Here is a 144,179-nt window from a genome sequence, read left to right on the forward strand (position 1 = left end):
TGAGTCCATGACCCCATCCTGCTCCCTGAACACTTCTTGGACCATCCCAAGCTCAGGTCCTTGGCTGGAATCTTGGAAACCTCCAGGGATGGGGGTGAGTTGCCGAGCAGCATTTCTACACTAACCAGCAAAAAAAAAACCCAAACCCCAACAAAAAAGTGCCACACAAACATCTCAGTTAAGTCATGTTTCCACTTTCTGCTTTAGGTCATAGCTAAACTGTTAGTTAGCTCATAGTTCATAAGTGCCACACAAACGTCTCAGTTAAGTCATATTTTCACTTTCTGCTTTAGGTCATAGCTAAACTGTTAGCTCATAGTTCATATTTATGACATAGTGGCCTTTGGAGGAATGGAGTGAAAAGGAAGCTGGCAGGGTTTGTCAGAAATAAATTCATTAATCTGATTCTAAAATTCTGAAGAAACAGAAAGAGATGAGGAAATCGGTGTAGCCTGACATGCGAGTAAATGAAATGATATCAAAATAGACATATTTGGGAAAAACACCTGATTTTGTTGTGCTTCCATCCTAGAAAAGGCAGAATGGAATGAAGCACTGATCATTTGGAACCTGTCATTCTGCATTTTGCTGAGACAAAAGCTGTTGACTGTGTGCTACACAACATTTCCCTCATTCACGAACGAGAATTTGAATAGAATGGGTTTATTTGGAAATGATATTTGCATATGCACTCCTAATTTTTTTTTCTTGTGGAAAATAAATTATTCTCTTTAATACACAGGAGAAATGAGCTGACTTCCCAGCAGCATCCTTAGAAATGGAGTTCAGAAAGTCCTTGTGATGTAGGAGGAGATTTGCATCTCCACAGAAAACAGCAGCCTGTGGTTTTCCCCTTTGTTTAAAGCAGTTCTCTTTTTGCTTTGATTTTCTCACCTGTAAGTTTATTTATTGAATTTTCAACTAATTTGGTTTCAAAGCAAGTATGGTTAACAGATGGAAAAAATATTGCTAGCTTTTGCCACCATGAAGCATCTCTTGCATCCAGGAAACATGTATGTTTTTAAAGAAGAGAACATAAAAAATTTCTCTTTAGAGAGCCAGGAAATTATTCTTAAAAATGAAAAAAAAAGCAAAACCTTTGTAATGAGATGAATCTGTACATGTTGCATGGGATATTAGACAATAATTTATCCAGCCAGAAGAGTGTTCACCTATTTTGAGTTTATGAGCACAGATAGACTGGGAACAAAGCTCTGCCTTCTGAGAAGATAAGTGCTTTTTAGAGATCTCTGGGCTCTCTGGGGTTTTAATTAGGGATTTTTATAGCTTTTGTGTACGAGCTTCTAAGACTTTTTTGCTTCAAAATAAAATTCAGATTTTTTTGCGTCCTCCCTTGATCAATTTTAAGGCCAACAGTGAAGGTAGAAAGGATCTTTTTCTAAATACTAATGAGTGCCTTTCTGAAAGGAGAAGGAACCTTCGGCAGTGTGTGCGTGGGCAGGTGTTGAGGTATCTGTAAGAGGCTATTTTATGGATACAGAAAAATTGTAGAGCGTTTGTAATTAACAGAATTATTTAATTAGGCTCCCAGATTTAGGCTTTGGCTGCAGTGTGGGATTGGTTCTGCATGCAGCCCTCAGGAAGGGAGTGATGCGTGTGCCTAAAATTCAAAAAGAAGCTGTGGTCACTATTTCTTACCTGAAATCAGCCCAGAGCCCCATGGAGGTGGCCCAGGGAGCCTCGTCCATGCAGGAATTGGAGCTCTGAGATTTTTTGGGGGGGATTTTTGGGACGCTCAGGCAGGCAGAGGCAGCTCAGGACCACCCTGCTGTCACCTGCTGGGACGTGGTGACAGCTCTGCCCTGCTGAGGCAGCTCCAGAGATTAAAAAGACGTAAAAAGTTCATTTTTCTCCAAATTATTCCCGCTCTTCAGTCGCCATGGCTGTGGTGAAATGTTGTTTTCAGCTGGGGTTGAGCTGGTGGCTCTGTCAGAAGCTCTCTCTGAGTCAGCAAAATGGGAATAAAAACTGGTGGCACCGTGCATAACACATGTTTTATAAATATGATTTATCCCTGGGAAAGAGCACAAGTCAAAGGCATTGTTGGCAGCCTCGATTCAGAGGGGTTTTTTTTTATTTTTATCTGAATTTTGTGCTTCGTCTGCCAAAAGAAAGCCCCGGAAGTTTGACTCAGGGTGTGATGCAAGAGGAAACAGATGGCAAATTCCACCCAAATTCAGGGTTAAGCCACGATGGGTAAAAACCTGTGGGAAAACTGCTATTTTTAAATATTAGTGACCCCATTTTTTAAACTGAGGGAAAAGGTTGTTTTCCTTCCACATTTAATGCATTATTTGTTGTAAGAAAAACAAAACAGGAAGTGTGGTCTTCTCTTTAGCTTCTGTAATTTGAATAAAAGGAAAAAAAATCAGTAATTTTAATTTCAAAAAATAATCCCAGATCCAGCATTTCTATAGTTCTTATGATGATTCTTATAGGATTTTATAGCAGTTTTTATAACTTACGGTAAATATTTTAAAGCCTTATGTTTATATACAAATGTAAATGAATATATACAAAGATGTCTTAAAGGTTGGGCTGAATGATTCTGTAATCTTGTGATTCCATAATTTTATGATTCTAAATAAGGGTTCTGATGTGGGAAAAAAATGGGATTTACAGGATAAACTTAGTAAGACGAAGAGGGGGGAAAAAAGAAAATAAGGCTTAAATGAATGTTTTTCCTGCAAAAAGAGTTTTACAAAAAAAATACTTCCAGCTGAATTATCTGAACAGTTGTGAAATAAAGACAAGAGCTACGGGTGGTACTTTCAGCCACAAATACCTGCCAGAAGGACATGAAAAAACCCCTGTTGTTACCATGTAATTCAGCAGCCATGGCTTTAGTTATGTGCTTAAAATTAATTTAATCATTTAGAAAACACTGCCTGGATTAGAATATTTTCTGCTTTCAATAATCACTGAAACATTGTGATCAGTTCTAGTCAGTGTTTTAAAAAATATCTTTAGTTTTAATTCTGTTTTTTTATCCCATTGTCCAAAAACTGGATGCTATTTCTTTCAGCTGGCCTGAATAATGCATTTTCAGTCTTGTTCACCCTGTGGTTTCTGGGAGGCTTTTAAGTTTGTTTTGATTTGCACTGCAAGGAACTCTGCGACTCAAATCTGGAATTTCTGAAGAATCAATCTCTGAACTGCTCTTATTTGATGTTTTCTCTGGCCCTCAGGAGGAAAACAAGAGGATGGTGATGGAACTGCTTGGAAAAATGGGATCTGTGGGGAAAAGAGAAGGGTGGCAATAGCACAGAGAAGCTCTGGAGTGACATTTGAGGAATAAAAAGCACACAAGGGTTTAACACCTGAGAGGATGAAGTGCAGTGAATGCACTGAAGGATGAACAGTTTAAAAATAAACACATGGAAAGATTTCATCAGGTAGTCATGCTGGGTAAACATGTGGATACGTCCTCAAAACAGGGTTGGAGATAAACTGGGCAGATCTTAAAGAAGGGGAGATTGGGAATAGATCAGTTTATTGGGGTTTAAGAAATTGCCTTTCACCAGGTGATGAATGTGCCCATGGATTTCCTTCTTCCTCTGCTTGGCTGCACAAAGGGTTGGTCCAAAGTGCCTTGTGTGAGGTGATGACCCACAAAACCCACTCAGACACAAACCCTGGACAATCCCATCCCCAAAAACTCAGGCTGTTATCTACTGTCGTGTCTAAAAGAATGTAGAGAAGGTACTTTCTACTCTGTCTCTCTCCAATTCTAATTTGAAAGCTTGATGCATTCTTATTTCATATTTTTCAAAGAAAAAAAAAAAAGGGTAAAACCTGGTATTTTTAGGCTGGTAACTGCACCAAGGTCTTGTTTCATCTGGTTTTAGTTTGGGACGTAGCCCGGCTCATCCCATCCTTTTCCATGTTCATCCCTAACTTTTTAAAATGAACCATCCAGGACCCAAACCTAAATGTTTCTTATTTTTCTACCTTTCGTTAATCAATCCTTAATCTCACAAAGAGAAACCTCATTAGCTGGGCAATGATCTAATCTTTATAAACCTGAGTTTGATTGGTGTTAATTACACTTTTTTTAGTTCTGTGCTTAATGAGCTCTGCCTCGGGCGTTCCGTTCCTTGGCCTGGGATCATTGTCAGACTGATCATTGTAGAATTTCTTTGTCATGCTGTTTATCTCTTTTCTGTGTTGACAAAACATTCCATTTCTTTACAATTCCAGAAAATTCCTGGCGCTTGAAGAGACATAGAAAGTCAAGGGCCATAAAAAACTTGCTGGGAGCCTACGGAAGGAGCTTGTTTTGACCTCTCTCATTTGTGATGCCTCTATTTAATAGCTGTGCTTGGCATCTTCAATTGCTTTTTGAAAAGAAAGTTGACTCATCATCTCATGAACAGACTAAACCACTTGTTCCTTGGCAGAATAACAGGTAAGTGGCTGCACAGTGAATTTATTTGGCTTAATTTTTCCCATTGTTAGGATCCATCCTGTGACATAAAATACGAAGCAGAGACAACAGAGAAATGGTTCAAAGTTTGGATAAAGAAGGATTTTGGCAGCTCTATTCCATGTTTGATTTGAAAATTCCAGAATTAACTGCTGTGCATTACTGAACTTTCTGATCTTCAGGAAAGATGCTGTAGCTCTACCTCAAAGGTTTTTTAAAGCAGATGTGAAAAGCTTCACCCTCTGACCCTTCCATCTCAGCTTCATGATATTGGTTACCAGTTTCTTCTCACAGCCACAGATGCTGTCCAGCTGTTTTGCTTCCCAAGAATTTTTCCATGTGATTTTTGTAGGTTTAGGTGTATTTTTCTGCTGTGGTTGATTTTCTTTATTGCTGGGGACACTTGTAACTTCAGAAAGTGAATCACAGGTACAGCTTAGGTTAAGGTTTCATCCCTGAAGCAAAGGCAGAACCCTGAGTATATCCCTGGGCTGCCTTGCTCCATCCAGGTCTGTCCCTGTCCCTTTTGCACAGGGAAGGAAGGAAGTGAAGGGACCAGGACACCTCCAGAGTCCCCCAACTGCAGCAGAGCTGCCAAGGAAAAAGCCTCTTCCAGGCACTTCTCAGACTCCTTTGTTCACCAGTCGCAGTTCTGACAAGCTGCTAACTCACTCTCTCTGAGATTCCTGCATCTCCAGGCAGGAAAGGAATGACAAATCAATGACAAACCACTCCAAGTTCAGGCAACAAGTTGATCAAAGCCTCAGCAGTGGGAAGGCTGCCATTCCTGGGGGTGGTGGGAACAATCCCAGCCTCCTCCCAAAATATCTTGTCAGCTTGGCTTTAGTCAGGCTTTCAACCTCCCTGAGATCCAGGCAGTCCAAGGGACTTGCAGGGAAGAGAGGAGCCTCAAAATGAGTTTGTTTGACATCAAAGGCTGAGCTCCCACGTGTGCCAGGGCACTTTGTGTTTGCCTCCCCCTTGTGCTGCTCCTGCCACTCTCTGTGTCCCTGTCCCTCTCTGCAGCTCTGACTCACTGCTGCTGACTTGGAAACTTCAAAAGACCCCAAAGTTTACAGCTTTTCCAAGTGCTTGTAACTCGGTTTTTAATGCTTGTGTAGAGCCAGATGTGGGCTAAGTAAATTCTGGAGTCCCAGAGTCACTTGAGTGATAATCCACATTTAGGAAAAAATGGCTTTTTTGGCGTCCCTTGGCAATCTTATTTTATGGGGATATTTTCTTCTTTTTTTTCCCTCCTGCTGGGTGCCCCACAGTGAAGGAGACAGCAGTAATACCCTGTAAAATGGAGAGGGCTGTTTGGTGGTGCTGTGGAACAGGAAAGATTTCCCTGGAAAATTCACATACTAAGGGGCACTCAGTGTTTTATTGGTGTAGAGCATGAACTGAAAAAAAAAATCTCACCATGTGCCCCAGTGATCACCCATTACACTGTGTAAGCACAGGATCCCATAGGTGCCGACTGTTGCTAGCAAATATTTGTGGAGGTTTTTTGTAGCAGTGTAAGAAGGCTTTAAAACCAGCAAGTCTCTGTTAGCTAATAAAGCATTTATCTCCCTGGTTTTTGTGGATTCCAGTGGTAAGAGATGAGAGGAGCATGTGCTGGTATTGCTGTCACCAGTTTGGGTTCTTAGACCCAGCAGTTAGATTTTTGTGGAAAATAGCCCTGAAAACATCAGAGTGGCATTTGAGCAGCTCTGATATTTCAGTAAGTTGGTTTTAGCCTGGAAAAGTCAAACTGCCTATTTCTGATTCCAAGGCAAAGAGGAAATTCCTGGAGAAAAACTCTTGGTGTTGTGTTGAGCACCTTTGAGGTGATCCAGTGTCACATTTTAATGTCCCTTTTATTGCTGTGCAGGACATGGACTCACACTGGAGACTTTCTCTCTCTGTTCAGTGTTTGCTGTTGCATTGACCTGGAATTCTCCCACACCAGGAACTTGGCTGACCAAGCAAACCAGAACAATTTCCTTATTTAAGTGAGTATTCCCTTTATTGCCTTTCCTGGGTAATCCTGGTGATGAAATCCTGTCTGTGTACTCCATCTGAAATGAAGGAATAGCTAGTGTCATAAAAATCTGGAGAAAATCAACATCCAAACTGCAACAAGCTGCAAAACTGAAACTGTAGACTCCTGGCTGGGTTTCTCTCCTTGACCTTTCAGCAGCAATAAAAGTGCTGTGTCATGAACTTACCTATTAAAGCAATTTTAAACCACATTAGAACTTAATGAAATCTGCTCAGGCCACTTATTTTTTCATGTATTTGCTGTGTATCTAATGCCATCTTAATTAATTTTACCCTTAGACTGAATGGCTAATGCAGTGAAGGGACCATGAGGTGTGACTTTGTGCCACAGCACAATTCATTTTTGTCTCACTGCTGTTAAAGTTTGATGTGTGGAGGCTTAAATATAGTCCTGGAACTCTCATGCATTGAGGATGAATAGTAAATTCTATTTTTTATGTTAAAACAGATGATCATAACACATAATAGGCATACTGATGAATTTGTTATTTTTATAACTCTGCAGAATGCCCAAAATTAGTTCATAGTTTTAGTGGCAGATACAGAAATTTAGTTTGCAGTGCTCAGTTCTTTGCAAAGTATTTATCCAGGGAAGTACAGCCACAGCATCCCATATTTATTAGACTTTGGCCAGCAGCAGCTTGGAATTTAACTCTTTTTAAAGACATCCTGTGTGCCCGTGTACTTAAAGATGAAAATTCTTTAACTGTGTTGTGAACCAAGCTCTGATATTTTGAAAATCCAGTCCGGGGATATTTTTTCTGTGCCACAGAGTCATTATTTCAGTATCTTTTTCAGAACAAAGCAATGCAATAGTAAATCAGCATTTCCACAGACAGTTCTTGATGCTGCTGGCTGCATTTGCTGTTTTATCACATGAATCAAAGGTGTGGCAGCCAAACTCCAAGTGACAACTCAGACTCCTTCAGCTAAAAACCAATCTACTGAAGAAAGAGGAGAAATCAAAGAGAAAATGGGGATGAACTGCACTGAAATAGCAGAACTCCATAATGATCAGCCTGGTTTCATATTTATTGAGCAAACAGACATCCAACTTAGCAGCTCTAAATGCAGGAGCAGCAAAGACAGAGCACACCAAACGCTCTTCATGGAGATGGTAATGCAATATTTCTGGGGTTTATCCACAGAGGGACACTCCTCAGTGATGGAGTGAACATTCTGTGAAGCACAATTCAGTGTATTTCCAGTCAATAGAAAAACCTGACACCTAAAGCAGAGCTAAGTAGGAATTCAAGTGTTCAAGTCTAAAATTACTGGCCCTGGAATGGATCAGTCCCAATTTATACTTGAAATACCTTGTGGTTTGGGACCTGTGGATTGGATTCAGTGGTTTGTGGAGACTTTGGGCTCTTGGGGCATAATCCTTCAGACTTCCTGTGGTTGAGGAAGTCTTGGAACTGAGTCCTCTATTTCCTCAGTCCTGCTCTAATCGCTGGTTTGCAGTGTAAAATAAAAGATGAAAAGTGGGAGAAGTTGCAGCTCTGGGAATCACAGAATGGTTTGGTTGGAGGACGTCTGAAAGATCATTTCTTTCCATGGGTAGGGACACTTCCACCACCCCAGGCTGCTCCAAGCCCTGTCCAACCTGGCCTTGGACACTTCAGGGGGACCCAGGGGCAGCCACAGCTGCTCTGGGCAATCTCCCACCTCTGCTTCTCTGCTTTCCATCAAAATACTGTCACAGTGCCAGTGTCCATCTTCAGGAGAACTTTGCAGGTCCCACATTTCCCTTCTGAATTCCAGGTTCCTTCACCTGAGAATGAGGCAGCAGCTCAGACTCTGTCACCTTTCCAGGCTGAACACCCCAGGCAGCCGCTCTGTGTTTCCACCTCTCATTCCTTCTGGTAAAAGTCTCGCAGATTTCAAAGTTCCACCTCAGTTTTTGTGCAGAGCAGGGTTGGAATTGATTGAACGGCCCTCGAGAGCATCATTTTGTGGCTGCTGATCCTCTTGGCAAAGGTTGGAACTGCAACCAGCCAGGCATTGCTGAGCATTCTCTACATCATTTTTATTTAAAATATTCCTTTCAGTCTTATTATTCTGTCTCTATGATCTGCAAGGCCCAAATCTGTCTTTAATTTCCCTGGGTTTTTTAGGGATTTCTCTTTTCCCTTCTCACTGTATCCATGATGTGTTTTTTTCTTTTGGAAAGGGTTCTGTATCATCCTTTCCTGCTGGGATTTTGGAATGTTTTCCCCATTTGTATTTCTCTCTTTCAGGTTAGTCTCCCTTTATTTGAACAGCAGCTTCCCACTCTGCAGGCAGGTAAAACAATTTATCATTCTAATGGACTTGCTAAATACTTTTATTTTCTCATGGCATATTTAAATGTTATCAGTTCTAAAAGATATCTCAAGCACTGTGTGAATTTACAAGTTGCTAATGGATAATGTTTGTGAATTATCCTCAATTTCCTGTATTCTAAGCCAAGTCCAATTTAGTTAATTATTGGTTAAATCTTACTCTGACTGTGCTACATTTAAAGAAATGGGGTCTTTGATTAAACTTTTGTAATAACTAATTGCCAGGCAAAGAGAGAGAAAATTCTGTGTTGGAAAAGTAACAAATTGGATTTTGCTGGGATGGTTTTCTTGTGTGGTGCGTGGTTAATCCTGTGAAATCACTATGAAATTGCCATTATTATTCTTCAATTCAGTGCCCAGAAATTCCTTACTACAACCTTTGCAGGTAATTTACTCCAGAGAAAAGGGTGGTGTTAGAACATGATAAAGTGAAATTTCTGTAAAATCCAGTTTCCTCTTTCAGGCCACTCTTGTATTCCCAGGGCTTGGCATGGCAACCAAGGTTTGGGATTTCATATTTTAAATGGAAGTGCACCTAACCACAATATCAAGGAAAAATACATAGGAACAACAATGCAGATGAAATTATCTTAATTTTGCTGGAGCTACACCAGATTTTAACTCACCCTGAACCTGTTTTTTGAGGCAGGTAATTTCCATTTAAATAAAGACAAACTATTTCTTAGAAAATGCTAAATGTGAAATGACAGTGGGAAAGAAAAGCAGCAAAAAAAAAAAAAAAAAAAAAAAAAAAAAAATTACCCTCCTGTGGGGAAAAAATGAAAACGCAGGAAAATGGGAGTTTGTTTGATTTGGAATGGACCAGCTGTGGCTGCCTCATCCCTGAAGTGTCCAAGGCCAGGTTGGACACTGGAACAGCCTGGAATGGTGGAAGGTATCCCATGGTGGTGATGATCTCTAAGGTTCCTTCGACCCAAACCACTCTAGGATTCCATGGTTCTGTGAAAATCAGCTTTTTTGTGTGTCTCAGCAGATGTGAGCTCCCAGCTCTCTGGAGCTGCTCAAATTGGCACCTCCATTGCATTCACTTGACATGTTTGATTGGTGCAGTCTGCAGGCCTGCACTAGAAGCTTAAATATATTACTTTTTATATTTATTTTTAAATTTATGGGCCAATGAAATCACGAGGGAAGGGCTCAGCCTCAGCTGGGCTTTGTGGCAGCATTTGAATTATTTGAATTACTGACTTGCTTCTAATCCCTGAAGCTCCTCTGGCTCTGATATTGGCAGCTCAGGATGTCAGAGGTGTGTGCAGAGACACGGATCAGTTCTTCTGGCACTCCAGATCCCTCTGACTTCTCTTCCCCTTGTTCTCTGAGCTCCCTCCTGTCCCCCCACAGAGATTTCACTGAAAGGTTCAAGCATTAGGGGTGAGGTTGAGGGCAGAAGGGTTCCCCAGAGATCGAGGTGGTGCCAGGAAAAGAGGGAAGAATTGCTATTTTTGCCTTCTTATGCTCTGTCTTTACAAATTCACCACCAAAACAACCTCTGGTTGTGTTGAGACGCCTTTCTTTCTGGAGTGACTTAAAAGGGAGGAGAAGAGAGCAGTAATCTCAATGTGAAAATGAAATAATGGAATTTCTGCAGCCTCATCAATATTGGTAATTCCCTCTCCAGCCCTAGGAGAGAATGGAGCTTAGAAAGCTGTTGAATTTAAATTGACCAAGGGCTGAATTTCTGGGCAGAAATACTCAGTGTTCCTGTTTCCCTTCTGGTTTGTGGTAACTGAGTAGTGCTTTTGCAGAGTGAAGATCACATTTCAGCACTCAGGAATGTCTGTCCATGTACCTGTTCACTTTAGTGCACTCCAGTTTTGTCTCTGAGGTGATTTTATCTGTTAACTGCAGCTCTTCCAGATACAACAACAAAAACACACAATTTAGACGTGAAGCTGTTTTAAATAAACCCTGAAGTTACCAAGTGTCTGCTACCTTGGAGCAGCCCTCTAAAGTGATCTCTGTTTTCCATATTTGCTCAGAAAAGCTGCGAGGAACGTGGTAGAAGATTTTATTTCAGTCTTCCTAATGATTCATAATTAACTTTGAGGGAAAATGATATTTTTAACTTCAGATTTGCATCACACGTCAAAACTGATCACTTACTCCTGTTAGAGCTCTGTTACCAAAATTCCACAAAGACTGTGGTTGCTTTCAGTCTTTGATTTTCCATACCTGACTCCAGGGATGGGAAGGGGGGATGGAAGCAGTGCCTGTCCTGCAGAGGGACACTGAGGAGGAGGACAGAGGAGTTCAGCACTGAATTCTGCTTTTCCTGGCAATTACATGAGCACAAGATATTTAATTCTCTATTTATAATTGAACTACAAAATTGACAGAATTTTCCAGTTGAGCCTCTAAAGGGGGGAAATGATGCCTCAGGTTTAGCTTTTATACTTTTCTGATTCTGTGCTGCTTTAGTGTGCAGTTCTGAGCGAGTAGATCATTAAAAAACAACATTGGCTTAACCACATTACAGCCATCCAGTAGGGGAGGTTGGGTGGAGATCAGGAAAAGGTTCTGGCCCAGAGGGTGCTGGCACTGCCCAGGCTCCCCAGGGAATGGGCACAGCCCCGTGGCTGCCAGAGCTCCTGGAGTGTTGGGACAGGGTGGGGTTGTTGGGGTGTCTGTGCAGGACCAGGATTTGGGCTGGATGATCCTTGGGGGTCCTTTCCAGGATATTCCAAATTCTTTAATTCTATCAATTTTTTGCTGCAGATCCAAGGCTCAGAACCTCAGAGTCCATGAGTTAAGGAGTGAAGTTGGATCTCTGGTGTTTGATTTCCTTGTCCCTTTCACCCAAACCAAAGGTACCACTGCTATAATATAACCACAGAGGCATCACAATGTGTCAGGTTTTGGTGCAGACACAATCAGTTCCCTCTTTAAAAATGCACTTTTAGGTCAGGAGGAGTTCAAATGCTGTGCTTGGAGCATAGGAGAGACACAAAGTTAATTTGTCATTTATTTGATTTATTCTATCCCATTGAAATGAGCAGATTGAGTCCAGAGGAAGAGTGGAACAACACAGGGTTTAATCAAACCATCTCTCATTTCTGCTTGGGCTCACTTCTGATTCTCTTTTTTAATGCTGACTGCAGATAGTCTGCTAAAGTAATAAAGGGTTGTGTTGTTTAGTATAGAATTGTTCAAAAAAATTAAATCCTGTCTGGATCATTGTGCACATCATTATTATTTTGAATATTACACTAGTGTCTCTCTCGATGCAAACAAATTAAATTGCTTTCATGTATAGAAAACATAATTATACTCCACAAGGGATAGTGCAGTAAACACCATGTTTCAACACTCCATATGCATTTAAACTATTGATTAAAGATGCAGATAATCTATTTTCCATCATTGTGTCAGAATCATATTCCTTCCCGGGAATCTGAGCTCTGAGCTGGTGGCACACCGAGGGATTCCATAGATTAAAATCACAAAAGACAACTGAGGGAATTATTGAAGTGGATTCTCTGAAATGGTGGCAATTCCCTCACAAAGGATCTCCAAAACTAAAGAATGAATTTTCTGAAGGGAAAATATGTTGTTAAATTTTTTTAAATAATGTTTTTTATTTTAAAAATAACTTTAAAATATTATGTTAAAATCGTATTGTGGAAATCTGGACAACTAGAGGGAAAATTATGTTTTCTATATTTTTAAAACCCTCTGGTGGAGCTAGGAGTTATGAGCCAATGGATCTTACCTCAGTATTTAGTAAATTAAATGAAAATTGACTATAGAGATAATAACAATAATGAGCATGATATTCTAAGGATAGATTGCAGCAGTCCCAAAAGGAAGTTTTGTCTTTCCTCTGGGATATCAGCAAAATAACAGATAACTGAGGAGTGATACATATAATTTATTTGTGGTTTTAAAAAGCTCAAGTGCCTATTAAGAAGTGGAGTAATCACAGGGCGGGTCATAATGAACTTTCATGGCCTGGAAGCTGCTGAAGGAAGGAAACAAATAATGGAATAAATGGGATTAGCAAGTTAGAAATTGGGCTGAAGACTTAATTCTGGTTTAATGTCTGATGGAAGTTTGTGGCTTGGGTGATGTATTGTTATTTTTGCTCTCAGGATTCAGATAACTGGGCAGTGAAAGGTCCTTGCTATCAATCAAAACCAACTCCTCATTTTGTTTTTTAGCAGCTTTACTCAATTACCAATAACTGTCATTCCCAGAAAATCTAAATTGCTGTAGAAGAGGAAGGCTTTTATTACCTGATTGATGGAGAATATTTTCAAGTCTGCAGGTTACAGTGCTCCAGAGTAAAAAAATCCACCTTTATTTATTTGATTTTAGTATTAGGATGACAGCTGGTGTAATAACAAATTTACATTTGGATACAAACATGTAATTAAAAAAATAATAGATTTTATGGGGGAAAAAATATTTATGGCAGATCATGGAGGTGATGTTCTTGTCCAAGCAGAAAATTCTGTGTTGTGGAGCTTTAAGCGACAGCATCGAGCATTTAATGAGTTGCTTCTCCCACATAGGGGAGATTTTGGGAACTTGGTCACATTGGAGCTCTTCTAACCATCTGGAGGGGCAACAATGAAATCTTTTCCTTGGGCTGAGCACAGGGAGATGCTTCCCATCCCGGGATTTGCTCCCTTTTCCATCTGCAGGCTGTGCGTCCAAGCGTGCGCGCACACGGAGAGGGGAGTGCAGGGGGGCAGTGGGCAGAAGGAGATTCCTGCCTTGGATGCACATTCCAAGGGCTGCCACGTGTTGGGCAGGTTGCAGGGCAGCTGTCAGAGGGATAAAATGATGCAGTGAGGGCGGGGAGTTCTCCAGAAAAAGCGTTTTTTGTGAATATTAAGGATGAAAGGCGAGCGTGAGCGATGGGGAATGGTTTTACTGATGGGTAAAGATGCTGCTTCACTGGAGATTGTCAGAGCCAGGCAAACATCCCCCAGGCAGCAGCAACAGCAGAGCTGATTCCTTCCAGAGCGGTGTCTCGGAATTTAATCTCAATTATGTTAATTGGGGAGACAGTTCAGGACAGGGAGTGGTTGGAATGTGGGCTTTGAGGGTTATCAGAAGAGGCAGGTGTTCTTTGTGGGGCAGTGGGACCTGTCTGAATTTCTGCTGTCAGGGCACTCCAGATGTATGAGTTTCAGTTCCTTAATGAGCTGCTCCGACTCCTTTTTAAGCCTCAGAATCTCCTAAACCCCTCCTTTGTTTGTAGCCCTGCACTGTCACAGTTCTGCTCCTCCAGGCTCATCTGGGTCTTAGATCACTGCATAGCAATGGTTTAGCCTGGACCTCGTTGACTTTACAGAGCTGCAAGTGTTGGTTGTGTCATTAGTATGGAAAGGATTCCTTCACTGTGTTAAACTCCACAAATTATTGATTTTTGTCGTAGCTTTGAAGGTGCTTCTCGGGCTCGTGGATCTTTTCAGGTTCAGTGTTGGACAGGCTGAACTGCTGTTTGATATTGTGTGAAGTTGTGTTTGTATCTGCGAGGGTTGAACGGGGGGTGAAGATGTTCTATCAGTGCCTCTCAGGATGCTGCTGTTTAATGATGCAAGCTCCCTTTTATTTGATTAGGGACTCAGCGCTATCAAAACAGCCATGCAGCTTTTATTACAGGTGTGCAGAGAGGCTGTTCTGTTCTGTTCTTGGATGGATGAGTAGTTTTTGACACAAATCTCTCTGAACACCTTTATTCCTTGTTACTTTGTAGGAGGCCACCCAGAGAGCTGTCTCAGTGGAACAAAAAAAAAGGTGTTTACACGTACCTGGGGAGGGTGGGTTGATGTCACAACAATAATTAAATATGCTGATGTGATCTTAGGATCATTTTCATGGGTAGAAACAGAGACTGCTGCTCCTGATGAGATCCTGCTGATGAATAATCAGCTCCATATCTCAGCGAGGTAAACACAATCTGGGGCTGAATGGATACCAGGGGAAATCCTTCATGTATTTTCATCAGTCTTTGTGTGGGTGTTATTCTTAAACCCATTTCCAGCAGGGTTCTTGCCTTTGCAGCCCATTCCTATCCACCAGCCTTTTCCTGAGAATGGCTCTGGCCTCTCCATGGGCAGGGAAGCGCCCTGAGAGAGGGGCTGGGCATGCAGCATCCTCATAGGTGGGCACTGGCACAATCTTGGAATAATTTGAGTTGGGAGGGACCTCTGGAGATCACACAATCCAACCCCATTGCAAAGGCAGGGTCACCTGTTATGCCTCAGGATCTGATCTTTTCTATTTCCATGTATCTGTAGCCCTGCAGCTCTTGAGTGTGTAACTCTGAACTCCACAGCCAGTGCCAGCTGCTGCTTCCCCATTCTGGGCAGACACAACAATTCCTCTCCAGGCCTGGCACTCAAGGACACCTCACTGCCTCAGGGCCCAGAGATGGAAACAAAAGTGAGCTGGGGGAGCAAACTGGGGTCAGTGACTTCATTAGCTGAAGCTGGGATTGGAGGGTGAACCCCCAAAATGCAAACGGCCCAAACTTATCCAAGAGTGAAACCCGTGAGCCGTGGTGCGTTTTGGGTGCAGCCCTGGGGGGCTTGGTCTGCCCTGGATGTACCTGAAGGGCCTGCAATAAACAGAACTGCTTTTTATTCCCTGCACTCTGCCTGCCCTCTGGTTTTAGGTAGCCCCAGAAGGCATCACCTGGAGCGGCTGACAAAGAAATGACTCCAGGTGGGCTGGGAATATCTCCAGAGGGAAACTCCAGGCCCTCCCTGGGCAGCTGTTCCAGTGCTCTGGCACATTCCATGGAAGGTTCTTCCTCATGATGAGGTGGGACTTGTGTTTTAATTCATGGCTGTTGCTCCTTGTCCTGTTACTGGACACCACTGAAGGGAGCCTGGCACCATCCTCTTGACATTCCTTAGAGATGTTTACATGGATTGGTGGGATTCCCTCCCAGCCTTCCCTTCTCCTGCAGTCTCTCCTCATCAGAGATGCTCCAGACCCCAGATCATCTCTGTGGCCTCCACTGGAGCCTCTCCAGCAGCTCCGTGTCTTTCCTGAAGTCTGGAGCTTGGAATTAAAAGTGATATTCCAGGTGTGCCTCAGCAGGGCAGAGCAGGGAGGGAGCAGAGCCAGAAACAGCTCAAAACAGGAAGGGGAAGGAGCAGAATCTCATACAAAGTTAGCAATAACCACCAAATTTCACAGCAGGGGGAGATCCAGCAAAAAATTATCCCAGCAGGGATGGTGGGGAAGGATCTCAGCCCAGGCTGGCAAGGAACTGATACAAAAATAATGTTTGCAGTGATATTTTTAATATTAGGAAAGCAACATTTTAGAACTGAGCACTTAGCTGCTGCTTTCCAGGGAAAAGATGAATGTTTGCAGTGGTGCATGTTAAGCTCCAAATCATCCCAAAATTCAGGCCTGGTTCTGGAGAGGTGATAGATTCTTGCTGACACAGCTTTCCCTGGAATCTGTTCCGTACTAATTATTATACTAAACATTCAGTAAGTAAAGGAATTTATCTCTTGATCTCACCCCCTGATGGGGGCCTGAATTCCATCCCTGATGTGTGATCAATGCAATTCTGTCATTGCAGCATAATGCAATTATATCTAAATTGGTATTTTCAGGACATGATAAAATCAGCTGTAATGGCAGAAACCATTACAAAGATCAGCTAATTAGGGAAACTTCATAAAACTTTATTTTTCCTCTCTAATTTTCTTGTCCTACCTTGTTTTTCCCAAATAAAGCACTCCCTTCAGTACCTTAAAGGAGATTTGATAGCTTTAATTCTGAAGTATCTACTAAAAAAGGGTGTAAAAGATGCCATGAAATGAGAAAAAAGCCAGACTGAAAGTATCTTTTTAGTAATGAGTGCCCCTCACTGTGATTATAGCGCTGGATTAAGTTCCAGTGATGTCCCAGTTAGGTAAAATACAAAGTGTCACAAAGGCTTCCTTGGTATTTGAGAATCTTCTAAAAAGAATTGTTCATTGAAGCCATGTTTTTGGAAATTCTGGAGTAGGGATTACTAGATGGAGTTACACCAGCTTTGCAAAAATGCTGGAAAGTAGGGCAGTATTTTAGTCACAAAATGTTCAAAAACTGCCAAAAAAAAAAAAGTTACTTCAAATTTCTGTTTCATCCTACACCTGATAGCCCTAAGGTGTTGGGGATTTTTTTTTAGGGCTACTATTACACAAATAATTTTGCTCTATTTTGACTCAAATCAATCTAATTTTCCACTGTGGAAGGACTATGGAATAATAAAAAATAGACAAATCTAAATTTTGAATTTTCAGTGATGTGAGCTTCCTCTTGGATCCCAGAGTGCTGATTCAAACCAGGACGTTTCAAATCAGCTCAGGTTTTCCTGGGTGAACAGGATGTTTTCTTTTTTAATTACATATTTAAGCCATAAAAACTTTGCCTGTTGACTTACTGTGGCAATTTTGCAGCTCATAATGCCAAGGCTGGAGAAATCTCTGCTGTGCTTTTTATCTGGTTGTTATCACAGTGTTTAGGATGTAAGTAATGAAAATGTTAATGTTTATGGATTTATTTGTTTACTTTCAGTTATCTGCTTGCAATAATATTAGAATTTGGCCTTATTGTTCTGCTGCTGTTGCATAACTTTGCCTAGAAATGAAAAAAAAAATTTGCTTTTATGGGTGTTGTAGGATTATTTCTTGAATTATGTATTATGTATTAATAACTTTACCTGAAGGTGAGGTTCTACTACTTAGATTGCAAAAGGACAATAGTGGAAGCAAGGACTAGAATTAAGAAGTGTCAAATGTGTGTTCACATTGTTCCTGGTGGATAATTAGTGGTGTTTGGGGGCAACTGGAAGACACTAGACAGTAAAAAGCAACTTTATTTTTTTACCACATTCAAATTCACCGTGGTCAGGATGAGTTTTTTTGGATAGAAACCAAATTTTTCAAACCTGAGATAAACCTGAGCTGATGGGACCAGCCTCAGTAGGAAGGGAGATATCAAACAATTCTTCCTTTTTGGCTTTGAGTTTCCCATTTTTTTTTGGACAAAACAGAATCAAACAACAAGAAAACATGAACGAGGGCTTCTGGAAAATGCAGAATAAGCAGAGTTTCCCACTGGGGGTGGCAGAACCTTCCCCAGTTCCTGCAGCTCAGCTTTCCCCTCTGTGCAGCCTCCTCCAGAAGGCAAACTGCTCTCAGGGAAGGGATTTTTGTGCTGGCTGCTCACTCCCAGCCTGGGAACAGATGGCACTGGGCTACCTGTGACTAATTCTGTCCTCCTGGTGCTGTGAGTGCAACAGATTGAAGGATTCCTGGGGAAAGGAGCTGAAGAATTCCTGGGGAAGGAGCTGAAGAATTCCTTGGGAAGGAGCTGAAGAATTCCTGAGAAAGATGCTGAAGAATTCCTTGGGAAGGAGCTGAAGAATTCCTGAAAAAGATGCTGAAGAATTCCTTGGGAAGGAGCTGAAGAATTTCTGGGGAAAGAGCTGAAGAATTCCTGGGGAAAGAGCTGAAGAATTCCTGGAGAAGGAGCTGAAGAATTTCTGGGAAAGGAGCTGAAGAATTCCTGGAGAAGGAGCTGAAGAACTCCTGGGAAGGAGCTGAAGGATTCCTGGGGAAAGGAGCTGAAGAATTCCGGGGGAAAGGAGCTGAAGAACTCCTGGGAAAGGAGCTGAAGAACTCCTGGGAAGGATCTGCATTGAGCAGAGCAGATGTGCAGGCCCTAGGTTAAGTGGTGTGCAGTGGGTGGCAGCTGATGGGAGATGTTCGTGGCGCTGAGATCCCCTGAAGGGCTGAACTCATCTCCACTGAAAAATCTGCTCCTTCATTAAACCCCTCTCCCAAATTAGCCCTTAATCTGAGATTGAAAAGCTCCCAGGAAAATCTCTGGCTGCTCTCAGCTCTGGAATGATCCAGCCCTGAGTTTGAATTCATGCTCTGGTTCTGTGGGAAGGGGAGAGAGCATCTGGAAGAAGCTGGAATTGCTGACACAGTGTTCCTAATGGGTTCTTTCCCAGAGGTTTTTATTGCAGTTATGTAAGAAATCATTGACTTAGGAAGTTCAAAGAAACTTCCAAAATAGATCTTTTTTTGGGTTGTATTTTTAAGCAGTGTAGCAGGAGACCATGAAGATACTGCTCATAGTTAGAGCTGGGAAACCTTAGGAAAACATGCCTCGGGAAAAGCGTTATTTACAGAAAGTTTGGAGAATATTTTTAAAAGGGAGGAACATGTCAAATCCAAGCTAAGGTGGCCAGTGACTGGGACTCCTGGAAGTTGGATTTGGGGATCTTTCCCAGTGCTCTCACACCAGCTGCACAAATTCCCCTCTACAATTCAGAGCTGAAAAACCAGGATGGCCACGTGGGGATGCACAGGATTTTGAGGAACCCAAACCTGGCTGATTCCATCTAAATTAGGGCATTGAACAGTGGAATAATCATAATCCTTCCCCCAAATAATTCCTATAAAAATAACAAACCATCAGTTGTACAAGGGGAGTGTGAGTTTTGGGAGGCCTGGAGGGTTTTGCACAGAGGGATGTGGTGTGAGGTTCCTCTGGAGCAGAATTCCAAAGGTTTCCATGATCCCCCCTAACAAAGATGATCTGGAGTGATGACTCCTTGAAAAATCACCCCAAAATCCCTGCAGCACACGGTAATGCGTTCCTCTAGCTACGTGTTTTCCAGAAGAGATATTTTAGGAATACTGGAACTATTAAAATCTACTTCAGGTACTTGTGCTAGATATGTTTAACAAGCTCTGCTTGTTAAAATTCATTTATGACAAGATGGGGAGGAAGAAAGGAAAAAGATCTGTTAATTCTAAGACACTGTTTAAAAAAATGTGGTTTTTTCTTAGAGATTTTCTTAATTGCTGAGAAAAATGTTGTGAATATCAGTGTTTTAAAAAAGGTCTGGCAGAATACACGAGAATTATTGAAAAGTGAATTAGGTTTTCTGTGTAAATTGAGATGGTTTGGGTGGAAGGAGTGGGGAGTGTCAAATCTTTTAATGAGTCACAGATATTAACACAGGAACTTTCTAAAGCCAGAATATTTTGTTTTTCACAGAATATTCTTGTGTTGAAGAGTGGCTGTGTCTGTGAACAGAACAATCCCCAAATTGTGGAGATCCTCATGAGCAGCAGGGGCTGGATCCAGGTGAGGACAGCTGGGTGTAGAAATTGCTGTGTGAACTCTGCCAGCATCATCAACCACCCTGAAATATCTCCTTGTAATAGAGGTCGGGCCACCCTGCCAAAATTGCTTTATTATCATTTTTCTTGCCCACTTTCCAGTCTTGACAGACAGGAGAATTAGATGGCTGCGTCTGAGGGGGTGTAAAATAGAGATGTCACTGTGTGAGGGCCAGCCTGTGCAGCCTTTGTGCAGATGTGCAGTGACAGTATTAATGCAAATTACAGTCCAGGATAGTAGTTAAATTTCATTTAAATACCACGCATTTATGCTAAAAAATGTGAATTCTGCTAGGATGTGTGCAGAGACGGGGAGAGCAGCAGTTACCCCTGAGGTTTGGGTTTTGAGAGTGCAGTGCCAGCAAATGTCACTGAGGCCTCTCCTATCCAGGAGGAACTTTGTGGATCATCCTCCAGGTGGATTTGGGCTCCTGGAATCCTGCTCAGGATTCCCTTTTATACCCTGAGGACAGGAACTGAGGTGGGGCCTGAAGCAGCACAGTGAAATTGCAGCATCACGCTCAAGAACGACTCTGGAAAAACGAAAATAATGTCACAGCACTCAGTATTCCGTTTTTTCCCTTCACCTGCATCAGCTGTGTGGCTGGAAGGAGTTCTTTCAGTAAAGCCAGCTCTGCCAGCTCAGACTCAGATCTGTAGCTGACACTTGGAGGTGGAAGTCAGAGTTCTCGTTCTGGTGCCCTGTCACAAATAATCGATGTTCTGCTGCCCTGGCTCACACCTTGTGTGGCCTCACTGCTGTGAGTGGGGTGTTCAGATGTAATTAATTCACTCTGCACATGCCTAATGATGCAGAGGCAGGGAGAGACTCAAGCTCAGCCTCTGAAATCTTAACAGGATTAAAGCACCATTAAAAAAATCCAGGGAGTTCTGTGAGCAGCGGAGCTGCTGAAGCCAGGATTCCTCTGGATTTGTGTCTTGTGCTTGATTGACTATTAAACTGATTTATGTGGCGATTATGTTATCTCTTTATATACCTATAATCCCTTCCTGCTGCATATTTTGGCAGTTCCGTGCTGCTTGCTGCAGAAATCCCCCAGTAGGATCAATAGTTATCAGGACAAAATTGTTCAAATTCTGCTTTCTCTTTTACCTCACCCCCTGGCTTTGGAAAATTGAAACAGTTTAGGTTTCTCTTTGCATCCTTTACTGCTGCCTTTCGATGGGGAAGAGCACAGGGACATGGTTATGAGCTTGATAAACCCTGATACTGCAAAATAAGATCAAAAAAAGTGAAATAAAGGGGAGGCTCTTCAGTATAATTCACAGGCCTGTGAGAATAAAAAGAAACAATCACAGAGCAATCTCACAAACTGCTGGAAGGATAACAGCATTAGGAGGAGAATGTTTATGGCTGAGGTAAAATTGGCGGGAGTCAGATCAAGGATTTGGGCGAGAGAACCGCACTTTTATTTTTACTCAACCTATTATTTTATAAACCTCTGAGAAATAGTTATGCTTAAGTGGCAGAGTAGGATTTGAGGTTACCTGCCTCAGGATTAGGGGATGAGTTTAGGTGCCCTCTCTTTTCTCTGAGCTGCCCAACATTCCCAGGGGAAGAGTTCCTGGATTTTATGGAGCTCTTGCAGCCCAAACCATCCCATGACTTTGTGCCTCCAGGTCTGCCTCAGTGCTGGAGATGTTTTCTTTGAGTAATTCTTTAATAATTGCATTCATTTCTTCAACAGGAGGATTTTTAGAAGCTGTGATTTTGATTGATTTCTCAAATCTCCATAATCAGTCAGCTAATTGTGTTTAAAGTGTGCAGAATTCTGTACTCGTCACAAAAGAATTTCACCAAAATTTCCAGGTCCTAGAAAAGGCACTGAGCACATGGCTGAACTCGAACCCAGGATGGCAAAAACTTCATTCAGTCTTTGGGAAAGTAATGCTTGTGTCATTCAGGAGAATAATAAATCATAGTTTAAAGTAATATCCACTCACTAAGCTTTAGAAAACTCAAACTGTTCAAATAATTTAAAAAAATAGAAAATAAAAACAAGAAATGGAGAATTCTAGGCTAGTCCAGTTCCTGAGAATGAAATTAATATGTCTAATTTCACACTGAAAAGAAAAACAATAGCATTTGTGTGTGTTTGTTCTTAAATTCTTTACAGCCTTTCATGGAATTCTATATTATGAGTTCTGTATTATGAATTCTATATTATGACGTTTTCCTGTGTTAATAAATTGTGGGGGTTCTGATTTTTTTCAATTCCTGAACTGATCTTAAGCACCTCTTTTCAAATCTAAGAATCCCAGGCCCTGCCTGTTTCATCATTCACTAAAATCACTCTCCAGGTGTAACCATAACTGCAAGGTTCATAATTTTAAATAATATTCTAATTTACTTCGTTCTGCACAGCGTGGATTTTGCTGTAACAGCAATACCTACATTCAAAGTAGGGAAGAATAATTTAGGAAAAACATCATTTTTGCAGCTGTGGCTTAGATTAGAACAGAGCTTGTTAAACTCAAAGTTATTTGTGCATTTTGGGGCTTCTGATTCTGCACTATGGGAGGAGTTGAGGTTGTACAAATGTGCCTTTTGTTCAGCTGCAGGAAAATTCATTACAAAGTCAATAAAAATGGGTCATTTTAATCAAGTTGATGTATTTCTCCTCAGTTACACTCCTACAAATCAATGGGAACAAATCCATAGTTAGGAGTGTAACTTGCATAAGGTTTCAGTGACTTCTCCAGTGGCTGGAGAAAAATGCAGAGAGGGAATAATCAAAGTTTAATGTCTGAATCCTTCCAATGAGAAGAAAATTCCTGTTTCTTGTCAAAACCTGTGATTAATGCAGAAATTATCTATGGAATTTTTTACTGTAAACCCTCAATGTCATGAATTTATTTGTTCCTCCCTGATGGAATTCTCTGCTCCTGTTTTGAGCAGCTTTTCCACAGTTTTTCCTTCTGTATTGGGGGAATTTGGGGAATTGGGGTGGCAAATGAAGTGGTTGGGTTGGGGTTGGTCTCCTTTAATTCCTCTGCTTTGGGAAACTTTTCCTTCAGGAAACTCAGGAAAACAGTGAGTGTCCCAGCCAGGCAGAGAAGGATTTGAAGGCATCTCTCAAGATAAATGTAAGTATGCAAAATGGAATAATTTGTTTTATCTACATGAGATGATTTCTGAGAGAGCAACTTGAGAGCATTTGTTTGGCTGATGGAGAGGATGAAACCTGAGGTGAAGCTGAGAGAGCAGAACTTGACAAAAACACATCTCTTACAGAGAAGTTCCCTAATTAAATTGAAAAGTTGGCACCTTTGTCAGTCCTGATCGTTGAAAAGAGAATAATTTATGACTCGTGGAAATCCCTGTTTAATGGTACAAGGCTCAGTTAAAGCATTCCCTGCACATTTTCAGATCAGATCTTCAGAACTAACACCTGGAATTCGTGAAAACCAGGAGCACAAAGTTATTTTAAGGTTGGCAGCTTCCAGGGAGGAAGATCAGGACAGTTCATTCCATTGGTGTGGCTGTGCAGGAGGCACTCAGTGAGCTGGATTTTTTGTTTATTGCTCAGCTAGTCTTGTGTGAGTTTATAAAATAATAACCACATTCCCATTTATCCTGGAAATTTGGGAGGGCAAGATTTTGTATGTTTGAGATATGAATCTTTAAAGTTAATTGTGTAAAATGGAACATCCCAGGGTTTCCTTCATGGACTGACTTTATTTGGGATGCAGAATGCACATGGATTTGGGAGATAAGAGGTTCTTCAGGATTTTTTTCCTGATTCCTTCATATTGAATGCCATAAGAATCAGTTTCCATTTTGATTTGGAATTAAAGTCCAAACAATTCCTATACATTGGTAGGAATTTGCTGTTTACCTAATCAATGAGCTCATTCAGGAGAGTCAGAAATTACTGCAGATCATTAAAAAAATAGATGAAGAATCATTGTGGAGAGAAAAAAAAGGCACAAAAAATTGAATTTCAATCAATTAGAAAATTGCTGGCACCATGAATTTGGTATTGTTTATCTATCTCAGATGTGAGAGGAGACACCAAAGATGCTCTCCAATACTGAGATGAGACACTTGTTTTTCCTTGGCTGGCCAGTATTTATCATTGAGATCAAGATTCTTCTTCTTCTAAGTGGGAAAAGTCTTAAGATCAAGATTTTTCAACTTGGTAGGGGGTAAGAGTCGCAGATCTCTTTGCCTTTAAAGCTGTAAAAAAATCAAAAATTTAACCTCTCTTCTTTACCACCTTTGAAAAATATAATCTGGACATGATTAAATTAAACTTAAGAGGTTTCGTCTGACTCAATACAAGCTGTCAGGTTTAAGTCTTGGAAATATTTCTTGGCATTTAATAGAGAAAGGAGCAGGTTTAGTCATCATTTGTTTGCCTTAATATTGTCAAAAGCTCACTTGCAGTATTAAATATGACTCAGAATAGGAGCTGCCACTCCACAGCTGGAAGAGTCACCAGTGCTGGGGGAGTGCCAGGTTCCTGGGGGTTATTCCTGAAATGATTCCCATTCCTGAGGGATCAGGTGACATTCCCAGTGGTCCTGCAGCCCTTCAGTCAAGGAGGAGCTGGGACAAGGAATGTTTTCATCCTGGTGAATCGTGTGGGCAGGAAATGTGGAGCTCCCAGTTTATCAGCAGGGTGAAATGGGAGTGTGTGGGAAAACCAGGAACTTCCACAGACACTGAAGGGTTTGATCTACATCCTTAGAAGAAGCTTGGATTGATGGAAAAATACAACACACAGACGTTAAGCAGAAAAATCATCAACTTATATTTCTATAGTTGTAGGTGAGAGTATGCCTTAAGTAAGTGAGAAACTGTATTGATAAGATGGTGAAGGGTTTATAATGTAAGGGTGTGGTTGTATAGAATAAGCTGAGAATTTAGAAGTTATAATAAAAGCTTATGTGTGTAGAAGCCCGTTAGATAAAACTATCTGCAGTGCAGTAGAAGTGAGTAAAGGTGATAGGTTAGAAAAGCAAAAGAAACCCTGTGACAACTGTCTGCTGGATTAAAAAGTTCTGTATTGTCTTGTAACAAAGAATTTGTGACTACTCTTGAGCTATGGCCAACTGCCTGCTTCTCCAAATTCTCAGGGCCTCTGAGAGTGATGTTTATCTGAGCTCGTTCTTAGCTTGAAAGTAGTCCCACCCCTTCATTAAAAGCAGTGACAATGGTAGGAGTGAAAGTGGAGAGTTTATCCAACTCCTGGTGATGGGAAGGAGCAGGGCTTTGCTGGCTGGTGGCAATATTTCACTGAGGCTTTGGGACAATCCTGGAGCTCGAGTGGCAGTGATTTTTACAGGGCTTTAATGAGGGGACATCTGTGGCTGTAGCCTCAGCAGAGTTCACGTCCTATATAGCATCAATAATTTACGATTATTTAATGGGGACCTGCAAGTACAAACCAGTCCTGGTGGAAGATGACTTTATTGAAAGCATCTTCTGGGGCTGAAGAGGCTTTGAAGTGTCTGGGTAGTGTGGAGCTCTAAATAACGTATCCATTATACTTTTATTGTCGCACAGGAGAAAACCTTGTTCAACAGTCTTTTGGTGGAGGGACTTGTCACATTTCTCTTGCTTTTGTGTGAAGACAAGGATTTCTCATCTCTGGCCTGCTCCTGAAAAATTCCCAGTGTGAATTGAACAGAAAAGCATTTAATAATTTACATAATATCTATTTTAGAATGTGTGCCTAAAGAAGAGCTGATGCGTCGCTCAGATAGCGTTCAGTAAAAATGCACAGACCCAGTTCCAATTTCACTCCCATCCTCCATCCTCCTCAAACCAGAATAATTCTGATTTTAGTAAGATTAACTGGGCAGGACCAAAGCTGTCACATCACCCTTGATTCCTGGAGGATCAATAACCATTCTCTGTGGCTTTTATGAACTCCTGCCCTCACCAGTTTGGAATCTTTGTCAAGGTGGTTTCAAAGAGAGATGAAGGGATCATTATTGCTAAAAATGAAAACCCAGAGAGAGGAGTGAAATCTTAAAATCCCAGGAAGGTTTGGGTTGGGAAGGACCTTAAAATCTTGAAGTAGCACCCTCTTCCATAGGCAGGGACACCTTCAGTTATCCAAGGGTGCTCCAAGCTTCACCCAGCCTGGCCTTGGACACTTCCAGGGATCCAGGGGCAGCCCCAGCTTCTCTGGAGAGCAGATGCTTTTATAAATCCCACCATGTTGTGTTCTCCCTCTGTTATTCATCACATAATCCAGATGGGAATCCTCCTCATACAAACACCTGGATATCAGTTTGTGTTGTTCTGCTGTTCATGCAGCTCCTGGCTTTATGATTCTCATAACAGCTTGGTTTGTGAAAAAAGAGTAATGTGGGAAAAAGAGCAAAAAATCCTCTGTACTCATATGATCCTTTATCCTTACTATTTGACACATATTCTGGTCTATTTTTGGATCTTCTTCCTCAGCTTTGGCAATAATTCAGTTTTCTCTAGACCCTGCAGCCTTCCAGCAGGCTTTTTTTTGGTGTTAATTCCCTCTGAGTTTGGCTAGGGAATTCTGAAGGTTAGAAACCCATTTCCAGTCTCCTGGAAATCTTTCCATTTCCACTGTTGTTGCAAAGCTTTTTCTACATCCCCATTACATAAGTTAAATTAAGAACATAGGTCTAGTCGTAGTCATAATCAATTTTCTGATTATGTAGAGAAGGAAAAAGTGCTGGAGCATTAACAATTTTAAAAAGTACATTTAAATCATTATTCATTTATAGGGTTGCATTAATTTCTGAATAATGCAGCACTGGAGATGGATGATTCACAGCAGTGTAAAGTCTTTTGTAGTCGTTTAGAGCCTCATTATTTGAATCTATCCCTCACTGTTCCCACCCACAGACGCTTCTTGAAGTGATGAGGCAAAATCATTATGGGTGCAGATAAAAGGGAGAGCCTGGCAGAACAAACACAACAACAATTTTAATTAGGCTGATGTTCCTGAATTCCCACAAGGTCAGCAAGGAGCACTGGCAGCCATTCCAAACATTCCCAGCTGGAGTGAGGGGTTGGATCCCACCACCAGGCAGGGATCACAGTTCTCCCCCCCGCCAAAAAAAAAGGTGCTGTGGTTCTCCAGCTGCAGGAAAAAATGGAATTTCCATGTTGGTGGAAAATTTTGCTGACTTAGCACATCTGACACCGAAATGAACCCAAAGCAAAGCAGTGCAGACAGGAAAAATAAAAACCAAGGGACACCTGTGGAGGCAGAGAGGGAGGAGAGAGGTTGGCTCCAAACTGCTGACTCAGGCATTGCTTCACTTTATTTCTTCTTGATTTGCAAAAAAAGGGTTTTTTTCCTATTTCCTCAGATAATGACACTTCTGCATTGATTCTTTTTTCTTCCTCTTTGTTTTCTCTTTTGAAAATGTGATCTTTTGTTGGAGGTAGGGCTCAGTTATTAATGGCAGTATGAGGGAGGCTGAGGTTCTTCATCAACCCCAAACAATGAGTTGGGTTTCATTTCACTCCCCACGGAGAAGATGAGAGAGATGAGCAACTTCAGGTGAAGTACAACCAAGGGCTTTGATGAAAAGAAAGAAAAACAAATCAGCTATATTTAATACAAAGGGTTTTTTTAGATCTTTAGGAGTTATTTTAGGAGACATCTTTTAACTTATTAACTTGTGTGCAGTTAGTAGTTTTCATGTAGAAACTACGGGAAGTAGGAATTCCTATGTAAAATAACTGTGGGCAGTTCTTGCTTGAAGAAAATGTTATTTTTTAGGCAGAGATTTGTTTTTCTACCTGTATTTATTATCTTAAAAGGTGAAGGATTTTACTCTTTAATTTCTGACTTAACAATTTAATTCCTGACTTAACAAGGTGGCTCCAAGCCCTGTCCAACCTGGCCTTGGGCACTTCCAGGGATCCAGGGGCAGCCACAGCTGCTCTGGGAATTCTGTTCCAGGACCTCACCACCCTCCCAGTAGAGAATTTTTCACTGAGAGCATTTGCAATGCCAGTGGTGTTTAGAGGGACAAAATTCCTGGAGCTGCTTCTCTTGGAGCTCTTGAAACTCCTGGAGCTGCTTCTTGCTGAGCTTTGAAAATGAGAGGAGATGGAAGCACCTGTGTGACTGTAGGATGTGCAAAAGCACAGTGGAGACACCCTGGAAATTGTGATTGAGACATTTCTTCTTCCACAAAGGGTTCAGGTTGTTTATTTGGTTTTATGCCTTTGGCATTTGAGTAGAAATATGAAAAAGCTGCAGAGTACAGCTCATTTTTAATGTCTCTAACACTCAGGAGTGTGCGCTGGGATCAGCACCCTGTGTGTTAATCCAAAGGTTCTCAAAAATAAATTTCCTCCCAGTTTATCATTTTCCCAGGAAATTGAATTCTTTTAGAATTCTTTTAGAATTAAAATCTGTCTTAGAAAGACAGATTTTTGCCATCTGGACTGAAATGAACCCTGCCTGGCTTCAGGAAGAGCACTGAAAACTTTGTGGAATGCTGGGCAGAGCCTCTTCTTCCTTCCCACAGGAAGAACCCCAGGGGGACATTTTGGATTACAGAAAAAAGGGGACAAAATAGAAAAAAAATAGGACTTAGGAGCCTAAAGCTGGCAGCTTGTCCTGCTGTCCAGAGTGTGGGTATTTGCTGCAGCAGCAGGATTTCCCCTACTCAAGGGACCAGCAGGTGCTTTGCTGAGTGATGAAGATGACAGAAACCCTCTCTGCTGATAATTCCTCTTCCTAATTATCCATATCTGCCACATGTCCCCTCCTGAGCAGGAGGGAACAAACCAAGTGACCTCCTGCCTGCCTGTGAGCTGGCCAGGTCCTGGTGTTTTAGCCCAAAATGGTCACTGAGTGCTTCAGCGCGTGGAGAACAGGGGATTTGGAGCAATTTGCCATTAAATGTTCCTCCCTCCCAGCTGCCACGAGTTTTCCAAGAGGTTTTCTGAGTGGTTTCTGACCTAAGCTGGGTTTGCACCAGTCACCTCCTATTATTCCTGGCTGGTGGAAATGAGGTGGTTCCTGCTCCTCCAGAATGAGGAGTGCACAACAAGAGAGTCAGGGATATGTAAATGATGCAGAAACTGTTAATATCAGATAAATTCTGAAACTCAGTGCTTTCTGTGCCTCTCCAAACAGAGCCAGCAGATTGGTTTCCCCAAGGAAAGGCAGGGTGTGGAGAAGTTATATTTCTATTACCCAGCATTTGCATAGAAATGATTGCTTCCTGTGAGGCTGGAGGCAGTGAGAGGGGGGAAAAAAGAGGGAATGCAGTGGTAAAACACCATGATGTCCTGATTATTTTTAAAGATGGAAAGGAGGACTTGTTATATCTGCTTGTGGTGGTGTGATGATGGGGTCATTAAAGGTGTAATCACCTTGGAGCAAAGCATGTTATTTATTGCCAAAAAGTGGTCATTGTGATAAATTTTAAAAATACAAAGAAATTCAAAGTAAAACAGATAAAAAACCCCGATTTTAAAAATACAAAGAAATTAAAAGTAAAACAGACAAAAACCACAAACAAAACCACAAAAAAAAATCCAAACCAAACCCCTCCTGAAAAAAATCTATTTTCTTTTCTTAGGAAAAGCCAGACTGGCTCTGAAATCCTTGCTGGAAGGCACAGTAGAGGAGCCAGGGATAAAAAACCCCAAACAAAACCACAAAAAAATCCAAAACAAACCCCTCCTGAAAAAAAATCTATTTTCTTTTCTTAGGAAAAGCCAGACTGGCTCTGAAATCCTTGCTGGAAGGCACAGTAGAGGAGCCAGGAGCGGAGTCAGACACTTCCACCCTCGGGAGCTGCTGCTCTCCTGGGCGTGTTGGAGGGACATCAGCTGGGAAGGGTAAAAATGCTGCTTTTCACACGGCGTGAAAACCATCAGGCACGTTCCAAACAAGGGTTGTTAAGCTCAGAAAAGCCAGCTGGGACTCTGGAGTCCTTGCTGGAGCTCAGGGAAGGAGCAGGGAGCTGCAGGAGTCACTTTTGGGTGGGCAGTGGGCAGGGAGTGGCCGTGCAGTGACCGCTGGAGCAGGACAGAGCCAGCAGAGCCATGCTCCCTCCACAGCCCATCTGTGCTGCCTGGGAGGGGCTGAGCTCTGGGAGCTTCTTCCAAGGGGTTTTGCAGTGTTCCAGAGGAAAAATAACACCGTGTCCATCTTCTGGTGTGATTTAACGGGGGGTTAAAGTCTCATCATTGAGCCAGGCTTGTTCAGCTCTTAATTTTCGTTTTTCCTCCATCTTTCCTGTTTGCTCCTTGCCCACTGGAGGGGTGAGATGTTCTACAAACCCAGCAGTTGTGGCTGAGGGCGGCTGGAAGCCAGGCCAGACCTCTCAGCATTTTTCTTTTGGAATGGAGGAAGGACAAATCAATGGATCACGTGAGTTTCCTGAACTGTGTAATGTGCAAACAGGAGCTGAGTCCTTCATGGTCCTGGCACAGAAACATCTTTTCCCTGCTGAAGAGACTTAGAGGACAACATTCTCATTACAATTTTTGTCGTGAGGACAGATTGCTGTCTCGTTTTGCATTCTCATTAAAGCCTCTGTCAAAAAGCAGCCATTTGGAATTTTAATGCTGAATATTTCTTGTAATCCACAACGTTTGGGCTGTAAGAATCTGACCTTTCCACTGTTCTGTGGTTTGACTGACTGATTGCTTCTCCCTCTCAAGTTGCCACCCATTTTTTTGCCCATTTTTTACCAAGAGAGGTAATTAAGGAAGATTTGCATGTCTGCTCATCATCCCTTTCAGTGGCAGGGTCAGACGTGTCCTATTGTTGCGGTGACGTCGAGGCATTCATCACCTCGGCTGAACTTACAAAGCTTCCCTTCCTTTTCGTGGTGTTCATTGTTCTCAGGTGTGCTAAATGAGGAGAAAATATGCAAGACTACTATTCAGGCATGAAAATTAATGCCGGAGACAGAAATTTTCTGTAGCAGAGGCTTTGTACGGAGCCTGAGTGTTGGCTGGGATTTCAAAAGAGCTGTTTGCAACAACACCAACAGCAGATTCCCTCACTCCGCTGAGTAACTCACAGAGAAATTTAATGTGTTTTATGAACATCTTCTAACATTAGAGTTTTCAATTGATTAAAGCTGCTTTGGGTGATTCTCAGCTGTGGGTGGTTCCACAGGCATTGTGGTGGCATTAAGGAAATATCTCCACTGACATATTGTCCTAACCTTTGAATATTGCTCAGGTGAAATCCTCTCCCTCCCTGACATTTAAATTAAACCATTTGCAGCAAGCATTCCTGAGGAACAGTCCTGGCTAAAATCCATTCCTGTTTGGCTACACAGCTTTGGAAACCACTGCTAATAAAAACATAACTCCAGAAAGGAGATTAAAGTTTACAGGCACCTCTTTTTGAGCTTACCACATTTGTTAGATCTGAGTGTTCTGAGTTAATGTGAAACACTGCAAACACTGTGTGGACACAGATTTTATTCATGCAGGGAAAAATCTGTTGTGAAGCTTAGTTCATCTTGCATTTGTCTGAGGCATCCTCTGATCAGTGCCTTTTGTTTGGTAGGAAAAACACTCTCATATTAAAGGGGTTCTGCCTTGTTTGAACAACCTCATTTCCTCTTTTTCTGGCCAAAGGCATTTGAGCTGTTTCATTTAGCTTTATGAAATTTTATCCATATTTTAATAGTTTATATATATAATATATTTAATTTATTTACAAATATATTTATTTTATTTTTAATTTTACATCTATATTTTATATTTTTATTTTTATATTTTAGCTTTATGATGTAATGATTCTGGTAAGATTTTGGTGCTAAGATCTGTATGGGGATTGCAGGAACAAGAACAGGAGTACCTCTGGCTTTGGAGGAAGGACAGAGCCCAGTCCAGGTGAAGGCTGAGTGTGAGGCCAGCCTTTCCTGGCAGTTTTTTGGGATATTTTGGGGTGGTAAAATTAAATGTTTGAAGCCATCTCTGAGTGTCTTCACAGACTCACCCAGTCTGAAGCACCACCAAACTCTGCCTCACTTGGATTTTTGGTGGAAATGGTTCATCCAAGCTTCAACCTTTTCCAGCCTCATACCCCACAGGATCTGCCAGGATCCCATCACAGAGCTGCTCTTGCTCTTCTTACTAATTTTAAGCCTTGGCATAAAGGTAGATGAAGTTTTATTTTAGGCTGATTGGATCCTGCCTTGCTCTGTCTGCAGTATTTGGAAAGGGAATTTATTCACATTTAGAGAACCAATGTTCTCCATCTTCGCCCAGATTTCTCCAGGGGATTCCTTGAGGTGCTGCTGTCCAGGGTCCTGACTGTAAGTAACCAACCTGTTACTTACTCTGTGCCTTCCCCCAGTGCAGAGATCTCCTGTGCATGGGGACCACTGCTGGTCCCAACATTTTATTGTCCGTAAAATTCTAGAAAAGCAAATTTTTCCTATGCAGAGATAGGAAAATCTTGGTGTTCCCATGCTGGAGGTTTGCAAAGCTCTGTTAGTGACAAGGCTCCATTCCAGAGCCCTTTGGAAAGCTGCAGTGGTGATGGGACATCTCCCATGACAAAGATTTACTGGAGCTGGTGCCTGGCACGCACTTGACCAGAAGAATTAACTGGATAATGGGTGAAGCTCATGGAGAGAATTCCTAAATATGTCTGTGCTCAGGGGCATCCAGTCAGAAGCAGTTCCTAACTCCTGCCATGTCACCTTCCCTTTCCAGAGAGGTGAGGACTCACCCTCACCAACACAGAACCACATTTCCAGTCACCTGTTTGGGCCAAAAAAAAAATCTCTATTTAACTCTTCTTGGAGATAAAAGGAAGGGGCAGAGCTGCTCAGGCATTAAATGTGGGTGTGAAATGCTTTGGAAATTCAAACAGGTTCTGTTTAATGTCACTTGGGTCTTGCTGTGCTCTACAAAAGGCACTTCAGCTCCTCTATAATGGTTTAAAGTTACAGAAAGAGCTGAAGTTTTGTAATTTGCTCTCGAATCTGAACATTTCTAATTTAAACCACTTCATCTTTTGCATTTATTTGCCCTATAAGTTCTCTTCAGAATTCAGTGATGAAGCTCTGAGACAGATAACAAAAATAATCAATCAGCTTGTCAGGCGGGGAATGAAAATGCTGATTAGGAAGTGAAATGTTGAGGAGAACAAATAAGAAATTATTCAACAAACTCATGCATTTTTGTTACTGAAATCAAACAGTTCTGAGGGACCTTCTTTGGACATACTTGATCATAAAAGTTTCTTGGAATTCCTCCCTGGCCTGAAAAAATGGAAAAAAACCCAGAATTAAAAGACTCTTTTGGATAAGACATTCACTCAGGTCAGAGATTTGTGTTGCCATGTGAGCCACCTCCTAAAGCTGAAAATCTGGAAATACCTCAGAAAGTGCTTCCAATGTAAGTTTGGTTTGTTTAATTCATCTTCTTCTCTCTGGTTGTTGCAGTGGTGATGGAAACTCCTCTGTGTTGTCCCAGCAAGGATGAAATTCTTCTGGGAACAGCTGTCTAGATCATTGTGTGGTCTGAAAAGCCACAAAGAGCTCAGGCAGGTGAGATCTCTTCTGCTTTTGCTCAGGAAATTCCCACTGAAATCTGGCTGGGGCAGCTTTGTCACCTGCACTGGCACTGAACCTTCCTGGTGGTTTGAGGAGCAGCAGGAGAGACTTGGCCCCAAGTCAGGAATTATCACTTCCATTTAACTCTCCTGAGCACCTGAGGAGCCTCAGATGGAACTGCAGAGGGAAAACTCTGCTGCAGGCAAGGGGAGAGCATGAAATAACACCTGGGAGAGGTGAATCTCTGGGCAGATGGAGTTTCAGGCACTCACAGAGTGGCACTTAGATTAAACTTGTTTGTAAAAATCAAGCACAGTGTGTGTTATTTAATCCCTGCTGGGGTGCAGCAGCAGCTTCCTGAAAAACAGGGTGAAATTTAGTGTTTCATTGGTTCAGTTACAAATTTAAAGCAATTTATTGTTTAAATGGCTGCAGCAAACATCTCTTGTCCCCTGGCTGATATAATTTCCTCAAATTGCTGTCTGTTTGTGGGAGTCTCTGTCTTTACATTTTGCCTTCCAGTTGATATTTCAAACAGCAGATAACCCATTTTTTTCCTGCAACTTGCAAATTTGCCGTGTCTGGATTCCTGGGAGCCCAGCAAAGGCCGTTTCCCTTTTGAAATGAATGAGAAAAGTCATTGTGGGAGATTTATTTCTGCTGCCCCATTTTTTCTTATTTATTCCTAACATTCTGCCCATTTGCCATGAGCTTCTTCACATTTCAGGAGCAGGCAGTCTCCTGTGAGAACAAATTGTGCTATTTCCTCCTGTCCTCAGAGGAGAGGGATGGTTTAGTGGGTGAAATGTCCAGGATGAGGAGGAGATCTGGTGCTGAGTATTCCCAGCTGGAGAAATCCATCTCAGGGAAATGGCTCCCAGCTGAAATCAGGGGATGTCATGGAAGTAGGGACTGATTTTTATTGTGTTCTTTGTGTTTCTGTAGTGTCAGAGCTTGTGGGGAGGAGAAGCACAGCCTGGGCATTGCTATGCAAATCCTTTGCTGCTTTTGGGGGGAAAATGTGGCAAATGGATTTTTATTACATTTTTCAAATGTGATATTTATGTATATTTCTCCTTTTTCTTTAAGAGGAGATGCCTCTGACTGGAACCAAGAGGGAAACAACAAATTTAAAAGGAAAAGAATCACAATAGAGTTGTTTGAATTTGCAAATAAATCTGTGCTGTCAAAAGCTTCACTCCCTGGTTTGGTCCCAAGCCCCAGTCCCCACATTTCTCTGATAATATTTGTGATGCTGCAGGGCTTGGTTTCTTTCAAAGTAAATAAAATCCAGGATTTTTATCCCTGTCTATTATTTTATTGGCTGGCTTTGCACTGCACTCCAGGGCTGTGCTGACATTCCATGATGATGCTCGGTCTGTATGGAATGTGGGGATGGTTGTGTCACAATCCTGAGTGTGTCACTGAGCTTATTTCACTGCTCTTACTTTAAATGGGAAAGAATTGTGGAGTTGTTAAGGTTGGAAAAGACCTCCAGGGTTATCCAATCCAACTTTCAGCTGAACCCACCCTGCCCAGTGGTGCCTCAGGTTTTAGCTTTTCTATGTTTCAGGTTCTGTGCTGCTTTATTGTGCAGTTCTGAGCTCCACATCAGGGCATGGTGAGCTCTGTGCACAGAGCAGGGAGACAAAACAATTCCTGCTCCAGCTGGGCACCAAGGACAAATGATCCAAATCTCAGCCCAAGAGCACAAACCCCGTGGGCTGCAGAGAGAAAAACAAGCAGGATGGGAGTGCAGGGGCTGAGCTGGAATTGGACACTGAACTGCAATGTGCACATGGAGCAGAGCTGATCCCAGGGAGAGACCCCGGGAGCGCTCGTGCATTTTGGGACCATTTGGGTTCATCTTGGCTGCAGCCCTGGCTGGGCTCTGGTGCTGCCCAAGGTGGATCCATGGAGGAGATCCTTTGAATCAATCCCTGCTTTATTCTGGAGCTCTGGCCAGCCTCTGCTCTAGGGCAGCCTGCACAAGGCATCACCACTAAACCAAATCCCAAAGTGTCACCTTGACTAGTTTTTGGGCAGCTCCAGGGCTGCACCCCTGCCCTGGGCACAATTTCCCAATGCTTGGGCACTCTTCAAGGGAAGAAATCTTCCCTAATATCCACCCTGAGCCTCTTCTGGGTATACAAAACAATATAAACTTTCTCTTAAATTTTAAAAATTCTTAACAAATCCATTTCCCACAAGAGGAATAAGCTTTGTGCTAAATACAATTCTGTGCTTTCCCTGTAAGCCTAATGTGGATGGCCTGGATTTGAGGACAGCCCAAGAAAATTCATTTCCTAAATCCAAATAGGCTTTTGGACCAGTTGTGGTATCACCCTGCATCTCTGAGAAAAGTTTAAAATTTGAAGGGCTAAGTTTTCAGAGTAAAAAAAAAATTCAACTGGCTTTGCTGCTGAGTATTGAAGAAGGAAAAATTCCTTGTATTTCTGTAGGAGTGAGATTTACTGCCAGGCCAGCAGGGCAGGAGCCTTCAGGAATTGGTTTCTGTGCAATCCATGGGCCAGATTTTCATTACCAGCCTTGAAGAAAGCTACAGAAAACATAAAAAGCACAAATTCAAATTAATTCTTGAGATTTCCAGAACTGCCTAAGTCAGAAGAGTTCACTACATCTGATTCTCCACTTTTCCCTCAACATTTAAAACAGAAAAGGGTTGAAAAGTGTCAAACCCAGATTTTTTAAATTAAAGTTGTGAACTGTAATTATTTTGGTTCTCAGAGCATTTGGGAGACAGCTGCAGTGTGATATTTCTGTTTACACACGTGTGTGCATACTGCACTCTGTATGATCCAGCCTCTTTAATTCTTTATTTTTTGGCTTTCAGCTCTGTCATCTACATAAAATGGTCCCACAGCAATGACAGAATGATCTTTGTGGGATCCTCAAAGAAATCTGTCCCAGTGAGTTGAGATGCTGAATCAGAACAGCATCAGAATGCAAAGATCCTGGTTTGGAATGGGATTTTTGAGGGGATTGGAATGGGGATGGTGGGCTCTTGCAGGATTTGTGCTCTTGCCTGGGGAGGGAGGTTGGTGTCTCTCTGGAAACTCATCCTGAAGGAGAAGGCTCCTGCTGGCTTGTATTTCCTTCTCAGTGGAAATACAGCTGAGAAATTCAGTTTTATTTCCTTTCTGTTAGGTTTGGAGTGCTGCTTCTCCCAGTGAGCTGTAAGGAACTCTCCAAACCTGAAGTTTAGTTTGAATCTTTGTCCTGCTCTAAAAACCCAGCTCCTTATTTAGGGTCTAATTCCCATATTAGAGTGACTCTCACAGAGTCTGTTCCTTCACTTTTCTTCTGGAGTGCAGTCTGTAAACTTGATTTTAATTTCATTTTAGGTTTCAAAGCAATCCTACCTCCCTTGGTTTTGCTCCATCCCTCTGATCATCCTGGTGCCACCTCTGGATTTGCTCCAGGTCCTACCCACTACCCATGCTGCACCCCAGGGGCAGAATTCCCAAATATTCCTGGCTTTGTGGTGTGTGGTTAAAAGCAGGGATTGCTGGGGTTTGTGCCTCCAAGGAAGGTGCTGAGGGATGATGTTTTTGGTGAGTTTTCTGCCTGAGAGCAGCAGCTGTGATCAGGCTGCCTGTGTTGGAGCCAGACAGGCAGGCAGCTCCTTCCCAACAAACAGCAAATCCCTGAGCAAATAGGAATCTGAAAAGGAGAAAAAAAAAAAAGATCTGTAAAGGAAAGCGAACAGAAAGAAAAAAAAATTCAGCTCCCAAACTGTGCCACGTCCATCTCTGTGGCCGAGGCAGAGAAGTGAATAGGAACCAAAAATGCAGATTTATTCTCCACAGTTTAGTGGTGTTCTATGAGGATGTTGGTGTGGAGTGTCTGTAGTTATACACAAATAAATATACATATTTGATGCATTACAGTGTTTAACATGAGTATATAAACTAAAAGGTGCATAATAAATATTTAACTAATATATAATTTTAATATTCAAGCCAATACCAGAACCTGAATATCAGCACAGACCAGCAGGTGTTTGCATGGATTTCTGTTATTTGATGTTAACAACTCCATAAAAACTAAGAAAATTAAAACAAAACTTTATTAAAATATAATTTAAGGACAGAGGTCACATACATCATAATAATTTATAACCATTTGAGTGTATTTTACTCATTTTACGTTATTACCAAGTGATGTGCTGTATTTTCTCTAATGTAATAATTTCAGTTGACTTGGGAAGTTCTGAAATAAGTCACTAAATGCTGCTTGCTTTTCCAGGTGAGCCCAAAATGCCTGAGACAGCTCCTGGCTTGTTTTCTGTCAGTCTAAACTATTTTCATTAGCTCCTGTAACAAAACAAAAATCTTCAAAATGTCTTCGTGTTTTACTCTTTAAGAAAGGAGTACTTTGAAATGAAACATGGAAAGTAAAAAATAGCAACAATTTTGCTTTGAAATGTTGAAACAAAAACCCCACCACCTTTTGATGTCTGTTCAAAACTTTTTTCCCCTCAGATGAGACAATCTTGTGAATCGGATATAAATAGTTCTGGTGACCTGAATCTGCATTTTTGTACAAATGTGTTCTTACACCTGCATTATGTCTGTGCTCAGCAGGGTTAAAAATCTCTTCATGCTCAGAGGGAATAGCACAGAAGTTCAAGAAATTACAAATATTGCTGTTAATGGATCAGGTTTTTAAATATCTGTTTGTATTATCTAAATATATCTAAAATCTTCCTAGAATCTTCCTGTTCACTGCTCATGAATTGGGTTTCCTACTGGGTTTAAATTTGTTCAAGCTTTAAATTTTAAGTTTCTTGGGTGAGATCTCTGAAAATGTTTGAACATTCAGAAAAATGCTCTTCATTCCCACCACCAGTGTGGGAGGTAATTGTGTTTTCACAATACTTTTTTACTAATGAAAAAACCCTGCTGGATTTCCAAACATTTCTAATAATTTTCCAGGATATTTTGTGCCCAAATTTTTCCTTTGCTGGGGATTTCCTTCCTGAAAGGTTGCAGTTCTGAACTCAATTCCTGTAGCAGTTCCTCTGTCTGTCTGTCCTTCCTTTTTCTCCCTTTCCCCTCTGCCATTCCCATGGAAATCAGTCCAGGATATTCATTTTGTGCCTGAGTTTTCCCAGGACAAAAAAACAACCAACTCCATGGATAAAGAAGATAGGAATATACCAGGGGGTAGAGATCTACCAGGATGGTAAAAATTATTCCCCTTTGATGCTGCAATAAGTCAAACAGACTGCAGAATTATTTTTGGTAGAATAAATTAATTCATGGGAAAAAAATAGAGAAGACATTTTGATTTCTCCATTAAATACTCAGCGCAGGAGTGATTTTTGATTTTTTAAATTTGTTTTGAAGAAAAACAAGTATAAATAAGGAACAAATATTTGTTCTGCAGCAGGAATTGCTGCACCCAGGGGTTTTGTGCACCCATTGCAGATGTACTTTGTGATCTGTATTGACACCTCCTCTGTAGTGCCTGGAAATTCCTGTACATCCAGCTCTAATTAAGGCTACACATGCCAGGATGAAAGACTCATTTGTATTTATGTATATGAAAGCAAATCTCTCCTTTCAAAGCAAGAGATTTGCTGGCTTTCTATTTTTTGTTTTATTTTTCTTCTATTTTTAAGACTCTTTTTTGGCTTTATGTAATATATGTATCTGACAAGAATCCCTGGCTGAGGCTAATTTAGTGGGAAAGGCAGACATCTTTATTTTTAGAGACCTCATCTGAGTAAATGTTGAAAAATGTCTGCTGAGCCAAAGTTTTCTCTTGCAGCATTTCTATTCTTGGGCCCTTCCAGAAGGTTCTGCTCGTTGTGAAGCCAACACACCTTGACACGTTGACAACTGGCAGGGTTTTCTTGTTCAGGGGGACACCACATGACAAAAGACGCACACTTGGATGTATCCCCCAGTCACTCCCGGTGAGCCTCACAGCGAGCATTTTTAATCTGTCCTTGATTGCGTTGCGAGACGTTGAATCTGCTGGAATCAAAATTCCATATATTCCTTTCCACACATGCAGAATCCTGTCAGAAGCAGATCCATCAGCACGGCCCCAGCCGTGCAGCAGCACACGTGGAAATGTTGATTTGAAGCGACAAAAGGCGAGGGATGCCAGCTCAGGCAGCTCCAGATTTGCATATTTTGCAGCACATCTGTTTCTGCAGCATCACATCTCTCTGGCCCCACAACACCTGAACTGGAGCAGGATAAGGTGGAGGCCCAGTGCTGGGATGATGCCAAGGAGCAGAGTTTTTGGATTTGAGGCCTTTGCAACAAATTTGAGGAGTCACTTTTTCTGGAATTGAACTGTGTCCAAATGGTAGTTATTTTAAAATAATACTGAAAAATATTTTAAAATAGAGCTGTTTAAAAAAGATTTCCCTAAAAATATTTTCCTTTACAGCTTTCTTTGTGTTTTCAGGGTCCTCAGCAAAACCCATCCCATTTTTTTGGAATGTAGAAATAGAGAGGACAGAGAGGGAGCACATTGTTCATAGTATTTATTTTTTGCTATGTGCAAAAAATTTATTTCAATGTAAATCATAAGGAGTGGACAAACATTTTGCTGCTTTATCCACTTTGTTTGGTGATTTTGGCAGTCATAGTCAGTCTTTTATTCTTTTTCCCAATTAATAATAGAAAAGGAATTTTAAATCCATTTGGGCAATATCAGTGTGAGCTACTCACAATTCAGTGCAAAAGTAAAGGGGAAGAGAATAAACAGGATTCTTTGTCTTACTTTTCTCCCATGTGGGGTTTTTATATAATTTTGTTCAGAATATTATGAAAATTTTAGGAAATTGCACCTGGGTTGGATCCACTCCATACTAGAGCTGCTGGAATGGGGTGGATCTGAGGGATGGGGAGAAGAGAAGCCACCAGCCAGGAGAGGGTGGCTCTGTGTTGGGTTTAGGCACTGATTAGTTCTAGATTTTAAAATTCCCATCCTACATGCACACCCACACATCTGTAAGATAGTCCTCTTCCCTCTTATTTACTTTTATTTGTACAGTTTTAGGTTACATGAATTAAATAACATTTTCACGTATTTAAATGACCTGTCAAATCCCAGCATTCAGTATTTCAAATCTGCTGCCTTAGGTTTTTAATTTCCTTGAAATGTCCTTTTTTTTTTCTCTCCTTTCTTTCCCTCCTAACAGCAAGAATGTGCTAAAATGTTTATCAGGCCTTGCTCTTTTCCCTGAGAAACTCTGAGGATAATTACATTTCATAATTATCCACCGCTGCCTGGAAGAGCCGTGTTCACCCTACGGACCTGTTGTTCTGTTGCTGTTCTATCTCGTGCAGCAAAATTCTCCTCAGCTCCCCTTAAACAACATTAATCCCATCAAAAGTGGCTCAGATAATGTCTTCAGCTCTGACACAGCGTTCTCAGAATTCCCTGCCTCTGCTGAGGTGTAATGTCCTCTTAGGTGTAATTAAATTATGTCAAGAGGATTTTCTTGGTGGGAATAGAAAGGGAACATTTAGGTACAAGAATGTTTCATTTCAGCCTGAGCCTCAGCTGCTGTTGGGTGATTGTTTATCTCCACCTTGCTGTTGTCAGAGCTCATCCCTCTCCAGACTGAATCCCAAAATGGTTTGGGTTGGAAGGGATCTCCAGGATCCTCCAGTGCCATGGGCAGGGACACCTTCCATCAGCCCACGTTGCTCCAAGCCCTATCCAACCTGGCCTGGGACACTTGGAATAATGAATCTGCAACTTCTGGGCAACCATTCTGCTTTCCTTCTCCTCCTGAGACACTTTGCTAAATCAGGAAAAATGATTTTTGCTCTAAATGCTCTAATTTCGGCTGATTTTTTGCGGGTGGAGAAGCTGGGGAGCTTTGTTTAGCTTGAAGCTGTGTGAGCAGCTAAAAGGAGGTGAGGGGAGCCCCAGAATGGGTTACTTCAACAGGAGCACAGGGTGGAATCACAGAATCACTGAGGCTGGTGTGGATCAGGACAGGGAGAAGTGTCTGGAGCCTTCTCCTGGGGGCTGGAGCTGTGGAGGGAGAAGGAACGCTCCAGGGAGACGTGCTCTGGGAGCATTTGATTCACAATCCTTGAAGATGACCTCTCCCAATGCACAAAACATAATTTTAACTCATATTTGGCTCCACTATTCCAAACTTTGCTGCTGCCTTCCTCCTGGGAGTGACCCCCCAACTTCCCGGGGAGAACATCACCAGCGGGGTGAGTAAAAGCGCCAGAATTCGGCCGTCTGTTAACTTTATTAGCACAGTAAATCCTGCTGCTCTGAGCTGTTATTTATGGAGCCCTGAGCGCAGGAACTGCTGGATCTATTGCCTCTGGTTGCTTCATTATCTATTTAAGATGCAAAGCAAACCATTATGTTTGTTGCATTATCTTCGTCAGACTTTATTGCTCTCGTCGCTGGCGAGAGCTGTAACTCTGTTCTGCCACGTCTGTGTGAGCAATAATTCTCCACAGGACTTTTCCAGACATCTCCTTCTTTTTTTGGAAGTGCTGTGGAAGCCTGATAGCGCAATACTTGTACTCACTAAATCATTAATTTGATCTAAAATGTTATGGAAGGAACGGCTTCGTTTTTAACAGAGCTGTTGTCTTTTTTCTCCTGCAGTCAGCTCTTGTTTAAAAGTCTCTCAGGAAGGAAGTGCACATTTCTGAGGAATTTGAGCTGTTTGAGCTTTGTTCTGGTTGCCTCTAGATGCCTGCAAACAAGGAAAGAGGTGATGAGATCCATAGGTGACACAGAGTTCCAGGTGGATCTGAAGGCTGAGTTCCTTCCTTCCCATATTATGCATGAGAACTGAGTCTGTACCTGATGTGATCACCTTCTCAAAGTCGATAATTTCTGCTAAATAATAAAATTTTGAATTTGCAGCAGAGGCAAACAAGTTCCTGGAGAATGATAGGCTCTGCCCATCTCCTTTTTGAAAGACAGGATTTTATTCACCTCATTTATTGGAGATCTACATGAACTTCTGTGGGTGGCGTTTCAAAACAATGTGCTCAAACCTCCAGGTAGCTTTCATTCCTGGTCATTGCCTCCCACAGAACTTCAGAAATGAGTGAAAAGGGTGAAAACGTGTCTGAAGTGCTCTGGTATTGAGTTATTTATGGAGCCCTGAGCGCAGGAACTGCTGGATCTATTGCCTCTGGTTGCTTCATTATCTATTTAAGATGCAAAGCAAACCATTATGTTTGTTGCATTATCTTCGTCAGACTTTATTGCTCTCGTCGCTGGCGAGAGCTGTAACTCTGTTCTGCCACGTCTGTGTGAGCAATAATTCTCCACAGGACTTTTCCAGACATCTCCTTTTTTTTTTTGGAAGTGTTGTGGAAGCCTGATAGCAGCAATACTTGTACTCACTAAATCATTAATTTGATCTAAAATGTTATGGAAGGAACGGCTTCGTTTTTAACAGAGCTGTTGTCTTTTTTCTCCTGCAGTCAGCTCTTGTTTAAAAGTCTCTCAGGAAGGAAGTGCACATTTCTGAGGAATTTGAGCTGTTTGAGCTTTGTTCTGGTTGCCTCTAGATGCCTGCAAACAAGGAAAGAGGTGATGAGATCCATAGGTGACACAGAGTTCCAGGTGGATCTGAAGGCTGAGTTCCTTCCTTCCCATATTATGCATGAGAACTGAGTCTGTACCTGATGTGTTCACCTTCTCAAAGTCAATAATTTCTGCTAAAGAATAAAATTTTGAATTTGCAGCAAAGGCAAACAAGTTCCTGGCCAATGATAGGCTCTGCCCATCTCCTTTTTGAAAGACAGGATATTATTCACCTCATTAATTGGAGATCTACATGAACTTCTGTGGGTGGCGTTTCAAAACAATGTGCTCAAACCTCCAGGTAGCTTTCATTCCTGGTCATTGCCTCCCACAGAACTCCAGAAATGAGTGAAAAGGGTGAAAAAGTGTCTGAAGTGCTCTGGTACTGAGGGAAATACAAAGATTGGCAAGGTGTATTTGTACCTGGAGAGCCCCAACATTCTCCCATCAGTCCTCTGGACTTGCTCTCTGTTGTGATTTTCAGAACTGGGACTCATTTTTAACTGCCAGTGCAGTGTTATCATCAGAAATGAGTGAAAAGGGTGAAAACGTGTCTGAAGTGCTCTGGTATTGAGGGAAACACAAAGATTGACAAGGGGAGAGCCCCAACATTCTCCCATCAGTCCTCTGGACTTGCTCTCTGTTGTGATTTTCAGAACTGGGACTCATTTTTAACTGCCAGTGCAGTGTTATCACCACCTGAGACACTCCATAATTCTTTTCAGAACAGTTTATTAGAATGATGGAAAGCAGTCAAACACTTCCCGTCTCCTGACTCTGCATAAGGAAAAACTATTAATATTTGATGCTAATCTTTCTGCAGGAGACCAAACACAGTTCTCTGCAAAGTGGGATAAAATACAGCATGGCTGAGCCTGCAGAGGAAATGCCCAAAATGTGGTGTGCAATTGTCATTATTTTTAATCATTTGCTAAATTGCATGATCACTATTACAAATAACGAACCTGAATGCTCCATACATTATTTTTTGATGCAAAATATGACATCAGCCAGCCTTTTATCATAAAATTTTTCATAATTCCCATGGCACAATCATCCAAACTCCTCAGCCCAGCCTTTAGAGATCCAGAGATAAAAAGAAAGTGTCAGCTTTCCCCTAAACAAGGCAGATTTTATTGCCCCCTAACCAAGCCACGAGGGTGGGTTGTAGCATGAAACTCGGCACTAAAATCTCCATCAGTACATTTTGTTTTCTATTATTGGCCTCACTGGTGGTAAGTTCATGGAGGATTGGTTTTTATGTGAGACAGAAATAAAAACTGGGGTAGGGGGAAGCCACCAGAGCAATGTTCTTGCATGTAAAGGTAAAATTTTAAGAGCCCTCTTGGTACAGATAGACACAGGATTATTGCTAAGTTAAAGGGAACAAAAAGCAGCAGAGCATCTAACCTGGATGCTGTAGGATCTCTGATTATAATAAAAATATCTGATAAGACACTGTTAAATCCTAAATTCCTTTTCATGAGATTTGTAATAATTTCAGCTGAAATTTCCAGTGTAAAACCCAAGGCTGGTACATGGTTGCATAGAGAATATGTTTTAAAAGGGTTAATAAAATGCTCAATATTTTTCAGCTTTTTTTGAACAAGACAAAAAGCATTGGCTGCTGTGATAGTGGGATTTATATCTGTAAATCTGTATAATACATGCAGAGCTCTATAGCAAGCATATCAAATAATTACTGAACTCAGAATACTGCAAAAAAAAAAAAAAAAAAAAAAAAAAAATCCCCATTTTTAGGAGAAAATGTAGCATTTATTACTAAAAACAGTTTAGGATTTATTTAAAACCAGTAAGTCAGCAGAATCACAGAATAATCATGGGATGGTTTGAAGCTCCTCTGGTTCCACCCCTGCCATGGACAGGGACACTCTTCATAGCCCAGCTTGCTCAGAGCTCCATCCAACCTGGCCTTGAACACTTTTTTAGCCAAAATGTCTGGATTTTTCTCCAAGCAGAACTCCTGGGTGTGTTTCACTGTCCTGAATCCAGGGTGGCCCAGTGCTGCCTCCAACATCCCACCCTCCCAACTCCCACCTTGCAGCCATCCCTACTTGGCTGTAATAATGCCACCCCGCTAAGCTGTTAAACAAGAAACCACAGAGCACTAAAAATACTGAAAGTTCTGCTTTTCCAGCCTCCCTGGCTGCTCCTCATGGGCCTTCAAACACACCTGGGTTGCCTCTTGCATCTCTTTGTGCTCTGGCAGCCAGATCCTTCTGCTCCCTCTCTCGGCTCCGCGCGCCGCCGAGATCAAACCCGAGCTGATTCCAGCTCCTGACAGGCTCCAGGCACCAGAGGAGCAGCAGAACCTCTCTCTTCTTGTGGCTTTGTGTCCCCAGGTTGTCAATTAGCAGGAGGGAAAGTGTCACTCTCACCAGCACCTTCAGTTCCGTGCCCAGATTTTTTCGGGTTTTTTTTTTTTTTTTGGGAGCGTCGTTTGTCAAAGTGTCGCTCGTGGAAGCTTGCTGGGGGTTTTTATGTCTCTGGAAATATGCTTAAAGGATGTTCTTTCATTATCTGGTGTTCGTTTAGACCAAGTGCTTTTGAAGTGATGTTGTTAGGCTTTGGAAATTTCTGAAGTTGACAACAATAAAGAAGGCTGGGAAGTTGAAATTCTTTGGTTTCAACAACAATGTTCTTTTCTTTCCTCCCCCCCTCCCCTTGTTGTTAAAATCTGTGACTTAGCATTTAAAAAAGAAGAAGAGCAAAGACAGGAGAAGTTTTCCCAGTTTTTATGTTTTTCACATACTACAAGCAAACTTTTTTTCTCCTTTGTTTGCAGCTTTTGGTGCTGCTCCCCTGCTCGTGGCCTCATCCCTCCCATCCTGCTGAGGAACTGCAGGGATTTAGGGATGTAGGGAGCCCTTGGCATTCAGGGATGTAGAGTTTGGGATTTTAGGAGGACCTGGGCTGTCCCTCCTTATCTCTCTTCTTGTGCTGGAGCATATCCAGGGAAGGGATTGGAGCTGGGAAGGGTTTGGAGCCCCAGGAGGGGCTCAGCCTGGAGAAAAGGGGGATCAGGGGGGACCTTGTGGCTCTGCACAACTCCTGACAGGAGGGGACAGCCAGGGGGATTTGGGATCTTATCCCAGGGAACAGGGACAGGAGGAGAGGGAACGGCCTTATGCTGGGCCAGGGCAGGCTCAGGGTGGATATTTGGGAAAATTCCTTCAATGGGAAGGGTTGTAAAGCATTGGAAGAGCAGTGGTGGAGTCCCATCCCTGGAATTGTCCAGTCCCCATCCCTGGAGTTGTTCAGAAGATCTCTGGATGTGGCACTCAGGGACAGGGTTCAGTGGGAGCGTAGTGGTGCTGCTGGGTCCTGGTTGGACCTGATGATTTTAAAAGTATTTTCCAGCATTACCAAGTCTAGAATTCCATGTTTTCCTGCCCCAGCTCTTCCAGTAGGATGGCAATAAACCTTTGATTGTCCCTGCAGGTGGAACCCCTGGGTTACCTTGTGCTCCAAGCTCGTTTTGTTCCATGGGCCCTGCTCAAATTAAATATTTATTAGCTATAAATATTACAAAAGTAAATAAGAAGTCTGATCCTTGCAGGAGAGGAACTGAGGGGCTCATGTTGCTTCTCTCCATGTAGAACATTTCTTCCTGCTGTTTGGTTGGAAAATTCTGTGGATTTCCTGCAGCACAATCACGTTTGCAGTTGCAGCAGATACTCAGTGCTGCCTCTGGTGAGCACCTCAAGATGTTCCCAAACTTGTTTTGTACTAAGAACATCTGTAAGATGTTCTCATACTCATTTTGTAATAAGTCCACAGGTTCCACTTTTACTTTTCCAGGATACTGAAAACAAGTGAGGGCTTTCAGGGATTTTTTATATTAAAAAAAATCAAAAATGTGTCTAAAAATTATAAAAAATCAGGCTGCGGGAAAATAAATATTTATTTTGTCCTCATTCTTGAAGGTAATTACCCAGATATTCAGAATGTAGCATTTCTAACCTTGCTACTGCATGTGTGCTACTTATTTTATTTTATTTTATATGTTATTTTTTATATTTTATTTTATTTTTAGATGTGGTCTTACAAGCTACTTTTAAAGGGATTTCCTTTATTATTTAAAGTTATCTCAAAAAAATTAAGGAAGCAGACTGCTTGTATCCACCCTGCACAGGTGAACATACATGACTACAGGATATGTAGATGAAGCTTAAATGTAAATAAATATAAATAAAAACAAGTCTGAATAAAACTCATCTCTGAACATGGTGACTTTTTAGAGTCTCCATAGCATGAAGATTCTTTGAAAGATGCAGGAATTAATATTAAAATGTATTATATTTTATATAATATGCATTATATATTTTTTTTTCATTTACAAAGAAAAGAGAGAAAAGAAAGAGGAAAGAAAAATCAAAAGTGGGATTTTTTTGGTCAAGTACTCAAATATTTTCCTTTGACATAATCAGTTCTGCAGGAAATGGAAATTTATGTCTGCACATGTAAATATTTATCATAAACACATCCTCCATAGGTTGATGCTATAGATGAGTGTGAAATCCACATTTCCAGGAGCTGAAAATATTTCTTCTCTCAGGTGCTCTTTCTACACCAGAATAACAAAAATAAAAAGTTCTGATTTATTCCTTGGTATTGAACTTTGAATGTTGGAAATATATAATCTGAAATTGGACATTTTCACTGCATTGTCATTATTTTAAAAGCTTCTTTTAGTTTTGCTCCCTCTTTATTTAAGGGGGAAAAAAAAAGTTTCATTTTGACCCATATATGCATTTGTATTCTCATAAATCTGCTTTATGGCACAGTGGGAAGTGAATTCCCTGTCTGACATCTAGAAGCAATAAATACAAAAATCTCACAGGAGTTATCTCACAGGATGTGGAGAATTCCAGCTTTTGTGAATTCCCTTGTGAGGAAATACTGAATAAAAGGAAAATCCCAATTACCCCTGCAGAGCTCTAATGGAAGGCTCAGTAAGAAGTGCATTAAAATGCATTGTACGAGGCAAAAAGCCTGACCCAAAATTATTCTCATAAGATATTAATGAGTGGTGCTGTTTTCTAGGTCCTGAGCATTTAAATCATGGAATTCCTGAAGTGGGAAGGGACTCAGAAAGGCTCTGGTGCATGGAACACTGCCAGTGACAGCCTGGTGTCAACACTCACTTCTGGAATGGCAGGAAAGCAGAAAAAAGGGTGAAGAAATAGCCAAAATTCCAGTTTGGGGAAAGTCAGCACAAGAAGGGCTGGAGTGATGTCCAGGAATGGGAACAGCAAACTCTGAGAAACAGTCAGGATAATCACTTGCCTGAAAAGAAATGGAAATTCTCTCCTGGTAGGTTTATCTGTGTAATTCCAGAGGTTTCAAGGATGACCTGCCTGACAGAAATTCTGGGAAAATCCAGCTCCAGGGAATGCTGAGGAAGCGCTGCTACTGCTCAGTGTAGGATTTGCTTTTCGCTGGTCTTGATAAATAAAACCAGTTCTATTTCTCTGTGTCCCTAGGTAAGAAAATGTTCACTTTCCATCTGGGATATGACAGTGAAAGAAGTGGGGTGGGATGTGAGGTGAAAGGATATTTCCAAAGAAAAAGGATAAAAAAGGGAAAAACCACCTTTGTATGTGCCCCAAGCCTGAGAGTGGCACAGGATTTATAAATCACTTAGGTCTAGGTGGTTGGAAATGATTTGGGGACAAGGGGATTGGTGAGAGTTTGTTTATCTGTGCACCCCGAGTGCAGAAATTCACTTCTCTCTTCAGAATTCATTTAGGAACAAATATCACTGAGGAAGATTTTTATCTGCATCACTCTGAAGCAACAAATCATTTAATGCAAGCACTTGAAACGAGGTAATAATACGATTTAGAACATTCTAAGTCATACTAAAAAAGGAAAATTCAGACCATGACAAGATTTTTAATGGTAGCTTTTAAATTTATCCTGATTTTTTCTTTAATTTTTATTGTTTGTGCAACCACGCATTCCCCAAGTGCTGAAGTTGATTTAAAACTGCACAAACATCTTCATTACTGTATTCCAGATCTCTGTGGTGCTTACATTAAAAACAAAAGAACAAAGTGAAACCATTCCTGTGAACAAAAAAAAAAAAAGTTATTTCAGCAAAGAGAGAATTTTATTTTGACTTCTGAGGTTATGCAAGAGCTCCAGGAGAAGTGGGACAAGGATAACAAGGAGGGGATCGATATCCAGAGTTCAAAGGTAGGCAGCTGATCAAAGGTTAAATACAAGAAAAGAAATTATTCCATTCAAGTTAAATATAGGACATCGTAACCCAAATAGGTGCTTGGCTTCAATTAAAACCCTTAGAAAAGGCTTTTGTGCTGAGGGGAAGTTCTCAAAGTCAGGCAAACTTTGTTTTTCTTACTTGGAAAGATGTGTGGGAAGGGATTAGGCTCTCCAAAGGATGGGGTGTCTGCATTTTCCCTCCAAAATTGTTCTGGTTATAAAGGGCAGAGGGCAGAACTGATGGGATCCATTCAGGATTGCAGCGTGCAGAGGTGGCAAGGAAATATTTCCTGTTCTAATGTGTTTTGGTTTGAAAAGCCAGGTGTCTGCTAAGGAAGGCAGGAGCCTCCCTTGAAATGGAAAATGTAAACCCCCTCCCTCTGAATTATTGTAACTTTTGAAATTAAGGGGCTCTCGGGCAAAGATGTGGGAATAGGAATGACAGTTATTTACTGGGAAAACTAAAAATACAAAATAATAGTACAAACAAAACAAACCCCTGCCAGAGTCAGTTTAGGAGCTGGGCCCTGTGGGTCAGGGTGGTGGCACAGTCCCATTCCTGTAGAGAGATGGAAGACCAGGGCCTGGAAAAGCATTTTCTCCATCCTGGCATAGCTCAGAGCACTGAACAGAGCCAAAGGTGGCAGGAAAAATGGGAAAGGGAGAGCTGAGGGGAGCAGGAGTGCAGTGGGAGAGGGATTTTGTGAAAGGAGTTGATATATTGTAGAGGATGCAGGAGCTGCCTGCATAGAAAGCAACAAAATGCCCTTCCCAGCATCCCTGCAGTGGAGCATGGCTGGGAATATTGGATAGCACAGAGTAAGTGGAGAGGCTGTGTATGCAGAGCAGGAAATTCTGTTTTCTTTCATTATTGAACATGAGAAAAATGTGGGAGGAATTCTCCTCAAAAAAGAGAGGAAAGGGGATTTTGTGGCCGTTGTCTTCAAGGGCTGTCCAGAGTTGTGCTGTTCTGAGGAGAAGTGTCAATATGGAGAACATTTATTAAATATTTATCTGACTGTGTAAACACTGATAAGAATTGCTTTTAATTTCTCCTTAATCTGTTAAAAATAATAACCAATATAATTAAATCTATTAGTGAAAGCAACAACCAGAAGTTGGACTTGAAGCAGAGCCCAGTTCTTTGCAGGTTTCCCTTTTCTAGCTTAACTCAAACACATCCCAGATTGTAACTCACCAGTACATTCAAATTCAGGAGAAAATAACACAAACCTGCCAAGTTCTGTCATTTTTAGGCAGCAGCTCTTTTGCATTCCACCCAAATCCAAAACTCCTCAGTCCTAGACTTTTATCTAGTTATCAAAACCAAGATGCCAAGGCCAGGCTGGAGCACCCTGGGATAGTGGAAGTGAAACAAAAGGAGCATTAAGTTCCCTCCCAGCCCAAACCATGCCATGATTGCTTGAAAACCAGCTATGAGGTTATTTTTATCCATGCATACAAGGCATTGGAAGCTGTTACATCAGCTCCTGGGCTCACCTGGTTTAATTCCAGCTGTTGTGGCTGTGTCCTGATGAGGTGGTTTAGACTTTGGAATATTTTCTCTTTTACACAGAAGATTCTTCCAGTTGTTTCCGTGCAGGCAAAGAAACCCACGGATCTGGAGGGATCCTCTTGATCAGATTCTTTGCTCTTCTCCAAGCCTGTGGTACTTTCAAGACTCAATATTGTTTTTAAGAGGTACTTTTTGGGCATTCTGCTTAAATGTAATTTTATTTGCTTTTCCTGTACTGGGTACTTGATGCAAATTTTATCCATTTTTAAAAAGAGCTGGGATATTTCAGTGTCAGCTGCTTTCTGGGCTGACCCTGAGTGTGGGGTTTATATCAGGGGGAGGAAATGTGGCTCTACATCCACCTGAAAGGTCTCCTGAGATGATTAAAAGGGACCCACTGGTCAGGGAGCATTTCTGAATCTCTTATTCCATAATTATTATAATGTGCATAATGCCTCATATGCATTAAACATTCAACTGAAATGACTCTGAATGTGAGAGCAACCATATAATAAAGGGACAAACCCCTCATTTTACATAATATAATTTAAAATATTAATAATGTAACTAATATACATAGGGTATGTTTAAGGGTGTACACTTAACCATGTAGTTATGAATTATATATGTAAATATAGCACACACCAAATGTGTATTTAAACACTTAAACTTTCTACATGGGCTAATTTGAAGTGCACTGCACTGGATTAAATTTTTAACATTTTACTTGCAAATAACCACAACTCAAAAATTCATATTGCAATATATTTGTATTGGTAACTGAAAACACCACCAAGCATGACTGAATCCTTGGAATCACAGGAGATTGGGATTTCCAGGAAGTGTAAAGAGGAACTTCCAACTCTGCATCATTTATCAAAGACATCCTGGTTTAGCTGAAAAAACCCAGAAGTTTCTCAGCTGAGAGGACAAAAATCACAAAAGTGATGATTTTGTGGGGAGGGGGAAAGAGGAAAGGGCAGGAAATAGAGGGAAAGGGATGGAAAGGAAAGAGGAAAGGAAAAGGGAAAGGGAAAATCCCCAAAGGTGCCAAACCCTCTTTTTTCCCAGCCCACCACGCTCCAGCTGTGCTGCCAGATGTTGCCATCCAGCTGCTCCTTCCAGCTCCAAGGAAAAATCCAATTACCTGTGCATTTCTGGCAGATTCATCAGAACAAGCACAGCCAAGTGTGATGTGGTTTTATCTTTTTCATGGGTGGAATTGTAATTCCAGGCCATCTGTGGCTCTTCAGTGCAGCAGTATCTGTTCCTGTTCTACCCCATCCAGTCTCCAAAATTTGGTTCCAGGAGGAGCCTTTTCAGTGCAGGGATCATTTGGGAACACTTTGGAATGACACTGATGGAATGAGAGCTGATTTTCCATCATTTCCTGCCCACACCAATTAGTGGTGGTTTCCCTCTAAGCTGCCACAAGTGGACTTTTCTCTTCAGCTGCTGTCAGGCCTCAAAAACTCCAACAAAATTCCAAGAGTTCCAGAAAATGAAGCTTAGGAAAAAGATCTGAAATGCAGAACTTTGTGGCTCTCAGGGAAACTTTTTTGCCTTCAGTGAGGATTTTTTGGTGGGATGTACAGCAGGATTGTGTTGTTATTTTACAGGTGCTGGAAAGTCAAACTAAGAGGAGAGGGAGAGTTAAAAAAATCCCATCCCAGCACAAGCAGGATGTGGAATTCTGTTGGAAGCTCTCCCGCTGCTCAGGATGATGGATTTTCATGGGATTTCATTTCTCCAGTTGGGGCTGGGTCCAGGGTCTCTGTGGGGTGGGACAGACTCCAAGGAGGCAACCCCAGTGTGAATTATTATGGTAAACACACAACAACAACATTTCCTTCAGTGGAATAAACAGAGACCAACATTCATTAACCTTAAAATTTCATGTTTATTTTTACAACTTCAAGTTAAAATACAGGGAACACAAATCTGGCTGAAGTCATACAACCCCCCCAAATTCAAATTATTTTTTCAAGTATCTGAATATTTTATAGACCAACATCTTGAAACATTATTTCATGCTGAATCAGTCATGTGAAAGCATTTGCTTCTACGTTATCTGGCCTTAAATTCTCCATAATAATGACCTGCATGGGTATAATTAAAATTAGGGTGGAAGTTAAATACAAGCAAAAATTACAGCTTCAAATCCACTTCGGTAACATCAACTGCATCTTTTTTACAAAATTGATCAAATGTGAAGCCACACAGGAATTCTACTCTAAAAAACAGAGTTTTTCCCTTCGGTTCTCACTTTGAAAGGTGAACTTTATCCTGAAGTGGCACTGCTGGCTCGTGGCTGCCTTGTACACAAAACGCCTGGCTGTGAACTGACTTTACTGCTGTGTTGGGAAGGGAAAAAGCATTCCAAGGTGACAAAAAAGCACTTTGAAAATTGAAAAATGGTTTTAAAACTGCGAGAGAATGCAGAGGCGTGGCTGATTTTATTTTCCTTCCTAGCTCCATTGCAGGGTGTAGCTCTGGCCCAGTTTCAGCTGGAGATTGGTGATTTCCAGGAGCTGGGAATGAAACACACAAAATGCACATTTAGTAACTGAGCCCTAAAGATCCACGGTGTTTTCTGTGTTCCGGGGAGAAATTGGCTTCCATTTTAAACTGCAAGAATTTATTTCCCTTTTTTAATTTACATTTGTGTTTGTATCACTACAAACAGTTTAACCAGCGCAGATTTGGGAGTCTGACCATGACTCTGATCCCTTCCTTCACCCACAGGCTCTTTCAGAGCTGAGGTTCCTTTTGTTTTAAAAATAAAGGAATTTTTTAAAGTAGAAAAACTTAGAATACACTGCAATTCAACAGTGCATACGAATTTTTTTCCCCTCAAAAAGTCAACAGCAGAATCTCAGAGAATGCTCAGAGAAGCTTTTCCTCATGTCACATCTCCCAGGTTGCAAGGAAGCTGTTAGGGAACAAAATTCACTGCTAGAAGTGGCATTAAATGGTATTAAAGAATCATTACCTGATGGCAGCTTGTGCCAGTTTCTGAAATATGGTTTATTTTATATATGGTAAATAGATGTATAGTTTAAATATGGCAACTATTTTAGAAATGCTAATATAAAACTTCCAAATATGCTAAATATATAGATATTTTAAATATGGTAAACATACAAATATTTAAATATGGTAAATATTTTAGATGTGGTAAATATACAAATATTTTAAATATGCTAAATATATAAGTATTTTAAATAGGCTAATATAAACATTTTAAATATGCTACATATATATGTTTAAAATACCGTAAGTAAAAAATAATTTTAAATTAGTAAATATATAAATATTTTAAATACGCTAAATATATAAATATTTTAGATATGGTAAATATACAAATATTTAAAATATGGTAAGTAAAATATTTTAAATATTGTAAACATATACATTATATATTACATGTATATTGTAAACCTTTAATAGGCTAATATAAAAATTTTAAATATGCTAAATATGTATGTTCTAAATATGGTAAGTAAAAATATTTTTAATTTGGTAAATATATAAATATTTTAAATATAGTAAGTATACAAATATTTAAAATATGCTAAATAAAATATTTTAAATATGGTAAATATATACATATATTAAATAGGCTAATATAAAAATTTTAATATGCTATATTTTTTTTTTTAATATGGTAAGTAAAAATATTTTAAATGCAGTAACTATATAAATATTTTAAATACGGTAAATATACAAAGATTTAAAATGTGGTAAATATATAAATACCTTTAATAGCTAATATAACAATTTTAAATATACTAAATATATATGTTCTAAATATGGCAAGTAAAAATATTTTTAACTTGGTAAATATATACCAAATATATAGAATATATTTTATAATATATTATAAAATAATATATTAAAATATATATAATATATTAAAATATATAATATATTTTAAATATGGTATCCCAGCTGAATCTACAGAGGTTTAAGAGCACAAACACAGGTTTTTAACCCTTTGAGCTGTTTCTCACCTTTTTGTTGCTGTTATAGGCAACCTTGTGGGTTGATGGGATTGCTGCCCCGCCCTGTGACACTGTCACCTGAGTGACACTGTTGGGCACGCCCAGGACCTTGATGTCGGTGAACATGAGGTTGTTTGGGTCCGTGTAATTCTGATGTGTGACTCTGATCTCCAGAACATTCTGGAAGGAAGAGGGGAAGGCAAATATCAGAGGTTGGGTTGGGCTGGTACCAATCCAGAGCAGCTCTGGCTGCCCCTGGCAGTGCCCAGGGCCAGCCTGGAGCAGCTGGGACATGGAAGGTGTCCCTGCCTTGGAATGAGATGATTTTTATGTCCCTCCCAACCCAAACCATTCTCTAATTCTGTGAAGTCCACTTCAGCTTTTCATTTATGTCCTCGCTCCAGGTTTGGGTTTTTTTTTTTCAATTTTTATTTCCTAAAACCTGTGTGTTGTTATTTATTTTTCAGATACTGAAAGCTTCTCTCCACTTTGTTAACCTGGCCAAATCCTGGGCTCTGCTGTGCTTTAGTTGCCACTCAGCTGTGAAGAACAAGAAATTCTCAACCCCTGGATGGGCAGCAAGAGCTGCAGGACAAAGCCCTCCTTCCCTGCCCTGTGTCACCTTCCAGGTGCTCTGAGAGCTGCTCCAGGCTCTTCTCCTCCTGCTTTTTGCCCTCCCAAAACAGCTCCTGCCTCCCAATCCCCTCCCTCAGCACTAACAGACCCCCCCTCATTCATTACTGTGTTTTTAAGTAGATTTTGGATTTCTTTAGGATGTACCCAAAAGTGCTGTGACACAATTCCACGTATTTGGCGCTCAGAGGGTGAGTGTCTCTCATTGTTGGTTGATTCAAGACCTCTTTAATTAGGCTTTTCCTTAGCAAGATTTTGTAAGAGCAGGGAAAGGTGCTGTTATTTTATAATCTCCTTACAACTGCAAATATTGAGTGTTAGCAAAACAAACTCCCTTCCCTAGCAATTAACACCCTTTTATTTGACAAAGACAGAATTAGGTGAGAAGAAAGAACAGTGTGGATAAAATTAGAAGACATTGTGGCACACTGAAAAATAACGAAATAAGAAAGTGTGTTTTCTCCTACAATAGAAAGAGCTTTTCTTTTAAGCCAAAAGTCCCTGTAATTAGAGCCTAATTTATTTCCAGATATTCCACTGGTTATGGAAATGAAGTCTGACAATGGTACTTAACAATACTCTTCAGATTCACTCCTAAATTCATTCTTAACACAATTTAATCATATTTCTTGTAGTCTAATCATCTCTGAGCACAATTGGGATATGCAGACACTAGGAAGACCCAAATCAAAATACCCATAGTTAAAAATATTAAAAAAAAATCACCTGAAGTGACTGTTAAATAAATAGGAGCTAATGTGATTACCTGCTTAGCAGTAAATGATGTCAGCAGGTAAACACCATCTTCATATGCATCTGTTAAAAAGAAAGAGTGAAAGAAATTAAATAAGATGTCTTTGCTGGCCACATTATCAAAATTTCTGTCCATGGTCAGCTTACAAATACAAGGGATATATTTTTATGCAAATAAAGATAAGTTGTGCATTTCCAGAAGAAGAATGCTATTAGACATAAAATACTTTTAGTGTATATAAAGCTGAAATGAGGATAAAAGGAGAGCATTTTAGGGGTAAGATATAAAAGCAGGCAAAGAAACAGCACTAGGGAAATCAGGGGACTTTAGATGAGGAGAAGAATGTTTGTTTGAAACAATGAAGAAATGAAGAGTCATTTCCCACATCCCCCTCCACGGCCAGGTGACAATTCCAGGTGACACCTGAGGTGGTGGGGCTGCTGCCTCTGAAGCCTCTGCTGGTGTTTGCCCAGCACTGCTGGGATTCTGCTGTCACTGCCCTCAGAGCAGTGCTGATCCCTGGGCACTGGGGCTCCTGTCCTGCCATCCCACTCCTGGGACTGTCACCCTGCGAGATGCTCCACCCAAATTCCATTTAGCCCACATCCCCCTCCACGGCCAGGTGACAATTCCAGGTGACACCTGAGGTGGTGGGGCTGCTGCCTCTCTGAACTGCTGGTGTTTGCCCAGCACTGCTGGGATTCTGCTGTCACTGCCCTCAGAGCAGTGCTGATCCCTGGGCACTGGGGCTCCTGTCCTGCCATCCCACTCCTGGGACTGTCACCCTGCGAGATGCTCCACCCAAATTCCATTTAGCACCAGTTTTCCCCAAATGTGGCCGTCCTTTCTGGATTCCAGCAGATTGAAAGACAGAGGGTGTGAAGCACCTCCAGATCCACCTCCAGCCTCCTGCAAACTCCCCCCAGGTCACTGTCCAAGGCACACTTCCTGCATTCCTGGTGGGAATCTCATTGTTATTACAAAGGTCGTGCACTCCGTGTGGGGAGGAGAAATGCCAGCTCAGTGTCTCTTACTGGCAAACAATTTTAATTTAGCCATGTTGAGGAAATTAGTGAGAGCTCTCACACAATCTGTGGTTATGGTTCCCCCAGCTTTGAGGGGGAATCTTTGTTTTCTGCCTTTCCTCAGGCCCAGGGCATGAGGTCATTTATACAACATATTAATTCTGTAAATCACAGCGTGGTGTGCCTTCAGTCAGGAGGAATCATGTTTCTGTAATGTTGGTCTGCAGGTTTCATTTCAGTTTTGCCTCTGAAGGTGAGTTCAGATCTATCCCCCAGAAATGGCCTTGGCCAAGTCCATCCCTTCCCTCTGCTTCTCCTCAGACACCCCAGAGTTTGTTCCCTCTCTCCCCAGTTCACATCCTTGGGTTTGGTTTTGTCTGCTTGAATTTGGGCTTTGAATGCCCCCAGAGATGGAGCCTCACTTGGCAGTGTCCAACCATTCTCACAGCAAAAAAAAAGGTTTTAGGAAGGGAAGAAGGCGTGGACGTACCGATGCGAACTCCATCATCCCAATAAAGGTGTCCTGCTGCAAGCAGGGAATCATCCAGGGCCACCGTGAGTCCCATCGGGTTTTTCCGGCTGTGGAAAACACAATTTTCTCTCAATTCCCTCAGCTAATCACATTCCATATTCCCCAAATGGTAATTTCTTTACAGTAAAGTCATGTACCACCCACCTGACCTCCCATAGCCATCTGCCCATCCCATACTACTAAAGACCATTAGGAAAAAAAACCCCAAAAAACACCAAAAAACCAAATTAAATTTAAATTTTTCACTTCTTCCTACCTGTAAGCAGTTGTAGTAGCAGGTGTTTGCCAAGGCAGGATGTATCCACCTCGGATGTGCAGGTTGATGTGCTCCAAAGGAGCAGATAGATTTTGGAATTGTTTCCTAAAGCCAGTGTCTGCGTTCTATGTACAAAAAAATAAAAGAATTTTTACAGGTTTTTCCTTCAGAACAAAATGTAATATTTCTCTAGAGAGGTTAATTAGGATTTGTTACTGCAGGAGTAACTATTAATAAGAGAAACACTGAAATTTTGGGTCTATAAAAGGCTGGCCTGACCATGGGTGATGGCAACTGAACCAAAGGGGCCAAGCAGGTGAAAAACAAAACCTGTGGTTAATGAAGGGAGTTTTGATCCTGCTCTTCCTATTTCCAAATCTTTTATTATTTTCCAGGAAAAATTATGCAGCTAAACCTGTTTTTTTCTTTCTTTATTAGAACATTCCATTACAAAAACCTTGTGTGTATCATTTGAGGGTTACAAAAAGCGAAAAGAACTCTAAATTAAAGGTATTAACTTCACCTTTTCATTTATCATAACTCTGGTCATGTTATTACACATTATTATAAAGGAATCGAGGATTTTTATTATTTCTTTTTATGTTTCTAAGAACTTATATTAAATGCAAATTAGGCAGGAGAGTGTTCCCACCCCCCTGCCACACTCAGCACTGTGAAAAGACAGAAAATAAAAATTTTAAAATACAATTTTTTTAGGATGACTTACTGTGTAGTAATCGTACCAGCGGGCATCGGGGAAATACGCCCTCACGCTCCGATCATTCTGCAATTAAACAAACAAATTTTAGGCACCTCACATCAAAAAGTGAAGCTTAGTTAAAGTGACTTCCAGTACTAAATAAGCTTAAAAGCTCACCTCTCTCATCACAGGGCTGATGAGCAGGGCAGGCCCCCAGAGGAACTGCTCGTCGATGTCCCACGTGGTCCTGTCTCCCACAAACCTGTCAGGAAGAGACAGCCAGAGCTGAGCTTTCCCAAATAATCCCTCCTTGAAGACCCTTCTGTCAGTAATTTCACCTACTCTTTCTAGTATCTGTTTCCTCGTTACTGCTGTTAATAATTAAGAGATCAATTAATGGCTGCACAAAGGTCCTGACGTGACACTCATTAGAGAAATGCAAGTTTAGTGCGTAGCTTTAGGGGTTTTGGTCCATTTCTTTGCTTTTGCTTTTCAGTACATTGGGACAACAAAACTCTGAAGGTCTTATGCTTGTTATTTACAGTAATAAAATCTTGGACACACTTTTTAATTTGAGACACTGTTTTCTGAGCTTCTTTGAAAATAGCAAATCACTACATGCAAAAAGCTCAGTTTTTCCCAGTTTTTGTTTAATTGAAGGGGGAAATGCTGTAACAAAGAGACAACTCTGCTGTTAGGGGGTCACAATTAGAGGAGTAATGGGAATTTTTTTTGTGAGGAGAGCAGGGGAATGGCACTTACTCGTGGAGAATGGGGCGGATCACGGTGCTGCCGTGGGCGTGGGCGTCGTACAGCAAGGTGTAGAGGTAAGGTAACAGGGTGTATCTTATGTTCAGCACATCCCTGGACATCTCTTTAAATTTGTCATCCCAGGAAGCAGGATCTTGCCTCTGGAAGAGAAGGGAGTGTTAGAGAAGCTGGGCTGGATTGCATGAGAAAGCTAAAAAACCAAATCCACGCAGCAAAACAAACCAAGGAAGTTTCCTCTCTGAAGCAGAGCATCTCCGTTTGTCTATTCTTCACCTCAGGAGCAAGTGAAAACTGTGGTTGTCACTGTCATCCCCAGGAGGGGAACTATAAAGAGGAAAGCTGATAAAAACCCAGGGGAAGCAGTAAAAATGTTTAATGCAAAGTGTCCCCAAGGTGTGACACGTCCCAGGGACATCACCCATCAGCCCTCTGCTCGCAGCATGAGGCCGAGGCACCAAGGACTGGTGTCAGGAGAGCCTCAAATCTTTATTAAACATAGGGAACAATACCTTGGCAAATTGGGCAGCGCTGGAAGCACCATGATAACCCTGCATCTGCATTTTGAAGGCTTTCAGGGCCCGTGGAAAGTGTGTGCTGCGAGATAAAGCGGCTGGCTTTGAAAAGGAGACTTTAATCCATTAGATATTTGCCATCTAAATAGCTCCACTCTGCTAGACCTGAAGCTTTCCCTGGAACACAAGTGCTGTTTCCCTTTTTTGCATTTTCCCAGTTATCTTGTTTTACAGCTTTCTCCACTCCACTCCTTAGCCTACATTTAGGCAATTATTTCCCTTTCCTTTCAGCAGAAATACAATATCTGACGGTGGCAAACAGGCAGAGCACAGAAATTCTTGAGTCTCACTCCAGCATCTTATTACACTGCCCCATTTTCTCATTTGTTGTATAATTATGGGCAATTAGGGCCGAGAGCACCGAGGTCAGTTCTGTTTCTTGAAGTGTGTTTGCCATAAAATCTCCATTTTAGCCCTGCTGTAGCTCATTGAAATCCAAATGGCACAGAGGGGAAAATACGTAGAGTTTGATTCAGTGAAAGCAAAGTTAGAAGGGGCTTCCTTCAAGTGTCCAAATCCCAGAGCAGCCCCTCTGAGGGCACAAAACCTCCCAGGTGATGGGGAGGCTCACAGCAGAGCCAGCATAGAAATAATGACAGTTTTCATTTGATAAAGAGCCAAGAGTGTTCTGTTTTTCTCCATTTTACCTTGAATGTATTTTTTTTTTGTTTGAGCCAAGGCACCTGTGCATTGTTCTGGCTGGTTCTGCAAAGGCCCAGCTGCTAAGAACTATTAAAAAACTCTTATTGCAACTCACCCGTGTTCCTTTCTCGTTGTGATTCCTGGAATATGGGTAAAATGCACCCAGCTGCATCCAGCGGACACACAACTCATACTGTGAGTCTTTGAAGAAGCCACAGATATCAGCTCCTGTCTGAAATTTTCAGAATAACCCAAATGAAAATCTGTATTATCATGTACAGCATCACAGTAATTAAATAGAAAGTTAATAACTCATTAGCTTACATAAGATATTCCAAAGAGACTGAACTCCATCATGCCTGAAAAGAGAAATAAATTGGAGTTACTCACTGGGTTTTTTTACTTTGTGGTTTCATACTGTTTATTACACTGCTGAATCAGAAGAGAAAAAAAACAAATCCAAACCCCACAATTTCTCTAACGTGTCATGTTTTCCTACTACAGAAGGAGATGGGATGTGGGTGGACAGGAGCAAAGAAAAAAAATGAGTGGCAGGACACAGGGCATGGAGGGGCCTGGTCCCAAGGGAATTAAAGGAGTTCCCAGCACCTGGTGCAGAAGAAGAAGTGAAAAAGGAATTGACCACAAATTCTGGTTGCTGAACAAGTTTTTTCAGCTAAAAATCAGAGGAATACAAAAAGCAAGGAGGTGAAGGAGAAGCAAAGCCAGGTTGGATAATGCTTGGAGGAGCCTGGTGTGTGGACAGTGTCCCTGCATGGCAGAGGCAGAACGGGGTTTAGGGCTTTAAGGTCCCTCCCAACCCAAACCAATCCGTGATTTGGTGATGGCAGGCATGCAGACCCTTTCCCTGGCACGTACCAATAATGGATTTGTGCAGCTGGTCCCAGGCTGCCGTGTTGTCCCCCAGCCAGTGTCCCACCCATCTCCCGCTGCTGGGGTACGTGGAGCGGCTGATGATGATCCCGCGCTCCTTGGTGGCACCTTGCAAAGCCCTGCGTTGGGAACAGGCACAGGAACGAGTTACAGGAGAAATACTGCATGAGGATTTACTGCAGAAGAGCCTCTGAAAAGAAATATTTGGGTTTGTATTGTCCTAGTGAAGGGCTACATCATGTACATCCAATTCATTCGTGCTTTTTATGGCAATTCTGTATGTTCCAGATGCAATCCCAGCAAAGCTGGCCAGCAAACCTGCAGCTGCAAAGAGAACTGGCAAACATGAGGGATTAAAAGGGAGTTTTCCAGCTCAGGCTAACTCCTCTGTAGGAAAATAGGGATGTAGCAAAACTTTTCTAAGCCCATTTTCTAGGTGCTCCACAATGCGTGTGAGGGCACATCTTTCCTTTCTTAGAGTACACAAAAACTGGAAGCAACAGTTGGAAATAATTTAGCAAAAATTAAACCTAAAGGTTCACAAGAGTAAAAACAAAGGTAGCAGGAATATTGGACCTCTCAGGATAAGTTTAGTTGACTAAAAGGTGCTGAATTAAAAAAAAGAGGGCTTTTTAGTCCCTTCTGAAAGACCAAGGTGACAGGATATCAATATGAATATTAGTCGGAAAGTCACCCTGGTTAAATCCCACTGCTCTCCAACAAGAGCCCCATAATTGCCTAAGCTGCTGCTTCAATAAGGCACTATTTGCTTATTTTTCTATAGGATTTGCAGCTTTAGTGACACCATAATTACAGCAAAGATACACAAGTCACTTAAATTACCACAGCAATTAAGCCAGACTAATGTGCCACAATTATTTCCTCCAAGACAAACAGTAACTTCCCTAGGATCCTTTATTCCTTTGTAACACATTGTCCAACACTTTAATTCTCTGTTTGCTTTCCCGGTGTCAATAATGCTTTGGAAGTGGCAGCTAAAATTTCAAAAGTGAGCAAATGTCACATGTAGAATTGCTCAGGGATGAGCAGGACCTGAGTGTTCTGTGCCTGGAGCCTCAGGCCTGCAGCTCCATAGCTCTAGCCATGAAAAACAATTATTCAGGTCACAAAGGCTGCATTTACCTCCAAACAGTTCCTGTTTTCACTAATAAGAACTCTGGCTATGCAAAAACCTCATTACAAAAGAACAGCATCAAGGCAATATCCCAAAGTTCCTGTGTCAAATGGATGGAGGACTGAAATGACACCAGGTTACATAAAATACTGATTCACTTCTCAGTTACAGTCTTTTGTGAGTTTTGTGTGCAAATAATCTTTCTGTTTGGATGGTTTAGCATCAAAATAAATTATTGCATTTCTTCAGTTTCACAAGCACCCCTTCAGTTACTGCCAAAAAATAAATTTGGGACTGAAATACATGTATATATATTTTGTAGATAACATTTGCTATAAATTTCCAGTGTGAGAGTATCTGCGTGAGCCGTGAGATTTATTGTAGTGATTTTTGTTGCAGTGCCTTGCAAAACAGAGGAAAACAGTTCATATTTAAAACACAGAAATGATGGTGATATTCCTTTTCCTACCAAATTCTTGTCTACTCCACTGGGTGTGCACAAGGTCTTGGCAGGGGTGGCTCCAGTGAGAAACTTCTGGAGCTTCCTCGTTTCTGATGGAGCCAAGAGGGACCTGCCCTTGGCTGAGCCCATCAGCAGCACTGAGTGACTTTGGGATAACAGGAATAAGAAGGAAAATAGCTCCCAACAGCAACTGGAGCTGTTCAAACTTCAGGCCCAAAGCATGAGCAATGTGAGAAGGGCGGGCAAGCAAGCAAGGAGGATGAAACTTCATCATTAGAAGCTATTAATTGGACAGTTAAGTCCTATGTGCAAATAGAATAAAACTTATAAAGATGTGAGATCTCATGACCAAACCCTCTTTTGATCCCGTCTTGGAGCCATCCAGGCAGAGCCATGGCTGTGGCTCTGGTGCTGCCAGGGTGTGGCCTTGGAAGGCACTTCAATAAATACCCACTTTTATTACTCCTAACTCCATCTAGCCTCTGTTCCAGCTCCTTGAGGCATCAGAACATATCCTGGAGGCAGCATGGAACATGCAAAGCACTTACAGCAGGCTGGGTCTGGCTTGGGACCATCCGTAAAGGCTGTGGACATCGTAGTGTCTGGCTGGGGTCCCGTCTGGGAGGTAGTGCAGACCTTCCATGCATGGAGTTTTGTGGATTAATCCTGTTGACCTATATCCCAAATCTTGTGCAAAGGGAAGAAATATATTTTTTTATTAATAATCATGTATTAATAATTTGAGTTACTTTTCCTTCATTTTCATAATCTGTTAGGCGTTCAGTCCCTTTATATTGTCACTTATTTATTTATAATTATAAAAATAGCATTTTCAAAATAGAACATTTCCAATATTCCTATGCAGGTATCCGAGCCTGTGAATGTTTTAAAAGTTCAGTTAGAGATGCTCTTACTACAGAGGCTCAAAGAATAAACAGAGTATATCAGAAAATATTTCAAATCTTTTTGAACACTGTCACACTAATCACATAAACAGAAAAATGGATGTGGTGGGGGTGTGATCTGTGTATCTGAATACTAATTTCCTGGAAATTCCTGAGAAACCACTCATGAAACCTGAATACAACAGTAAGCAGTGAGAGTATGCTAATAAACCATTAATAAATAATTCCTAATTAGTACTACTTTACACCAGTACTTCAGGAAAGCTGAGCTAAGAAAGTGAAGCATTTCAAGCATTTGACTGCTCACATAAATGGTAATGAGAGGAGACACATGGATATTTTCTAAATATTTAATTAATTGCATTATTCATCTGAGAAAAGTGCAAAACAGAGAGCTCAATTCTCTGGCATGCCTCAAGCAAAGCACTAAAGACAAAAATAGGGACCAAAATCCATATGCAGTGAGGAGCTGGAAAGAACTTTACTTTTACAAAGTGCTGAAATATCTGGGTTTGCAGTGTGCCCATAATCTCAGGAATAAGGGGCCATGTTCAGTGAGGATCTGTGAGTTTATAAACCCATCTTTATCTCGGCTTTTATGCCCCATATACCAGATAAGAATTTATGTAGGAACCAGAAAAACCTAAGACTCTTTCAAGGAAGAATCATACTTACAAGGCATGTAGGGGGGATAATTTAGGAGGTTGTTTCTGCAGCCACCCATGGCGCCATTCATAAAAGCTGCTGGTTCATTCATGTCCTAAAAACACAGAGCAGAACCCCTTAGTTTGCTATAGAACACCATAAATTCTAAGCTACACACAAACAGCTTTGCAGGGTTCCTCAGGAGCCTCAGTTGGACACCCCGTGTTCCATAAAGGGGCTGACAAAAAGGCAGGACAAGGATTTTCCATGAGGGCATGGAGTGACAGAAAAAGGGGGATGGTTTGGAGCTGAAGGAGGGCAAGATTAGATGGAGTATTGGGAAGGAATTGTTCCCTGTGAGGGTGGGCAGGCCCTGGCACAGGGTGCTCAGGGAAGCTGTGGCTGCCCCTGGATCCTGAAAGTGTCCAAGGCCAGGTTGAACATTGGACCTTGGAGCAACCTGGGATAGTGGAAAGTTGCTTGCACGTGGCAGGGAACAGGAATAGGAGATTTGAGATCTCTTCCAACCCAGACTGTTCTGTGATTCAGCAATTCTTTGTTTCAAAGGAACAACCTTATCTGAGGCTGTCAAGTCCAGCATTTCCTTAATGGGAATTTAGCACGGGATACTTCTGCCAGATCAGTGCAGATACTGGGAATCAGGAATTGGGGCCCTCTCCACCAGTGTTGGGCAGAGAAAAAAAATCCAGAAATCAGATGCATCTCCACACTTACAGTCCACAGGCCATCAAACTTGAGGCTTTTTGAAGGGTCAGGATTGTTGTAGACCTCCAGGATTTCCCTCTTGTACCACTCCAATGTGGAATTGCGGAAGAAGTCTGGGAAAGCACAATGGGACACGTAGTTCTGTAAAAACAGAAGGAAAGCAAGACAGATAAGGGGGACTGAAGGTGTTCCATAGTTAAAACTCTGTAATTTAAATAAAAAAAAAATTAAAAGACAACAAAGAGTAATTGCTTGTTCACTAAATTATTTAGCTTTTAGGAAGGATTAACCAGTTTCTGCACTTTATTCCTGCCGTGAGATTTATCAATGATTTTGCTGCTATTTTAATTGATTAATGTCTATATTTGAGTCCAGAACCAAACCATGTCAGTATTTACCTCTACTTGGTCTTCATGAGGCAGTGACTCATTGATTTGGACATTGGGAAGAAAAGACCAGACCTAATAGGGCAAAGAATATTTTAAATAATCAAGCCACACTAAACACAAACTGAGCATTACAACACACAGGTTTAAATACTCATCCCAGGACAGTACCTTGGAATACAAAATTTCTTTGGTATCAGGCCATTGTACGAAGATATTATCAGCCACACCTCTGGTGAAGGCAGGATAATTGGTTTCATTCCCAGAAATGGCTGGATCCTACAATTAGAAACACTTTTACCCTTATGCTCAAAACTCACGTTGAATATATTCTCTATTTTGTGATGCTGTATTGGAATTTAAAAACAATAGTCCAAAACTGACCAGGATAATGATAAATCTCATTCCTTCTGCTTTGATTTTGTTGATCAGAGCCGGTAATCCAGCAAAACGTGGGGAAAGGGTGAAGTCCAGGTTCCTTTCCATGTAGTCAATATCTACATATTGGACATCCTGCAGTTAACAAAAAAAACCAATTAATTTTCAGTTATTTTCCCCTCCTTTTTGCCAAATATTGAAAATAAGTAAAATATGGAGCTTTCCATGTGTTAAATTGGAAGCAGTGGTAACTTCAGTCTGAAGTTGTTAAATGAATATTACACAATTTATGAGCAGGTGCAAACCAAAATAAACCTTTCACTGCTGCATCTAAACCGAGGGGAGAAATTGATACAAAATAGAGAAAAAAATTGATTTGTCTGTACATGCGTACACAGAAACTGCACCTATATTTCCACAGCTATGAGGAAACAATGGGAGTAGCTGTTCTCTATTGAAACATTGATATTATTATATTTAAAATGAATCCACGTTCAATTTATAGCATAATTTTGTTAGGTCTAGGTGCTATTCCTACTACCCCAACAACAACCTGGGCCAAATCACAGCTGACTTGACACAGAGCATTATGGCAATGAAATTATGCTGCTTCATTTTTCTCCCTGCTGGTTTTTCTTAATCACTGCTCCTTCCTTCATTCTTTCATGTGAATAATTAAGAAAATTAAACATCTTTTAACACAGCCCAGAGTCCATGGCACAAAACCTGCTCTTCTCTACCACAGTGGCATTTTTTTTTGGTTGGTTGCTGCTTCAGTGTTTAAATGGATTTAGTCAAAGCTACAAAGCCAAAAGCTCAAATGCTATTTTCTCCCAACGTACGTGGGGAATTCGAGCTGCCTTCATTTCCTCCACGAGCTGGGCGACCTCCTGGTCATTGGCGTATCCATAGCGGCACAGCTGGAATCCCAAGGACCAGTAGGGTGGCATGACTGGGCGCCCAATCAGCTGAAAAGAGGAAAGGATGCTCGTGGTGAGGAGGGGAAGAGAAACCAAACCAACCCAGCAAAGCCCAGCAGCGGTCAGGCTCCTACCTCGGTGTATTCCTGAACCACGAGTTCGGGGGTCGGGCCCAAAACCATGTAGAAGTCAAGGATTCCTCCGATGGTGCGATAGGTCAGGGCAGGGGTGGGCTGGAAAGTCACATCTGGAAGTGGAGGGAAGGAAGTGAGGAAAGGAGGCCTGGGTTTGCCACCAGTGCTAAACGCTGACTGTAAAAATGGAACACCCGGAGGAGGACGGAGACAATTTACAGAGGTCTGGACAAGGGAGAGTGGCTTCAAACTGACAGAGAGAAGGCTAAGATGGGATATTGGGAAGAAATTCCTCCCTGTGAGGGGAGTGAGGCTCTGAGGTTGCCCAGAGCAGCTGTGGCTGCCCCTTGATCCTTGGCAGTGTCTAAGACCAGGTTGGACACTGGGGCTTGGAGTGGCCTGGGACAGTGGAAGGTGTCCCTGCAGGGGGTGGAACAGGATGAGTTTTAATGCCCCTTCCAACCCAGACCATTCCATGATTTTATGAGATAAAGTGAAGGTTTTCTTACCCATTGCATTGCTGTTAAGCAAGAGAACTCCATGGGCATTGCCATCTTCTTCAAGAGCCATATAAAATGGATGAACACCATAGGAATTCAACTTGTACTGCAAGTAAAACAAAATACATTTTACTGGGGAAACATTGCAAACATTTGCTTATTAACATTTGGTAATAAATTTAATAAAAGATGAGACAATTGCCAAACATAGCAAATAAAGTTTAAATTTATGCACCTAAACCCTACCTAACCACAAAACAGACCTGCAGAAGGTCACTCGGAGCTTCACAATTTGTCAGGTTTGTCAAGACTGCTCAGGCAGGAAGGAAAGGCATTGTTGCACTTAAATTTCACTAATGAGAAGGTGCTTCCTCAGGACAAAAGTTTCCCTTCTTTGCAAACAGAACCAGGTGTCTGTGTGCTCAGGAGGTGCTGGTGACATTATATTTAATTTTCTCAAAATGTGTTCCAGCCTGAACTGGAAGTTAGAGATATAATTAGCTGCTGCTATTTCATTGGCCATTCCCTGATAATTGGAAATTTGCTATCTTGAAGGAAATAAGACAAATAAACAGAGATAAGATTTCTGCTTTACCTGTGTGAGTACTAAATTAATCCCCAAGCAACAGGAATTTTTCTGACTCATGTCTAATTTTCAAAACAATGAGCAGAGAAGAATAGTAAAAAGGAGGAACGTGCTGTTACTCTTAAGCCATCTGTCACCTTCCAACATCTGATTGAGGGCCTGAGCTCTTCACATTGTTCTTTCAGGTCACAAATAATGGGTTTACAGATGACCTATGCCATGGAGACACCATCGAAATTGTAAACCATGATAAATATGGTCAGAGCCAGTGCCCAGTACCAGCAGACATCCACTGGATTTTAAAGTTGTGCTGAACAGTTCTGTGCTCATTGGTTCAGAAATCACATTTTCTTCTTCTTTGCCTACTTACAGTTGGAGGCTGGTCCCTGGTGAACATTCCCCAGGTGTGCCAGCTCATGTTGTGTCGGAAGCTGGGATGCTCCGATTCTCCGAACCCATAGATGTACTGGGACGCCAAGCGGGTGGAAATCTGGATGAACATGTCACTGAAGGTGAAGGTGGGCAGGCCTGAACTCCAGCTGAAGTGGGAAGAGGAAAGGGAAAATTAGAACACAGCATCCTCAGGGCTGTGTTTCTGGCAGACACTTCCTTTACTCCACTCTTTTTCTCTGGAAACCTCACTCTTCAGTAAAATGGACTAAAACTGTTGTGGTTATCAAAAAACTTAAAGGACATGAAATGGGGTATAAGAATTGCTGAAGAGTTTAGGGACACCAAATCCTCTGTGTCATTCAGAGAGGAATAGCACACAGACATCGTGCCCTGCAAGTTGTGTCATATTTTGGCAATTTAGAGAGAAAATGCATTTCAGGACACTGCAATCCTATTTTCCTTCCAGACCGAGCACTGGAGCCACATGAAATATAGTAAACAAAGTGCTTTTTACAGTTCACTGAGCTTTCTGTGCAGATTACACTGGAATTGCATTCACAGGTCACATTTATTATAAATCAGCATCTTTCCAGTTAGAAATCAAACTGCAGCCTGGTGGGCTCTGCCAGAGAATTTCGTCATTCCAGGAGCTTCAATTACAGGTTGAATTATCATTCTGGTTGGCAAAGGGAACTCAACTTGCAATTAAGTTCTGAGTACTTAAAAAAATTAAATAAAATTGTTTTTTTGAATAAAAAACATAACACACTCAACTGTTCTCCATTTTCTAACTCTGACTCAATCAAGGAAAAATGAAGCTCCTGCCAGACTCATCTGTTGTGTTACAAAAACCCATCTCAAAGTAGTTGGGACACCACTTCCCACTATTTTTTTCCTTAACCATTCCCCAAAACTGACCCAAATGGCCAATCCTGAATGAGCAGTGCTGTGGTCACCTAAGGAATATTTTAGGAACTGTCCAAAATCCTTTTGCCTCCCAGAAACTTGGGGATCGCACAAGGAACAGCCTGCAGAGCCGCCAGCGTTCTTCACTCCAGCACGTGCATGGGGAGAGGGTTTGGCATGAAAAAAGCTACCAAAAACGTGTGACACAAAATAACAAAGGGTGGCAGTGGCTTACATGACCGTGCCCGTGCTCCTGCGGCGCACTTGGATCCCGAAGGGTTTGATCTGGAGCGAGACGTCGTAGAGCCGGTCCTGGCTCGAGCTCGTGGGGGAGCTGGGGAGGTTCAGGGGCACGGGGACCTCGTACCGTGGGTTTGCATAGTCATAGATCTGTGAAGAAAAAGTCACTTTAGTTAAACAAGTCAGTTGTTCAAAGTCTGAATCTGATGCAGATTTTAAAATACCTGCTGTGGTGAGTATTTTCTTTCAAATGCATATTCTTGACCTCTCACAGGATTTTGTGAAAGTTTCAACCAACGAAACTTAAAGATTTCTTTTGGATCAGGAATGGTTTGTCTAATTATGAATGAATTTAAAGTATATACTTATATTTAGAACATAGGTGTATATACTTCGGTGTATATATTTTGGTGTATATACTTTTAATTTTCTAGTTCTTTTACTCAACCTTTAGGATTCTTTTTCAGGTTTTCTGTATTTTGAAAGCTGATAGAAGTTAGTTTTTAATGTCTGACCACTTAGCTCAATGTTGTTAAACACATGGCAATAAATTACAGTTAAACAACAGTGCATGGACAATTTTAAAACAGAAATGCAATGGTGGATGTAAAAATAAACTGTAGAGTCATGAGAGCACTTACAGATAAATTTACCTGCATATTAACAAAATACTTTCAAAGTTCCTGGTTGACATTACACACATACACTGGCATTATACATTTGATTCATGTAATTTCTTTTTAAAATTAAGTGCTAGGATTCTAGAACAAAAAAAAAAAGATGCAAGCTAAGAGCAATAATAATTGCTTAGAAGGAGAGACATATTTACACAAGGCTGCTTCTGTCTGTGAAATATAAATTTGGCCATAAAAAGCCCTTTGAATTTCCATAAATAAAACATTTGAGGAATTCTGGGATGGCATTACCTTAAACTGCAGCATGTTGTTGTGATGGTATTTCACCTCCAGGCGCAGGGTGCTGATTGGGGCAGTGTAAGCATCGTTAGCCCTGGCCCTGACCCTGGAGTCATCCAAGGTGAGGGTGGCTACAATTCCACTGGAGGAATAATCAACCTTGTCTACAAGGTAAGGATTGCTGGAGCTGTAGTAGCAGGAAGGAATATCTGGATTTGATGTCTCCTGGTGCAAACAGAAAGGAGTTTCAGGTTAGCAAATCAGCTAATCAGGATTTTTTATTAGCTATTAGCATGGAATCCTGTTTTATCAGATCTGTGTCAAATGTAGAATTTGGGGGGGGGGGAAATTAATGGAATCCTTTAATTAATGGAATATAAAGACATAATTAAAAAAATAAATTAATAAAGACATGGAATATAAAGAAATAGTACAGAATAATCTCTGTGCTGACTCAGGTGTAATAAAGCCATCCAGTGAAGGCTGTGCAAATATTTCAGTCAGGAAACTGAATCCTCATGCAATTAAGAAGGATTTAATTTCCCCATCTCTGTGATCTTCAGATCAATCCCTCAACATGGTTTAATCTTGGCTTGTGGGAACTCCTAAACTTCGTCCCTTTTAATCCCATTTCTCTCTGGCCGCCTCCAAGGAGATGTGCCCAAAAACCATTTCATACTCAGGCAGCATCAGAGCAGATCTTTCCACTGGCTTTATTCACACAAATTATCCTTAATATATCCAGTGAAAATTACATCCTACTCATCTGAGATCTCCTGACATTTCCAAATGTCCAAAATTATAAAAAGTCCTTTCAGTAGTGCAACAAAACCAGAGCAGCTCATCAACTGCCTCAGCAGGTGCTGGTGCAGGAGCAGCCAGCACTGAATTTTGGATTTCATTCCTACAGGAAAGGCCCAAAATAGGCATTTTAGATTTAGAAGAACAGAGAATAATTTAGCTGTAGGCACCTTCTGAAGTTCAACCTGCCAGGCCACGTTGCTCCCACATGTTTATTAATAATTAATAATGATACATAAAACCATGTGTTAAAGAACTTCATGTTGGAGATGAAGGTTTGAAAGCAGTTCCTTGATGCAGATATAAACAAGCTTACAAATGAATCAAAATTTTTGTGGAATTCAAGGATTTCCTCTCAAACTGAGATCCAGAGGAATTAATTTGACTTAAAATGTCCCTGAGTGACACAGAGGTGACAAAAAGGGGCTGAGCCTTGCAGGCCATGGTGGCAGAAGGGGCAGCTGAAGATGCTCTTCTGCTTTTTCATAACTCTAATATTATTTCTGTTCATCTTTCAAGAAATACCTAATTTTTCCTCAACTCCTGATACAATGTGGTAGAATTTAAATGGTTGTCAGCTACTGAGGTAAATAAAATCCATCAGTACAGTCCAGCTGAGTCCCATTTTATTTAAACCTGACAAATCTCTCAGACCACTTTTATTCTGTAACAACCACAAAGGAAATCCTTTTAGTCTGGATTTTTTTTGAGTGTGTACAATTAGTTAGGAGGAATAATGACTTACTTCCCAGGAACAGCCAAGTTGTTGACATTTTTCTTTTGTTGCATTAGGGCTGGGATGACAATCAAATCTTTCATTGATATTCATATTTAGAGTCCATTTGATTGTGTAAGATTTTCCCAGTTCAAGCTGAAGTCCTTTTATAACAGCAACCTTATAAATACGAAACAATGAACAGTTATTAAATGTCACATTCCATCCAGCTGTTCTTCAGTCAGAAGTGGTGCTGGTCCTTAAGAATAATATACTTGAAAATTTAAAATTCACAAAACCCCATCCTGTAAGATTTGATACAGTCTCACTTTTACAGACACACACAATGGATATTTTTACAGATAAAATCTGAAGAATTAAGACACTAAAAATATGGAGCTAATCCCACATGTTCCTTGGAAGCAAACAGGAATAAATACATGAAATAAACTGTCTGCTGCACCGTGAGCATAACTTAGATGCACTTTTACGCAGCAGAGTTTAATGCAATTGTACTTTTATTCTGTAATAAAATTCGCATTGTATTTCATTGAAGTAACATTGGCACTGGTTACTGTCCTTTGCAATATATAAAATAAAGTTGATGCAATTTTGAATATGTTTACTTTCCATTTCCCTGTTATTGCTTTACCTTTGTTGCAGGATCGTAGGTGATATCAGCAGTATAATCTTGCACAACATTGTTCTGAGACACAGAAACTGATGCTATTTCCTTGGACAATCCCAGTATCTTGATTTCCTCAAATTTCAGGTTGTTTGGATCAGCATAATTGCTGTGTGTAGCAGTCATTTGTAGAGCATTCTGAAAAATAATACAGAGGTCATATTCTTCTTTCAAAAAATCTGTCAAAAGTCCTCCTGATTTAACTTTTTTTTTCCTATGAAGATTTTCACATTGTAGCATAAATAAACCAATATCTTTTTCCACACATATCAATTATTGCTCTGCTTGTTACTATCACAATAAAGCTTTTCTACCATGTATAAAATAATCCTCAGAGTTGTGTTTCAGCTTTTTTTCCTTGCTTGGGAAGTAAAGAAAGGCTGGGGTGGGTCTGTGGCAGGGCAGATAAACTCCAGACTCGCTGGGTTCCAACATCCAAAGGTTCTCACTTCTCTTGGTGTAAAAATGCCACTTCTTATTCCCTTCCATTAGTTATTTTTAGATTAGGAGTCCAAGCAGAGGAAGTGCACCATGGCTGCCACACGTGTGTGGAACTTCCTTATTGCCCTCCTTGGGAATGCTGAGGGTAATTTTTAACTCAGATGTCGTCGCTGCCAAGTCGTGGCTCAGCTGCTGGTGTTTCAAACTCCAACAGCAGCCTGGGTGCCTCACCTACAAATGACTCTTTAATTAATTATGATTCCAAAAATTGCTAATTCATGCTCCACTCATGCTCCTCTGCGTCTCTCACTTAGTTTATCGTCTTTCATCATGGCAAAGGAATGAATACCTTTAGCCGATATTAATGTTGTTATTATTGTTGTTGTACAAATAACATGTTACCATGCTATTGGCAATCCTTGTTTTGTGATAGTTAATGTTAGATAGAAACACTATCAGGACGCCACCCTGATGGCAATGAACCCTGCAAAGGCACTTTCAGCTTAAAATAACACAATAAAACTTAAAACTGATGTAGTTTCTGAGGGTTAAGGCAAGGTGTGGGTCTCCCTCACTCTTTGGAGACATTCAGCTGTATTTCCACAGTATAAAAATATATATTTTTACAGTGACACCATTTTGAGAATCACAAACACTCCGTGCTTCTCCTTTTTGACTCTGCTTTAAATGCTTCTTGTGCTTTAGAGTTCTCTTGTTCTCTTGCCGCCGAGTTTATTATGTGGAAGGAAATAGGAGTTATTTAGATATTTCTATTAAATAGGAGGAAAAAACACAACAGATTTCATCCCAGTTAAATGGGAGTATTTTGAACATGATTCCTCTTGGCATTGGCACATGTTTTGTTTTCCAGCAAATCTTACAGGAGAATAAAGAGAGAAAAGAACACTCTCAAAAGATACTGGATAAAAATCAGAAATTAAAATCAAATACTTACGTTGGAAACTTTAAACTCATAGTAAATGTAGGCTTTCTTGTCAATTGTATCTAAAAGGTAAAGAAAGAAGTTACAGATGGAGTGCAGAAAACAGTAAAATTAAAGTAGGGCTGTGCCACTGCTAGAGACCAATAAACTTAATTATCAGGTCTGCATTAAAAGCTGCACTAAGCAACTCAAATATTTACTAATGTTTTTTTGAGGAACTGAAAAGTCCCTTTTTCCTTTGGCCAGTCTCCCAGGAGATCTAATTTTTTTCCACAAAAATTCATTGAAAGCAGCTCTTCTAAAATGTAGTGATTTTTAAATTCTACTTTTATTTCTTCTTAGCTTTTCTTAAATATAGAAGTTTTAATCAAAGCTAATCCTTTAACATAACCTAAATAAGGATTCTTCATACAAAAATAATGGTGATGATGATGACAATAATAATTATAAATGCTATGAAACCATAAGAGAGGAAATAATACATGACCAGGAAAAAGAAATACAAAGCGTGGTCAATCTGGCTTCTTCTTCTTCTTCTTTTTTTTTTTTTTTTTTTTTTTTTTTTTCCCCAAATACGAAAAGACAAATCCTGCCATCACAAGCAAATTGCAAATGGTTCCCCTGTAAAACTGCAACCTGTAAGTTTTGGGCAGGCCATAAAATGATGGAATGTTTTATTGCTCTGTTTGGCAGCAGCAGCGAGGGCAGTAATGGCTTTGTTATTTTAGGCCAGAGGAGCACATGGAGCTGTCACCCCCATGCACAGCAGCCACCCAAGGCCTGCTGGATTTATGGCAGCAATAATCAGCTGAATCACTGCTCTATGTCTTAAAAGCAGCCCCAGCTTCCACTAAATTCCAAAAAGCAGAGGCTTGGGAGTTTTCCTGGGAGATACGATTGGTGTAGTCCACAAGAAAAAGGAGTTGTGCAAGTGGAATGTGTGAAGTTTTCCAATACTGGTGTTCAGACACCTCCCTAGATGGGCAGTGGTTTGCCTAAATCCCATGGGAAAATCCCATCCTGTCACCTCCTGACAATCTAAAGATTTCTCCTGAAAACCAGACTTAGAGTAGAGCCTTGTGTCTTTTTTCTTTACTTGTGTCGAATTAAGTCGTGACTTCATTCTTACATTAATAATAGTTACAGTTTTCTGCTTCGAAGTGATGAAAGCCATTTGATTTATGAGCAAGTAGCAGCAGTGTGTTACAACGCCTTCTTTTCAGCAGGAACATTGAAATCTGAGCACATTAGATCTTTGTTAACCATATTTATTTCACTGCTGGTGGCTGCTCACCTGTGGATTCTCCATCATCCCAGAACAAATCCCCAGAAGCTTCATTGTTGATATCCAAGGCAATTATGAGTCCCAATGGATTCTTGCGGCTGTGGGAAGAGAGATTTATGTGTGTAACAAACATCTGAACATTCTTGGTGCATCCTGCATGTTCATGCAAGAGTGAAACACCCAACAGGGTAACAAACCTTGGAGAATTGCCTTAATAAGTTCAATCCTTGGTTTCCTTTCATTTTCATGCAAATTGATTAAAATACCCGGTGAGTTTACAAATCTCTATGCAAATAATTCATCACTAAAGGTGTGGAAGTGAGGTTTGGCTCACAGCCATTCACATTTCAAGGTGAAAATCCTAAATACAGTGGGCCGCTATTATTTGTAACCTAGAAGTCCTCAGCCCTGTTATGAGGGAAAAAAAAAAAAAAAGTTAAAAGTCTTCCATTTGGGATCCTACCTTGCCACTGTGGTGGTGTTTGGTTTCTGAGTAGGGAAAATGTATCCTCCTCTCAGGTGCAGCCCCATTTTGTCTCCTGGGGTTGGTATGTTTTGCCATACTTTCTTCAGTTGCATTGGTTCACCCTTATGGACAGAGATTGAAAAGAGAACAGGAATTCTGCATTACCCACTGCTGGGAGTGTTTTCTTAAGCCCTGAGTTTCATCAAATTGTTCCTTATAAAAAAAAATATCTATGGGCTAATGGGCAGGTAAAATAAAATAATTGCTTATCACTCTGATTTAATGTCATAATCTGAGCCCTTCCTTGAGCCACCAGTTCTTGTGCTTATCCCTCCAGCCTTCATCCCTTGTCTCCCAAGTAACCCCAAAGTCTTTCCTTCAGGTCTCTGTCCCCAAAGCAGGGCTGACAATCCTATTTCATCACATTCCCATTTAGAAAATGGTGTAATATCCCATAATATCCCTGCATTTCCTTACCGTGTCATACTCATACCACTCTGCATCAGGAAAGTACACACGAGTGGACTCCACACCCTAAAGTGAATAAAGAAACAACCTTCAGATTTCAACTTCATCAGATAAACTCAATTTTCCAATAAAGCTGAAGTTCAGTGTGAGAAAATAATTTATATTCCTACACTCTGCTCTTTCCTGGTGTTTAGGATGGAGTCCAGACAGGGGGAAGGGCAACCCAAGCAGATTCCTGCAGAGCTGCTGGGGTGTGACTGAATTGCTGCTCTGCAAAGTGGCAGCTCATTGAAAGCCACCCAAAGCCACAATGCTTCAAACCCAATGAACCAGATCCTATCCACGAGTATCTCTCTATCTTCTTTATTCCCATTTATTTTGGCCCTGGCACCTTCCAGATTCTTGCCTTCCCTTTCTGTCCTTAACAAATGTTTTATGTTCCTCCGTGGCAAATGTGTTGCTGGCAGGAGAAATCATTATCCACAAGATTCTGCCACAGAATAAGCCACAACCTTTTTGTTTTCTTGTGGTACCACAGAGAAGCTGAAATGCAGCAAGACAAGCTGACTCCAAAGGAAACTCAGAGATGATGTGAAGATGAGGTAAAGCAGAATATCAGACCAGATATCCTTGACTCCATAGAAGACTGGCAAACAGGAGTAGGATTTAACTGCAAGATTTTCTGTTTCAGCAGGGGTAAAAATGTGCTGTGGGCTCTCTCACTGGAAGCAGTAAATGAAGGAGAGAGGCTGGTGACTCAGACAGGTCCCAAACCAGCCAAACCTACCGGCTCAAGAACAGGGGAAATCAGCAGCCCAGGGCCCCACAGGAACTGCCTGTCGATGTCCCACGTTATTTCATCCGAGTAGAACCTGAATAAATGTGAAAGAAAGAGCAGAAATCGGTTTTTTGTGATTTATATCAGCAGCAACCCCAAGGTTTTGGGGTACAACCATGGCTAAAGGATGCCATATAAAAATCACCCCCTGATTAGGCCAAAATGGGGTTTCACCAGTTCGGAAGGCACCTATGGATAATCCCAATGTGCATTTTCAGAGGATAAAGGTTTAGAAAGTCCCCTAGCAGTATGAAATGTCTCAGATTTCCCTATTGTTTATAAATTCCCAGACTCACTCGTGGAGCAGTGGCCTCGTGACCGTGTCCCCTTGGGTGTGAGCTTTGTAGAGAAGCGTGTACAGGTAGGGCAGCAAAGTGTAGCGAATGTTCAGGTAATGCTTGGAGCTGTTCACCAGCAAGGAGTTGGGTCCAAACACAGCTGGATCTTGATGCTGGAAACAAAAATCCGCTGTTATTATTGCCAGAAACACTTTGCCAAAGGTGTGAAAAGCTGTTTCAGGGTGGCTGGGGTTCTGTGGGGCAGCTCTGCACTGGGTTCTCCTTTCTGCTGCTGTGACCTGGTGTCCTGTCCCTCTTGGGCTGTTTGCACTGCCCATCCCTCCTTGTCCATCAGGGGCATTCCAGGATTCATCCTGGCACTCAAGTTCGTGCCAAGGAGCTCCCAGGGCTTGGCCTGGTGGTTCACACAGACCTCGGTTTTTCTTGGTGATAGGAGCAACCAAAATTCATAAAGCTGTTGCTAGTATTCTCAATTAATCCTTATGGAGCCCAACCTCTCCCATCTATAATTTCATAAACACAGCTTAAGGTTCTGTTTTCGAGCTTCTCAGTGAGAGTGAGGATTAGAAGTGATATTAAAGGAAATGTGGTTGTGTAACACAAAGCAGCTTTGAACAGAAAGCTCAACTTACTATGACATGTTCACCGTTGTGGTTCCTGGAAAATGGGTAAAATGCTCCCACTTGCATCCATCGTCTGCAAAGTTCTTCTGTGGTGTCTTCACTGAAACCACAAATATCTGCTCCAACCTTTAAAAAAAACAATTAAAAGCATCAGAATGTGTTGGATGTACAGTGCACCTCAAAAGGTACAACATATTTGTAACTTTTCTCTCCCAAATCCAGCTACACTGACCAACAAATTAAACTGACCCCTCACTAACACTGCCTATCATTCTGCTTCTTCCAAATTTTACCTTCTTGTTTGGTAATCATAGGCACAGAATGGGAAAAAAAAGCTTCAAAGCCATTAAAATTTAAATCATAAAAAGGATTCTGGCCATTTCCCTTCTACGTGGATGTCTCTAATTTGAAATTATAAGAAAACCAGGAATTGTTTCACACCCCCCACTAGTGTTTAAAAATTACTAAAATAAGAGGTAGATTGGGATATATAAGATAATAAGTTTGTTACCCACTTTTATGTCACCACAGCCACAAAAATCCAACAGCCTAAATCAAATATTGATAATTGAAATGTTCAAAGGAGATTCCTAAAAAGGGTTAATTTTGAGGTACCAGTGTAAGTGGTTATTTCGAGAGTGCCTGGTTAGATAATCTGTTTTGAAAGGATTGCATGAACTGATGTCCTACATAAGGAATTCCAAAGAGGTTGAACTCCAGCATTCCAGGGATTGCCCATTTCAGCTGGTCCCACGTGGCTGCATTATCCCCCAGCCAGTGTCCCCCGTGCTTTCCTGATCCTGCAAAAGTGGACCTCGAGATGAGGAAGCTTCTCTTTCCTGGGAACAACACCTCAATGGCTCTGGAAAGGAAAGAGGCTGGAATTACACAGAGGAAAAGACAACTCGGACACTGACAATTCTGAACAAAGCAGACTTACACTTATTTGTACTCATAATTCACCCCAAGGATGCGGACGCCTTTGCGGGTGTGTTTTAGCAAAGCTCAAGATATTAATTTGAAATAATCTCTTTACACAGCTCTGGCAGCCACTTTGTGGCTTTTCCTACCAGCTCCAGGATGTGGATTTTGCCTTGGCTAAATTAGCTCAAATACAACACAGCATTTTCCAGGAATCTCATTCCTTTAGCAGTCAGCTCTCATGGTGCTTTGGAAAATACAAGTCATGGACTGTTCTGAAACCTTTCTGCAGGATTTTAGGATGCATTCCTTACTTCCTAGTGGATAGGGTCATGGAATATCCATAAAGATTGTGGACATCATATTGCTTGCCCCAGCTCTGCACTGCATCCAGGCAAAGTGTCTTGGAGTACATGACTCTGTCGAGGATCCCTTGAAGGAAGGAATACAAACAGCACAGGTAAGGTACATTTTATTATTAATATTTCCAATCTTTAATACACATTTATTACATTCGAGCCTGTTTTTGCTCATTATTCTTTACTCAGGCAGTTTGATTACTCCAAAACCAAAATGCTCCTCTTGGCTGTTGGTTTGGTTCATGTTTGCTCTGTGATATTTCCACTCCTGAGCTTTGCACCCATCCAGGGAACTGAGAACTGTGCTCTGAATTCCTGAATCACCATCTGACAGCACACTGGCAAAGGTTACTTAAATCTACTATTACTACAAACTATGAACTCCATTTTAGTCTGCAAATATCTGAAAAACTACTGACAGTGCAAGAGGATCATTGCATTATCAGACACAATTAAGGCAATGACAATATCCAGTATTTATTTGATGAGATAACAGAGGCAGTTCTATAAACTACACCTGAAGTATACAATACAAACACAGAAATATTTTCTGTCAATAGGAATGTCCAAACCCCAACCATAAGAACTACACTAAAGTAATGTTGTATCCTTGAAGGCAATTAACATTTTATTTGATATTTTATTACTCTGATTAAAGTAGCTGGACTTACTGGGAGTGTAAGGAGGGTAGTTTAACTCATTGTCTGCACAACCTTTTTTTGAGCCTTGAACAAAGTTGCACACTTCATTCATGTCCTGGAAAGGAAAGATGCAGGATGTAATAAAGTTGTCTTAAGTTCATTTCCCTAAAAGAAGTCTTCCAATCTATTCTGTCATCCTTTAAGGAATCATTAGTAGCTATTCTTCAACATCTCCTTTCTGATTGCAAAAATACCTTTTAATCCAATAGAAATTCAATGTAATAAACATCTGCTATCACCCATATTTTAAAAATAAAATAAAAATCCTGAGTTACTCACAATCCATATTCCATCATAGGGCACCATGTCATAGAACAGTTTGCACTCGTTCGCCCACCAGTTCGTGGCCTCGAGGCTGGTGTAGTCTGGGAACACAGTTTCCCCTGGCCACACCTGGAATATCCAAAGGAAAATAATTAATGAAACTTTGAATGAGGTTAAAAAACTGTCAGGATCACAGACCTGCTCAGGCTGGATGGGGTTGAAGAACACAAAGAGTATGAATTTCTTAACTTTGAATTTTTCAATTGCTTTTCTGTGAGTGAACAATACACAGCTGAGAAACTTCTCAATGGAAGTTAAGTTTATAAATTAAAAGGATAATGTGAGTTCTGGCTACCCAGTTGCTACTGGAAATAAATAGGAGCTGGTTGATGAAATGTCCCTTGAGCCTTCAAACTACCCTTTAATGTAAAAAAATGTAGTGTTAATGTGAAAAAAAAGGTTAATGTGAGCAAGTGTAATTTTAATTGTTATTTTAGTTCTATTTTTTCTTTAAAAAATTTAAATTTAAAAAAAATTAATTTTTATGTAGAATCAATGAAAAATACCTTTTTATTGTAAGCAATTGAAAAAAAAAGCTAAGAAAGGCTGAGAATTATCATAGTCTACAAGAGACCTTACAAACTTTGCTCTCACTGACAGATAAGCCCCCTGAGCTAAATTAAATAACAACATTGACAACAGATCAAATTCAAATGTGTAAAACCACAATTACCTCCCCAACCAGTGCTGTTCCATCTGACTCATTAACCCAGACATTTCTGTCTGTTCCCCTGACATAGCTTCCATAGGGACTTCCATCAGCCATTTTTTGGGTGCTAATAGCAGGATCCTAAAGAAATTAGAAAACAACAAAGAAAAGAAAAAAATCAGGATATTCCATCCATTATTACTGGCTGTAAATGAAAAATCACATAGAATAAGTAAAGAATAACAATAATGAATAACTGCAATGAAAGTGTTCACAAGGGAAAAAAGGAGTAATTAAGTGCTTACCAATATGATGATATATTTTTGTCCATGCTCATGCAAATAAGCTGCAAATTTAGGGAGGTCTTTGAATTTCACTTTGTCATAAGTAAAATCTTTCCTGTTCTCCATATAATCAATATCAATGACTTGGATATCCTGAAAGAGAAGGGAGTTCAGCTTTTCCATGAGAAGCGATAGGTAATGATTTTTATTATTTTTCTTCCTAAATATTAGCTGAATATTAGGGTATTTTTATTCTATTGAAGACATCAGGTTCATGGCCCCAGAAGACTAATTATAAAAGTTAATTGCACTTTGCCTTTGACTGTCAATTAAGAGTAATATATGGTTCCATAACTGTCCACAGGACAATAAAAAAAATGTTGCAAGAGAAGAAAAATGGACAGAGTTGGAAAGGATAAAAGAAAAAATATTACAAGAAAGTGTTTGAATAAATGTAACTGCAGTTAGATGGGACATTCCTAGACGGGATGAGACAATTCAATGTTCCACCCCTCATCCAATGTTCTGATAATGGATCTAACGCCAAAATGCACAAAAAACCTTTGACACCACATATTTCCTAACCCAAGCTGATGGAAAACGAGCCAGTTGTGGGATCTCGGAGTGCTCCCCAGCCCTGTACTCACGTGGGGCAGTCCAACAGCTCTGTTCCTCTCCACCACCTCCTTCACCTCATCCAGGGAGGCGTATCCATAGCGGCACAGCTGGAATCCCAGGTTCCAGTAGGCAGGCAGTGCTGGCAGTCCCACAAGCTGTGAGGGGAAAACAAAAACCCCACGTGCTGCTGGACACCCTGTGTCACCTCATCCCCTGTCCCTGCATCCACTGGTGCCTCAGGATTTGAGCTTTTCTATTTCCATGTATCTGTAGCCCTGCAGCTCTTGAGTGTGTAACTCTGAACTCCACACCCAGTGCCAGCTGCTGCTTCCCCATTCTGGGCAGACACAACAATTCCTCTCCAGGCCTGGCACTCAAGGACACCTCACTGCCTCAGGGCCAGAGATGGAAACAAAAGTGAGCTGGGGGAGCAAACTGGGGGTCAGTGACTGCATTAGCTGAAGCTGGGATTGGAGGATGAACCCCCAAAATGCAAATGGCCCAAATTTATCCAAGAGTGAAACCCGTGAGCCGTGGTGCGTTTTGGGTGCAGCCCTGGGGGGCTTGGTCTGCCCTGGATGTGCCTGAAGGGCCTGCAATAAACAGAACTGCTTTTTATTCCCTGCACTCTGCCTGCCCTCTGGTTTTAGGTAGTCCTGAAAAGGCCACACCTTTTCTCAAATTACCACATTTCTCAAATCTACTCCAATAGGACACACTAAATGGCAGCCTACTCCTAAATACAATATTCTTTCCCTATGATTTATTTATTTAAATAAATACTTGTATTTTGGGGCAATGCCAATTAAGGTGTCACTGGAACTGAGGAAGATCTTGAGAAGTGCAAAAGACACTCAGTGATATCTTGTGATCATAAGATCCACATTTCCTGTAAACACACTCTCTATCCCATAATATTGCCATATTTTCCTCATGACAAGAGCAAGGAAACACAAATTATTCTAGAGACCATCTCCAGCTCCAATGGCCACGGTGTAAATTACAGATTTATGAATTTTGGAGCTCCTGGGCCTGGAAAATGGTCTCCTCTCCAGCGCCCAGAGAAAAAGAATATGATAAAATAAATTCCAAGCACTCTGAAAAAATCTGTCCAATGCATAATCCCTGTAGGTAAAGGTACCTGCAGGTACTCCTGGACTACTTGCTCTGGAGTGTTCCCCAGGAAGATGTAGAAATCCAGGATGCCTCCAATGGTTCTGTAGGTCACTGCTGGAGCAGGCTGTACCACAAACTCTGCCAGACAAGAGGCCACAAAAACAGTTCTGAAGCACAGGAAATTCTAAAGTAACTTTTCTAATTGATGGTTAGAAAATTTACTGAAGTAAAAACCACAAAATGCCTAAAGAACCCTAAATCAGTAATTGAACTTGCAAAGCAGGGGAAATCAGTCAAATCTTGATGTGTCCCTATTTCCATTCCTTTGCATCCTACAGAGAAGAGCATCAGAAAAAATCCTATGGTTTAACCTTTTATCTCTGAATTTTCAGTACAACTTTCCAGCCCAAAGATGTGCAGAGCTCAGTAAACATAAATATAAATACACTTATCTGAAGGGATTAAAGGACGTTCCCTCCAAATTTAGTCTCTTATTCCAGAGCAGACCTGTACAGCCTTTGGATGAGTTCCTGAACCTCAGAATTCCATCAAATCCCTCCAGTTAACTGGGAGCTACTCACTGCTGGTGTTTGAAATGTTATTAGACACCAGGTAATGACTGCTCTTAGATATTGGGGGTGTTTTTAAGAAGGGACACTTACATCAGCTGAGTTTTATTGCAATAATTTCAAAAGAAATTCAACTTTCTCAGAGCCCCAGAGAAAGGTTTCTTACCCATGGCATTGCTGTTCATCAGGAAAACACCAAAGGATGCTCCAGTGTTGTCTTCCAAACACAGGAAGAAAGTATGGGTTCCATACAAGTTATCCATTGCCTAAAATAATAAAGGGAACAGGCAAGCTGATTAACATATAATAACAGGATCTGCTCTGGAATATTTCAAAACATATCACAGGTAGGACTCAAAACATCTCAAAATGGAGCAAACAGCAGAAATTTGAGTCCTGACACTTCCCCGTTTTATATGTTCTGTTTTTCCTGGTGTTATTCTCCTTCATTTTCCATTAAAACAAGAATTTACCCAATAAATAGATAACATATCTGATGGATCTGCAGGAAAGCTGGCAGATATTGCAGCTCTGTTTCTGGGGAATAAATGTGCTCAACAAGAACTTGAGAGGTTCTTCCATCCCCTTTCACCACAGATTAGGTTTTACATCTAATCTATATTTCTATTCATCCTACAATGCAATAATTTTGATGCCTAATCTATGGAAATAGGAGAGTGCCTTGCTGCTTTTTAATTTCCTTTCTAATTATTTTTTTATTTCTGCTGTTATTATTAGCAACGTTACCCCTGAGAGATGCTAACAGTTGTTGCAATAGTTGCGCTTTTTCTCCTGAAAAAGCAAATTCAGTTCAAATGAACAAGAAACAGAACCTGAGCAATTTGAAATCAGCCTAATTTGGTGCTGCTCAGTGTTATTTTTGCTTAATGAGTCTACACTCAGTGGAGCCATTCAGTTAAGAACTATCTTCAATCCAGAGCAAAGAGTGAGGAGGAATCTCAAGGCAATGGGTACAAATTCCAGATTATTAATTAACTACATGCAGACATCTCACCCTCAGGTTTCAGTCATTTATCTCCTCTTGCAGGAGAACAAAAGTTCTCTTGAAGCAGGGAGTTGCTTTATGAAGCTGAGGTAATGGTGAAAATAATCTCACAATTATCAAAAAATGGGTGTCTTTTGCTTCATAAAGGGACAGCCAGAAAACTCTAGCAACAAATAACAGCTGACAGACATATTTTATCTTGGAAAGAAAACAGTTGCTAAGGAGAATTTTTCCATAATTTGAGTTCCAAGGATGTTGCTGAAGCAGCCTGGACCATCTGAACTGAACCCTGCCCTCAGCAAAACCTAGTGTTATTTATTCATATGTTATTTATTCTGATTATCAGTAGAAGCTGGAGACTCATCTATTAAGGTTTATCCACTGTTTTTCCACTGCACACCAACACAAAAATCAGGGAAAACCCATCAGTACCACGGAGCTTTTAGCAACAACACGCAGTGCCTGAAAAATCTCCAGGGGAAACTCAGTGGATTCACGAATTGAATTTGGGAGGTTTGGGTGACAGAACTGCGAAGATTGAGGGGAAACCACCCCAGACTCACTGCAGAGGGGCCAGTGTCCCTGCTGAAGAGAGGCCAGGTTTTCCAGTTGACATCGTGCCTGTACTGCTTGTGCACGTGCTCGCCCACGCCGTAGATGTTGCTGCTGGGCAGTTTGATGGAGAGCTGCAGGAACTGCTCAGCGTACTGCAGGGGCCCAATGGTGGTGTCAAACCTGGTGGAAAAGGGCAAAATAAATGAGGAAAAAGGGAAGAGTTTTACCGAGAGTTGTTGCAAGGACTGTTTCTGCTCATTCAGCTGAGCTGGGTGGCAGAGTCATGTCCCCACCCAGATCTTTCAGGTGTTCTTCCAGATGCTGTTGGAATCAGAACTCTCTTTTGGGGTCTCAAGTGGAACAAAAGATGGTGTAAGATCACAGACTTTACCAGAATAATCAGGATTTTGGTAATAAACTGTCATGACATATTGTCCTTCTATAAAAAGGCCTCCCTTTTGTTGGGCTGTTTAAGAGCTGGGAAAATCAGTGCAAACCTTGTGCAAAGAAATTTATCAAGGATTTATCTCTGCCCTTATCCCATGGTAGCAACAGCTTCCTTTGAGATCCTCAAACTCAGAGTCCAACACCAGTGTCATTTTTTCTCTAGAGACCCAAATGCAAATACTTTAATGAAAATAACAAAGGCCTAAGGAAAATTTTCCAGAGACAGTATTCCAGAGAATTGTTTCACTGTGGTCCCTCAGGTGTCTCATCCCCCTCCCTGTACCTGTTTAATCAGTCAGGCACTGCTGACTGCCAACTCCATCTTCTGTGCCCTCTGTAATTGCAAATCAATCATTACAGAGGATTCCAAGCAAGAAAACAATACTAATAAGAGCAAAAAGCAACCCTCAATTAATGAAACTCAAAGCCTTGCTAATCCAAGTGGCCCAGCCCTGTGCCAGGTAATCATTGCTGGCTGATTTAATAAGCACCTTCAACTTGGCTCTTCCCTGCTCTGAGGGCACTTGGACACCTGTGGGTTGGTGGGTTTGGCTTCATTTATTTCTTTTTAGAACATAAATGGGATGAGACAATCCAATGTTCAAGTTCATTAAATATTTTAGACACGGCCTTACACAACCAGCTGTCCTTGGACATCACAGGTGTAAAGGGCAGCGTGATTTTGGTGGTGATACAAAGGGCAGCCTGATTTTGGTGATTCAGGGCCTCAGCACAAGTGTAGTAAAGAAGATAAAAGGTAAAGGAAGGTAAAAAAAAAAAAAAAGGTGAAAAGGTAAAGAAGATAAAAGGTAATCAGGAATTTTCCCACATGGCTTGAGGTGCTGGCAGAGTCCCTCAGGTAATAAAAATTCCCCATATTGAGATTTCCCCGGCACTGGGGGAACGTGATCTGAGAGCCACACCTGAAACCCTTCAGACGAGCTTCCCACCTCAGACTTTGTTCCCAAAGTCATGCCAAGAGTCCTTGAGGGACTTCCACCAGTCAAGAACAGAGAAGTAGAGCCTATGCCCAAGAGAACACCTCATAGGTGACATCTGGTGTGGCACCACCAGCTCTCAGGGATCCCTGGTGACATCTGTGCCACCAAGGAAGGCCCACCAGGACTCACAGCACTTTGCCATTGCTGGCTCTGGTCACCACGAGGCCGAAGGGGTTCTGCTTCAGCTCCACCTTGTAGTTGGGGTTGGAAGCCATGGATCCCTCGAAGGGCTTCACGTGCTCATGGGGGACCTCAAACCTTCGAGTGTTAGGGTCAGTGATCTGCACATATTGACACAATACAAGCGTTGGGCCTTTACAAAATTAATCCTCAATACAGATATTTTCCAGCACTACCCACAGTTCTGACTCAGGGTATTTCCACCCTTATCCCAGTCTTCTCCTCTGCTTTAATTGTTATTCACTTCCAAGTTTAATTACTCATTTTCAGCCATTTTCTTCAGAATATCTGACTCTCAGGAACCCACCACAGGACAAAGTCTCCCACAGAAGGTTCACAATCCCACAAGCCACTGGTACCCCACATCCATAGCACAGACTCTTGAGCTCTCCATGGAAAACACAAACCATTGGAAAAGCTAATATTGTCTGTCAAAATGATTGAGTGATGTGATTGGGCCACAAACAAGAAATAAGTAAATACATTTATCCCTCCCAAATCTTCCTGTGATGAGGACAAATGGTAGATAATAGAAAAGCTGAGCTTTCCAGAAGTCTCAGTGATTTTTCATGCAGAATTCCCACTGTGCCAAGTGCCTGTGGCATTGCAACAGCAGGGAGAACTTCAGTGGGAATCGTGAGAGTGCTCCAGAGGCATCAGTCCTGCACTCCCTGCACAGCAGCCCTTGGAGCAGAGGAGGACAAAGCCTGACCTTGAATCGGAAGCGGTTGTTCGTCTGATACTCCGCCGTGAGCAGCACGGTCTGGATGTCATTCCCGAAGAGGGAAGGGGATGGCAGCCTGTCCAGCGTGGCCTCAAACCCTTGGGAGACAAGCATGGGGTGTTGTGTGGGATGGGACAGCACGAGGGGGAGCTGGGGGCCCAGCCCGGAGCTCACCTGCCCTGGTGGATCTCTGGGAGCCCCGCACTTGGTAGCCGTGCTTGCGGGAGAAGAAGCACCAGGGAACATTGGCGTCGCTCTGGGGGCTCCAGCAGCAGCCACGGAGGGAGCAGGTGCTCTGAGCAAGGACAGGAGGGGCACAAATCAGCTGGGGTTGCACAAACAAACCCACACCAAACCACTTAAAGTGCACATTTCACCCCAAACACCAGGAACCTTAATGATTTCTGCACTCGGGTCAGAGCCTCCTTTGAAAAAGCCCATGGAGTGAACTCAGTGGTGGCACAGAAAGCACTAAATAGGGTTTTTTATGGAATCAGAGTAAGCAAAACCCCGTGGAGTGAACTCAGTGGTGGCACAGAAAGCACTAAATAGGGTTTTTTATGGAATCAGAGTAAGCAAAACCCCGTGGAGTGAACTCAGTGGTGGCACAGAAAGCACTAAATAGGGTTTTTTATGGAATCAGAGTAAACTGATGTATTGGAGATGTATTCTTTCTTAAGACCACAAGATGCACAGGTAAAATAAATATTTTAAAAGAGTTATTGGAACATTTGAGCTGTGACAGATATAGCAGAGCCACCAAAAGCCACGCACTGTAGAGGGGGTGAAATTTATCACGGGATTAACATCTAATAAACATCCATATCGGCATAATTGAACATTGTGTATAATATCCACATTTTAATGTAATTTTCCAGTATTAGAAATAGCCAGACTGCTTCTGCATAACCTCAAATTAAGATAAATATATATTTTTTAAAAAAAAACCCTATTTTTTCAAGCCTCTGTCTCTCTCAGTGTAGTGGCACCATGCTTTACACACACATTCACTAGAAAGCTGAAATTCCTTTCCGTTGTTGTTAGAAATTAACCTGTTCACGTACTCTGTGTGTGAGGTTTATGTTTGGAGATAAGACTGGGACAATGAATCACAAAAGTTTCCACCCATTTTCTCTCCTTAAACCCCCATTCATTACTTAGGGCAAAGGACAGTGGCAAAACAACTCTCACTGAGGGCAAAGGGTGATTCCATCAGTGATCTCAGGTACCCAGTTCCAAAAGGGACACCCTCCAAAGCTCACTTTCACCTCTCCACTAGCAGAAGCTCTTTCTGCCTTCATCTGATCATGCTCAAATGCTTTTGGTACTTGTAATAATTATTCAAAATATTCTGCAGCTCGAAATAAGTGGACATGACACCAAACCTTCATTGTTGCTGTCCTTGTTTTGGGGTTGGATAGTCCAAACTGGTCAGTGCAGGTCAAATTATTTTAAGAGGCTCTGGGCAGATAAAAGATAAGGCAGCTGCAGCCCAGCAATCAGGCAGATGCTGAAGGAAGCACTGAGGGAGCTCACAAAGCCACTGGCTTGGGAAGTCTCAGGGAATTTATTTGATAGTGGTTTTACAGAGCACAGAAGCCACTCAAAACCACCCAAAACAAACCCCAGATTCACCAAACAGGTAAATGTTTTTCCTCTCTCTCTTAGATTCATCCCATCAGAAAACATTTGCTGTCGTTTCCATCGGGTTCCAGGCCAAAAATAAGGGCTGAAGGAGAGCTGCAGGGACTCATTTCCCCCCTTTGGTACACACAGCACTTTGTAAGGCTGTGAAAAACCCAGGCTCACTTCCCACCTCCCCAGATGCCACCTGAGAACTCCCCATTTCCCATTTATAAACCATGGCAGGGGAAAGGAAAGGAAGCACCGAGTCCTCCAGGAGTGCAGAGATCTCAGCTTTATCTCCTTACTTCATTTCCCTCACATACAGGGGAATATCCTAAATGTAAGAACAGCTTTACTACTTCCATCCTCTCCTCCCTTCTCAGACCAGTGACCATCCCATAAAAAGCAGAATAAACTGGTTTTCCTAGAATCTGGCAGCTCAAGCATCCACATTCCCAGCTTCCCAATCATCTTTTTCTTTTCCCCAGCTATTTCTCCTGAATACTCCTCAACTATTTTCAGCAGTTTCTTCACAGTCCAGTGATATTTTTCCAGCTGGATCTTATCCTGGCAGATTTCCATTTTTGTGGCATATTGAGCTTTCTGCACAAGGAAGTAAACACAGGAGCAGAGGGTTGGCTGTGCTTGGCACAGGGGAAGGAGCAGAGTTCACCAGAGACACTGGGGAGCCTGTTGTAAAAGCAATCATCTGCTATAAATAAAGATGTGATCCCAGGCTGGGGGCTGTAAAAGCAGCACAATAGATACCAGCACCTAAAGCTTAATTAGGAATAAGCCTTTGGAACCTGTGCACACTGGGGTGCAGCATGGACTGAGCACAAGGGCTCCAAAAAGAGCCTGGCCACGTGCTGAACTAAGATGTGCTGCTCTGTGCATCCACACAGGCCTCCAGCAGCAGGGCATTTTGGGAAGAAAAGCACAGAAACCAAGCCCAAAGCAACAATTCCCCCTTCCCTGAGCTTTCAGAGGTGTCAGCCTGGCCTACACAAGCTCTGCTCAGTGGAATTCTTGTTTTACTGCTGTGTTCTGCTTGTCTGATCAGACCTCCAGGCAATTTTCCACAGCAGTGAATAGATCCTAAATATCTTCCTTAATCCAGCATCTCTATCTTCACCAACCACATGATCAAATAAAAAAATCTATTTATTTTCTTTCTTTCTCTTTTATGCATTTCTTCCTTTCTTCCTCTTCCGCCTTCCTTTCTTCCCTCATTTATCTTTTCTTCCTTTCTTCCTTCCCTCATTTGTATTTTCTTTCTGCCTTCCTCTTCTTTTCATTCTTCCGTTTCATTTTCTTTCTTCTATTTACTTCTCATTTCTGCAATCCTACTCATTTTCTGTCTCCTTCCCAGACAAGGAGCTCAAGGCAGACCCTAACCCTTCTAGATCAGCTTAGCCAAACCATTTTTCCCAGCTGCTGTTTATTCTGGAAACCACAAACACAAACCACTGTGGAGCAGTGATGCAGGACCTGCAGTTTTACAGATTCCTGCATTAGTGCAGCCTGACACAACCAAATCACTTCCAGGGCAAAATGAGCACAGGGGTGAATGGAATCACTGGGATGAGATTCTGGCTTTCCCCATGGAGTAAAGGTGATATTTATCTCTAAGCCTGTCAAATCTGCTGCCTGCTCTTCACTAATATTCAGAAATAATTTATTTTACCTCTAATTCCAGATCAGGCACCCGCAGCATTGCAATCTGCATCTACTTTTCGGCTGGGAGCCATGATTTGATTGTTTTTAATTCTCTCCTACCACCAGCCTTGCAGCTGCAACCAGAGCAGCACTGCTCCCCTCCCTGCTTGAGGAGCGCAGCCCTACACGTGGGGTGACTGGTTCAGAGGCAGTAATTACAGATTTAAATGATCTGCATGGCTTCTCCTGCAGTGCTCTGCCTGTTCCTGGGGCAGGGAAGGAACCTGGAGAGGCGAGGAACAGGCTGTGATTTGAACCTTTCCTAACCCATCCCCTGCAGGACTTTATTGAGCTACAAATCATAACAAAACCCATGGCAGGAGAGGCTTTAACAACAACCAGCTCTGGAATTAGGTGGGAATTTCCTCCGAGGTTCAGACAGCTGGGTAACAATTTTTATACCTCTGTGAATGACAGAATTAACACACATCACACTGGGTTTTGTTTTTTTCCTCCTAAGTTGCCCCTCCCCAGATCAAAGATAGATACCAGACATCCACAAGAAAACAAGAAAATCCATAATAAGGATGAAAAATAATAATTATACTAATAATAGTCTTTCAAGAGTAACTATTACAGAAAGGTTCTCAGTGTGAAAGCACTGAAAAATAAAGGGCATCATAAAATTATGGAAGGGTTTGTGTTGGAAGAGACCTCAAATCTCCTCTCACTCCAATTCCTTCCATGGGCAGGGAAACTTCCACCATCCCAGGCTGCTCCAAGCCTCATCCAGCCTGAGATGATTCTTTTCACTGGGAATTTTAACTCCAAGATTCTTAAGCCAAAAGATCTTTTCCATGCTCTGCTCTCTCAGACACCCCAACCAGACTGGGATCCAAAGTGGGTCTGAAAGGAAACTCTGACCACACCTTGAACATTGTAAAGTGGCACATCTCAGCAAAGGCCAGCATTTCTGAATTATTATAAATGCCACTTTTTGACCATCACACCAAATGAAACCGGTCAGAAAAAGCTGTTAAAAACCAAGGGTGACTCTTAACTGCTTGATGTCTGACCAATACTTTTCCACCTCTCCTCAAACCAGAGAAATCCGACCTCCTGTCAGTGGGGCTGAAATGGCTGTGAGGAGTGGAGCTCCCCTGCAAACACTGGGAAAATCACACATTTAAACAGGTTAAGGGAACACCTGCTCTGGTAGAGACAAATGACATTTTTATAAACAAGCAGGATGTTTTATGGGATGAAATCTCTTTTTCTAGTGTTTTCCAGAATGTTACCAGACCTGTGTTGCTAGTTGATCTGGGATGCAGTCAATTCTCTCTGCTACTGGTGTATTCTGACATTGTGGGTAAAAGTCTGTCAGGGAAATAAAGCAATGGGTTAATACCAGGATCTCTAAACTGCAGGAATAACTCGATTCCCTCTGAACTCAGCATTCCTGCTGCCTGCTTCCCTAACAACAACAGAGATCCAAATCACTAACAACCATTGTTTCTGTGATTCATTTTTACCTTTGGAAAATGGCACACAATTATTTCAGATATGAAAACATCACTGTAAATTTTTGAGCATATAGGTAATTTTGATAATTTTATTTCATTAGTCCACTTTTCAGTGACTCTTGTCAATGTGTTCTGCTTCATTGAAAATATGTGCAAAACTAAAAATTGGAAGAAGTTTTCTCTTCTTAAACTGGGTTTTCATTGTTCTCCTTCCCCTGAGCCAGAGTTTTCCACAGGAGCTGGAATTGGAGCATCAGGGAAAAGTACCACCATTAAAATGCTCCTTTAGATTTCAGGTTTGTGGGGCTGAATTAAAGGTGGGCAGCTTTAGCTGATGAAAGGGAGCACTGAAGGTTACTTTATGTATTTGAGAACTGTTTATGGCTGGAACAAGGGCTGTGAAGTGCAGGGATGTGCCTTGGGATGAGATGGACACACACCCCCAGATTTGCCTCTTTGCATCAGCTGCATTTGTGCTTTTTTTCTCAAGAAAACTCCTACTCATGACAGAAATAGGAAGAAAAAAATTAAGATATTAGTCTGGATGGGCAGTTCTACTAAAACACCCAGGTGTTTGCCTTATTGTATAAGCAATAATTTTTATTTTTCTGCCATTTTCACCCCCAAGCTTTTTTGCTCCAGTCCCTGTGTGTGAACAGAATTACACAAAATGGGACTGGAAGTGAAGCAGGTGCTCTGCATCGCATCCCTGGAACACAAGGGTTTCCTGATTCATCAGTGCATCAGCAAGAAACACTGGGGGATTTTAGGATCATAATAATGCTCCACACGATGTGGCTGCTCCCACCTAGGGACCGGGCAGATTTTTTTCGTAGTTATCTTTTTTTTAATACTCCAAAAATTGAAATTATCTGAGCTCTATGTTCCTAAAGAAAGTCCAGTCAGTGGAGGGAGAGATAAAAGGTTTTTCACGCCAAAAAACCTCGACTCACAGCATTTATTGCATTCATAACTTCGATAGTATCACCCGCAGGAAGGACTGCCCATGATTCACCCCCGGGTAGCGATAAGAGCATTTGGATGCTGATAAGAGCAGGAGCCCTGAGGCACATGCCACTCGGGTTCCTGCTCCTGCACAGCCCTGGGAAGCTCTCACCTGGAGATTTGACTCCGGGTTGCCCCGTGGCCAGCAGCCCAATGAGGACACAGGCGATGACAGTGACCAGGGTGAAGAGGGCAATCAGGGTGAGCTCCAGCCCACTGAACTTCCTGCCCATCTAGAAACCCAGAGAAACTCCATCAGCCAAAGTGAAACACAAGGAACAGCTGTAAATTACATTTCCAGTTTGTAAACGTTGCTAATTTAATGAATTGTTCTGGTTTTAAGCCACATCACCTAATCCTGAGGCTTAAATAAAACTCTCCTTAAAGACTAAGTGCAAATTATTTCAGGATAATTCACCCAGTGCAGATTATGAAATTATTACACTGACAAATGTATTTTGGTCCCAAATATTTAAGTATTATTACACTGACAAATGTATTTTGGTCCCAAATATTTAAGTATTATTACACTGACAAATGTATTTTGGTACCAAATGTATTTTGATACCAAATGTATTATGTCACTTAACACAGAACAATTCGCTCCTGAAATTAACCATGAAGTTTCCCACAGGTCACTAAAATTCCTGAAACAGAAAACAAATAAAATCTTCTTCCTCTTTTTTTTTTTTACTTTTCTAAACTTTCTTCTCTCCTTTAGAGAAAACACAAGGTTATTCATTTAAAAAGGAGGAACTTTATTTTTTAAAAAATATTTTCTTTTTTGAGAAAAGCTGGAATAAACTCTGAGGGTGTGTCCAGGACACGTGGATAAGGCAAGACAGAGATAAATGGCTTTTCTGTACAGTGGCAGAGCAGATTGTGTACAACCTCATGGTTGCTGCTGGAATCACAACTGAAATATGGGAAATAACTCAGGTGTACAACCTCATGGCACAGTGGTTGCTGCTGAAATCACAACTGAAATATGGGAAATAACTCAACAGAGTCAGTGCCTTAAAAAGCTGTGGAAAACACCAGGTTTTCCCAAATTCCTTTTTTGTATTTTTGGTGAGAAAGGTGTGCTGAGCCAAGGGGGCTGTGCTGGCTCAGAGAACAACCCAGAGCCATCAACACTGAACTGTGCACCAGCAATCAAACTGATAATCAAAACTAATCAAAACTAATTAAATCTAATCTCAGCAGCCAGATCTACACACACTGGCAGCTACTACTGCATTTAACTTGTGGTTAAGGGCATTTAACCTCATAAAACAGAGTTAAATACAGAGAAATTGGTTCTTCTTAGTTAAGGAAGCGTGGGAGCACGTGTGCATTGCACTGGTACATTAAAACACTTTCATATGTTTTATTATTGACCCACAGAAGTGAAAAATACTTTAGAATTAACTATTTTGTGTGTGAAATAACAGTTTAAATCATTGTGTGCACCTGTTGCCATTTTTAACCCATTACCCTCTCTCCATCAAAACCTAAAATCCCCTTTTGCTGGGTTGCCCTAGATGGTATCATCCTAAAACTTAAAAACCCTAATGTTCATTTTTCTGAAAAGCAGGATTTTATTCAAGTTCTTATCATTAAAGCCTCCTATCTCATTGAATTTCAGTCTTTCTTCTCCTGGTCTCCCTCCAAACCCTAAAACACTAGAAATAAATCCTTATAATTTATAAATCTAAGTTCTGTTGTATGATGAGCATTCACCAGCAAGGCAAAGCTCTCCAGAACATTGGAATAAATAATATGCAATATAATAGATATTTAAACAACATAAAATATAATAATATATATTTAAACAAAATCTATATTTAAACAAAATGAAAGCCTTACCTTAATGTTTGTGTTTCCTTCATTTGCTGCTCCTGACTGTGAAGTTCAACATCAAACCTGGGGCTTTATGAGCTGCTGTTATCAGTTCTCAGTTGTGTTTGCAAAGCCCTGGGCCAATGGCAGGCACAGCAGAATTACAGGCAGATTACAGACACTCTTTGGACTAAACACTCTTTGGACTTCAATATGAAGCATCAGGTTCTGCAAAGGAGTGAAAAGCAGCCATGAAGTGCCAATCAGCTCATCCAGTTGCATGACTGGGTTTTTATTTAATCTGTTCTTTTTCCATATCTTTGTTACTTTAACCTTCATGGAGCCCTCATGTTCCTCATGTATTATTTCTGTTTAATCACCACAAGAAGTCATTAAACATTCTCAAATGAGGGAAAGAGCTGTTGAACATGTTGCAGGGGAGAATCAAATTTATGACCATTAAAATTTTTATTGGAATTAACTATAAAAGATTAATCTTAAATCAATATAAACAGATTTCAGGGGATAGCACTAATAAATGTCAAAAGCAGATGAAAAAGATGAAAGATTAACACAGAAGTGTTATACTTTTATAGCAAAGAGGCTTCAATCATAACCTTAATATGAATGCTTCACACCTAACTGGTTGTTATCTTTTTCTTGCAAATGATAGGTGGGATTCTAAGATTAAACCTGCATTTTCCACAGGAAAGCTTTCAATTCATATTATTAAAGTATTTACAAGTGATTTTTCAGTAACAAAGAAATGGCTGAGAAGTACCACTTGTATTTTTTGTACTGGTTTTTTTACTCCAATTCCTCCATCCCTCATCCAATTCCTCCATCCCTCACTCTGCCTGTGGAGCCCCAGGAATGAGAAATTTGGAATATTTCCTGATGAATCACAGAGGGAATGGGGCCCTTTTGCTCAGTCAGCACTTAAAGGAAGGAAAACCAACGGCACACACAGAGCACTGGGCCCTTTCCTTTCCCTTTTTCCTTTCCTTTCCTTTCCTTTCCTTTCCTTTCCTTTCCTTTCCTCAGGGACTCAGGTGAACAGACGAAGTTTCCAAACAAACCTCACCCCTCCTTTCCATGGGAACAACCCCTAAGTCCAAGAAAAAGCTGGAAATATTGCTACAAATTTCTACATATGTTCCTTTATGAGTGGCTATGAAAAAACCAAAATGGTTCGGTGTGGATTAAGAGGATGACAACGGCTGGGGAAGCCTGAGGGGTTTGTTTGATGGATATTTGTTTTTTAAAATTTATTTATTTCATTTGACTGTTCCAGGAAAGCCCTGGGCTCAGCACAGCATATTCCAGGGGTTCCATTTAACAATCTCCCTGCCATCAATAAAACCATTTGCCTAAGTGCTTCCCTGAAGTGGCAGTGCCACCGAGCTCTGTTATCCATCACCCAGGGAACGCTTCCCTGCCGCTCCAGAGCTCACGGCCAGAAACACCCAGCTCTCCAGGGAGGGTTTCCCAGCAGCTTCCCAGCCGAGGGAGCTTTGTTACTCCACAGGGGAGATCAGGGCAAGGTGTGAGATAAAGCTCCAAGGGGCAGGAATGGGGAAGGCTCCTCAGCCAGGGACACTGAGAGGCCGTAAAGACAATGAGAAATCCATTAAGTGAGGAGCTGGAGCAGCGTGGTCTCTGCTGGCTCCTGCTTTGGTTTCCAGGAATTCAGAGCTGATTCCTTTCTGACCAAAAGCTGGGAAGAAGAAGAATTGTTGGAAACCCAGGGGTACAGGCTGGGCTGGAGAGAATGGCACAGGAAAGCAATCTAGGAAATGAGGTACCGTTAAAAATGCAGTAATTTAAAAAGAGACATTTATCTCTACTTTGAACAGGTCCATTTTTAATTAAATCACACACAACTTGCAAAGCTTGTTAGCTGGGCAGAGTGAGCTCCCTGACATTCCTTCAGTCAGCAGGGCTAAAAATTGGAGTTTCAGCTACAGGACCATGCTAGGAAATAGAAAAGGCTCATGCTTTGTCTACAGTTTAATAAGGGAAATAGAAATGGCTTATGCTTGGTCTACAGTTTAATAAGAGTTGCTTTTTCACTGTTTTGGTGTCAAATATTAAATATAAGTTAGAGCTACAGCCCTTAATTTCTGTAAGAGTCTGTTGGCACATTTCCAGTCCAGCCAGGAGCATAATTGCTACCATGGAAGGATGTCTGGCACAGATCCAGCAGGAACACACTCCTGTAATCCCCACATTCCTCCTTTGCATGGCTGAACCCACCCTGCCATCCCACTTCCACAAACTGGGAGCTCTCCAGGCTAGCTCTGGCCACATCCAAGCAAGAATAAAGGCTGAGCTGTTTTTAGAGGCTTGGAGTCTCCTCCAGACATTCAGTTGAGCAAGGCAAGGAGCTGTGAAGCCTCACCAAGGCACTGAAAACAGATTTTCCCCCAAAGAGACTCTGGAGAGAACTAATTTGGATTCATCCCATGTTGTGTCATTTTCCCAAAGCACATCACAATTCAAGATCAGATGCTGTGAGCTCCGACTCAGACAAAAGCAGTTTTCATTTTATAGTAATTGACAACCAAAATATTTTGATTTTGTTTACCAAACAGACGGAGAAATAATATCAACTGAGTCATTTCATTGCTGTGGAAAAGCAGAACATATTTGAAGTTCATTTTCGAAGTATGTGCAGTTCTTCTCAAAGAAATGCAAATAGACATTCTGTAGAAATGATTTTTCTAGATAAATATGTTTCTTTATGTCTAAACAATGGATCTTTATTCTCATTTCAATACCACTTTTGATCCAACAAAGTATGGCAGAGGTGATGAACATTAAAATTTAATGCCAGTGGTATTTATGAATTTTTATTAGGTGAAATTAGAGGTCAGTGATAATTAGAGACCGGTGATCATGATAATGACGACAAAGGTAAGAATTCCAATGGATCTACGGTGCACAGAAAGAGGAATAAATGTTGCAGTTCTCAGTGCAAATGAGGAAATGACTTGCTGGGAGTCTCTAAAACACAAAAATAATTACTGGAAGTCAGTGCAGAACACACTGCTCAGGTGATGACTCAGTGGGTAAGACCTGAAATCAGAGGAAAAATGTTATAACAATACTCCTAAAAAACCCCAAACCCTCTCATTCTTATTTTAATTGCTGCTGAACACAAAAAGCACGAAGCGAGAAGGCGTCAGATGTAGAAGGAACAAGTGTCAGGATGGTTTGAACCATAATCATGAATATAAATCACTTGATTATGTCTGAAAATTAATAACTGCTGCTGCTCAAGATAGCAAAGGGTAGCTCTTAGTACAGCCAAGTCTTATGTATTGCCAATATTTATTATCTACCTTCTCAACTGACAAAGAAATTACAAGATTGCACAAAAAAAAGAGAATATTTTTCTTTTGGCCATTCATGCATAAATATGTGGAAATATCAAAATGTGCCTGGCATTATTACTTGATCAAAATCTATCATCTGCTTTTTGATTTTTTTTTCCTTAAAGCTGTAATGAGAACATCAGGGATATTCCAGAATGGAAATATCCTACAAGCAAGAGGTTTGAACCTGGTGTTTGTAGCTGACAATGTTCACTCCAGGATCGAGTTCACTGCCTGTAAATGAAGGGGAAAAGGACAATTAATATTTGCTTCCAGCTAATTGCTGGCTCCACATAATGCATCAAGCTGAAATTGACTCTCAGCTGCATCCCCCCAGCTCTGCTTTGGGCACAATGGAGAGAAAGGAATTCTTCATTTGCAGTTGGATGAAAACACCAACCACAGAAAAGCTGAAAAAATCCCAAACAAGCAGAAAGACATTTAATAAATTAGCAATTAACCTTCCTCCTCTATATCTGACTTCACAATTTGTTGATTTTTCAGACCAAGCCCGCTGTGGGTGCTGGTTTTGGGGTCCTTTTGCTGGGAACAACTGTCAGGTTTTACTTTCAAATCATCCTTTTCTCAGCTTCTTCAGCTTTATGTGCCTTTTTTTCCCATGTTCCTTCTTACCTGGAATGTAGCAGCAGACAGGAATTTCACTCCTGCTGGCAGACCTAGAAACAGCAGAAACGTTTTCTGCATGGGGACATATCAAGGTTAATACTCAAGTTAAATTTGAATAAAGTTTGTATAAAAATATGGGTATTGTTTCCTATGAAACCTAATTGGTGAAAAGTTGAAGAACTGGTTAAGAAAGGATGTATCATGTCTTAAATCCCTTAAAAAATGTCCTTCCTTCTCCTTTGATTCCTTAAAAACAAGGGAAATTCTTAAACCTCCCAAGGCATGTCATTAATTTTGTGCCTTCTAGAAATGCACAAATTCAAATGTGATGTGCTTAAGTAAAGCAGATACTCTTCAATAATTCAAATATGGACAAATGAGAGTCTTGGATTTAAGAGCCCAAATCACCCCTCTGTATTTAGCCTGTCCATACACTCACGAACATAAAATAAATATTGACACAACCACCTCTCCATGCCAGTTTGGAGACACATATGCACAGACCACCAGGACACCCAGGAGTCTGCCAGCTCCAAAGATCCTTGAGTCATACATCAGGCAGGTCCAAAATAGCAAAGGATTTTGTAATGCTAGTTAAGAAAAAAAAACACCAATAAATTGGGGACACATAATTTCTTGGCTTGTAAATATGCATATTTTTATGACCAGAAAACCCAGTAATTTTAGGGTTTTTTTTCAAATGAAGGTTAATATCTAGCTTAATAATTACAATAATAATAATAATTAAAAGAAAGCATTTTAAGGTGAAATTACAGATCTGCAATAATGACAACAACCTAAAAAGAATAAAAACCTCCAATTAGTAAATAACACTCAAATGCACCTTATAAAGTCCTAACTTCATTATCCACCATTCCTACCCTATTCCACTGAGTTTTTTCATGTTTTTACTGAACAAAAGCTGAAATGACAGATTATGCCCCAGCTTTTGGAGAGAGGAAAAGATAATTCTGAAAGGAGCTGCTTAATGAAATCAGGGCTTTGACCCTTTGCAGTTTTTTTGTCAGAGCTTTTCTGCTGCTCCCATGACTTTCCCTGTCCTTGCTGCAGATGGTCCAACAGCCAATTCCTGAGTTCCTTGCTGCTCCTGAGCAGGAAACAAAACAAAGCCACCGTTATTATCTCTTGATTCCTCGCCAGCTTTTTGCTTATTTAGACATGATATTGCTGGATATTATTCAGCTTTGCATTTCTTACCAGTAAAAAAATAATAGATGGCTATTGTAGGAAAACAAAAGGATTAAAGGCTTAGGAGCTTCGGGTGCGTGTTCAATATTCAGATATTTGTAATAACAACTGAGAGATGCACACAACATCAGTGCCAAGAAAGTGATTTCCTTACACCTGTTTTTGTGTGGTAATTCAGGGAGCACTGCCCAGGAGGGCTGGGCAAGGGACACTGCTGAGGCAGAACCCAGCAGCTCATCCCAACACCATCCAAGTTGTGGGCAAACTCAAAATTCACAGCTTTGACCTTCATTGCCACTGTCACCTCCATGGAATTTTAACTCTTACTTGTCAAGTATTAACTTCTTTTTGCCAAGGTTGGGGTTAAATGTGTGAGATGGTATTTCTTGTTGGGACTCAGATGTTTATTAGTTCTTATCCATGTCACAGTCTCACACTCCCTGAGTTCTGCAGCACTTCACTCCAACAAACTGAAAATGGAGCCCCATTTCTCTCTCTACAAGGCCTTTTAAGGACAAACTGTCCAATTAAGAAATGACACATAAATTATTTCTACTTTTAACCCAATAGCCAACCACCCATGGCTGCAATGGGGACTTCTTATCCAATTACACAAAACCACCCAAACCCATGGAGAAGGAGGTGAAGAAGGAGGACCAGCCTTCAAAACCTCCAACTTGCTTTATGTATATTATTATACTCTAAACCCTTAAACTCTGAGTTTCCCACCCTGTGATATCACACACTTCTATTCAAACTCCACACCCACAATCCCAGTTCCATCATTCCATTTTGGAAGCTTCTCCAGAGCCTCAGGTCAATGCAGAGTTCTCTTGGGGGGTCAGAGCCTGTCAGCACAGAAAGTCTGAAATTCTCAGCATCCAGGGTTCCAACACCTAGTGACCTCTCAACTGGCACCCAGGGGTAATTCTTGTATCACTGGGATGAAGGATTCCAACCCTCTATGAAAAAATGTTCAACCATGCCATTAGATGCCACAAAACCTTACAGATTCTGATCACACTGGTTCCAAGCTTTTCTCTCCAAACACAACAGCTGGAAGATAGATTTGTTTGGGGGTTTTTAATGATATTTTTACAGTCTCTTGTAATTCAAGTGGGAGTAGGAATGAAGGCATCAAGGAGTGTCAGACTTTGAACAAAGCCCCAGGGAGCAGCGAGGCTGTGGGTGTTGTTCATCACATCTCAGCAGTTCTGCTCCTAACTGGAAGGTTCTCCATAGGAGAGACACCTCCTCAATATTTGCACACATTTATTTATATAAACACACTTATGTACATTTCTTTTAGCTGCTTTTAGGAGTCCTTGATCATGGAGATGCCCTGGTCAGGCTCGAACCATGAGGATGGAAATCCATGCAGAGATTTAGAACTGAGACTACCGAAATGTCGCTTCAACAAATTTTTTAAACACCTCCATTTATTTATTCTTTGATCATGGAGCAAGCAACACTAAAAACAATAAACAGGGAGCTAAAAAGGAGAAAAGCTGATAAAAACTCTGGGGAAATCCTGGAAAAAATGTTTAATGCAAAGTGTCCCCAAGGTGTGACACGTCCCAGGGTACATCACCCATCAGCCCTCTGCTCGCAGCATGAGGCCGAGGCACCAAGGACTGGTGTCAGGAGAGCCTCAAATCTTTATTAAACATAGGGAACAATACCTTGGCAAATTGGGCAGCGCTGGAAGCACCACGATAACCCTGCATCTGCATTTTGAAGGCTTTCAGGGCCCGTGGAAAGTGTGTGCTGCGAGATAAAGCGGCTGGCTTTGAAAAGGAGACTTTAATCCATTAGATATTTGCCATCTAAATAGCTCCACTCTGCTAGACCTGAAGCTTTCCCTGGAACACAAGTGCTGTTTCCCTTTTTTGCATTTTCCCAGTTATCTTGTTTTACAGCTTTCTCCACTCCACTCCTTAGCCTACATTTAGGCAATTATTTCCCTTTCCTTTCAGCAGAAATACAATATCTGACGGTGGCAAACAGGCAGAGCACAGAAATTCTTGAGTCTCACTCCAGCATCTTATTACACTGCCCCATTTTCTCATTTGTTGTATAATTATGGGCAATTAGGGCCGAGAGCACCGAGGTCAGTTCTGTTTCTTGAAGTGTGTTTGCCATAAAATCTCCATTTTAGCCCTGCTGTAGCTCATTGAAATCCAAATGGCACAGAGGGGAAAATACGTAGAGTTTGATTCAGTGAAAGCAAAGTTAGAAGGGGCTTCCTTCAAGTGTCCAAATCCCAGAGCAGCCCCTCTGGGGGCACAAAACCATAACTGGGACTCACTCTTATTACTTTCTGGTTGTGATTCCTGGAATATGGGTGAAACATATCCAGGGAAGACACAGCTCATACTCTGAGTCTTTGCAAAAGCCACAGGTATCAACTCCTGTCTGAAAGTTTAAAAATTATCTGATTGGAATAAATCATGTACAGAGTCAAGGTAAATCAGTGGAAGGTAATAACTCATTAGCTTATAAGATATCCCAGAGAGACTGAACTCCCTCACACCTAGAAGGAAAAAAATTCCTTACATTTTCCCTCCCTTTGGTGTCCTAATGCTCACATAGATAATGCACATTCAACAACTGACTGAATTTCTCAAATTATTAAATATATCACTCAATTCATGGGAGTTTATGCTCCTTAGTTGCTCCACCAGGGATACAAACACCTTTCTCTGATGGTGTGGATGCACTTCTGCTCCACTTCTTTGGAACAATCCCTTTGCATCCTGAATCACTACAGCAAAAAACCAAACACAAAACATGTCAGAAACTTGCCCTGGTTAAATCCCACTGCTCTCCAACAAGAGCCCCATAATTGCCTAAGCTGCTGCTTCAATAAGGCACTATTTGCTTATTTTTCTATAGGATTTGCAGCTTTAGTGACACCATAATTACAGCAAAGATACACAAGTCACTTAAATTACCACAGCAATTAAGCCAGACTAATGTGCCACAATTATTTCCTCCAAGACAAACTTTCCTAGGATCCTTTATTCCTTTGTTTGATGCCATCCAACATTTCCAGCCTCTGTTTGCTTTCCCTGTGTCAATAATGCTTTGGAAGTGGCAGCTAAAATTCCAAAAGTGGAGGCAGCAGATGTCACATGTAGAATTGAACAGGGATGAGCACAGCTCAAGAGTTTTGCTGTTGAGGTGGCATCTCTCTGCTTTAGCACTGAACCAAAATATCCATGGAAAGTAATTAATCATGTTAAAAAGCTTGAATTTACCTCCAAAAGTTTCCTGTATTCAGAGCTCTGGCTATGCAAAAGCCTCATCACAAGAGAACAGCATCAAGGCAATATCCCCAAGTTTCTGTGCCTAACGGATGGAGGACTGAAGTGACACCAGGTTACATAAAATATTGATGCTCACTTTTCAGTTACAGGGTTTTATGTGTTTTGCATGCAAAATGTCTTCCTGCTTGGAAGGTTTACTACCAGAATAAATTATTATTACAACACATCTTTGTTTGCACAAGTGCTTCTTCAGTGGCAGCGAAGAATAACTTGGGAGCTGATGTATAGACAGTTTTTTAAAACTCACATTTTTCTCAAAAATTTAAGTGCAAGGATACCTGCACAAGCTGTGTAGTTTATCACAGTGATTTCTGTTAGGGTACCTCAGCAAACAGGAGGAGGTTTGTCACTGCGTTTCAGTTCACACACAACACCTGGCAAAGATGGTAATATTCCTCCTAGTGTTTTATCATTTCCCACTCAAAATGCTCAAATCCCATCAGATTGGGCTGACAGCATAGGGATCAGACATTCCCTCCTGTCCTGGCAGCAATTTCACCCCTACCTTGACTGGCAGGGCTGCCCTGGCACTCTGCCAGTACAGCATCCTCTCACAAGTCCAAACTGCCCTGATATTTCCTGTTTTTATGGGAATATCAAAGTTCCCAAGGGCTTTAAGGTCATTAAGAGCTGTCCAGAAAATCTGCTCCTTGCTCAGTGGCTGAATTGCAAATGAAAGAGGCAGCTCTGTTATCATCAGATCAGGCGTTATCTAAAGCAGGCTGGGGACAACTCAGAGGGACAGATAATGATGCTGGCCTTGGAGCTGGGAAAAGAAATGCTTCAGAGTAAAGCTGTGTGCTCACACTTTGCATTTTAAAACTCTTCAAACCTCAATGTTAAGATGAGGCAGTTTACAGGAGGAATATTTAGTAAAGCCAGGAAATAAATGTGATTATTTCTATAACAGACCTTGTTTATCATGAGAAAAATGTGAGCTAATTCAGATTTTAGTCCTGCAAACCAAATTAACTTCATGATGTTTCACTGGGCCAAATCATGTTCTGCATTGCCTTCTTTAGTAATTATATCCTGGCAGTGCATAATTAGTGTCTCAAGTCAAATTCCCCCACAGCCATCAAATTTGCAAAGAAAATAAAAACTAAAACAAGGCGCAGGTAGAAGGCTCAGGAGACACGAGGAGCAGGAGTGGGGTGTGTGGGATGTGTGTTTAGTGCAGTCACACACAGGGCTAATTTAGAACCACGATTTTCCTGACTCCAGCTGGATCCAGCCCAGAACCAGGAGGCTCAGATCCCATGGAGAGTCCACCAGCAGAGCCAGGAATATCCATTTGCCAGAGGAGGAGGCTGAGCACAGCAATTTTTACCCCATTCCTGCTCTTCCAGCACAGACCTTCTTCTGTGAGCCCTCCTTGCCAGCTCTGGGGGAGCAAAGAGGTACCAAAACACAGGAGGGACACCTTAAAGAGACATAAATCCCCATGGCTCACCAGCAGAAGTGTCCACCTGCATGTTTCTTGCTTAATTAATTAAAAATTTAGCTGCTAATGATGCTCACTCCATATATAACCACAGTTCTTGGCAGGGAGCTCCATCAGACAGAACCTTCACCCCACATCAACCCCACATCGACAAGTGGTCAAAGTTCCCCTCAGAAAAAAAAATCCCAGAAAATGTGTCTGGGTAAAGAGGCACCAAAAAATTCCAAATTACTGTTTACACCCAGGGCTCTGAGCAGGCTGAGACAATCCAGAAATAATCTGTTCCATCAGATTTTGCAAATCAGAGGCAGCTTCTGCCTGCTAGACCTGGTTTGAGCCCTTTGCTGGCATCACTGTGGCTGAGTGGCAGCTCTGGAGTAAACCAAGCTTAGGTGAGCTCAGATTTGCTCCAGGGGCAAATTCTGCATAAAGCAACAGCTAAATTTTCAAGGAATGGGAAGTTGGAGTTGAAAACAGATTCAGAGATGAGTGTATTTATCTGTACAAGATAAATCAACGAGAAGAGATCAATATTCCTCTTTCCAGCTGTTAGCAAAACACACAGCAAAGTCAATTCCATTAATAATATTCCTTCTGTTAATTTAATTTTGTGCATTTTACCTTTCCTGTTCATTAGAGACAAAAAATTCCTCTTCCAAATAAAGATTACGGGGATTTCAGATATTTAAGCCAAGTGTAATTTCACTCCTTTATTTCTGTGGGAAGCACTGGGGAAAGCTTTGACAGAGAGGCAGACTCTGGACTGGCTTGGCCAGCAAAACTTCAGGTGTGACTCCTCCTGTGGTCCCTGATGGTGCCAAAAACGCTTCCCTGGGCATCTCCTCCTGACGGATGGTGGGAAACATCCACAGGGATGGAGATGATGTAGTGATTAATATTTCCATAATGAACAAATAATCATATATTATATAGCTATATATTAGTAACTATCTGCAGTTATAGCACTTGAAGTGATAAACACCCTTAAAATTAATGTCTGTTTGTGTCAAGTTGAGAAAAACATTTGCCACTCTCCCTATGTGAGTATCATGTCTGCTAAATGTCACTAATATCACACAAAAAATATGGAAAAAAAAAAAAAAAAAAAAAGAGTTCCTACTTAAAACTCCATGGAGTGAGTGGATAAAATGATATTCCTTTGAAACTGTGGGTGATGTTTATAAACACAGAGGAATTTTGGCATCTCAAAGTAAGCAATTTTCTGTGCTTCCAGGGCAAGGCTGGGTTCCTGCAGATCCCTGTAAGCTCTGGCTTTAATGAAGCTGAAAATAACCTTCAAATCTGAGGATCAGCCTCATTGCAGTTGCTCCCTGCTTTAAATCTGCTTTAACTCACAATTGCATCCTATTTAGGATTGTTTCATTTTAGAAGTGATGGCTGATGGAAACTCAAGCCACTTCCAAGTCTGATGCATTTACCAAGTAGAAATATTCAAAATCTAAGAGGAAAATGAGCATTATTAACCACAAAAGGAATGAAATGTAACATTTTGATTGGTTCCCTGGGTTGTGGGAGACCCTTTGGTGTTGCTTAGGAAATACAAAGTTGTTCAACCATTCTGGTGCTGTTGGTTTCTGTGGGTGTTATTTATCTTTACTGCTAAACAAAGTGTGAAAATCCCATTTTTTTTTTGGACAGATGAGAGAAAATATCACATTTTGGTGGTGGTGTGGGCACTCACCTGCCTGTAGACAAGATCCCTGAGGATGTTTCCCACCATCCATCAGGAGGGGACACCCAGGGAAGCCTTTGGGCACCATCAGGGACCACAGGAGGACTCACACCTGAAACTGGGCTGGCCAAGCCAGTCCCAAGTCTGTTTCTGTTTCCCCAGGGGAAAAAAAGAGTGAACTTAAGCTTGGCTTAAGTTATTAAACCACCCATAATCTTTATTTGGAAGAGGAATTGTCTGTCTCTCTTTTTGTGTGACATTTACCAGACATGATACTCACACAGCGAGAGCAGCACAACCTTTTCTCAACTTTACACAGACATTAATTTTAAGGGTGTTTATCACCCTGAGATAGTTATTAATATATAGTTATATAATATATGATTATTTGCTCACTATAGAAATAGCAATCACTACATCACCTCATCACCACTAAAATGTTTATGCCCAAAGAAGTCCTTCAACAAATAAACACGCAGAGAATTACACTGACTCTCTTTTGGGGGCTCCAGGGTGACAAATACTGATGGAAGGCTTTCTAATTCCCTGGATAATTAAGAGGTTTGGTGCACAATTGTAATTTTTTTCTCTAGAGACCACAATCTACTCTTAAGAAACTAAACAAAGGCCTAAGGAAAATTTTCCAGAGACAGTATTCCAGAGAATTGTTTCAGTGTGGTCCCTCAGGTGTCTCATCCCCCTCCCTGTACCTGTTTAATCAGCCAGGCACTGCTGACTGCCATGTCCATCTTCTGTGCCCTCTATAATTGCAAATCAATCATTACAGAGGATTCCAAGCAAGAAAACAATACTAATAAGAGCAAAAAGCAACCCTCAATTAATGAAACTCAAAGCCTTGCTAATCCAAGTGGCCCAGCCCTGTGCCAGGTAATCATTGCTGGCTGATTTAATAAGCACCTTCAACTTGGCTCTTCCCTGCTCTGAGGGCACTTGGACACCTGTGGGTTGGTGGGTTTGGTTTCATTTATTTCTTCTTCAGACCCTAAATGTGGTGAAAGAATACAATGGATAAGTCCATGCAATATTTTTCATACAGAATCACTTGCAGTGGCAGTTATTTTATGTATTTGGGAGCTGTTTATGGCTGGAACAAGTGCAGGGATGTGCCCTGGGCTGAGATGGACACACACTCTCAAATTTGCCTCTTTGCATCAGCTGCACTTGTGCTTTTTGCTCAGGGAAACTCCTGCTCTTGACAGAAACAGGAAAAAAAAAATATGCAGATATTAGTCTGGATGAGCAGCTTTAGTAAAACACCGAGGTGTTCGCCTTGTATAAGCTATAATTTTTATTTTTCTGCCATTTCCACCTCCAAGCTCTTTGCTCCAGTCCCTGTGTGTGAATGGAATTACACAAAATGGGACTGGAAGTGAAGCAGGTGCTCTGCATCACATCCCTGGAAGGCAGTGGTTTCTGAGGTACCAGTAAATGTTTTTATGGTTATAGGGTTTTTTTCCACACATTTTTTCTGCTCCCTCAGTCTCCTGATCCTTGAGCAGGGGTGTGCTGATGCTAAAATCCAAGGAGGACACATCCTGTGACTGTCACCAGGCAGAAGAGGATGATCAGGGTGAACTCTACCCTCTAAATTCCTCTGGCCCACCCAGACCCAGAGAAACCCCACTGGCAAAAGGAATACACAAGTGACATCTTTGAAAGCTCCACAAATTACATCACTAATTTATTCAATTATCAACACTTATAAATAATTCAGGTTTGAAATCTTGCCCCCTAATCTCAGGGTTTAAATCAAACACCCTTTAAGGACTCTGTGAAGCAAATCTCCAATTCAGGACAATTCACCCAGCACAGATTACAGCATTATTACACCAGTGGGCAAGCACTAAGAAATGGTTTTTATTCCTTGAAAAGCACTTTACACACAGAGAACAATTTTCTCCTGAGATGAACTATGGAGTTTCCTACAGGTTACTAAAATTCCTGAAAAGGAAAAGAAACAAAACAAGGTTGTGGGCTTTTTCTGGCATGTTTTCACCTCTTTTAGAAATAATGTCCAGCTGATATCGTTGATTAGTTAAAAGTGAATTTACCACAACCTCTAAGGAGCTCTCTAACGTGTTCAGAACATGTGAAAAGGCAAGGCAGAGGTAAGAGGGTGAATTTCCTGTTTTCCAGTGGGAGAACAGCTCCTGGGCACAAGCCCTGAGATGTCACCAGAGGTGCAGCTCAGTGAGAGCAGCAGGAACTGTCACAAGAGCTCCACTGGTGGCTGCTGAAACCCCAGCTCAAATATGAGAGCATATTTAGATGGACTCCAGCCTTAAACTGCTGAAAACCTCATGGTTTTCCCAAATTCCTTTTTTTAGTGAGGTAGAGTGGAGCAAGGAGTGCTGAGCCAAGGGGGCTGTGCTGGCTCAGAGAACAACCCAGAGCCATCAACACTGAACTGTGCACCAGCAATCAAACTGATTAAAACTAATTAAAACTAATTAAAACTAAACTCAGCAGCCAGATCAATACACACTGGCAGCTACCACTGCATTTAACTTGTGGTTAAGGGCATTTAACCTTATAAAACTGAGTTAAATACAGAGAAATTGGTTCTTTTTAGCTAAGTGTGGGAATGTCTGTGCCCAGAGAAGCTGTGGCTGCTCCTGCATCCCTGGAAATGTCCAAGGCCAGGTTGAATGGGGCTTAGAGCAACCTGGGAAAGTGTTGAGGGCAGAAAAAGATGAGTTTTAAGGTCCCTTCCAATCCAAACTGTACCATGATCTTCTTAAACAAGAAACAAGAGAAAGAAGAAGGAAATATTTAATATTTAGTTTGGCTACTTACTGAGTTGTTGTTGGAAAAAACTATTGGGAATTAAAATGCTCCATTCAAGGCAGCAACCAGGAACTGCAGCTGCCTGGGCTGGAAATCGCATCACAAATGGGATTATTTCCTGGGCTCCTGTGCTTATATCTCCCCTGTTCCTGGGAAAATGATTAGCTAAGTAGTTCCTGTCACCTGTGCTGCAACTCCTCCATGGTGCCTTTGCTCCATGGATTCTTAATTTCCAGGTGTCTTGGGTTGGAAATGCAAGCTGTGACTGGGGTGTATATTCCATTTCCCATCTGTCAGAGCTGGGGCAGTTCTCTCTTCCACAGGGCCCAGCTCCTGAACTGACTGGCAGTGTTGTATTGTATTACTGCATTTTTATTTTATTTTTATTTTTTCCCTAATAGGGAATAGGAACTGTTATTCCTATTCCCACATCTTTGCTCGAGAGCCCCTTAATTTCAAAATTATAATAATTTGGAGGGAGGGGGTTTACATTTTCCATTTCAAGGGAGGCTCCTGCCTTCCTTGGCAGGCACCTGGCTTTTCAAACCAAGACTCCAGGGCTGCTGTCACAGCTTTCTGCTGCTGCTGAGTCTCTGCAGGAACAGCCCAGTGTCAGAAGCCTCCTGCTGTGCCTCAGACTAAGTGCGAGATGTCACCGACCTCCTGCCTGTCCCTGTCCCTGCCTCTCACACACGGCTTACCCTTGTGCTCACATTTCCAATTTGCTCCAGGTAAGGATTCAGATATTTCTCACACTTCCATCTCTCAGTGCTGGAGCTCCCAGCTGTCTGACAGCTTTCACTGAGCTGCTTTTCACTCCCCAGGGAGCAGCCCCAGTTTGTAGTGTCACACTCTGGAGTGCAGTGACCTGGCCCTGCCACGGTGACATTGATGGATCTCTTCTTTTCCTGCAGTTGCTGCTTTCTCTTCCCTTTCTTCTGTCCACTGTAAAGAGAACAAGTGAAAAATTGACTTCCTCAGGGTGAGGGGAAATCAGCACATGGAATTTCCTGGTGGTTAGCTCAGCTCAAACCCCACCCTGTGTCTAGCCCTGGGACTAAAATGACTTGTAGCCTGTCCCAAAACTACTTTAATGAAACAAATGAATCTACATGTGACAGAAAGCACAGCAGAGGGACCACGTGCCTGACCCCTGCCTTGGGAAGGATGGTTTGGAAATGCAGGGGAAGTTCAGGTGTGGCTCCCACCTCCAGCCTGGGCAATCCCTCCCCAAAGGCATCAGTTACCTCCAAGGGATGATGACATTCCAGGTACTGGGATAGAAGGAAATTGATCCAGGCCACCTCTTCAAATCACACAGGCAAAGAACCAGAACAACTTCTTGACCAATACTAAGCTAAATTTAAATTAAAAAAAAAGGTGCTAACAAGCCTAATTACCATGAATTTTGCTCTGAAAGATTCTTGCTCTGAAAGCATTATGTAATTGTAAATTATTTTTAGACAATGAACTGCTGATTCTTAACATGTAATTTTTCCTGTCTGAAGAATAATGCAGACAATTTTTTTCCTAGTTTTCCAAAATAAATCCTACCCCAAGAGTGAAAGTCAAAGATGGTTAGATGCACTGTCAGAGAGGAGAGGGACTGTGCCTGATTAATTTAAATTAATTTAATTTACCCTCCATGTTCCAAGAGCTGAGGTGGAGAATCATTGGGATGATGGGAAAAAAAACTCCTGTTTTTCTCATCTGACATCCAGGAGACAACAACAAAACTTTTCCTCAGCTACTCCCATTTTAGCTGCTTTTCTTCTAACGGCATTCTCCTTGGTCCACGTCAGTTTTGGGGAGGAATTGTTCCCTGTGAGGGTGGGGATGCCATGGCACACATTCCCAGAGCAGCTGTGGCTGCCCCTGGGTCCCTGGCAGTGTCCAAGGCCAGGCTGGACAGGGTTTGGAGCAGCCTGGGACAGTGGGAGGTGTCCCTGCCATGGCAGGGGTGGCACTGGATGGGCTTTAAGCTCCCTGGGGTTTTCTGATAGTTTCAGTTTGAGCAGGGGTAACCTCTTGGTGGGGTTTTGTCTTTTATCCATACTTAACCAGGACTGTGTGGCCACACATGCTTTGTTTAAAGCTCAAATAATTCTGAGAGAAGTCTTGGAGATATCTGAAATCATTCCTTCAGCTTGCTCTTGAAGTTTCCATCACCTAAAGCAGCCACACAGGGTGGAATGGGATTTTTATCCTCCAGATCTGCACCTGCCCGTGCCATACCTTTAAATTGTGTATTTTCTCCTTAATCAGGAATATATCAGCACCTCCCCAAGGGTGGTGGTTGTCACAACACCCAGGAGCTGCCTGTCCTGGCCTCCCCAGCTCTGGTGGAGCAGTTCTCCAGCCGTTCCTGGAGCAGGAAGGGTTTCCTCGTGCGTGTGGATTGCTCCAGGATTCCGGCTCTTCCCTGTAGCAACGTGGGGTTTAGATGGTGGAAGCTGCTCCCTATTTCCTGTGGAAAAGCTGCTTGGGGAGTCATTCAGGGAAAGCAGTCAAGTGCACACAGCACACTCAGCATGGCCAAGAGAGGCAGAAGGGCCTGTGTGTGATAGATTCCAGCCAAGGTTTATTCCAGCACGCCAAAGGGGATCAGGGACAAAAGGCCTGGCCATGTGCTCTGCACAAGGTTGAGTATGGGATCAGTGGCCAGTGGTCTGAGGGCACGGGGGTGGCACAAAGAGCAGGACAAAGGGCATTGCCCTACAGGGAAAATGGGCCAGCCACCAGGGATACCACAACCAATGGGGAAACAGGGAAAGGAGAAACTACCAGAATTTGGGACATGTGGGGAACACAAACTGGGGTGGATCAGTGCTGAGAGGCTCCATGGGGAAGGATTTTCCTTCAGCCGAGGTGGAGGCTCTATGGTTTATTTTTCCAGGGCAAGGCCCTGGGGATTTCCTGAGGGGTTCAAAGGATTCCACACTTCCCCTGCAGGAATTGCTACTGGGAGCAAGATGAGGAATGGAGCCCTGCTTGGAGGCTTGGAGCAGGATCAAGTCTGCTCCTCAGCTGGCATTTGAGACGTTTGGAAACAAGGGAAAACAGCAGATGCAAACAGAGCAGCACAGTCTGTAGCCCGGGGTGGGAGAGTTATTTCTGTTGATTTAATAAGTGGCTGCTTGGTCAGCTCCTGCTCTAAATGAGAAGGCAGTTCAGTTTTTCAGGTGTGCACTGTTGGCTTTCAGAAAATCATCTTCAATTTAGCTGGAACATTGCTGGAGATCTACTCTGTAAATGGCATAACTCCTGGGTGGCTATTAGGGACATTTACCCTGCCAGAACGAATAAAATAATTGAGAAAAATGCAAATAGTTGGGTCTTATGTTAGCAAAATAAAATATTGTCAGCTCCAAAATGATTAAGTTATTGATGGCTCTTCAAAAACTTTATGTATTTCATCTTGTGATTGAAAAGGAAGAAGGAATGTTTGCAATATGGAAGCATCATGCAGCTATTGTTCAATGCCAGGAGCACTCCCTGTGTCCTCCCTGCACAGTCAGCCCTGACTGAGACACTGGAGATTCAACTTTGGGAGAGCTTCACTGTCTGCCCTGACATTTTACCCTTCCCTGTCCAGATCCACATCTTCAGTTTGAAACTGGAAACTTAGGAATCTTTTAGGCTTAGCTTTTGTGTGTTTTTGGGTTTCCCCAAAAGTCATCACTGCAGCTGGAAAAGCCCTACTCAGATTCCTGTCTCAATGCATCTGCACAAATTCTGCACCCCTGGGGTGTTTCATTGAATGAAATATCTGATCCTTGTGCTTTAGAACCTCATTTACATTCACTTTTGTGCTTATGTGGCACTTACACAAAATTCAGAGAGTTCTCAAGCAAATGACTGTTGGTACTTAAATGCAGAATATGCTTTTTAAACATATAATTAAACCCAAGATATCTCCACCAAGTGCACTGAAATCCATGTGCCCAAATTCAAGACTAAATCCCTGCCACATTTTAAATCTGTGTTAAAACAAAATTTTCATTAAATATCTGGGATTTTTTTTTTTTCTGTTTTGTTCTAGGCATGCTTATCTTGCATAAAAGGTGGAGTTTTGGGGGTGTTTCCTCAGTATAATTTTCAAGTGGAGAATCAGTTTCCTCCTAACTTTTTTCTATTTCTGGCCAACCACAGCTGAACATCTGTTTATTTCCCAGGAAAAATGTTAAACAACAATACAAGGTTGTAAATGGAGCGAGCATCTGATGGAACAAATTCTTGTTATAACCCAGACCTGCACATTGGGAATTTTGTCCTGGCAGTTCAGAGCTCTGCATCAAAGTCACATCTCCTGAAAATGAACATCAAAGTAACTCAGCTCGTTAGGGTGGTGTTTCATCTAAGTCTGCAACATCTCTATAAATTAAAAAGGAATTACTGTTATCAACTTTATATTGACTGCATCACCATTCTGTTGTACAGGATGCAACCCAATAGAGAGAAGTGTCGATGGAATTAGAAATAAATCTGTTTAAAAAAGAAACTGAGTTGGTTTGACTTCCCTATTGTGATATTTAAGAAATAGTCAAACCACCATAAGTATTTTCCTCTAAGGAAAATACAGAGTGCACAGCATGGCTCTGAAGGCAATAAAACAGGACATGATCAGCCCTAGACAGGATTTTATTTAGGGAGACAAAATCCTCAGTCAGGGAGTTCACGTAACAATGACAAATCTCATCAGAGGCCAAGGAGCAGAATTTGTGTCTCTGTGGTTACCATGAGCCAGACTATATTTTTAACAGATTTTGATCATTGTGAAGAAGAGTTCAAGAGCTCTGGAAGTCCTGAGGACATCTCACAAATGATTGCAATGTGTGTGTTTTACACCTAATAATAGTCATGTGTATAGAAATGAAAACACTGGGGCTTTTATACATGGTTCACATGTAAAAATGAGTGACTTTGAAGAGGTGACTTTTTATTTGTTTAAAAACTACTGCTGATATGGAGTTTATGTGGTTTCTTTTCCTGAAACAGGTGATTCATACATATATTTTTTGTTGAGCTTCATCAATAACCAAGAGTTATCCATCAATCCTGGTGGAGATTTTCATCCCTAGGTCAGCAAGATCCTCCCAACTCAGACTTGTGACCTCCCAGCCACAGCCTTGATTTGGGCAGTTTTGGAACCTTGCACTTACTTTATGACTTGAAAACCAATTTCAAACTGTAAACAGAAGCATGAGTCATTTTATAGGCACTTTCTCCAAAAGATGCTTACCCAGGGTTTTTAAATGCTCGCTAGTTTATGCTTCTGTTTCCTGGAGATATTTAGAGAAGTAATTATAACTGGGAAGATGCAAAGCTCCAACTTTTATTAATAATGCACAAACTCGTGACATCCAACAGCTTGTACACAGTTAGAGCATCCAAATGCTCCAAAGGACTCCATAGATTTTACATTTGATATTATTTTCTTGGAAGCTTTAATATTCTGGATTTTCAAGTCAAGGTCAAGTCAATCAAGTTGTCTCAACATATTGTTTAAACTCAGATAAAAATATTAACAAATGTGGGGATTTTGCATGAACTAAAATTTCATTGTTCTTCCCTATTTTGTGTAGGTTTTTTCATTGTTCTTCCCTATTTTGTATAGGTTTATACATTTTTCTGTTGAATACATGCCTTGAATCACAGCATGTTTTCTAGTCTAGCTTTATTCTAAAATAAAGCCTTCGTGATGGATGCAACATCAGCCCTTCTCTGACTGTAGTTACCCTCATTGGAATTTCTGATCACACCCAAATCCACCTCCTCTACTGAGATTTTCCAGCCCAGCAGATGGGAAAGTCTATTGAATAATACTAAATACTCTTACAAAAGAGACAAACCCAACTGAAACCTGACTTTTTGGACTTCTAGCCTTTAAAAGACAGCAATAAATTTGAAGGATTTTTTGCCTACATAACTTTTGGGAGCTTTTTTGCTTTTCCTCAGCAACATGCACAATCTGACACAACATGATAAAATGGTGAGGGAGTCCACCAGGAAATCATTTCAGTGCTTTTTCTGAGTGTTGCAAACTGCTTTAGTGGCTGGAAAGAAACTTCTTTCATTGAAAGGATCTTTCTGTTTCCATGAATTTCTATGCAGCAGCCAGCTCGCTTTGCTGGGCTCTGTGTCCACAGGGATGTGCCCACACAAAGTCACGGGAGGAACCATGCCCTGGAAAAGCAATCAGAAGAATTCTTTCCCAGCCTTAGGTGGTTATTTTTTTCCCAAATAAACACAAAAAGAGGCAATGCATTATGGTTTTGTTCCTCTTGTTAAAGGCTATTCTTGTGATTTTTCAGTTCAGATTTGCCTGGATAAAATATTCAAAATAAAACACATTATCCATAATCCCTTCTGGCCTAATTCCATTCTGAGTTTACTGATGATGCAAGCTGACATTCCCAGTAACTGAGGACTAAGTTTAGCCTCCAAACATGCATGTTGCACTCGGATTGAGCAGTGTTCCCTGCAGACACGGATCTGCCCTGGCTCACAGGGATGGGATCTGCTCGCTCCCAGATGAGCAGCGCCTTCCACCATGCTGGGGCAGAGCAGATCCCCCATGGCACACCCCCAGGCCATGGGGCACATCCTGTGTCCATCCTTGTCCCCAGGCCATGGGTCACATCCCTGTGTCCATCCTTGGAGCAGATCCTCATGTCCCTCTTTGTCCCCAAACCCTGGGGCACATCCCCGTGTCCATCCTTGTCCCCAAACCCTGGGGCACATCCCCGTGTCCATCCTTGTCCCCAAACCCTGGGGCACATCCCCGTGTCCATCCTTGTCCCCAAACCCTGGGGCATGTCCCCCTGTCCATCCTTGTCCCCAAACCCTGGGACACATCCCCGTGTCCATCCTTGTCCCCAAACCCTGGGGCACATCCCCGTGTCCATCCTTGTCCCCAAACCCTGGGGCACATCCCCGTGTCCATCCTTGTCCCCAAACCCTGGGGCACGTCCCCGTGTCCATCCTTGTCCCCATGTCTTGGCTCTGCAGGTGCCTGTGCTGGCCCAGCCCTTCTCTTTAACCACTAAATCCCCACAGCTGCTGCACAGATAAATCCCATAGGGTGGGAAAAGGTGGGAAAGCTGATGCAGAAATATTGGCCCAAGTAAAACTTGCACCTGAGGTGGGAGGAAATATTTTCACCTTGATAAATTTTAGGCTGGAAGCCAGGAATTTTTCATGTGTGACCATTGCACCCCAAACACAATGCAAACACCTAAAGATAGGCAAAAAATTTAGATCCAGAACATTGTTCCCTATTTATTTCCCAGTCCAGCTGGTTTGAATAGAAATCCCTATCCTCTTTCTCACTAACTTCACTGGGGGACATTTCTCTGCATTTCTGCAGAGCCACCACAGCCCTGCTGTCACCAGTCCCTGCTCGAGTTTCTCCTCTCTGCTCCCCACTGCTGTTCCTGCTCTTTGGCAGCACTCAGGACCATGGGATTCCTGGATCTGGCTCATGGGGAGCAGTGTGTCCCCTTTAGGGGAATTGGGGCTAATTCCCAGCTTTCACACTATGCTTTCCTTACATTATTTGGTGCTTTTTTTGTGCTAATAGATAAGGAGAGTGAGACATGCAAAAGCTACAGCGTTTTCCCAAATGGATGGTGCAGAGTGAGACCTGGAGCTCCAAAATTCCAGTAACTCACCCCAGAGGCCAAGCAGCTCTGCTGTCTTTTGTTTTCCTTCTTGCAAAACATCTTTATGCCTATTTGCAGACTAAAAGTGACGAGCTATTGACTGCAAAAAAGCCAGTGGCTGGAATAGTAAATAAATCTTGCCTGCCACAGTGCTGCCTCCGCAGTGAGAAACTCGAGCTGACACGTCTCTCATTACTCTGTGTTGTTTCCTGTATAATTTATGACTCTCCATTGCATGTGTTTGGAGTTGTAAATGTGATCTGCAGCTGCAGCTGACATCAGGCATGCAAAGGACAGCTCCCAATAATGCTGTTAGTCCTTTATGGGCAGAGTTACAGTAAATAACACTTAATGTGAAATATGTAGAGCCATAACAAACATGACAGTGGCTAAGGTTGCTTCTGCTGAGGATGCTGAGATTGCCTGCAAGGAAGGGAAGGAGCTGCGTCAAGGACAGGGCCCACAGGTTCTTTGCAGACTCCTCCCTTCTTGTTACTGAGGTAAAACACTACAAGAAACATGTTTTAATACTTCTGTTACAACAAATTCTAAGAGCTCTGTCTGATATCTGGTCTTCTGTCCAGTAAGGCAGCTCCAGGTGAACCAAGGAAATTGATCCCATGGAATGTGGACATTTCTCATGCACTGCTAAATATGAACTCAATGTCTCCATCCACAGCAATTTTTCACCAGATTCTGAGACTGGCCTCAACATCCTCCCTGTCTGCCTGAAGTCAAACAGGAGCACTAAAAAACCGCCTGATTTTTTCTGTTAGGGTGCTCTTGTAGATGGAATTCTGTGGGGTATCAGCCACTGTAGGTTCCTGAACTGGACAAACCACTGTAGAAACAGCTTTTGCTATTTCCTTTCTTGTATTGCTGACTGTGATCAATTTTCACTCTTAAAGCAGAACTAAAATGCTGCTTTTTAATGTCAGGAAACCATTGTGGGTAAATTCTGCTTTAAATTACACTCACCTGACCCTATAGAAACTCAAGGGCTGATCTTGCAGTTTCTGATATTAGGAAGAAATCCTTTATTCAGACAGTGGTGAGGCCCTGGCAGAGTTTCCTAGGAAATGGCCTGGCTATCAGCTGCATGGCTCCACAGTTTGGGACTTCCTGAATATTGGAGTTTCCTTTCTTCCTTACAAGGTGCCGCAAAGAATTGGAAGAAGAAGAATTGGAAACCAGCCTGAATCACAAGCAACTGGAAAGTTTCAGGATAAAATATCAATTTATCTCCAGAAGTTCATCTCCCTGTTTGGGCTCTCTCCAACCAGCTCACCACAGCACTGGGAAACTTGGAAAACACAGAGAATCTTAAGTTGTTCTCTTGCTCTGATTAAGCTGTAAAAAGAAACAGGTGAATGTAAAGAGATCCACCCACTCCAGGCACATTAATTACAGGGACTGAAAGTCAGCCAATAATGAAGGTAAGACAGAAATTCAGTGCATTAACAACTGAACAATGGCCATTGTTCTCTCGTTTACCCACAGCTGCAGGTGTGTACAGCACAGCCTTTGTCTTCCCAGGGGCTAATTTGAGTGTTCTGACATTGCCAGAGAGAATTCCTTTATCCATGAACATCGTGCTGCCAGCCCTGTCCTAGGCACACACACAGCTCCAGCCTCTCTGCACATTTTTTGTTTCACGCACAAATAAACAGATGAAAACCTGTTTGTTTGTCCTCCTTCAAGGACCATTGGGTTATTCAGGACAAGAGTTGTAGCACAAAAGCGAAAATAAATATAAATTAGGCCACTGAGACCATCCTCCTCATATTGCAATGACACTTTTCTGTGGAAATAAAATAGGATGTGTAAAAGGGTCAAACTTCAGAAAAATATCTTATTTCTGGTGTTAAGCAGTCAAGGGCCTGCCCATACACAGCTGAATGCTACAGGGCCAACTAAAGACACACATTTGGCCTCTTTCCCCATTCTCTCCATAATTAATAATTCAGTTTTACAGTTACTTTATTAATTGGATTATACATAGAACAGCTTTTGGGTGTGGTGTTGCCTGTCCCTGAAAAGAAAAAGTAATTGCAATTTTTCTCCAGGTTCTCCTCAGTTATTCATCTGCTACAAATATTACTTTTAGTAATGACAAGGTGGCAGCAACAAAGATCATGAACTCAGTCACAGTTTGCATTTGGATTAATGTAACACCAGAAGTGAGAAAATTATTGGATATTAATTCCAAAGGATTAGGCATTCCCAAGTCCCTGTTGATTACACCCACATTTCTGGCAGTAGAAACCTAGGGGTTTTGTTTAAATTTTAAGCCCTTTGCCACCAATACTTTAATTATTCTTCCCTTCAATTCTTCATTCCTCTGTTTATCCTTAATAGCAGAGAATCCTTAATATCAGAATGTCCTTAACAGCAGAATAGCAGGATGGTTTGGGTTGGAAGGGACCTTAAAGCCCATCCAGTTCCCCCCCTGCCATGGCAGGGACACCTTCCACTGTCCCAGGCTGCTCCAAGCCCCATCCAACCTGGCCTTGGACACTTCCAGGGATACAACATTTATTTATCCCTTAAGGCAATCAATTTCTGAAGTTTAAGATGTGCAATATCTTTTAGAAAAAATGTTCGAATCCAAAAACAAAACCTTTGTATGCTTGAGAGGGTTTTTTTTCCACAGTACCATTTTTTCCCTACAGACAAAACTGACAGAAACCAAAGCACAGAAAAGTTTGGTAATAAAAGAGAAAAAAAAAATTGCTCTTTCTATGAGTAGAAAGTTTTGTTAAAAACATACTTTCTTCTAAATTAGTATTATTTTCAGAAAGCTTCTCTATGCTTCAAAAGAGAGTTTCCTTCAGATGAAAAACGTAGAGTTTTTCTTGAGATGAAAACAACATTGAAAAGGTTTTTGTTTGAAGTTACATTCAAGGAGTCACATTTTTTTCAGCTACCAAATATTCATAAAAAAAAGTCAGCCTGAGGATTTTGTTTTCCAATTAAAAGCAGACATTTTTCAATGGAGAGTTTTTGAAGATGAAAAATCTTCAGGAACTTAACCACAGCCTTAAGTGTTCAGAACTTAATCCTAACACATCTCTATCCAGATTTGTCAGTGATTTATTACCATAGTGCACTATTTGATATGCTAATAATTATTTTGATATTAATAATGTAATTTCTTGTTTGTTTAACTTTTACTTAATTCTTAAAACTCTTCCTATAGAAAGAAATACCAGTAACAAACTTTCCCTTTTTCTGTATACCTGCAAAGTTCTATCAAATAGAGGATCTGGACATTGAATAACACACATTATACTCATAATATTTTTATGAGAAAAGAAATTTTTACTGTCTTCCCCATGGAGACAGGAAGTTGGGAACAGAAGTTTAATTCCAGTTAAACTCTAATTAATTTTAAATATCTTGGTGTTTAGGTATAACACAATTCCCCAAAGCTCCAGGTGGGATAAGTGGGTGGGAGAAGCCTCTTCCTAGGAACGTTTTGCTCTCCTCGAGACACAAATCTCTTAGGATCCCCTTCCTTTCCCATTTGCTACTTTGGGAACAAATTGTATCTCATCAAAGTTGGATGAGTCTGCGCCAAAGAGATTCCCAGGGGGAGGAGGAGGAAAGTATTTTGTCAGAGGAAAAAATGGCAGCTGTGTCTTATACTCCAGACAAGACCTTGGTGGTCAATACCTGCTGATTTATTAATAAAATGTGTTATATAGAGCTTTATCCTTATCATTACTGTGAAATATCTTTATTTGGTTTAAGCAGGATTTGGTAAAGGGAGATTTCCTTAGAGATTTTTTTTCCAGCACACAAGGACAGGAGCAGCTTTTAGGTGGGTGTAGAAGCTCGTGCAGAGGTTGAACAGGAGCCTGAAAACCCCTTGTGAATTAACAGCCTAGCCAGGGGCCTGGGGGCACTTCTGCCACCAAAGGCCATCCCACAGCAGTGACTTCTTTACATTCCCATGGGTGAAAGGCAGAAAAATGCCTCCAACAGAGTGAAGCAGCCCAAGAACTTTGCTGGCTGCAGCTCGCATGAGCTGAGAAGTTGGGTAGATTCATCTGAATTATTTCAAGAAATTCTAATGGCTGTTTGGAAAGCTCCAGAAGCAGGTGCCAAACATCTTGTGTCACCTGAGCAGCAAGGCCAGCAGCACTGCTGTGCTGGGAGCAGTGGGGCTCTGAGGATTTACACCAGGCACTGCAGGCTTTGGGTCACAGCATTTCTTTGGTTGTCCATCTCTAGTATCCACTCGGTTTGTAACTCCCATCTTGAAATCCACTGTTCCTTTCCCAAATATAAAATGGCATGGAAAATTCAGCTTTCCAGAGGGAGCGTGGGTTTGTTGTTTCTTTTGAGCAGCAGTGCCAGGAGTTCAAGTTCATTTTAGATGAAATTCATCCTGCGAGGAGGAGATTGCTGCAGAGTGTGAGGAGATTTGCAAAGCTCATCACTCCCCTGCTGCCTTCAGCCTGTGGGTTCCTGTGTGAAGGGCTGCTCCCCTGAGGACATGGACATCCAGGCATCTTCTTTAACAGTCACATCAGAAAAACTTCTTTCCCCAAGTCTCCAGACTCTGAGCAAAGCAGCAGCTCTCTGAGCTTTGTGGTTCACTCTGCTCAAAAAAAAAAAAATTAGCCATTGGAGAATGATATTCCTGTATGTGCCTCAGAGATGCTGCACTCAAGTGCTTAGTCTGACATTAAGCCTGCATGAGTTAATTAAAAAATAATAATTTTTTCTTCTCTTCTTCTGGCTGTTTCCAGCCAGGCAAATATGCTGAAATTTAGCCATTGGAGGATGATATTCCTGTATGTGCCCCAGAGATGCTGCACTCAAGTGCTTAGTCTGACATTAAGCCTGCATGAGTTAATTAAAAAATAATAATTTTTTCTTCTCTTCTTCTGGCTGTTTCCAGCCAGGCAAATATGCTGAAATCACAAAACCAGCAAAAGGATTGCTTTAACTAGGAGATAGGATATGAATTCAGCATATTTTCTGCATAGAAATATGACATTTGTATGGAAATGACCCATTTTCTTGAACAGGCAGCTATACATCACAGAAGTTTCACTGTAACACTGTAACTGTTTATGCAAAAGAGATTGGGAAGCACTTTCCCATAAAGTGCTGAATTCCCCCAGACGAAATAATAAAGCAAAGCACAATCCAGAAGCTCAGGAGAAACATTTCACTCAATGTCATATGTTCTGGGTGTTTGTTTTGATTTCCACCATGATTTCATGTTTGTCTCTCTGTCTTCTCCCTGAAGGAAGTGAAGGGCTTAGGAAGGAATAATCCATTCTCCCTTTTTTCTTTCTTAATCACATCCCAGCTTCCAAATGACGGCAGAAGGACATTTCCACCCTGCTCCAAGGACCAGGACAGCCTGGGAATGGTCAGGGTGGAGGCACAAGGAGGTTTTTCTGCAGGACTGGACAAGGGCTCTGCCACAGGGAGCCAAAATGCCCGTGACAAATCCACGCTCCCATGACCTACATTTCTTGGAATATTTGCACAATGCATGTGGAATTCAGCAATCAGGCATCACTCTGAGCACACAGCTCAAGGAATGCTGAGGGATCAGTACTCTGCAGCTTTTCCTTTCAAATGCAGCGTGTTATGGCCTTGTATTCCAAGGGCTGAGCTGCTTCTGCCTCCGGGGCCAAACCCAGAGTAAGGATCAGCAACACAAAATCAAAACCAGCAACAACTCCAACACATCTTATCCATAAAAAGGTGCTATAACCATAGAATACGTAACTAGCAAATCATTTTTAGGCTGCTTTTATTACAAAATTACAATTTGAATTAATAGTTGCACAACTACAAGATTGTTTTTATGCCAGTGCTGAATGAAACGCTCTGACCTCGTTCAACCCCACCGAAATCAAGTGCAAAATTCACCCTGATGTGAATGAGAAATTCTTTGAGCTTATCATGAATTAAGGTATAGGTATAGCTCGTTCTGATGATGAATTGAAATTATTTAAAATCAATTAGAACAGAAAAGACACATCCCAAACTAAATGTTCACTGAGCTCAGATTCTTGATTTACAGCCCAACATCCTGACCCTAAATGGAAATCCATATATCACTGAGGCAACATAATCAGACTTCAGATAACTTACTTTAGAGCAGGAATTTTTTTTCCCCTGTTCAAGCCAATTGCTGGGAAATTAACAGCAACCAGAGTAATTAGCAGTGCAGATATTTCACCATCAAAACTCCGAGAGCATAGCAGAGGTTTCCAATGCACACTCAGCAACCCCTTTCCTTTGCCTATAAAACCAGCCCTGAGTCATTTTGGCCACCCCTTTATTTCACAAATATGGAACAGCTCTGGAGCAGCTCATGATTTACTGGAAGTCCTCTGGAAGAGTAAAAACCTTCCAGGCTTGTGCTCAGCCACTAAGCACCACTCCTTTTTAAACAGAAAAGAAAATTTAGGTTGTTTGTTCCAATATGACATCAATGGAAGCAGCTTCTTTTTGGGGGGGTGTTACAGAAAAGGACACGCCATGGAAATGTGATTTCCCTTAGTTGCATGACTATTTATATAGAGAAATAGAAATTCATATAAATGTATACATTTCTATAGATACACATTTTGTACACTGTAGGCATATACATACATACATACATATATACACAGGGTGTTATATACACATCCAGATTTGTATATACATATATATAAATATATATACACACGCAAATGCACACACAGCTTGCTTTGGAGCCAGCTAGAGTTATAAATTCTCCCTCCCCCACAGAGCCAAGATGATCTGAGCTGCCTCTGCTCAACACCCCACGGTTGTCTCTCCAGCCCAAATTAAATATAATCCTCATTATTCTGCCTCTTGGTGCCTGAGAAACTTGGCAACCTCTCTGGGTGACTCGAGATGCAGCAATTCCTCCTGCCTTGCCTCTCCTAACCTATTCTAGGAGAGGCAATATGCTGCTAAGATTAAGTGTCCAAAATGCTAATACGTCTGAGAAGTGCCTCCACTGACCTACATCGGGAATGTAGGTCGGAAAGGAGCTATTTTTAACCAAAATGCCCACATTTTAATTACAGTCCAAAGCAAGCCACATTCCTGAATCTCCCAGAAGTTTGCAAAGATTGAATTTTACACTTCAATAGTGTAATTCTAGGTACATACTTAGATTTACACACAGTATATACAGCACATACTCAGCGTTTCTGTGACACACGAGGCACTCACTCCTGCTTGGAGCTGACAGCGACTAATTTTAGGAACATCTCCTCCTTCTCCCTGTTGCGTACCTGTTAGAGATCCTTCTTATCAGGGCTTTGTGCTCTGAAGGCTTGGACAGACTCCGGTTGGCTCTGGTTGGCAAAGGCCTGTGACACCACCACGGCCAACCTGGCGAGGCTGCCAGCAAGCTGAGGGCACTCCAGGCGGGGCAGAGGGAAGTCTCGAGGTGCAATACACCACTCTACAGAAAAACCCAACAGAGAGAACTGTGTTTTCAGTTGGTCTCCACTCCAGGCACGAACAGAGGGGTCAGGGTGTGTCCTCAGCCCAAGGAGGATCTGTGCATGCAGACAGGTAAAAGCAATTCTGGCAATGCCAGCGACCTGCAGGCTGGTCAGAGCTTGGGCTAAAGGCAGGAAAAATAGGGGCTGGGAGCTATTTGTTACCTGCTCTAAAACAAGGGTTTGCAACAAGAATTTCATGTAGTTATTGTCTGTCTCGAAGCCAGTGAGAGGCACTTGACTTTCAGGTGCCATTCTCACTGTCAGCCTTGGCAAAATTCCCACTTGTCACAGCTTAACCATTGCCTTTCCTTCCATCAGCCTCCATGGCTGCAGTGTCACAGCCCCCCACTGCTAACAGGAGGAATATATATATATATATATATATATATACACATCAATTAGATACATCCACAATTCTTCATTGGTTTAAAACTGAAGGGGATAATTAAGCATGGACTGAACAATTACTCTCTGCCTTAATCAGTGCCTTGACTCCTCTCAGGATCCCTCAGGGCTTGCCCTTTTTTTGAAGAAAACACTGACATCAACTGGATCTAAAAAAGACTTTTTACTTGCCATATTTCTTTGCTTGCCAATACTATCCACTTTCCAAAGCAGCCAGGGTTTTGGGTCACTGCAAGAAAACATAACAGAAGTGATGCCACAGGAAATGTCTCTCTGATTAAGAAGAATGCATTTAGCTACAGATTTATTCCAGCAGTGCTTTGGGGACAACTGATCAGTCCTGCCCTTGCATGGCAATTCAACAGCACCAGAGAAACCTGGATGTGTTCCCTAAAAAAAGACAGACAAACTTAAGTGATCAGCATCCATTACCTAATTTTTGTAAAGCTCGTTTTTCCCCTAAGAAACACAACATGAATTTTCTCAGTGCTCCCAGTGCACATGGGGCCAGTGGCTCCAGCAGTGCAGGACCCAAGGATTTCTCATGTGGAGCAGCTTGGCTGGTCCCATCCAGCCCTGAAACCTCACTAATGGGGATTTCTAGCATCTCCCTTTGAGTCAGACTGTGCTGGGCACTCTCAGGACACAGCAGAGTGAAGACATTTCAGCTCTGAGTGGCAATTCCTGTGCTCTTTGGAGCAGATCTCCTTCACTCTCCAAAGAAAAGAAGCACAAGAATGAAAGTCCTGTCATAAGAATTTTCATGCTGCAATGTTTCCCTCTCTCTGGTCGTACCAGTGATAAAAACAAACTGAACAATCACAGAACAGAAAAAAACCCACAAACCCAAACCATTAATAAACTTTGATTTGCAAAGCCTCCAAAGTTCAAAGATGGACTTTAGTTCAAGGGTTACTCAGATAATGGACATTTTATGTATATATATTTAAACACATAAAATAATTTAGAGACCAAGTACAAAACCAAAGGTTTATGTATCTTTCTATAAAACTCAGTTTAGGACAGTTACTGTTGGGACTGACTTAGTTTTAAACAAGTACAGCCTGAAAAAATGATCAACAAACACATTCCTATAATTCTTTAAGGTGTAATCCACCTACTGTCTCTGGAAAAGCAAAGGAAAGCAATAAAAAAATGCATAAAAGCCCCATAAGCCATATATTAATGCCACTGTAACATTTGGGGAATGTCATTGACTTCAGATAAGGTCCCTGCAGGACAAAAAGTCACAAACATTTCTTCAGCTTTTTTCTGGTTGTTTGGTTGGTTTTTAGAGTTACTGTCACAGGAGTCCCTCCTCAGGAATGGTGCCAACAGCCACCACCACTGGCAGGGATGGCAGTGCCACCAGAAGCAGCAGCACAAATGAAGTCTTTCCCATTCCAAAAGTGGTTTATCACAATTCAGGAATTCCTGCTTGGAATCATTCAAGCCTTACTGCAAAATCCGACCACTGCAGAGAACCTCCCTCCCTGGCACCGTGCTCCAAGGACAAGCCAAATTGCTGTGCCACATGCCATGGGCAGCATATTCCTCCACAGGCAGTGGCATTTGTTGGAATTCCCAAGTACAGAGAGAGTCACTCCTTGGCTAACCTGAAATATCTCTTCGGGATTCATAGAACATATAGGATATTCTTGAGAGATTTAGAAAATTCTAGTGGAAAAAGTAAAGTAAATGGACATTAAAGATTCAGGACATAGGACTTGGTTGTGAATATTTTATATTTGCTCTGCCCTCTGTTCATATCTCTTCTTTTTAAGGTACCCAGCAGCTGAGTCTTGCATGTCTACACCTCTAAATAATGCCTAAAAACCCTACACTGCAGATCAACACCTTAACATTCAAAAATATCAGGATTGATGCAGCACCCACCCTACAGAGACCACCCAGCATGAATGTGGGCATTCCTACAGCTCTGCTCTTTGAGCCCTTTCCTCTCATTTTCCCACAAAAATTATCCATCTGATAGCATCCTGAAAAACACAATACTGAACAATTTAGCAGAGAAAATGCCACCACAGGGAAGTGTTTCCAAATGCTTCCACAGGGATCAAAAGTAACCTACAAGTGTCACCCCAGCAGCCTCCTGGGGAACTCTGTGCTTTGCTCTCTGAGCAAAGTCAATGGTTTCATAGAAATCTGCCAAACTGCCCCAACAACCTGAATAAAAATGTGATAAGGAGAGAATTTTACAACTGGGAAACTGCAAGGATCAAGGAAAAGGCATTTTAAAGAAGTTGTAGGAAACACAGTTGTCAGAGCCTGTCAATCACAGAAGAACAGATGCCCTGGGTTGGAAGGGACCTCCATATTCTTGCCCTCAAAGAGAAAAAATAATACTAATAAAGTATTTCCAAATAATTTGCAATGGTTACATTAGTAATCTTCTTGGCTAGTTGGTCACCAATGACATTAGAGCTAAACAAATTTGTCTTTAAAATCAAAAGTCTTAGAGATTGTTCGGTTAATTTGTGAGTGAGGTCAATCAAAGAATCACTGAACTGATGGCAAACCCATTTTCTCTGTACCATTACTCATTTTATTCTGAAACAGTCCCATGGAGTACTTGTCTCAAAATACTTGAATCCACTTAATAGATGCTGTAATTTTCTGAGATCAGATTTTGCTCTTCATTCAAGTCTGTTGACTAAAACTGAGCATAATGTGGTGTCTCAACATTGGCTTCCAAGGGAGCAGAACTGAGCCTCCGCTCCATTCCCACTCAAGGGTTTGTTCCAAGCACATTCCAATTCCTTCTACGGCCCAATCAAACCTGAAATATTTCAAGAACTGGGGAAAAAAAAGTGTATTTCCACTCACACCAGAATTAAAAAATAGGATTTTTTTGTACAAAGAGCTGTTGTGAGCTACATCCTGGGTCGATGTGCATTTCCCCCATGGAGAAAAACCGTGTTGTACTGTGTACAACACAAAGACATAATTGTGTACACACAAATACATACGTACATAAATTCACTGAGGACCTCAGCTACAGATTGAAAACCAAGCCTTGGAAAAACTCAGCAAATAGGAATATGCAGCACAGAGCAGCCTGATTTCCCAGTGTCCATAAATGCACGTTGTAAAAGCGAGTGCCTTTGGAAGAAGGGCAATCCTGGAACAAGTTCACCCCGGGGTGGCTGGAGCGCTGCCCAGAGTCGCACCCGTGGTAAAGCAATGTCCTGAGCAATGAACTCCCACACTTAGGGCCAAATTCTACATGCTGCTCTTCACGTGAACATTCCTGTTAAACCTCAACCCGAACCATCACATCTTCTTCGTGTGAAGTGGACACTTGAAGCAAGTGGAAGCAGCACAGAGATCATCAAGTGCTGCTGGCACACCCGAGCGCTTCAGGAGAACAGCCTCACATTTTGGAGAGACCTTTCCCTCCTTTCAAAGTTCTCAGAGAACAAGTTGGACAAACCCACACATTTCTAGCTTAAAACCAAATCAGCTGTGCTGCCACATTCAAAGGTGGTTTTGTCTGGAAAGGTCTCTGGCAAAATCTGGAGCTGCCACAGCTTAACTCATGTTCACTGAAGCTCCTAAGGAATGAGATTCTCACTCTTCAATAACACTCTAACCAGAGCAGTAGGCAACAGACTTTCCAAAACTCACATTATTACTCATACCGTAACATTTGACATCTTTCTATGGCTGTTGATACACTCAAGAGATCCATGAAGCCATTTCCAAACAAATTTTTTAACCTAGGGTACAATGTGATGGTGACATCAATGACAACATCCAGACAACACAAAAAGCACCAATAATTGAGCACCAGGATCATCCTTTCCATTTCCCTGCGTGCAGCTGTTGGCTGGGACTGGGGCTTACCTGGCCTTGCTGTTCTTTTCCACCTGTAGGAAGAATTTCAATGGTCAGTGAGGGAATAAACCAAACAATTGCTGAAGGTTTTACTGCCACAGGCTGAGCTGCTCAGGCTGACACCAGGTGAAATCAGCTAAACCATGAAATCAGCTAAAAAAATATTTATTTCACACAGCATCCCATCAAGCAGCTCCAATGCAACTGCAGATCATTTGACTTTATTTGATTCCTTCCCAGTAGCATTAAGGCTACCAATGCTACTGCTGATAAAGACAGAATTATCATTAATGCTCCCTATTAATTAGGAGGAACCTGGCTTGGAGCATGCAAAGTGTCACCCACTGCAGGTCAGAGATGATGGATCCACTTTTTTTTTTCCTGCAATGAGAAAGGAATGCTGCTACCCACTCAGCCTCAGCTCAACACAATGAAAAAGCAAAATAAAAGTCATCAAAACACCCTTTAGACATCACACTTAGACATTGTCAACACTTCCAGAGCAAATCATCCCCAACTCATCTCAGTACACAACAGAAAGGAAGTTTCCTACGCAAGGAAAGAAAAATAACTCAACGTAAGCCAAAAATTATCTCTTTTAATACAAAATTCCATTCTCATAGAACAAATTTATTTCCACTGAATAAATAGATCTGCTCACCGTCCACAGGTGAGATTACTGCCTGTAGTAAGGATGAAATTCTCTTGCCTTTCTGCAGTTTAATTAAAATATAAACATTATTTGCAACCGGCTTTACTCTATTTGGATACAAGTATGAACACTTGGGGCTTTGAGGACATTGCCAAATGTATACAGCACCACTCTCACTGGGGGTTGTACTTTAACCTGATTTATACAGCTCCACGCATCACTTGCATGTAGGCTTATCAATGTAATTATTACAATTATGATAAGAAGGATCTGGCCTTTGCACTTGCATGTTTAATACTCTTAGCACGTGCATGCTCTTCCACTATCTATTAAAAACTCAGCAAAACAAACAAATGAGCAAACCCCAACGGGTCAGAGCTGAAGGCAGCAGTGAGGAAACACAACCTCAACTCAACAGAGAAAATTGCAATGTGTAATATTTTTACTGATAGCATGGAGGGTGATGCCAGATTTACAGAGGTTCGGAGCTGTCCCTCCATCTCCAGACACGCACAGCTGCTGCCAAGGCTGGGGAAACGACTCTCCAAGAGAAAAAGCTCACCATGAGCATCCTGCCCGGAGCTATAAATAGCGACATGGTGGGGAGAACAAATATTTATGGGTTTATCTCTGTTAAAACACATTGTGCGGGGTGAAACCGAGCTGTTCCCCAAGGAAGAGCAGGTGGTGGGGAGGGTGACCTTGGCAAAGTGACCCTTTGCCAGGAGGTGACAGACCCCGGTCCCCTCAGGACAGCGGCAGGAGCGCTCCCAGCAGCACCGTTGGGGGAATAACCTCGATTCACCCGGATAAACCACCCTGACCGCCGTTCAGACAAATGGTGCTGATGGACACACTGGGAATTTCTGGACTGACCCCACTCTCTGAAGGCCCTCAGGGCAGCGCCCGGCTGTGGGGGCTGCCCTTGGCGGCCTCGCCCGTCCCTGGCTAAGGCGCCCGCGGGTTCATTCGGCAGGGCGGACGGAGACGGGGAGCGGCGTCGGGAACGGCTTCAGGCCGGGATGGAATCCAGGATCGAGTCCAGGACCGGGTCCGGGATCAACCCCGGGATCAATCCCGGGATCGAGCCCGGGCGCTCCGGCCCCGCCGCCGCCCCTCAGCGCTGGGGCTGGGGCGCCACCTGGCGGCCGCGAGGGGCCGCGCTCCGCGCCCGGCCCGGGACCCGCGGGGACACAACAGCGGGGACAGCGCCGGGACAGAGGGACAGCGGGACAGAGCGACACCGCCAGGGACAAGACACCAACGTGGACAAGATACCAACCGGGACCCGCCCGGGCAGGGAAATACCATGGTCTTTGGTCTCCCTCCGCTTGCCGCGGGAGCGGGAGAAGGGCGGCGCGGCCTCTGGGATGCTTTGCTTTCCCAGACCGCATCCCCCCATTCCAAACTGGAAATGCGGTTTAATCCGGAGGGGTGGGAGCTCTTTGAGTGCTCACCCCGCTGCCAGCACCGGCAACATCCCTGCGGTGCCTCCCGGTGCCTCCAGCAGGCCGGGAAGCAGCGCTCCGGCGGGATGCGCTCCCAATTTTCCCGATATTTTTAACTGTCAGGACAGTGCGGCAGGGATACAGATCGCAAATCGGATTTGTGACAGTCTCGGGTGGTATCTTGGCAAGAGACGCTGTACAGGATTTTTTTTTTCTTTTTCTATGTTAACATCACAGTGCATCGAACTGTTATTAATAAAATAGCGTTCAAGGTTATGGGGGGAAGGAAATCTCTGTGGAGGAAGCTGAAGTTTCAGGTTCAAGCTTTGTATTCCTATATATATATATATATTTGGGGGTGTATATATATATATATATATATATATGCATTTTTTTTCAAAACGTTTTATTAGGAAAGCTATACCAGACGCATCACTGTACAATGATTTAACATTACCTTTACAATTTATATTCACTTGAAATTACAGAATAAATATATGCACATTGTTGTACCTTTGTGTGTGTGTGCGTGTGTGCGTGTATGGGTGCATGAGAGAAAACATTAAAAGTGCTTCCTACAAAGCTGTTAGTGAGAGGTGCCCATTAGCTTTTGTTTTTTTTCCTTTTTTTTTTTTTTTTAATCTGTATATTTGCATGTCGCTTTTATTAGGAAAGTGCGGATGTCCTCCAAAAAAAACCATGGCGTCACGATGAAGTGTCACTGAGCATCCCCTAGGTGTGTGCGCCACGTGCTGACATCCTTTGGGCTGCTCGGCTCCGGGTGGCTTCCCCCAGCCCCCGGGACTGCCCCCGGGATTCCCCCCGCGGCCCCCGAGCCCCCCTGGAGGGGCTGGGCTGGCGGGGGGTGCGCGGAGGGTGAGGGTGAGGAGTGTGCGTGCGAGGGAGGGAGAGAGACAAGAGTGAGACATTCGAGCAAGACCCTCCCCTCCCTTCCCTCTTGCAGTTTCCAGGCATGCAGCAAACTGCGCTCGTTTGCTTCTTTGCATTATTATTTTTTTTTTCCTCTTTTAAATAAATGTACAGAATCTGTGCCATGATGGGCAAGAAGAAAGCAGGCCAGAAAATGCCATCTTCCCTCCCCCTCCCCTCCAAGGGAAAATATCAAGGAAGTTTACTGCCGACGGAAAAAGAAAAAAAATTTAAAAAGGAAAAAAAAACAGAGCCAACGAACAAAACAAACAACAATAAAGAAAACAAAAGAAAAGGGAAAAGAAAAAAGAGAGAAAGAGACACACATAGAATTTACTTGATCAGGATCAATACAAAGATCCCCGATAATAATAATAATAATAATATAATAATAATATACCTTTAGACATGGCACAGTCAAAGTCTCAGTTTCAGTATAAAAAATAATGATTGATTAACATCTGCTGGCAAAAGTCTGCGAAGGCACTTCGTCGATTACTGATCTGAGAAGGGCCCTGCCCCGCAGCGCGCACATCTGGCGGGGCAGAGCGCACAGCTGTATCCTCTGCTCGCGGGCGGCGGGGCCGGGCGGGCGGCGGGGCGGCGGTCAGAACCGGTACGTGGTCTTCTCCAGGACTTCGAGGTAATCCGGCTTGGTTTGGAGTTTGGCCCTTAACTCGAGGTATTCGCTTGTGGGGGTTTGGTGGTCCGGGAAGCCCTTGCCGGCCGCGAAGAGCAGGGTCTCCTTCAGCCTGGCGTCCTGCTGCAGGTCCGGGTATTGCATGCCGGGGGGGTGGACGTGCAGTTCCTTCAGCTTGGGCACGGTGCCGTACAGGCAGTCCACGAAGCCCACGGCGCAGGGCGGCGGGCGGTCGCGGTCCCGCGGGGCTCCCCCCGCCGCCGCCGCCGCCGCCCCGAGCGCGCCCGCCGCCAGCCCTCCGCCCGCGGGGTGCTGGGGGTGCACGGCCACGATGGTGTTGAGCTGCGAGCTGGACACGGCCAGGCTCCACTCCTGCTCCTTCTCCAGCAAGGTGCGGTAGCTGCTGCCCGGCTCCGGCGCGGCGGCGGGGGCGGCGGGGTGGGCGAAGCCGCGCTCGCCGCCGCCCCGCAGCAGCTCGGCCGCCTCGCCGCCGCCGCCGCCGCCCGCCGCCTCTTCCTCCTCCCGCGGCTTGTAGATGGGGTTGTTGCACATCTGGGTCACCGGGTGCGGGATGTAGTCGTAGACGTGGCCCGCCGGGGGCGCCTTCTCCGGGGACCGCTCCCCGGGGCCCCCCCCGCCGCCGCCGCCCCCCTCCAGCGAGCGCAGGTCGCGGCGGGCCAGCGGCTCGGGGCTGGCGCACAGCACCTCGCCCACCACGCTGACGGAGCTGAGCGCCTCCAGCCACTGCTTCAGCGGCACCAGCTCGCAGGTGCAGTCCCAGGGGTTGAGCTTCAGGTCGATCTGCACGATGGCGTGCAGGTGCTCCAGCACCCCGGCCACCGGCAGCGCCAAGAAGTGGTTGTTGCGCAGGTTGAGGCGCGCCAGGGAGGTGCCGGCGAAGGCGTCGGTGGGCAGCGTGCGGAGCAGGTTGTCGTTGAGGAAGAGGAGCTTCAGGTTGGGCATGAGGCTGAAGGCCGCCGGCTGGATTTCCCTGATCAGGTTGTACTCGAAGTACAGGTAATGCAAACTCTGCAGGCCCCGGAACATGCCCGGGGTGAGCCGCTCGATGTCGTTCCCGTTCAGGTACAGGCTCTTGAGGTTCGGCAGGTTGATGAACGCCCCGTCCTGCACGTAGGAGATCCGGTTGTTCCCCAGGTGTAAGAGATCCAAGGAGGAAAAATTCCAGAAATCGGAGCGGTAGATTTTCTGGATCAAATTCCCGCTCAGGTACAGCTTCTTGGCGTTCAAGGGCCTGGGCAGGAGCTCGGAGATGTTGTGGAATCCCCGCTCCTTGCAGTTGACCGTCAGGCCCAGGTCGTTGATGTGCAAACTGCAAGAGCAGCCGGTGGGGCAGATGATGGGGATGGGGGGCCGGGTCTGGTAGGCAGCCACGGGAGGTTGGTTGGGCCCGGGGTACAGGCCACGGGGGGTCGGGGGAGGCCGGGGCGCCCGGGGCTGCTTGGTGGGCTTGGGCTGCTTGTTGGACGTTTTGTACTCAACAGAAGAAGCGGTGAAATGGAAGGAGGACAGCATGGAGGAAGGCTTCGTAGGCCACGCGTTCTCCTTGCTGGAGGACAGCTGAGGGATGCCCAGGCTGGCTTCCACCTCGGAGTCAGACAGCATGGGGCAGAGCTTGCTTCTCTTGATTTCCCGCAGGTCCTTCCCGTGGAAGTGGAAGGGGGTCTCGCAGGTGATGTCCCCCACCAGAGCGGTGTAGGGGATGCGCTCCAGCCAGCTCTTGAGCTGCACAATCTCGCACGTACAGTTCCACGGGTTCTCCTCCAGCTGGATCTCCATCAGGCTCCTGCCAATGTGGTCCAACATCCCGCGGTACGAAAGGACTTTGAGGCGGTTCCCCCGCAAGTCCAAGTGGGTTAAGGACACAGACTTAAATAAATTGGTGGGAAGCATGGGGATGAGATTGTCATTTAGGATAAGGACCCTCAATTTACTTAGGTTTCGAAATGCCCCGCTTTCAATCCGTTTAATGACATTGTAATCTGCCTGCAGATATTCCAGACTTTCCAAACCCAGGAAAGTGTCGTTCCTGAAAATGTCCAATTTGTTTTCGTGCAAATACAACCTCTTCAGAACTCGGAGCCCGTTAAAAGCCCCCGTCTGAATGTCCTGCAGTGCATTGTTCCCAAGGTTAATAGACACAGCATTGTTCAAGTGAAGAAAACTGTTGGTGTACAATTTCCTCATGGAATTCCTCTGCAGATAAAGTTTAAAAGGTCTCGACCACGACTCTGTTATCTGACTAATATTTATAAATCCCTTGTTGTCACAATGTATATGGAAAAGGCTCTCCTTCACTTCACAGTAACATGGATCAAAGCAGGGCTCATCCAGTTCCTCCGAGTCCTCTATCAAGGGAATAGGTGTAGTCCATGCTAGAGCAATTGTGCTTAGAAGAATTATCCACAACATCCTTCCTTTATGAAGCGTCTCTGCCGTGGAAGGTTTCATCATTTGTTGGTGTTTACAAAACTGCAACGGGAAGAGAAACACAGATTTCAGTATTTCTGCCCTGCCCCTCTCCTCTTCCTAAGCCCCTACCTGCTGGACTCATGTCGGGCTCCTGGAAAGTTCAGCAATTGTTGGGCAGACGTTCCCAACCAACTCCAGGGGTGTCGGCTGGGCGAGCCTTGCCCTGATTTATACTTGAGAGATGTTAGAGGGCTCCATCACGCGATAGCAGCCTGCCTCGCTCCCTTCCCCGTGGTAAATGCCACCTATAAAGAGGACAGCACATGCAGCCCCACACGGCACCACGAGCACACCGAACGTGTTGCGTCTCTCCACGTTTCCCAGGCTTCGGAACTGCCCGGATCTCATCCCCGGGTGCAGTTTTAGCCCGGGAGCCATCACAGCCCGCCTCGATTCCGGTGGGGGGAAACACACCAAGTGTGGGCACGTTTCTCCAGTGTCGCACCACATCCTTCATCCATGCAAACTCCCAAAGTTATTGAACCTCCGCCCTCCGATCTCCCTCCCTCCCGGCTCGATGTGTTCCACACGCGAGTTCCAGGGAATGTGAGAGCTGTGCTGATGTCCCTGGCAGAACGGCTCCTCTCAGAAACCCCCACAGTATCTTCACCGGAGTAAATGGTTAACGACCCTGATTGGGAAGGAAATCTTCCCCTCGCAAATGTGCCGGTGAATTAATGCAACTGGTATATTATCAGATAAATACACACCACATATTAGTCATTTTAGCTGATTAAAGCATTTAGAGATGATTAATCTTTCTAAAGCACATGCCCATGCGATCAGCAGATCTAAAGGGAAGTGACAGCTGAAGAGGCACCTAGGATTGAAACGCTCAGCCTGCCTTGGATTAGGGCATTTTGTGCCCCCAGGACCAAGCAGGAGACCCGGTTAAAAAAGCTGAAAGTGGAACAAAAAAAATACCTTGACACTTACCAGCCGATAAATTCTCTATCCTACTATACACGATTCCGAATGAAGACACCATTCTTCTCCAATCAGATGAAAATAATACTGCCCTAATGAGATGCAGCTCCTTCAACATATGGTTTCACCCTTCCTTTCACCAGATATTTTAAATGTATGGGCACAGGGAAACGCTAAGGATGGGAATAATAGCAGTGGTGATGCAGCCTTCCTTGAATCCCTGAAATGCCCATTAGAATGATTCGGAGCGATCATTGCTTTTAGTCTCAATCTCCCAATAAAAAGGTCCTTTTTGCCTTCCTCGTGTAAGAGCTAGAAAAAATTGCCCCCCATCCGTAAACTTAAGAGCAGAAAGATGCATTTAGGGGAGAGAAATGCCAGAGGAACAGAAATCCTTAGGATCAACTTGCAAATGAAACCCTCCCCTGTGGGAAAGAGGAGATGGTTGAAAGCACGAAAAGAGAAATACCCTCTGCAATTAAAACCAGCATCTAACTGGGGAGAAGGGAGAGAGACGAGAGCTATGTTGCAGTATCAATCTCTCTGTCTCCTTTGCAAAATATTAGCCACTTAAGTTCTTTCTCTTCTGCAAGGGCTGTAATAAAAATAAAAAAATAAATAAAGAGGATTATTATATCTTCTTTTTGGAAGAGGGGGGTGTCTTTGACCCTAGGCGGAAACAAAAGGATCCAGAAAGGTTGTACTTACCGGTTTGCAGGAGAGATTTTAGCACATCGTTACCAAAAAAAAAAAAAAAAAAAAAAGGCAAAAGAAAGGAAGGGGGGAAAAAAAAGAAAGCTCGAGTTTAAAGATTGCTGGTTTGTCTCTGCCTCTCCCTCTCTGTGGCTCTCTCTCCCTCTCTCTCTACTCCTGCTGAAGCTGAGGCAAAAGGAACAAACCAACAAACAATCAAACTAACAAAAAAAACCCAAAAAAAAAAAACCAACCAAAAAAAAAAAAAAAAAAAAACCCCCAAAAAAAAAAAAAAAAAAGGGAGGAAAAAAAAAAAAAAAAAAAAAGAAGCAAGCCTGAAACGTGCTGGGAATGCAATGAGCCCCTCAATGATCCTTTTTAGGATGCAGAGCTGCTGTTTGGCACACTCAATGGAGGAGGGAGGAGAGGGGCTGCTGCAGGCTCCAGCGCCGCCGCCGCCTTCTCCGGGCAGCAGCGGCAGCGCGGAGCGGGCGGCGGGGCGCGGCGGCGAGCGCGGGTGCGCTGCGTGCGCGGGTGTGCGCGGGGTGCGGGGCGCTGCGGGGCCGTGTGCGTGTGTGTGAGTGTGTGTGCGCGCGTGTGTGTGTGTGCGCTGCCGCTCCTGCCCTGGATCAGGCTCCTCCACGTCATGAAAATCAGCTTCAAGAAGGGGAACAAACGGAGGGGGCGCGCTCGGCTTCAGGTCGGGGGCGCGCATTTGGGAAGCCCTGACTACACAGTTTTTTCCCCTGCCTTTTCTTTTTTTTCCCCCCTATCCTTTTTTTTTTTTTTTTTTTTTTTCTCTCCTATTTTTTTTTTAAGAGGGAAGGAGGGGGCTGGATGGCGGAGAGGATGGGAAGTGGGAAACGGGCAGATGGGGGAGGAAAAAGAAGAATCAGAGAGGGGAAAAAAAGCCGCCGGGATGGAGCAGAATTTGCACCCACCCCCCCGCACTCCCCTTTCCAAAAAAAAAAAAAAAACGGGGGGAAAAACAGGGAACAGCCGCCGGGATGGGGCAGAATTTGCACCCACCCCCCACTCCCCTTTCCAAAAAAAAAAAACGGAGGGAAAAACAGGGAACAAAAAGCCCAAGTCGGGAGGAAATCAGAGCTGCTCTGACTGCGAGTGCCAGCCGAGGGATGTGGCGGGGAGCAGCCCGGGGGTCCCAGCAGCCCGGGGGTCCCGCTCCGGCCGCCCCGCTGCCCGCGCATCCACCGCCTCCTCCGCTCGGTGCTGCCCGCCCGTCCCGGGGCCGCTCCCGCCCCGAGCCTCGCCGGGATCCCGCAGCTTCCCGCAGAGCCAAACACCTCGGGGAGACTCCCGGCACCTCCCGCATCCTCCCGGCGTGTGCGCGGAGGCGGAGGGGCCGCGCCCGCGGTGCCCGCCCGCCCCGGGAGCCGCCGCAGGTAACGGGGCTGCGCGGGGCGCGGCGGATCCGCGGAGGGGGCGCAGCGGGTGAAAGTTGGTGGGTGAGGTGCGCAGGGGGCTCGGGGGGCTGCGGGCTCTGCCTGCCCCGGGGCTCGGGAGGGAAGGGCTGCGGGCAGGGAAGGGGGCGAGCCCCGCGCTGCTCCGCGCATCCCCGCCGTCCGCACCCGCGCACAGCCCTGCGCATCCCTGCGCGCACAGCGCCCGCCCGGCCCCGCGCACACATCCGCGCGGATCCCCGCGGATCTCCCGGGGCGTCCCGCACCCCCCGCTCCGCGCGGAACGCGGATCCCCCTCCCGCACCCCGCGGTGGCTCGGCCGGGAGAGACTTAACTGGAACCGCGGCTCGGGAGAGAAAAGTTCAGGGGCAGAGCCGCGGGTGCGGGCGGGAGGAGCCGGGGGCTCCGCGGGGTCCCGCCGCCCCGGGGCCGCTCTGCGCGGGCAGGGGCGCAGCCTCCGCGCCCGCGGACGCGCAGCATCTTCGCCCGGCTGCCGAGCTCTCCTCCACCGGTGCAATATGGACGCACCGCTCCCTCCTAATTAAATTGCTGCATCATTCATTTTCTGACGCGGGAGCGACATGGGGTTCGGCAGGCTCCGTGCACTGACACCCCCCGTTCGGAACGGGGGGGAGGCGGGGAAAAAGGGCCAAAGGGGGAATCACAACAGTTTGTTCTCGCAACAAGCTCGCACGGCCGGCTTGGCAGCAACTCAGGAAAGCGACCTAAGGGAGCAAACCCCGCTGGGTTTGGGGGGCAGCGCCCCTTCCCCATGGATGCCGCCCGTGGGGCAGGGTCGGGGTGCGCGGGGGATCCCTGACCTTGCATCTTTCCCAAACGCCCCCGAATATCGCTCGTTTTCCTCGCCAGGGCTGCTGCCGTCGGGTTGTGCGGAGGGGCTGGCAGAGGGGAGGGATGGCCATGGGATGCGGAGCGGGGAGCGCTGCGGGCACGGACGGACATCCCGCCGGGTCCCCCCGCAGGCAGGAGCCGCCCCGGGACACACGGACACCCCTGTGCCCCTGCCCGGCTGTGACACGGGACAGCCCCGCGGGATGCCCCGGGGGAGGAGGAGGAGGAGGGAAGGGACGGTCCCGCACCTCCCTTCCCATCCTTTATGCCCCTCAGAGGGCTGAGGAGACTCAAATCGACACAGAGAGGCGGCTCTCGCAGGGTTTGTCCAGGCCATGTCCCCTTGTCCCCTCTGCCAGCAGGCAGAAGTCACCGCGGGCCATCCCCTGCATCTCCCTCCAGCCACGGCAGCTCCCGGCCCGCGTCTCTGCTCGGAGACCGGTGTGAGTGCAACTGGCAGCAGCTCCGGGGAAGGCTACGGCTGATGTAACCAAGATTAGGACGTCACTCGATTATTAATGATAATTATTATTATTGGCAAGCGAGCCATCTCCTTGCCAAAGCCCATCCTGGAGCTGTGGGGGTGCTGTCAGCAGGGTGGGAGCTGGCAGGTGCCCTTTGGCTGCCTCATGCCAGCCTCAGCTGTCATCACTGAAATGCACCTTTCCCCCCTTATTGTGAGAATAAGGGAGGGAGACCCAACTTAGAGGTGGCTGCTTGGGCAATTATTGTACCTTGCAGAATTATCCTAACAAGGTTCTGTTTCCACCAGAGGAGAGCGTTCCCCTGCTGCAGTCACTGCTCAGCAGGCACGGAGTGCTCCAGCAGCCTGCAGTGGGAACCATCCCCTTCCCCTCCCTGCCCTTCCCTTCCCTTCCCAGCAGAAGTGGCAGTGGTGGAGAGAAAAGAGGGAGTTTTCTCCCAAAGCTCGCCCTGACTGTCTAGAAAGAAATATTCTGAGCTTTAATAGTCTCTCTGTCCCCAGCAATCCATGGCAAGGGCAAAAGCAATAAAGAGTGCAAGGGGGAGGGAAGCTCTGCTGTAATTATTGCAAATGGAAGCTGCTTCCCAGCTCGCTGGGGTTGTTAAGGACAGGAGGAGTTTGGGGTGCTGGGTCTGAGTGTTGGGAGGGTTCAGACACAGCTCCAGCTTCATTTCTGCCCAAAAGCCCTGCTGGGCAGTCAGGGATGGCCTCCAGCTGCCAGCTCCAGGGCAGGAGAAGCTGTGGGAAGCCCAGGGTGGCAGAGGGGGCCCCAGCAGGGTGTGCTGCTCCCTGATGGGGTCATTGATCCCTGCTGGGATCTCCTGGCTGGCAGAGCTGCCAGCCTGTGCTCCAGGGACAGGCCCAGAGCTCAGAAGGAATATCCCATGGCTCTCCCTGCTGTGTTCCTCAGTGGAAGATGGGAATCCTGGAATTTAGGGAAGGCCAGGGTGCTGGGCTGTGCAGGACACAGAGCTGAGCTCTCCAGCACACAGAGAGTGGCCCTGGGCAGAAACACTCCCAGCTGCACAGGCTGCAAGAGGCTCATGCCATTAGACTGGGCTCAAAGCTCAGCTTAACCTCCTTCCCTGCCCTGATGACCCCTCTCCTTGTCCCCATGAGATTTCCATACTGCACAGTGTCTTCATATTTAATATTGAGGTTCCCCTCTCCCTTTCAAATATTCTTGGGATTCTATCTTAGAAATTATTTAACAAGAAAAAGAAATGTTAGTATTTTTGAAAATGTTGATAGAGGAAAATGAGAATTGAGAGTCTTCTCTGTGCAGCAGTTAGTGAAGCAGTTTATGAGGCTTCACTTTTCTTATTCCCTCTCTGTTCCTTAATTAATTTATCAAACACGGGCAGAGAAACAGAATCATCAGCTGGAATTTACCTCTAGCCCTTCTCTGGAAGAGACTATGTCTGTTAAATCTCTGTCACATTGTCCCAGGGGTGTTTTAGGGACCACGACCTCTCTTGCTGTATCAACAGCTCAGCCTCACTACAAGGGGTCCCCATTTGGATGCAGGGGGTGCTCCTGTCCCCCTCAAGCCACTGCAGAGGTTTTCCTGACTGCTGGAGGGTGCTGTTTGCACTGGGAGAGCTCAGCCCGAGGCTCAGGTGCTGCTGAGCTCCCTTCATCCCGTTCTGGCTGCTCTGCTGCAGGCTAGATCCTGTTTTCCATACACTGCTGGCATTTGCCACGCCATACATAAAGTACAGGCACGGATTATCTGAGCTGCATAAGCATTGCTGAGTGCACATGAAATGGAGGAAGTGTAAGAATTTTAAACTGGGTTTTTCCAGCTGGAATCCTTCAGGCTGGAGTAGCTTATGTCAAACTGAGGCTCCTGGCCACAATTTTTTCTTAGCGTTCTCATTAATAGTTATTTATTAAGGCATAACTTGATTTATTTTTTTTTCACGACAATTGTGCTGTTTTCTGATGAAGTTAAGAAATAAAAATGCACCAAATGAAATTAACGTGGATTATTTATAATGTAAAAGTGTCCTCAGCTACTTGAAACTCCATGGGACACTGGAGCAGCACAGAAAGCCCAGCCATGCCCTCAGTAGCAAGTTTTTTGTAATTGATTTACACTCCTGGGATTTTTCTTTTTTCCAGCAGAAAAATTTTGCCCAGCATTTGATGATATGTGTAAATATTAAAAGGAAAGGAGGGAAGAACTAATAGACAGCATTAAAACAGAACAGCAAATACCAGCAAATTGTAAGTGCAGCATTTTTAATGGATAGCTATTAAAAATAAAAGAGAAAAGTAGGCTAAATAAAAGGGAGGTTTTATTGGACAAAATTGACAGTTGTTATCCTCACTGGTTCCTGACATTTCAAGATCATTTTTTTATCTAATGTTTCAGCAGCCTTGGGTATTTCCTTCTAGTGAACCACACTCAGTTGTAGCTTCTTTTCTCCCTTTAAGCCCACAATTTCTTTTTCTAAATGTGCTGATATTTATTATAGCCAGTGTCAAAAAAACCTCCACACTCCACTTATATATATGAGCTTCTCCTCAGCCTTTCCTGGCATGATTCACAGCCCTGGGTGGGCATGCACAGCTTCCTCTGGCAGCAGCTGGAATTCCCTGCACGGATGCAAGGCAAAATAATGCTCCCAGGGTGATGTGTCCCACCCAAACTGAGAGTTCTGAGCCAGCCTCCAGCCCTGAGAGGGCTCCTCCAGCCCTTCCCATCCCTCAGAGAGGCAGTTCTGCAGCCACATCCCGGAATCATGGAGCCACTTAGCTTGGAAAACGTCTCTAAGATCACCGAGTCCAACCATTAACCCAGCACTGAACCATGTCCCTAATGGGCATCGAGACATTTTTAAATCAGTTCCAGGAATGGTGATGCCACCACTTCCCTGAGCAGCCTCTTCCAGTGCTTGACAACCCTTTTGGTGAAGAATTTTTCCATAAAACCTGATCTAAACCTCTCCTGGCACAACTAAAAGTTGTTTCTTCTTGTTCTGTCACCTGGTAAGTGGGAGAAAGGCCCACAACCTCCTTTCCTCCATCACAACAACGTCCTGCAGCCTTTTTAACCCTTTTTATTCAGTAGAGAGGCTTCTTGTCACCTGGCAGCCCAAGTGGAGGTTTTAATGTCCTAAATGAGGCTGAACATGGACCACACAGAGGAAAAGCATGGACTTGGAACTGTGTTTTCTGAATCTCTCCATCCATTGCCCACAGGCCCTGGTGGCAGAACACACCTTCAGATGCCAACTTCATTGTTCCCATTAGAAAAATCTTAGATAATGCAAAAAACCTGTTTGAATTCTTGTTGTGGAATAATGGTTGTGGTTTATTTTGACACCTCCACACTCTGCAAGTGGATATTTTCTATTGCAATTTCTTCTTTGGCTTCCTTTCCTTTTCACCTTGTGGGCTAATCTTCCATACATCCCAATTCCTGCATTTTGCCTGGGTATGCAAAAATGGAGATTAACCTCCAGTGTGTGCTGTAAGCAACAGCCTGGATTTTCAGGGCATCTGGATTTAGAGTTGCCAGAATTAGAAACACGAGTCAGACGAGATCATGCTAGGGCAATTCCCCAGGACTGGGCCATAAAGCCAATCAATTTAAAATATAATAGAAAGCACCGAATTCTGGGTGAAGCAAGGCACTTACTGCTCATTTGGAAAGCAAAGCTCATATTCTAAATTGCTTTTCAGATCAGACTTGAGCCTACTTTTAGTGATGTCAGTGGTGCCACTTCCGTTTAGTCCAGCGGTGCCAGAATTTTCTGTTTACTGCTGTTACTTCTCCACTTCCCCCTCTCCTCCTTCTCCTAAGATCCCTGGCAGCACCATTTCTTGCATGGTTCAGAGGAGGCTCCAGGATGAGCAGAGGGATGGAGCAGCTCTGCTGGGAGAGCTGGGATTGTTCACCTGGAGAGGAGAAGCTTTGGGCTGAGCTCAGGGTGGCCTGGAGGAGCTGCAGGGAACACGGAGAGAGACTTTGGAGAAGGGATGGAGGGACAGGACAGAGGGAATGGCTTCACACTGACCCAGAGTAGGGATTGATGGGATATTGGGAAGAAATTCCTGGCTGTGAGGATGGTGAGGCCCTGGCATAGGTGCCCAGGGAAGTTGTGGCTGCCCCTGGATCCCTGGAATTGCCCAAGGCCAGGCTGGACAGGGCTTGGAGCAGCCTGGGACAGTGGGAGGTGTCCCTGCCATGGCAGGGACATTAAGATCACTGGGA

At 42.7% G+C, this 144,179-nt stretch overlaps 2 protein-coding genes across 2 annotated transcripts; both read right to left on the minus strand.

Moving 5' to 3' along the window:
• Positions 1-53,315: 53,315 nt before the first annotated feature.
• On the minus strand, positions 53,316-93,925 carry SI (sucrase-isomaltase). Its single transcript, XM_041405813.1, has 47 exons — positions 93,805-93,925; positions 92,468-92,541; positions 88,054-88,174; positions 87,868-87,977; positions 87,105-87,256; positions 85,536-85,707; positions 84,133-84,232; positions 83,423-83,535; positions 82,311-82,436; positions 81,685-81,816; positions 81,404-81,520; positions 80,686-80,799; positions 80,377-80,461; positions 79,661-79,778; positions 79,116-79,287; positions 78,435-78,551; positions 77,800-77,954; positions 77,453-77,537; positions 76,675-76,731; positions 76,195-76,319; positions 75,741-75,829; positions 74,459-74,508; positions 73,030-73,200; positions 72,408-72,557; positions 70,874-71,086; positions 69,943-70,097; positions 68,779-68,947; positions 67,832-67,928; positions 67,323-67,435; positions 67,111-67,236; positions 66,275-66,403; positions 66,062-66,169; positions 65,903-65,965; positions 65,514-65,645; positions 64,809-64,893; positions 63,777-63,915; positions 61,616-61,749; positions 61,061-61,095; positions 60,852-60,968; positions 59,514-59,662; positions 58,929-59,013; positions 58,779-58,835; positions 58,052-58,176; positions 57,754-57,842; positions 56,251-56,300; positions 54,861-55,031; positions 53,316-53,378 (listed from the first exon to the last, which is right to left on the minus strand). The coding sequence occupies exons 1-47, from the start codon at positions 93,923-93,925 to the stop codon at positions 53,316-53,318; spliced, it is 5,430 nt and encodes a 1,809-aa protein (XP_041261747.1).
• A 31,826-nt stretch (positions 93,926-125,751) lies between these two features.
• SLITRK3 (SLIT and NTRK like family member 3) lies at positions 125,752-137,022 on the minus strand. Its single transcript, XM_041405832.1, has 2 exons — positions 132,851-137,022; positions 125,752-125,794 (listed from the first exon to the last, which is right to left on the minus strand). Exon 1 carries the CDS (start codon positions 135,560-135,562, stop codon positions 133,058-133,060), a length of 2,505 nt encoding a protein of 834 aa, XP_041261766.1. The 5' UTR covers positions 135,563-137,022; the 3' UTR covers positions 125,752-125,794; positions 132,851-133,057.
• Between the last annotated feature and the right edge of the window lie 7,157 nt (positions 137,023-144,179).

Source organism: Onychostruthus taczanowskii, unplaced genomic scaffold (assembly GCF_017590055.1).
Source record: "Onychostruthus taczanowskii isolate IOZ18803 unplaced genomic scaffold, ASM1759005v1 scaffold24, whole genome shotgun sequence".
NCBI lineage: Eukaryota > Metazoa > Chordata > Aves > Passeriformes > Passeridae > Onychostruthus > Onychostruthus taczanowskii.

Coding starts and splice junctions, on each gene's coding strand:
- SI (XM_041405813.1), bottom strand. CDS start 93,925: ATGGGCAGGAAGTTCAGTGGGCTGGAGCTCACCCTGATTGCCCTCTTC. Junction 81,521..81,684: donor AAAAATATATCATCATATTG/GTAAGCACTTAA, acceptor TAATTTCTTTAG/GATCCTGCTATTAGCACCCA. Junction 60,969..61,060: donor GTCTCTTTGGAATATCTTAT/GTAAGCTAATGA, acceptor TGAAAATTTCAG/ACAGGAGCTGATATCTGTGG.
- SLITRK3 (XM_041405832.1), bottom strand. CDS start 135,562: ATGATGAAACCTTCCACGGCAGAGACGCTTCATAAAGGAAGGATGTTG.